The following is a 144,179-nucleotide window of genomic DNA, read 5'->3' on the forward strand; positions in this document are numbered from 1 at the left end:
AGTTGCGTCTTCTGAGTCCACACAGGAGCTGTCTTCCTTCCTCTTAGCAGCATGTCAAAAAGGGCTGACTGACTGAAGCTCAAACATTGTTGTCTAATGTTGTCTTGTCAACCCCGCCCTATGGTTACCTTTTAATATCACTAGTTTTGTTGAAAATTATTGGATTTGTTGTGTTTTACCAAACACCTCGTTTAGTTTATACACTTTTATGTTGAGTTCTTGTCAGGACGTGTTGGTGACAAACCCCAAGATGCAGCGATGGCAGGTTCCGATGCAGGAAAACATGACTTTTAACAGGAATCAGGAAACAGGCTAAGTGGAAACAACAAACAGCAATCAGGAACCAGGGAACAGCTCACCATACTCCAGCACTGACTAGAGGGCGAGGCAGGTATAAACAGCCTCTGGCTGATTGATGCCAGGTGTGGCCAGGGTGCCAATCAGCCGCAGGTGAAGGGAAACAGCGCTCAGGGAGACAAGCAGGAAACTGAATAAAAATAAGAGCGCTGACAGGAAATAAAACAAACACAGAGGAAGAAGTAAAACATAACCAGTCAGTGACAAGCCTGACAGTTCTCCCACGATCCTTAGAATCAGAGCCATCTGAGAACGTAAGAGGAGGGTTCTGTCATGAGCTGTTTCGGGTTGTCTTGTGTTTGGTTCCCTAAGGGCTGGTTTGTGTCACCATTACACCTGTGTCTTGCCCTGGCCTTTGTTCCAACCAATCAGCACTCTCCTTCCTCGTGTGTCTAGTTCAGGTGTATTCAATTGTCTGATTCAGGGGTCGGGAACCTTTTTGGCTGAGAGAGCCATGAAAGCCACGTATAATATTTTTAACAGCGAATACAACTATCAGGTTCAAACATTGATGACATCTATTAAACAGACAAGAAGGAAGGAAACAAACAGAGACTGGATTCAATTTAGCTCAATGAGGAGAAACCCGTAGACCTGTATTCTTGTACAGTGTCGTCCTCTGACAAGAGAATTCTACGACTCCTCTTTCATTTGGACTTTCCCAGATTACAACAACTAAATGCATGCATCTCTTATTCTTTTTAATAACATTGTTATTCTGAAGCTAACCAATGATAAATGAAATACTTTTGATTATTAACGCGACTTCTTGAACAGGTGCGGTAGATGGACCGCTCGCCTGTGTATCGGTTGGGGACATCTCTACGCTGCTGATCCGCCTCCGCTTGAGATGGTTTCCTGTGGACGGGACTCTCGCTGCTGTCTTGGATCCGCTTGAACTGAACTCTCGCGGCTGTGTTGGAGCCACTATGGATTGAACTTTCACAGTATCATGTTAGACCCGCTCGACATCCATTGCTTTCGGTCCCCTAGAGGGGGGGGTTGCCCACATCTGAGGTCCTCTCCAAGGTTTCTCATAGTCAGCATTGTTACTGGCGTCCCACTGGATGTGAATTCTCCCTGCCCACTGGGTGTGAGTTTTCCTTGCCCTTTTGTGGGTTCTTCCGAGGATGTTGTAGTCGTAATGATTTGTGCAGTCCTTTGAGACATTTGTGATTTGGGGCTATATAAATAAACATTGATTGATTGAATTTTCTCAAAAATCGACGGTGCGGCTAATGTCCAAATGAATTTTGGTTGAGCTTACCGACCTTGAAGCCATTTTTATTTAGTACATGTTGTAATGATAAGTGTGACCGGTAGATGGCAGTCACACATAAGAGATACGTGTAGACTGCAATATGACGCCAGTAAACAACACCCAAACTTTAAATGTTCCATCGAGAATATAGAACATTACACAGGGCGCTCAAAAATCTTTCAAAATGTTTTAGTGCAACTTTGAAGCCACACCGCTTGATGGAATGTCGGCGCATTACAGCTACCGTAGTCAGAGATACAAGTATTACTACGGGGTGCGTATAAGGACCGCAAAATGGCACTCATTAGCGGACACATTACCCGGCATTTTGTTTAGCAATATTATGCAAGTGGGAGGAAGCCAGAGTACCCGGAAGGAACTCACGCAGTCACGGGGAGAACATGCTAACTCCACACAGAAAGATCCCGAACCCGGGATTGAACCCAGGACTGCTCAGGACTTTCGTATTGTGTGGTAGATGCACTAATCCCTCTCCCACCGTGCTGCCCAGGATGGAATTTTATTTGATTTATGTGTACAACATCAATCAAATAAATTATTTTTGATAGGCACTCTGTGTATTTGATGTATCTCTTGTTCATTTACATTTAAAAAAATAAGGTTTTCATTGTTAGGTTCCTGGTTTGTCTGCTTTCTCTCTCGGCCCCTCAGTTGCCATGACGCCGGGGGAATGGGAGAGAAGAAAAAGCACACCTGTGGACAATCATGTCTGGCTACTTCATCTGATTGCTCACACCTGCTTGTCGCCTCCCTCGCCCTCCTTCACCCTCAACGTTTGAAGACCTCGCCGACAACAACTCTTTTGTTTTTGTTTGCTTTGTCTTGTCCTGTGCTCCGTCTTATTCAGTCTGCCTGAAGACTTGTCGTTGACTCCTCTGTCGCTCTGCTTCCGGGGTCCAAGTTCTTAGTCCATGTCAGATCACAGTCCGGATCAACTTCAGTACATCTTGTAGGCATATTTGTAATATTATTCATTAAATGTAATACATTTAGAGCAGGGGTCAGCAACCTTTTTGAAAGCAAGAGCTACTTCTTGGGTACTGATTAATGCGAAGGGCTACCAGTTTGATACACACTTAAATACATTGCCAGAAACAGCCAATTTGCTCAATTTACTTTTAATAAATAAATATATATATATATATATATATATATATATATATATATAAAAAGAAGGGTATTCCTGTCTGTCATTCCGCCGTACATTTTTTTTCCTTTTACAGAAGGTTTTTTGTAGAGAATAAATGATGAAAAAACACTTAATTGAACGGTTTAAAAGAGGATAAAACACACAAAAAAAGAAAATTTTATTTTGAACTATAAGTTATCTTCAATTACGACTCTTTAAAAATCAAAATTCAACCGAAAAAAATGTATAGAAAAACTAGCTAATTCGAATCTTTTTGAAAAAAATTGAAAGAAGTATTTAAGGAACATCATTAGTAATTTTTCCTGATTAATTTTGATGACATGTTTTAAATAAGTTAAAATCCAATCTGCACTTTGTTAGAATATATAACAAATTGGACCAAGCTATATTTCTAACAAAGACAAATCATTATTTCTTCTAGATTTTCCAGAACAAAAATTAAAAAAATTCAAAAGACTTTGAAAAAAGATATAAATTTGATTCTACAGATTTTCTAGATTTGCCAGAATATTTTTATTTTATTTTAATTATAATTAGTGTGAATGTGAGTGTGAATGTTGTCTGTCTATCTGTGTTGGCCCTGTGATGAGGTGGCGACTTGTCCAGGGTGTACCCTGCCTTCCGCCCGATTGTAGCTGAGATAGGCGCCAGCGCCCCCCGCGACCCCGAAAGGGAATAAGCGGTAGAAAATGGATGGATGGATAGTTTGAAGAAATATCTCACAAATATTCTTCGTCGAAAAAACAGAGCTAAAATGAGGAATTACATTAAATGTATTTATTATTCTTTACAATTAAAAAATAATAAATAAATGGGTTGTACTTGTAAAGCGCTTTTCTACCTTTTTACCACATTCACACACTGATGGAGGGAGCTGCCATGCAAGGCGCCAACCAGCACCCATCAGGAGCAAGGGTGAAGTGTCAGGACACAACAGACGTGACGTACTAGGTGGGGATTGAACCAGGGACCACTCTACCACTGCGCCACGACGTCCCTAAAAAATAAAAAAAAATTACTTGAACATTGATTTAAATTGTCAGGAAAGAAGAGGAAGGAATTTAAAAGATCGTACTCCTCCTTCTTAATTTGACTTTCTCCCCCCTCCTTCCCACAGCTGCTTCCTCAGGCAAGTGGGTTGTAAACAGCGTTGCCTTTGGTTACCGAACAGTTCGAAGAAAGTTCGTCAAATAGTTAAAAGAGTCCCATAAAATAGTTCAAAGAGAGTCCCATTAAATAGTTCAAAGAGAGTTCCATAAATAGTTCAAAAAGAGTTTGAGACACGGCCACTGTACTCTATGTACAGTCCTGCACCACGCTCTGCCCCAAGACCTTACTCCTCCTTCTTTATTTGACTTTCTCCCCCCTCCTACCCCCAGCTGCTTCCTGATTCAAGTGGGTCGGAAACAGCGTCGCCTTCAGTTACCGAACAGTTTGAAGAGAGTTCGTTGAATAGTTCCATAAAATAATCCAAAGAGCGTTCCATAAAATAGTTCAAAGAGAGTTTGTAAAATACTTCAAAAAGAGTTCCCGTGGAAGTTGGGCAGATCCTGCCATCTGTCCGCTTTGTAGTCCCAGTGAAGTTTTATGAGCATTCTTCTTGGAAGGTTTCAGCCTTTTGTCTTCTTGTCAGGAACACAATCTAATACAAAGTATTTTGTGATCATTTAGAAACAATTATTCTAACAAGGGGAGTTTCACAAAGCAGCTGTTGTGAACTTATTTGTCTTTTTTATTGATGACTTTACAAGTCTCGTCTGAGCTTAGTGATTTGATCAAATTGATGTGATCAGCGACTCAGCAAAGTCCATGAGAACTGGTTCAATGGGTCTCAGGGCGTTCAGTCACTCGCAAGTGGACTGCTTGGTTTGTCTTGGAAGACGTTTTGCCGCTCAACCGAGTAGGTTTCATCTGTTCATGCAGATCTAGCCTAAGATTTTGTTGGACTAGATCTGACTAATTTAAGTCTACTTGCACGAACTGATGAAGCCTACTAAATAGAGGGCAGGAGCCTAATAGTCTCTGCAAAAGTATGTATTTGACACCAGCGTTACTACTGGCTACAATAACAAATACATTTTTAGTTGAGGGAAATTCTTCACATTTTAATTTATCATTGACAAACGCTTGCTTTTTTCCTTTAATAGCTCGTAATAATCATACTTGCCAACCCTCCCGGATTTTCCGGGAGACTCCAGAAATTCAGCGCCTCTTCCGAAAACCTCCCGGGACAAATTTTCTCCCAAAATTCAGGAGGAGCTGGAGGCCACGCCCCTTCCAGCTTCATGCGGACCTGAGTGAGGTCAGCCTGTTTTCACGTCAGCTTTCCCACAATATAAACAGCGTGTCTGCCCAATGACGTTATAACTGTAGAATGATCGAGGGCGAGTTCTTGGTTTCTTATGTGGGTTTATTGTTAGGCAGTTTCATTAACGTCCTCCCAGCGCGGTAACAACACACAACAACAGCAGTCGCGTTTTCGTCTACCGTAAAGCAGTTCGTCTGCCGTAAACAGCAATGTTGTGAGACTCTTAAACAGGACAATAATGCCATCTACCGTACATGCATATGGTTAGAAAAATGGTGACAGAGAATAGAATAAGGATGGACAATTCAACCCGTAACTCAATAATGAGTAGATGAGTGTTATGTGTGTGTATATGTGTACATAAATGAACACTGAAATTCAAGTATTTATTTTCTTTATATATATATATATATATATATATATATATATCCATCAATTTTCTACCGCTTATTCCCTTCGGGGTCGCGGGGTGCGCTGGTGCCTATCTCAGCTACAATCGGGCGGGAGGCGGGGTTACATCCTGGACAAGTCGCCACCTCATCACAGGGCCAACACAGATAGACAGACAACATTCACACTCACATTCACACACTAGGGACCATTTAGTGTTGCCAATCAACCTATCCCCAGGTGCATGTCTTTGGAGGTGGGAGGGGCCTATCCCCAGGTGCATGTCTTTGGAGGTGGGAGGGGCCTATCCCCAGGTGCATGTCTCTGGAGGTGGGAGGGGCCTATCCACAGTTGCATGTCTTTGGATGTGGGAGGGGCCTATCCCCAGGGGGATGTCTCTGGAGGTGGGAGGGGTCTATCCCCAGGTGCATGTCTTTGGAGGTGGGAGGGGCCTATCCCCAGGTGCATGTCTCTGGAGGTGGGAGGGGCCTATCCCCAGGTGCATGTCTTTGGAGGTGGGAGGGGCCTATCCCCAGGGGGATGTCTTTGGAGGTGGGAGGGGCCTATCCCCAGGTGCATCTCTTTGGGAGGTGGGAGGGGCCTATCCCCAGGGGGATGTCTTTGGAGGTGGGAGGGGCCTATCCCCAGGTGCATGTCTTTGGAGGTGGGAGGGGCCTATCCCCAGGTGCATGTCTTTGGGAGGTGGGAGGGGCCTATCCCCAGGTGCATGTCTTTGGGAGGTGGAAGGGGCCTATCCCCAGGTGGATGTCTTTGGAAGTGGGAGGAAGCCGGAGTTTCTGGAGGGAACCCACGCAGTCACGGGGAGAACATGCAAACTCCACACAGAAAAATCCCGAGCCCGGGATTGAACTCCGGACTACTCAAGACCTTCGTATTGTGAAGTGAAGTGAAGTGAATTATATTTTATATAGCGCTTTTTCTCTAGTGACTCAAAGCGCTTTACATAGTGAAACCCAATATCTAAGTTACATTTAAACCAGTGTGGGTGGCACTGGGAGCAGGTGGGTAAAGTGTCTTGCCCAAGGACACAACGGCAGTGACTAGGATGGCGGAAGCGGGAATCGAACCTGCAACCCTCAAGTTGCTGGCACGGCCACTCTACCAACCGAGCTAAACCGAGGCACATGCACAAACCCCTGTTGACAACTTGCTCTTAGCTGGTCAAACACAGTAAGCAATCAAAGTTCAAAGTGAAATGCAGTAATTCAACTTGAACCCAGCAGTTCACACAAACAAATTAAGATAGTTCAGTAAGCAAATGAAGAAGCTTGCAGGTACGAGGTAAGCATATCAAAGTAAGCTTTTCGATGGTCATCAAATGAAGAAGCATATTCACCGACCATTGGTGCCTTCAATCAGTAAGTCGGTGGCCGTTTTACTTTGGCATTCTGGGAATTGTAGTTTCCAATGGTTTTGACCATGTAGTTGGCGCGTAGAAGATCCACTCATGGAAGTTACATACACAGCCTATCAAGCTTCTACGAGACTGAGACCAGCGCTGTAACATTTACCTGTGACCTTTGTAGAATCCTTCAGAAAGACCTGGCCTCTGGCTGTTCAGCTGAAGAATGCGGGTGAAGTCTAAAACTGCGGCAGGTAAAGAAGTTTTAACCAGCCAAAGACCATGATGGTGCCTCCTTCCACACTGTGGTCATCAAGTCCATTCTCTACTCCTCCATCATAGTCTGGTGTGTGGGAGCCACAGCAAAAGACAAATTCAGGCTCTGCAGAGAAGGTGATTGGCTGCATTCTACCGTCAATCCATGACCGACACACTTCCAATTGTGGCTAAACCCTCCCATCCTGCACATTGACTGTTTGAGACTCTACAAAAACCAGGATCAAAACCTTATGATACAAAACCAATTTCTTCCACTCTGTTGTCAGCTTAATCAATGTCCCTGGCCTGCCCCCCACCTTCCTAGGATATCGGTACTCAACGCCAGATATCGGTTTTTAAGATTCCAGATGAAATGGTGAGACCACCGGGTTCTCTGTGGATTGTTGTCGATTCTAGGAGGAAGAAGGAGAGGAAGCAAAAGCAGGGTCGCGGTTCTGGCATTAAGCTAAGGCTAAGGAAACAACCACACCCTTAGCCCTGCACTCTTCAGCATCTACATGCTGCCGCAGGGTGACGTCAAACGCAAATAAGGTGTTAGCTTTCACTGCTATCCTGATGACACCCAACTCTACATGCCCCTAAAGCTGACCAACATGCCGGATTGTAGTCAGCTGGAGGCGTGTCTTAATGAAATTAAACAATGGATGTCCGCTAATTTTTTGCAACTTAACGCCAAAAAAACGGAAATGCTGATTATCGGTCCTGCTAGACACCGACCTCTATTTAATAATACAACTTTAACATTTGACAACCAAATAATAAAACTAAATCTGGGTATTATCTTCGACCCAACTCTCTCCTTTGAGGCACACATTAAAAGCGTTACTAAAACGGCCTTCTTTCATCTCCGTAATATCGCTAAAATTCGCTCCATTCTGTCCACTAAAGACGCTGAGATCATTATCCATGCGTTTGTTACGTCTCGTCTCGACTACTGTAATGTATTATTTTCGGGTCTCCCCATGTCTAGCATTAAAAGATTACAGTTGGTACAAAATGCGGCTGCTAGACTTTTGACAAGAACAAGAAAGTTTGATCACATTACGCCTGTACTGTATATACCTTTATATACATATATACATACATATATACCTATACTGTATATACCTTTATATACATATATACATACATATATACCTATACTGTATATACCTTTATATACATATATACATACATATATACCTATACTGTATATACCTTTATATACATATATACATACATATATACCTATACTGGCTCACCTGCACTGGCTTCCTGTGCACTTAAGATGTGACTTTAAGGTTTTACTACTTACGTATAAAATACTACACGGTCTAGCTCCATCCTATATTGCCGATTGTATTGTACCATATGTCCCGGCAAGAAATCTGCGTTCAAAAAACTCCGGCTTATTAGTGATTCCTAGAGCCCCAAAAAAAGTCTGCGGGCTATAGAGCGTTTTCATTTCGGGCTCCAGTACTCTGGAATGCCCTCCCGGTAACAGTTCGAGATGCTACCTCAGTAGAAGCATTTAAGTCTCACCTTAAAACTCATATGTATACTCTATCCTTTAAATAGACCTCCTTTTTAGACCAGTTGATCTGCCGCTTTTCTTTTTTCTCCTATGTACCCCCCTCCCTTGTGGAGGGGGTCCGGTCCGATGACCATGGATGAAGTACTGGCTGTCCCGAGTCGAGACCCAGGATGGACCGCTCGCCTGTGTATCGGTTTGGGACATCTCTACGCTGCTGATCCGCCTCCGCTTGAGATGGTTTCCTTTGGACGGGACTCTCGCTGCTGTCTTGGATCCGCTTTGAACTGAACTCTCGCGGCTGTGTTGGAGCCACTATGGATTGAACTTTCACAGTATCATGTTAGACCCGCTCGACATCCATTGCTTTCGGTCCCCTAGAGGGGGGGGGGTTGCCCACATCTGAGGTCCTCTCCAAGGTTTCTCATAGTCAGCATTGTCACTGGCGTCCCACTGGATGTGAATTCTCCCTGCCCACTGGGTGTGAGTTTTCCTTGCCCTTTTGTGGGTTCTTCCGAGGATGTTGTAGTCGTAATGATTTGTGCAGTCCTTTGAGACATTTGTGATTTGGGGCTATATAAATAAACATTGATTGATTGATTGATTGAAGCCACTACTACCAAGCCTGAACCTCTCCAATGCCAGAACCCTGCTGCAGAAAACGGATGATTTGGAATTATAACTCGCTGGAGACCGTTTTGTACGTGACCGCTGTGTAAATGATCACGGAAACCTGGCTTCACCCGGACATCTACGATGTTGCGATGCAGCTAGCAGGTGGCACTCTGCTCCTTTGGGACAGGACTTAGGACGCCGGCAAGAGCAGAGGGCGACTCTGCATTTATGTACAAACCCTGTTTCCATATGTGTTGGGAAACTGTGTTAGATGTAAATATAAACAGAATACAATGATTTGCAAATCCTTTTCAACCCATATTCAGTTGAATATGCTACAAAGACAACATATTTGATGTTCAAACTCATAAACTTATTTTTTTTTGCAAATAATAGTTAAGTTAGAATTTCATGGCTGCAACACGTGCCAAAGTAGTTGGGAAAGGGCATGTTCACCACTGTGTTACATCACCTTTTCTTTTAACAACACTCAATAAACGTTTGGGAACTGAGGAAACTAATTGTTGAATCTTTGAAAGTAGAATTCTTTTCCATTCTTGTTTTATGTAGAGCTTCAGTCCTTCAACAGTCCGGGGTCTCCGCTGTCGTATTTTACGCTTCATAATGCGCCACACATTTTCCATGGGAGACAGGTCTGGACTGCAGGCGGGCCAGGAAAGTACCAGCACTCTTTTTTTTACGAAGCCACGCTGTTGTAACACTTGTCTTGCTGAAATAAGCAGGGGCGTCCATGATAACGTTGCTTGGATGACAACATATGTTGCTCCAAAACCTGTATGGACCTTTCAGCATTAATGGTGCCTTCACAGATGTGTAAGTTACCCATGCCTTGGGCACTAATGCACCCCCATACCATCACACATGCTGGCTTTTGAACTTTGCGCCTATAACAATCCGAATGGTTATTTTCCTCTTTGGGGCGGTTTAGCTCGGTTGGTAGAGTGGCCGTGCCAGCAACTTGAAGGTTGCAGGTTCGATTCCCGCTTCCGCCATCCTAGTCACTGCCGTTGTGTCGTTGGGCAAGACACTTTACCCACCTGCTCCCAGTGCCACCCACACTGGTTTGAATGTAACTTAGATATTGGGTTTCACTAAGTAAAGCGCTGTGAGTCACTAAAGAAAAAGCGCTATATAAATATAAAAAATAAATATAATTCACTTCACTGTTCTGGAGGACACCAATTTCTGTTTCCAAATATAATTTGAAATGTGGACTCGTCAGACCACAGAACACTTTTCCACTTTGCATCAGTCCATCTTAGGTGAGCTCGGGCCCAGAGAAGCCAGCGGCGTTCCTGGGTGTTGTTGATAAATGGGTTTGGCTTTGCATAGTAGAGTTTTAACTTGCACTTACAGATGTAGCGACCAACTGTAGTTACTGACAGTGGTTTTATGAAGTGTTCCTGAGCCCATGTGGTGATATCCTTTACACACTGATGTCGGTTTTTGATGCAGTACCGCCTGAGGGATCAAAAGTCTATATAATCATTGCTTACGTGCAGTGATTCCTCCAGATTCTCTGAACTTTTGGATGATTTTACGGACCGTAGATGGTAAAATCCCTAAATTCCTTGCAATAGCTCGTTGAGAAATGTTGTTCTAAAACTGTTTGACAATTTGCTTACAAAGAGGTGACCCTCGCCCCATCCTTGCATTTCATGGAAGCTGTTTTTATACCCAATCATGGCACCCACCTGTTCCCAATTAGCCTGCACACCTGTGGGATGTTCCAAATAAGTGTTTGATGAGCATTCCTCAACTTTATCAGTGTTTATTGCCACCTTTGCCAACTTCTTTGTCACATGTTGCTGGCATCAAATTCTAAAGTTAATGATTATTTGCACACAAAAAAAAAAGTTTATGAGTTTGAACATCAAATATGTTGTCTTTGTAGCATATTCAACTGAATATGGGTTGAAAAGGATTTGCAAATCATTGTATTCTGTTTATATTTACATCTAACACAATTTCCCAACTCATATGGAAACGGGGTTTGTACATTAAAGTTGGGGTCACTGTTCCCCAGATGTCAAGTACGTGTCTGTAAAATGTCATCCCTCTTTTCCTGCCAGGAGAGCTGACTGTTGTGATCATCACGGCTGTGTTTATTCCCCCCGACGCCAGTGTAAACACATCACTCTCTCGCCTGCTGAACATCGTACATGAAGAGCAGCGGGCCCACCCAAACGCTGTTCACATAAACGCAAGGGACTTTAATTTTACTCCCAAAGTTCCACCAGCGTGTGAAGAAAATATTTCGTATCATGTTTACAGCAACATTAGGCATGCATAGTGAGGCACACTCCTCTCCTGCCTCGGACAATCAGACGGCCTGCAACAAACTTTGTGTTTCGGGTTAAAAACTCAAGTGTCTGATCAATAGTGAGTCACACCTGTATGGAAACGTTTCCCGGGTGAGAATGAGACAATACAGTGTCTCACCATAAGTGGTGCTGTAAGCAAAGAAAAACTATAGAATCAATCAATCAATCAATGTTTACTTATATAGCCCTAAATCACTAGTGTCTCAAAGGGCTGCACAAACCACCACGACATCCTCGGTAGGCCCACATAAGGGCAAGGAAAACTCACACCCAGTGGGACATCGGTGACAATAATGACTATGAGAACATGATACTGTGATACTGATGATACTGATGACTATGAGAACATATGAGAACATGATACTGTGAAAGATCAATCCATAATGGATCCAACACAGTCGCGAGAGTCCAGTCCAAAGCGGATCCAACACAGCAGCGAGAGTCCCGTTCACAGCAGAGCCAGCAGGAAACCATCCCAAGCGGAGGCGGATCAGCAGCGCAGAGATGTCCCCAGCCGATACACAGGCGAGCAGTACATGGCCACTGGATCGGACCGGACTCCCTCCACAAAGGAGAGTGGGACATAGAAGAAAAAGAAAAGAAACGGCAGATCAACTGGTCTAAAAAGGGAGTCTATTTAAAGGCTAGAGTATACAAATGAGTTTTAAGGTGAGACTTAAATGCTTCTACTGAGGTAGCATCTCGAACTGTTACCGGGAGGGCATTCCAGAGTACTGGAGCCCGAAATGAAAAAGCTCTACAGCCCGCAGACTTTTTTTGGGCTTTGGGGATCACTAATAAGCCGGAGTCCTTTGAACGCAGATTTCTTGCCGGGACATATGGTACAATACAATCGGCAAGATAGGATGGAGCTAGACCGTGTAGTATTTTATACGTAAGTAGTAAAACCTTAAAGTCACATCTTAAGTGCACAGGAAGCCAGTGCAGGTGAGCCAGTACAGGCGTAATGTGATCAAACCTTCTTGTTCTTGTCAAAAGTCTAGCAGCCGCATTTTGTACCAACTGTAATCTTTTAATGCTAGACATGGGGAGACCCGAAAATAATATGTTACAGTAGTCGAGGCGAGACGTAACAAACGCATGGATAATGATCTCAGCGCCTTTAGTGGACAGAATGGAGCGAATTTTAGCGATATTGCGGAGATGAAAGAAGGCCGTTTTAGTAACGCTTTTAATGTGTGCCTCAAAGGAGAGAGTTGGGTCGAAGATAATACCCAGATTTTTTACCGTGTCGCCTTGTTTAATTGTTTGGTTGTCAAATGTTAGAGTTGTATTATTAAATAGAGTTCGGTGTCTAGCAGGACCGATAATCAGCATTTCCGTTTTTTTGGCGTTGAGTTGCAAAAAGTTAGCGGACATCCATTGTTTAATTTCATTAAGACACGCCTCCAGCTGACTACAATCCGGCATGTTGGTCAGCTTTAGGGGCATGTAGAGTTGGGTGTCATCAGCATAACAGTGAAAGCTAACACCGTATTTGCGTATGATGTCACCTAGCGGCAGCATGTAGATGCTGAAGAGTGCAGGGCCAAGGACCGAACCCTGGGGAACTCCACACGTTACCTTAACGTAGTCCGAGGTCACATTGTTATGGGAGACACACTGCATCCTATCAGTAAGATAAGAGTTAAACCAAGACAGGGCTAAGTCTGACATACCAATTCGTGTTTTGATACGTTCTAATAAAATATTATGATCGACAGTATCGAAAGCAGCGCTAAGATCGAGGAGCAGCAACATAGATGACGCATCAGAATCCATCGTTAGCAAGAGATCATTAGTCATTTTTGCGAGGGCTGTCTCCGTCGAGTGATTTGCCCTGAAACCGGATTGAAAGGTTTCACATAGATTGTTAGACGCTAAGTGTTCATTTAACTGCTCCGCAAAATTTTTTTCGAGGATTTTTGAAATAAAGGGAAGGTGAGACACCGGTCGGTAGTTTACCATGAGGTCAGGATCGAGGTTAGGTCTTTTAAGAAGAGGATGAATAACCGCTTTTTTGAATGCTAGGGGAACAGTGCCCGAGGAAAGTGATAAGTTTATAATATTTAGCACTGATGGACCTAATAATACAAAGAGCTCCTTGATCAGTTTCCCAGGAAGAGGGTCAAGTAAACCTGTTGTTTGTTTTATTCCATTTACACGTTGTAACAATTCCTCTAATGTTATTTCCTCAAAACGAGAGAAACTATTTTGGAGGGCAGTATCCGCCGTATATACAATCGTGTCAGTGTTAATAGAACCCCGTTGTAGCTGGGACGCATTGTCTTTAATCTCCTTTCTAATGACTTCAATTTTCTTACTAAAGAATTGCATAAAGTCATCAGCTGAGTGGGTGGAGCTACTGGAAGGAGTCCCTTGTTGGGTTAGCGATGCTACCGTACTAAACAAAAATTTAGGATCGTTTTTATTACGGTGGATGAGATTTGAGTAATAATTAGCTTTAGCTAAGGTAAGCATGCGTTTATAAGTTATTAAACCATCACTCCATGCTTGATGGTGCACCTCAAGTTTAGTCGTGCGCCATTTGCGTTCCAGCTTTCTGCATAATAATTTCTGAGCTCTAGTTTCTTCTGTAAACCACGGGGTGCGCTTTTTTGGAGCCTTTTTTAACTTTAGCGGTGCTATGTTATCAATGGTTTCGCGCAGGGCGTCGTTAAAAGTTGTTAGTGAGGTTATCAATAGAGCCCACATATTTTGGGAATGGTGCCATTACCGAGGGCAGTAGGAGAAGAAGAAACCAGGCATAAAGTTGTGTTCTCCGGTCACATCAAAACAAAAACAAGTTATGATGGCAGAAGCGGGCAAAGAAAGTCAATCAATCAATCGATGTTTACTTATATAGCCCTAAATCACTAGTGTCTCAAAGGGCTGCACAAACCACTACGACATCCTCGGTAGGCCCACATAAGGGCAAGGAAAACTCACACCCAGTGGGACGTCGGTGACAATAATGACTATGAGAACCTTGGAGAGGAGGAAAGCAATGGATGTCGAGCGGGTCTAACATGATACTGTGAAAGTTCAATCCATAATGGATCCAACACAGTCGCGAGAGTCCAGTCCAAAGCGGATCCGACACAGCAGCGAGAGTCCCGTTCACAGCGGAGCCAGCAGGAAACCATCCTAAGCGGAGGCGGATCAGCAGCGCAGAGATGTCCCCAGCCGATACACAGGCAAGCAGTACATGGCCACCGGATCGGACCGGACCCCCTCCACAAGGGAGAGTGGGACATAGAAGAAAAAGAAAAGAAACGGCAGATCAACTGGTCTAAAAAGGGAGTCTATTTAAAGGCTAGAGTATACAGATGAGTTTTAAGGTGAGACTTAAATGCTTCTACTGAGGTAGCATCTCGAACTTTTACCGGGAGGGCATTCCAGAGTACTGGAGCCCGAACGGAAAACGCTCTATAGCCCGCAGACTTTTTTTGGGCTTTGGGAATCACTAATAAGCTGGAGTCCTTTGAACACAGATTTCTTTGGACAGACGACAACGGGAAATGACTTCACATTTATTTACACAAGTGTAAAATATCCAGAGAATGTTGACTGGGAGTCCTGAGGAAGTTGTGCAGCCCTTTGAGACACTCCTGATTTAGGGCTATATAAAGGGTGTTTTTAGGTTCTACAAACCCTGTTTCCATATGAGTTGGGAAATTGTGTTAGATGTAAATATGAACGGAATTCAATTATTTGCAAATCCTTTTCAACCCATATTCAGTTGAATATGCTACAAAGACAACATATTTGATGTTCAAACTGATAAACATTTTTTTGTTGCAAATAATCATTAACTTTAGAATTTGATGCCAGCAACACGCGACAAAGAAGTTGGGAAAGGTGGCAATAAATACTGATAAAGATGAGAAATGCTCATCAAACACTTATTTGGAACATCTCACAGGTGTGCAGGCTAATTGGGAACAGGTGGGTGCCATGATTGGGTATAAAAACAGATTCCCAAAAAATCTTCACAAGAAAGGATGGGGCTTTAAGTCCACCCATCCATCCATTTTCTACCGCTTATTCCTTTGGGGGTCGCTGGTGCCTATCTCAGCTACAATCAGGCAGAAGGCGGGGTACACCCTGGACAAGTCGCCACCTCATCGCAGTGCTTTAAGTCCTCATAATTTAATTTATATCTCATGACACACTATCTGTATGGAATATGGCTTTTAATTTGTTGTGGCTCCAGACATATTTGTTTTTGTATTTTTGGTCCAATATGGCTCTTTCAACATTTTGCAGCTAGCATGTTAGAAAATGAAGGAACATTAAATAAAAGTATTCCTCTCCTACCTGTGAGCTATCAAACTAAATCCCAGCCTGGCCCAGAACTAAAAGTGGTCAATGGTTCATTGTTTCTTTGGCCGCCATTTTGAAGTGGCTGGCGGGTGACACATAGGCCACTTCATTGGCCATAACTCCTCCGCTCGGCGACTTAGGAGCGCCTCCTGGTGGTGGACAATAAAATGGTCATTGGCCATAGTGGATCTAACGGTTAGATCCACTATCGACTGGACTCTCACAATATTATGTTAGATCCACTATGGACTGGACTCTCACTATTATGTTAGATCCACTATGGACTGGACTCTCACACTATTATGTTAGATCCACTATGGACTGGACTCTCACTATTATGTTAGATCCACTATGGACTGGACTCTCACTATTATGTTAGATCCACTATGGACTGGTCTCTCACTATTATGTTAGATCCACTATGGACTGGACTCTTTCTATTATGTTGGATCCACTATGGACTGGACTCTCACACTATTATTTTAGATCCACTATGGACTGGACTGTCACTATTATGTTAGATCCACTATAGACTGAACTCTCACTATTATGTTAGGTCCACTATGGACTGGACTCTCACACTATTATGTTGGATCCACTATGGACTGGACTCTCACTATTATGTTAGATCCACTATGGACTGGACTCTCACCATTATGTTAGATCCACTATGGACTGGACTCTCACTATTATGTTAGATCCACTATGGACTGGACTCCCACTATTACGTTAGATCCACTACGGACTGGACTCTCACTATTATGTTAGATCCTCTATGGACTGGAATCTCACTATTATGTTAGATCCACTATGGACTGGTCTCTCACACTATTATGTTAGATCCACTATGGACTGGACTCTCACACTATTATGTTAGATCCACTATGGACTGGACTCTCACTATTATGTTAGATCCACTATGGACTGGACTCTCACACTATTATGTTGGATCCACTATGGACTGGACTCTCCCTATTATATTAGATCCACTATGGACTGGACTCTCACTATTATGTTAGATCCACTATGGACTGGACTCTCACTATTATGTTAGATCCACTATGGACTGGACTCTCACTATTATGCTAGATCCACTATGGACTGGACTCTCACTATTATGTTAGATCCACTATGGACTGGACACTCACTATTAGGTTGGATCCACTATGGCCTGGACTCTCACTATTATGTTGGATCCACTATGGACTGGACTCTCACTATTATGTTAGATCCACTATGGACTGGACTCTCACTATTATGTTAGATCCACTATGGACTGGACTCTCACTATTATGTTAGATCCACTTGACGTCCATTGTTCCAGTCACCTAGGGAGGAGGGGGGTGACGGGGTCCCACATCTGCGGTCCTCTCCAAGGTTTCTCATTGTCATCCCATTGGGTTGTATCTTGTGCAGCCCTTTGAGACACTCATTATTTAGGACCATGTAAGTAAACATTGATTGCTTGAAGAAAAAGAAGAGGAAGTAGTACTAACTCAATCCACGTGGTGGCAGTAAAACCAATGCTGACTCCCAGAAAACCGGAAGTCGTTTTGTTTGCCTTAACCCACTTCCTGCTGGGCACAGTAAAACTATTTTCAAAACGGCCTGAAGTGATCCACACTTCCTGCGTCATCACAGCCTGCTCACTTCGCTCAGCAGCCGACTTCAAGACGTGCTTTGGCGGCGGTGATGCTGCTTCTTCGCGGAAGGCTCCACTCGTCGGCCGCCCTGCAGCAGAGATGTCAGGCGGTGTAGTTGTGCGTGTGTGACGGTTGTCAGTCCCCGGGACGCCGGGCTCTCCATGGCCAGCCAGGCAGCCTCTCCTCCGGCCGAGGCCAACGAGCACGACTATGCCGACACCGCCGCCGGGGAGGAGTCGGCCCAGGCGGGCGTGCAGCGCGGACGCCGGCGGGCGAGGCTCCAGGAGGACAAGAGCTGCCGCTGCTGCTGCTGCTGCGGCGGACACTTCGAGCGCCAGGGCCGCGGCTTCAACAGGAGGGCCGTGTTCACCTTCACCACCCCGGACGCCGCCCGCTGGGTCTTCCCGGACGCGGCCGCCGTCACCAAGAAGTCTTTTGTGTGCGAAACCTGCGCTCAGGTCATCAGGACCAAGTGTTGGCGCAAGAACAACGGCAAGCGTGTTGTGTGGCTCAAACCTGCTTCCGCCAAACAGGTGAAGTAAACACCTTTGTCACTGTTGGAAGCACTATACCAATGGCGCGCTAGTTGCAAAATGCGCAACCATCCATCCATTTTCTCCCGCTTATTCCCTTTTGGGGTCGCTGAAGCCTATCTCAGCTACAATCGGGCGGAAGGCAGTGTACACTCTGGACAAGTCGCCCCCTCATCACAGGGCCAACACAGAGACAACATTCTCACACTAGGGACCATTTAGTGCATGTCTTTGGAGGTGGGAGGGGCCTATCCCCAGGTGCGTGTCTTTGGAGGCGGGAAGGGCCTATCTCCAGGTGCGTGTCTTTGGAGGCGGGAGGGGCCTATTCCCTGGTGCGTGTCTTTGGAGGTGGGAGGGGCCTATCCCCAGGTGCGTGTCTTTGGAGGTGAGAGGGGCCTATCCCCAGGTGTGTGTCTTTGGAGGATGGAGGGGCCTATTCCCCGGTGCATGTCTTTGGAAGTGGGAGGGGCCTTTCCCAAGGTGCATGTCTTTGGAGGTGGGAGGGGCCTATGCCCAGGTGCATGTCTTTGGAGGTAGGAGGGGCCTATCCCCAGGTGCATATCTTTGGAGGTGGGAGGGGCCTATCCCCAGGTGCGTGTCTTTGGAAGTGTGAGGGGCCTATCCCAGGGGCATGTCTTTGGAGGTGGGAGGGGCCTATCCTCAGGTGCGTGTCTTTGGAGGTGGGAGGGGCCTATCCTCAGGTGCGTTTCTTTGGAGGTGGGAGGGGCCTATCCTCAGGTGCGTTTCTTTGGAGGTGGGAGGGGCCTATCCCCAGGTGCGTGTCTTTGGAGGTGGGAGGGGCCTATCCTCAGGTGCGTGTCTTTGGAGGTGGGAGGGGCCTATCCTCAGGTGCGTGTCTTTGGAGGTGGGAGGGGCCTATCCTCAGGTGCGTTTCTTTGGAGGTGGGAGGGGCCTATCCCCAGGTGCGTGTCTTTGGAGGTGGGAGGGGCCTACCCCCAGGTGCGTGTCTTTGGAGGTGGGAGGAAGCCGGAGTACCCGCATTTTGCAAATTTAATGTCAAATCAAATCAAATGTTTATTGTATTCATCACTATACAGCAAGGGTCGAGAACCTTTTTGGCTGAGAGAGCCAAGAAGCCACATCTTTTAAAATGTATTTCCCTAAGAGCCATATAGTATTTTTTTAACACTGAACACAACTAAACGCGAACATTTTTAAGACAGACCAACATTTCTAGAGTAGGATAGGTCTTTTATTCTTTGTAATAACATTGTTATTCTGAAACTAACTGTGGAGGGGGCGTGGCCTGCGGGCCTGCAGCGTAGCGGGGTGTTGCCAGGACTGGCCTCGAATTCAGCAACAGGTGCGTAGATGGCTCACCTGGGCCTTGTTATCTAATCACCCGTCGCTCTGTTTATAAGCAGCAGCCCGGAGGAGAGACGGGGTTGGGGCTGGAGCCAGAGTGCGAGCGAGAACGGAAGAGAAAAATACAATTGCTGAAAAGCAACTGAGAGACTTATTGAAAAATAAAAATAAATACTAAAACCCTGAAACAGGCTCTTATGTCGGTGCTTGGTGGTCTGAAGAACCCCCAGGAGGTCAAGCCCTAAACTAACCAATAATAAATACATCACTTATAATACCCTTAATGCAACTTCTTGAACAACTGCGGTTGAAAAAGGGATGGATGGACGTTATTTTTAACACTTTGATTACAAGAGGAATTATTCATTACTTATTGTGTTAAGCGATGTCAGCTCAGATTTATCTGAGAGCCAGATGCAGTCATCAAAAGAGCCACATCTGGCTCCCGAGCCATAGGTTCCCTACCCCTGCTATACAGTGTACATCCACGACAGAACTACTGACTAAACTACTACCACAACTTGGTTTACTATTTATAAAATATAATAATGTAGGGTTACCTGGAACTTGAAATAGGCCACCTGGCCTGAATCCACACTTGGTAGTAGTTCTGTCGTGGATGTACACTGTATAGTGATGAATCCAATAAACATTTGATTTGATTTGACATTAAATTTGCAAAATGCACGCCATTGGTATTGTGCTTACATCACTCACTTGTTCCACCGTTCTACTGCTCCTGTCAGATCGCACTGTGAGGCTAAAGTGTGCCATTTAAAGGCCTACTGAAATGAGATGTTCTTATTTAAACGGGGATAGCAGGTCCATTCTATGTGTCATACTTGATCATTTCCCGATATTGCCATATTTTTGCTGAAAGGATTTAGTAGAGAACATCCACGATAAAGTTTGCTGCTTTTGGTCGCTAATAAAAAAGCCTTGCCTGTACCGGAAGTAGCAGATGATGTGCGCGTGACGTCACGGGTTGTGGAGCTATTATTATTATTAAAATCATGGCCACCAGCAGCTAGAGCGATTCTTACTGAGAAAGCGACGATTTCCCCATTAATATGAGCGAGGATGAAAGATTTGTGGATGAGGAAAGTGAGAGTGAAGTACTAGGGAAAAAAAAAAAAGACAGGGCAGTGAAGTGAATTATATTTATATAGCACTTTTTCTCTAGTGACTCAAAGCGCTTTACATAGTGAAACCCAATATCTAATTTTTACATTTAACCAGTGTGGGTGGCACTGGGAGCAGGTGGGTAAAGTGTCTTGCCCAACGGCAGTGACTAGGATGACGGAAGCGGGAATCGAACCTGCAACCCTCAGTTGCTGGCACGGCCGCTCTACCAACCGAGCTATGCCAGTGGGAGCGATTCAGATATTAGACACATTTACTAGGATAATTCTGGAAAATCCCTTATCTGCTTATTGTGTTACTAGTGTTTTAGTGAGATTATATAGTCCAGGGGTCGGCAACCCGCGGCTCCGGAGCCACATGCGGCTCTTTGACCGCTCTGATGTGGCTCAGCCGCATACTTGCCAACCGCCCGGAGAAGTCAGGTAGATTTCCAAAATTCAGTGTCTCTATCAAAAATCTCCCGGGTAAACGTTTTTCAACTTTCACCCAGACATCAACTATGAGGGCGTGCCGTGATGACAATGCCTTGAACACTCTTTCTACATGTCATCGCGCCAGGATTTTTGCCATGCTATCGGCCGGTCACATTTTGGATGCGACCTCTATCTTAACGCAAACGCTACTGCAAGGCATACTTGCTAAACAGCCATACAGGTCACATTGAGGGTTGTGATACAAACAACTTTAACATTCTTACTTATATGCACCACACTGGGAACCCACACCAAACAAGAATGACAAACACATTTCGGGAGAACAGCCTCACTATAACACAACATAAACACGACAGAACAAATACCCAGAATCCAATGTATCCCTGACTCTTCCGGTCTCCAATTTACACCCCCAACCCGGCCCACTTCAACCGACGCAAGGAGGGATGGGGTGGCGAGGGTGTTGGGTTGGGGGTAGCTGGGTGTATATTGTAGCCCGGAAGAGTCAGGGATACATGGGATTCTGGGTATTCGTACTGTCATGTTTATGTTGTGTTATAGTGAGGATGTTCTCCTGAAATGTGTTTAAAAGGTTGCCGACCCCTGATATAGTCGTACCTGAAAGTCGGAGGGGTGTGGCCACGGGTGTGGTGACTGCCAGTGTCTCTAAGGGAAGCCACGTTTCTCGATGAGGCGAGGCGAAGGCAGCCGGTCGGGCCGGGCTGAGCTTTTTTTTATACATCCTCGACGGTGGAAGCATCCCACGTTCGGGGGTAGCCGGTTGGAGGAGGCAAGAGAGTCGCAGCTGCCTCTTTGACAGGTGCACGTGGAACGACGCAAGCTCCGCTCATGTCTACGGTAAGAGCCGCCTTATTACCACAATTTTCTCACCGAAACCTGCCGGTTTACATGTGGTGGAGAACCATGTTCGCTTGACCGCTTTGTTCCATGGTAAAGCTTCACCTTCGGGAATGTAAACAAAGAAACACCAGCTGTGTTTGTGTTGCTACAGCCGGCCGCAATACACCGCTTCCCACCTACATCTTTCTTCTTTGACGTCTCCATTATTAATTGAACAGATTGCAAAAGATTCAGCAACACAGATGTCCAGAATACTGTGTAATTATGCGATTAAAGCAGACGACTTATAGCCGTGATCGGTGCAGAAAGAAAATGTCCGCTACAACCCGTGACGTCATCATTCCGCGACGTTTTCAACAGTATACCTCGCGGTAAATTTGAAATTGCAATTTAATAACTAAACCGGCCGTATTGGCATGTGTTGCAATGTTAATATTTCATCATTGATATAGTTATAAGAGATCCATCTGGATTCATCAACTTAATTCTAAAATCTTTAACATCAATATTTATGGAACATGTCCACAAAAAATCTAGTTGTCAACACTAAATATTGTATTGTTTTATTTTTTTTTTCACAGTTTATGAACTTACATTCATATTGTGTTGAAGTATTATTCAAACAATATATATATAAAGGATTTTTGAGTTGTTGCTATTTTTAGAATATTTTTCTTAAATCTCATGTACCCCTTGGCATATCTTCAAGTCCCCCCATTTGAGAACCACTGAGTAGGTCGCACTTTGAGTGGCCTTGTGTACAAACGATGCTCTGTAATGAAACTCTCCTGACAATGTGTGCATACAGGCGAGTGTTCAACACAAGAAAAGAGGCTTCAGGATGGGCAAGAAGAGCAAAGCCGCACTGCTGGTGAGCAAGTCTTGCTACAAGTCTGCCTTCAGGACCCTGTGGTCCGCCAAGGGCGCCAGGAAGCCCATGATGGACTTCTTGAGCAGAGAGCTGCGAGAGGAGGTGAGGTGGAAGAGACCTACTCACCCTTGTGGAGGTCCTCATCAAGTGTCCTCTTGTCTCTTCTCCCGCACACTGAAGATGAAGGTGCTGTCACGGCATGCAGACAGTCCCTTCCACCAAAAGGTGTCCAGCAAGAAGCTGCTGTCCTTCTTCCCGTGGGGGCGCTGCCTGAGCTGGGCCCAGGAACACGCTCCGCTCATCACCACCTGCCTGAGCTCCATGTTCCCCACCGTCAACGCCCTCGTCAAGAGCAGCCAGTAAGTGCTTCTGTCAGCAAACATGCAACACCATAGACCAGGCCTGGGCAATTATTTTCACCCGGGGGCCACATTTGGAGAAAAAAGTGTCTGAGGACCCGTTTATCTGATTTTTAGGAACACGAATACAAAACCTCACAATAATGGCTGATTGAAAGCTAAGCACGTTATGACAGACCACCTTAAAACACGGAATGGAATTTTACTTTTTTTTACTGGATGAGACACTGAGAATGTACATGAAAATAAATAATGTGGGTTTTACAATATTAATTATAAATTAAAGCTGCAAGCAGCGATGGACGGCTGGTGTTTCCTGCCTTTACCCATTCAACATATCTTTACCTGCACATTACCTACCTTCCCTGCATCCTGGGGTCACACTGGTGCTTCCTGCTTTTAAGCAGCCATCTTGAGACGGCAGCAGCATCAGGGCAGCAGCCTTTGAAGGCTCGTAAAATCAAATCCAGAGCATTTATTAAAACTCTTTTCGCAACTTTTAATCAGAAGGGTTTACTCTCTCTCCTGTGCGAGTTTGAAGCCGACACAACAAACGCGCTCAGAGGAGATAATGTTAGAAAAAGGTGACGGGTTTTTACAAAACTAAGTGTAATTCAGACCTACATAGAGGTTTTTGTTTCATGTCCCCACGACATTCCTAACGGAAGCTACAAGCAGTTTTGTCTGTGTTTTCTTCCTAGGAGCAGTTTTGTCTGTGTTTTATTCCTAGGGGGCACTGGAGAGCAATTTTGCGTTTTGGGGTTTTTTTTTTTTATTAAATCGCAATTTTCGCCAGTCCTGATGTGTGTGTCCAGTTTGGTGAGTTTTGAAGCATTTTAAGGGGGTCAAATTACAGCTCAAGGACGCAAAAATGACATTTTTTGTAGGAAACTTTTGTTTTGAAGGGGTTTTTGCCAACCTCCTGTTGATTTTTGCTGAAGGAAGTCATTTTATGAAATCTAGGTCTAAGTCAGACCTACATAGAGGTTTTCGTCTCACGTCTCTATGAAATTCCTAACGAAAGTTTCAAGCAGTTTTATCTGTTTTTTTCCTAGGGGCGCTAGAGCGCAATTTTGAGTTTAGGGGTTTGGTTTTTTGATCAAATCGCAATTTTCGCCAGTCCTGATGTGTGTCAAATTTGGTGAGTTTTAAAGCATGTTAAGGGGGTCAAATTACGGCTCAAAGAGGCGGCGGAATAATAATATAACCTCAGAAATTCAATAGGGTCCTCTGTCCCAAAGGGACATCGGTCCCTAACAGGAGCTCCACAACCCGTGACGTCACGTGCACATCGACTGCTACTTCCGGTACAGGCAAGTCTATTTCATTAGTGACCAAAATTTGTGAACTTTATCGTCGATATTCTCTATTAAATAATTTCAGCAAAAATATGGCAATATCGCAAAATGATGAAGTATGACACATAGAATGGACCTGCTATCCCCGTTTAAATAAGAACATCTCATTTCAGTAGGCCTTTAAGTGAAAAAGCTTTGCCTAAAAGGAAGAACCTTGTTTGACGTGCGTGGCAGCCAGCTGTCGCAGGAGGAGGCGCAGATGCAGGTGGTGCGACGCAGCGTGCTGACGCTGGCAGTCCCGCTCTTCACCAGGAACATCTGGAAGAACAACTTCCTGCAGGCGGCGCTGGGGGCCAAGCTCCGCCTCCAGGGCTGCTCCGGCGCCGCCCTCGACACCCTCAACAGCCTGGGACTTTGCCAAAACAAGGACACAGTCAGGTTACGGCTTCACCGGCTGCACGGCGGCGGCAAGGCGGTGAGTAGACGCCACAAACACACGGCGCCCTCGCGCCAAAGTCACATTTGCTCTCCTCACAGAACGGCGGACAGAGGCTGAGCGAAGATCAGATGGCTGACATCGAGGAAGATGACGTCGAGGACGAAGAGGAAGACGAGGAGGATGAAGAGCAGGATGCCGTGCGAGAGGAAGAAGAGATGGAAAAGAGGAGAAGGAAGAAGAGGAAGAGAGAGAAGCAGGAGGAAGAGGAGGAGCTGGAGGACAATGATGAAGGCTCTGAGCAGAGGAAGAGAAGAGTGGTGGTGGTACGACTCGGTTTGCTCAAGGGACACTCGGAGGTCGGGCGGTCTGACCTATCGGCTCCCTGATGGAAGCAGGACAGAGGCCCCGCCCTCATCTGTCAAGTCATTAAACAACCTGAGCTCATCTAACCTGAGGACACAACAGAGGTCACATGTTTGTTTGCGGCGTTTAAATGACTCCTGTTGCAGGTTAAAGCTCCACAAAGACTTCAAAGTACTGTAGTTTCAGTTGCTCATGGGTGGGAACATTTTTGAAATGTATTTTATATACGTCTCGTTTCTTAAGGACAAATCTGTTCTCGCCTTTTGAGTTCAAACTGAAGCCAACCTTGTAAATATCACCAATAAAACAGGCTTGATCGCTCTGGCTGCTGATGCTGTCCAAGTATTCCACTTCAGACAACATGGCTGACAGGAAGTGTTTTATTTGCGTAACAGTCATTTACAGCAGCACGATGAAGCTACAACAAATACTCCTGCTCATCTTCATCACCTCCAGCTATGAGTCAGTGACAGGAGGCGCTTTAAAAATAATAAATAGGTCAATGGTTGAAAGAAAAAAAGGCTAAAATGTGAGTGTTGACTGGCATGGTGATCCAATTGAATTAGGAGGAAAATGATTATTTTGAAGAGGAGGAAGTTTACTTGGTCAGCAGTGGAGGAGACGACTCAAGCAGAGCATCTGAGCAGCTCTGAGGTCAGACGTCGCTCCGTCAAGCGACCGGTAAGGAAAGCTCGGACTGTATTTACAAAGTGTTTTTTAATGTTTCATCACTTTTCAACACCTGTGTGACCACACGTACTGTCAAGACCAGCTGGGCGTTGTGTCCGGAGCTGCTCTTTCGGCGTGGTCAGGCGAGGTTCAGGGTCTTTTTGACGGAGAAGATGACGTCTTTGATCTGCGGCACGCTGTTGTCCTCGAGGATTTTGGCGTACGGCATGGGAATGTCCACACCTGTCACCCTTGTGGCCGGGGAATCCAAGTAGTTAAAAGCTGGACCTGCAAAAATAAATGATGCACCAACAATGAAAGTCCAGCTTTGTACAAAATACTGGTGTTACTCTGAATTAAAAGAGGTTATTTTTTAATGGACATGAAACTGCTGGTAATATGAGCCAAGGCGCACACACACAGAACACTTGGAAACAGTGTAGAGACAGAAGAGGGAGATTGGACCTATTTTGGCTTTGGAACTAACGATAAAGGTGAAACTAAACACTGATGCACCGCTGCAAGCATTGCTTTAAAACAGGGGTCGGGAACCTTTTTGGCTGATAGAGCTATGAAAGCCAAATATTTCAAAATGTATTTCCGTGAGAGCCATATATGTTTTTAACACTGAATACAACTAAATGTATGCATTTTTAAGTAAGACCAACATTTTTAGAGTATAATAAGTCTCTTATTCTTTTTAATATTGTTATTCTGAAGCTAACCAATAATAAATAAATTGTCATGTCTGTTGATCATGTTTTTGTTTTGCCATGTGTTTTTTTTCCACTCCCTTGTCTGGTTTCCTTGGTCACTCATTTTGTCCACCTGTCTCTGGTGGACAAAATGCCCGCTCACCTGCTTCCCGAGCACTAATCAGAGGCAGTATTTAAGCTCGTCTTTGCCAGTCAGTCGCCCTGTGCTGACTTGTTTCATGCCTTGCCATAGTTTCGTGCTTCATGCCAGGCCAAGTAAGTTTTGTTTGATTTACGTTCTTAGTCTGTTTATGCGTTAGCTTTGTTTTTTAGCCCAAGTTGTGCCTCTGCTGTGAGCGATTTTTGTTTGTATATTTTTTTAGTTAAAATTAAATCATGTTTTTACCTAAATGCCATGTCCCGAGTAGTCCGTCTGCCTTCCAAACACCCCCCCATTGTGACATCAAATACTTCTTACCATTAATGCGACTTCTTGAACAGGTGCGATAGAAAATGGATGGATGGATTTAAATGCGTGAGAATTTTTTTGTATTTTGCACGTTATTTTTAGCACTGTGATTACCAGCAAAATGATTCATAATTATCGCGTTAAGCAATGTCAGCTAAGATTTATCTGAGAGCCAGATGCAGTCATCAAAAGAGCCACATCTGGCTCTAGAGCCATAGGTTCCCTACCCCTGCTTTAAAAAATAGCTAGCAAGAAGCCAACGTCCTTCCACAGTAATTTATCCTCTCCTCCATTCTAACAAATAAAGTTTCTTACAAGCATCATCCCTGCAGGACAAAGAATAGCTAAACAGGCTTCACTGCACACCTCAGGAAGATACATTAGCAAATGGCTAACAGCAAACTAGCGCTCCTGAATGTAAGCAAATGTTTAGACCAGGGGTGCCCATTACGTCGATCGCGAGCTACCAGTCGACCGCGGGGGGTGTGTCAGTCGATCTCCAGCCAGGCTTTTAAAAAAAATAGACCTAAAAATGAGTGATCATCAATCTTCACCAAGACGTCACTTAAATGACATTCACGGTACCGGAGGGTCTTGTGAGATGACGCTGGCTGCTGCAAGATCATTATTATGAAAATATGACCGAGAGGAAGGCGAGAAACACTTTTTATTTCAACGGACTCTCGCGCCGTACCTTCCGTCAAAACTCTAAAGGCCGACTGCACATTTCCTATCTTCACAATAAAAGCCCTGCTTCATGCTGCCTGCGCTAACTAAATACAGAGTCTCGGAAAACTGGCGTGCACAAGCGATCCCTCAGAAAGCTGGCGTGCACATCACATGTGCACGCCAGCTTTCCGAGACTCTTATTTTGTTAGCGCAGGCAGCATGAAGCAGGGCTTTTATTGTGAAGATAGGAAATGTGCAGTCGGGCTTTAGAGTTTTGACGGAAGGGACGGCGCGAAAGTCTGTTGAAATAAAAAGTGTTTCTCGCCTTCCTCTCTGTCATTTTTTCATAATAATGAACTGGCAGCAGCCAGCGTCATCTCACAAGACCCTCGGGTGCCGTGAATGTCAATCAAGCAAGCTACGGAATTTGCCGCCAATGTTTTTCTTGTAAAGTGTATGGAAGCTGGATGAATTAGATGCCAAAAACAACCACTTTCATGTGGTATTGTACAGAAAGGACAACTTTTTTTCTCCTCCATTTGAAAATGTGGGCGTTATCATTACTGTCTGATTCCAATCAATGCAAGTCATCAGAATCAGGTAATACACCAACTTATATTCTTGTCTTCGTGAAAGAAAGACATCCATATGTGTTACACATGCTTGTATTATCATTAAACACATTTAACCTGTTTACAAAAATGTCTCTTTCATAAATAAATAAATATAAATGATATATATAAATGAGGTAGATCCCCTCGAGTTGGTCAATTGAAAAGTAGCTCGCCTGCAGAAAAAGTGTGGGCACCCCTGGTTTAGACACTAACGATACCAAGTACAAGAGCTGTATAGTCGATACCACAGCACTTTGTGTTTGCCACTTGCCTGTGCATGAAAAGTGCAATATAAATAAAGTTTGGTTTGATACAATATTTACATCAAAAGTCTTTTTTTTATTGTTCATAAAGTCAGGAAATACGTCTCTGGACACAGGAGAGCCTTAATTATGACCAATGTATGATTCTGTAACTATTTAGTATTGGATCCATACCCACATATAATATAAAGTATCAAAGAAGAGAAGAATAAGAGATTCCCGTATTTTCCGCACTATAAGGCGCACTTTCAACGAATGGCCTATTTTAAAACTGTTCATATATAAGGCGCACCGCATTATAAGGCGCATAATATAGATGCTACAGTAGAGGCTGGAGTTACGTTATGCATCCCTTAGATCAGGGGTGTCAAACTCAAATACAAAGTGGGCCAAAATTTTAAACGGAACAAAGCCGCGGGCCAAGGTTGAACAAATTAACCTTTTAATAGGGACCTAAACAAGTTTTGCATTAAATATTGAACAAGCAAGGCTTATATAACTTTAGTGACATGCAAAATCCAGTTTCAAATAATAATAAAAAAAAATATCAATGGCATATTAAATAAAATTTAAATAAAAATGTAATGCCTTTTTTTCTATTTGCAATCTTCTGAGGTAAGTATCAATTTTTTTCAACAGGCTAATAATAAATTTGAAAATAAAATAACAATAATGAATGAACCAAACATTCAAGCCTTGAAGCAGCAAGAGAAAATGCATGAATAAAACGTTAATTATTGGTCAGTTTGCTGGAAGTTTCCCGGAAGAGTTAGTGCTGCAAGGGGTTCTGGGTCTTTGTTCTGTTGTGTTACGGTGCGGATGTTCACCTGAAATGTGTTTGTCATTCTTGTTTGGTGTGGGTTCACAGTGTGGCGCATATTTGTAACAGTGCTAAAGTTGTTTATACGGCCACACTCAGTGTGACCTGTATGGCTGTTGACCAAGTATGCTTGCATTCACTTGTGTGTGTGTGTGTGTGTAAAAGCCACAAATATTATGTGACACGCTGTTAGTATGGAGGAAAAGCGGACGTTACGACAGGTTGTAGAGAACGCTAAAGGCAGTGCCTTTAATGCACGCTCCTAATATAGTTGTCCAGGTGGAAATTGGTAGAAATTCGGGAGAATGGTTGCCCCGGGAGATTTTCGGGGGGGGGGGGGCACTGAACTTCGGGAGTGTACCGGGAAAATTAGGAGGGTGTGGCAAGTATGAGTATTAGCGGTGAATGCGGTGTTACAGCGGCACCAACGCTGCATAACACCGGCGGGCTAGCTCTTATGCTAAATTGATATTGTCTCAAGGGCCAAATTAAATTACACGGCGGGCCAAAGTTTGACACCCATGCTTTAGATCAGGGATGCCCACACTTTTTCTGCAGGTGAGCTACTTTTCAATTGACCAACTCGAGGGGATCTACTTCATTTATATACATCATTTATATTTATTTATTTATGAAAGAGACATTTTTGTAAACAAGTTAAATGTGTTTAATGATAATACAAGCATGTGTAACACATATAGATGTCTTTCTTTCACAAAGACAAGAATATAAGTTGGTGTATTACCTGATTCTGATGACTTGCATTGATTGGAATCAGACAGTAATGATGATAACGCCCACATTTTCAAATGGAGGAGAAAAAAAGTTGTCCTTTCTGTACAATACCACATGAAAGTGGTTGGTTTTTGGCATCTAATTCATCCAGCTTCCATACACTTTACAAGAAAAACATTGGCGGCAAATTCCGTAGCTTGCTTGATTGACATTCACGGCACCCGAGGGTCTTGTGAGATGACGCTGGCTGCTGCCAGTTCATTATTATGAAAAAATGACAGAGAGGAAGGCGAGAAACACTTTTTATTTCAAGTGATGTGCACGCCAGCTTTCTGAGGGATCGCTTGTGCTCGCCAGTTTTCCGAGACTCTGTATTTAGTTAGCGCAGGCAGCATGAAGCAGGGCTTTTATTGTGAAGATAGGAAATGTGCAGTCGGCCTTTAGAGTTTTGACGGAAGGTACGGCGCGAGAGTCAGTTGAAATAAAAAGTGTTTCTCGCCTTCCTCTCGGTCATATTTTCATAATAATGATCTTGCAGCAGCCACAAGAACCTCCGGTACCGTGAATGTCATTTAAGTGACGTCTTGGTGAAGATTGATGATCACAAATTTTTAGGTCTATTTTTTTTAAAAGCCTGGCTCGAGATCGACTGACACACCCCCCGCGGTCGACTGGTAGCTCGCGATCGACGTAATGGGCACCCCTGCTCTAGCAGTTCAGTGACAATTCCTGTTTTCATGAAATCCATCCATCCATCCATTTTCTACCGCTTATTCCCTTTTGGGGTCGCGGTGGGCGCTGGCGCCTATCTCAGCTATAATCGGGCGGAAGGCGGAGTACACCCTGGACAAGTCGCCACCTCATCACAGGGCCAACACAGATAGACAGACCACACCAACATTCACACTCACATTCACACACTAGGGCCAATTTTAGTTTTGCCAATCAACCTATCCCCAGGTGCATGTCTTTGGAAATGGGAGGAAGCCGGAGTACCCGGAGGGAACCCACGCATTCACGGGGAGAACATGCAAACTCCACACAGAAAGATCCCGAGCCTGGATTTGAACCCAGGACTGCAGGACCTTGGTATTGTGAGGCAGACACACTAACCCCTCTGCCACTGTGAAGCCTTTTCCTGAAATCATGTCTCTCAATAGGAGCCAATTTGGGATCTTTACATAAACACACAAATGGAAATGAAAACGGCACACCTGGCACGGTCATATATCCCAGCATGCACCGCGTGCTTCTCCTACGGGGAAAAATGAAATCCGCGGCTGGTTACCATAATTGTGAGGCCTGTTGTGGCTCAATATTGCTCCATATATAAGGCGCCCCGGATTATAAAGCGCACTGTCAGCTTTTGAGAACATTTTAGGTTTTTAAGTGCGCCTTATTGTGTGGAAAACACGGTATTATATTTTAACTGAAGTGTAGATAAAACATGTTAAATAAAACAGGAAGTAAGCAGATATTCACAGTAAACAAACAAGTTGATAAATGATCCATTTTCTACTGCTTGTCCCTCATAATTTTGATAAAATAATAGCATGGGAAATGACTCAACATGTTACTGCCATCTCACGTAGGGATGCACCGATTAATCGGTAACCGAATATATTCGGCCGAATATGGCAAAAAAAGCCACATTCAGCCTTCGGTGGAATGAGTTAAAAACAAGGCCGAATAGTGGCGTGTGACGCAATTTTTTGTATAAGTGTATGAGGTTACAAGCACACACTTATTGAGATTTAGTGGGGCCTCTGTTTACATTATTAGCCTGTGGTGTAGGCTACCTGTATAAGTATGAGGTTACAAGCACACACTTAATTGAGATTTACTTGAGCCTTCTGTTTACATTATTAGCATATCTACTGTGGCTAAGCAGACTTTTGCCAAAAGGACAATAATTCATTTGTTGTGGGTTTATCCACTTTAATGCACTTCATTTTTTTTGGAATGCATGTTTTGTTTGAAGGCCTAATATAAATGAAAAACTGTGTTTTTTTTTTTGAAAAGCAAAGACTACTGGAATATTAAAAAATGTCAATATTCAATAAAAAATAACTTCATTCGAAAAACATGTCTAAATATTTATTCTAGGCAATTAATGCAATATTAAAAAAATTGTGAAAAACTGTATTCATTATTCGGTATTCGGCCAAGCGTTTAAATTTTATTCGGCTTCTGCCACAAATTTTAATTTCGGTGCATCCCTAATCTCACGGCATTCGATCGATTGCAGTTGGACTGTTGCAATGGCCATTTGTTTACAACTGAATGTAATGCTTACGTGGGGGATTCTGACTATTTTGGACTGATACTGGTCCACCCACAGCGATCTTTCTGCCACACAATACCTCGATGCTCACGAGGGGAATTTACACTTCAACGACTCTCTTTGGCTTTGACAGTAAGATTGTTGTTTTTCTCACTGCGATAGGGTCAAACCATCTTTGCCCAGGCAAACCCTACTGGTTTTTGGAGTGTAAATATTTGGGGTTTGGGCTCCAGCCACTAGACTAGATCTAACCAATTTTGAATCCGAGCACGAGCTAATGAAGCCTCCTCGGATCTAAGGCAAACCAAACATTCCATTCGTGAAGGATTGAATGAGATGACAATGAGCGGGATGATTGACAACATTCATAGACAATATGTTACTGCATATGTCAGCAGACTAATTAGGATCCCGTTTGCTTACTTATTGCTAAAAAATAAGTAGTCTAGTATGTTCATGACCTTATTTTAGAATAAATTATCTTTGATTGCTACAAGAAACATATCTTTAAAGGGGAACATTATCAGCAGACCTATGTAAGCGTCAATATATACCTTGATGTTGCAGAAAAAAGACCATCTATTTTTTAAACCGATTTCCGAACTCTAAATGGGTGAATTTTGGCGAATTAAACGCTTTCTGTTTATCACGCTGGAGGCGATGACGTCAGAATGTGACGTCGCCGAGGTAACACACCCACCATTTTCATTTTCAACACATTACAAACACCGGGTCTCAGCGCTGTTATCTTCCATTTTTTTTACTATTTTTTGGAACCTTGGAGACATCATGCCTCGACGGTGTGTTGTCGGAGGGTGTAACAACACTAACAGGGAGGGATTCAAGTTGCACCACTGGCCCGAAGATGCCAAAGTGTCTGCCGCCAGACCCCCATTGAATGTGCCGGAGTGTCTCCACATTTTACCGGCGATGCTAAGGCAGACATGGCACAGAGATGTATGGATAACCTGCAGATGCATTTGCAACTATATTACATTTCCTTCCACCCACATTTAATGCGAAAAAAACACTTACCAATCGACGGATTTAAGTTGCTCCAGTGTCAAAAGATGAGAAAGTCCTGATCGTTTGGTCCGCACATTTTACCGGCGATGCTAACGCAGCTATTCGGCCATGCTATGGCTATGAATAGCGTCAATAGCTATTCGCTCAGTAGCTTCAGTTTCTTCTTCAATGCTTTCATACTCCAACCATCTGTTTCAATACATGCGTAATCTGTTGAATCGCTTAAATCGCTGAAATCCGAGTTTGAATCCGAGCTAATGTCGCAATATCTTGCTGTGGTATTCCCATTGTTTGTTTACATTGGCAGCACTGTGTGACGTCACAGGGAAATGGCCAGTGTCTTCGCAGAGAGTGAAAATAAGGCACTTTAAAGCTTTATTTAGGGATATTCCGAGACCGGTAAAATTTTGAAAAAAACTTTAAAAAATACAACAAGCCACTGGGAACTGATTTTTATTGTTTTTAACCCTTTTGAAATTGTGATAATGTTCCCCTTTAACGTATCAAAATATTTTCTCTTTAAATAAGCCAAAAATAACCTTTTCTGTGGTTCTTTTTATGTGAAAAAGTATCGATGTTCATTTCGGCATGCATAGCAACATATTGGTAAGGGGGAGACAGTCCTAGTTGAGTGAGTTGCTACCTTCCATGATCCTGGCGCAGATCTCTGCTCCAACGCCAAACTGCGGCCATCCGCCTTCCACCGTCACCAGGTGGTTGGTCTTCATCACGCTGGTCTCGATGCTTTCCACATCCATGGGGCGGATGCTTCGCAGGTTGATCACCTTACACACACAGGACGTGGGTTGTTGAAAAAGGTAAAACGATGTGGACGGTCATCTACGAGCAGGATGCGTCTCTCGTACCTCGCACTCAACTCCTTCCTTGGCGAGGACGGCGGCGGCGTCCAGACAGTGGCCGACGTAGCGGGAGTGAGAGACCAAGGTGACGTGAGACCCTGAAGCGCAGAAGACATCGACTTTAAAAAAGGTCCTCCTCTGCCAAGCTTTGGACGTGGTCCTGTCACCTTGTCTCTCGATCTTGGCCTTGCCGATGGGAACGGTGAAGTCTTTGGACTGGGACTCGTCGGACATCTCAAAGGGAACGCCGTACAACAGCTCGTTCTCCAGGAAGACCACTGCGACAACAGTCAACGGTCACAACGGTCTTTGCGTCTGCTTTCGCTCCAGTCTCACCTGGGTTGTCGTCTCGGATCGCCGCCTTCAGGAGACCTTTGGCGTCTTCTGAACTCCAAGGGCTCACCACCTTCAAACCTGGACAGTGGGCGTACCTAATACGGGACGACCGCCATGATCAGTGACACAGCAATGGCGTGCGGCATTCCTCTGGAAGTGTACACACCAGGCAGCGAAGCACTGCGAGTGCTGAGCCGCCACGCCGGCAGACGACCCGTTGGGGCCCCTGAAGACGATGGGCACCGACTGCAGGCCGGCGGACATGTAGCACGTCTTGGCTGCGGAGTTGATGACCTGATCGATGGCTTGCATGGAGAAGTTGAAGGTCATGAACTCACAGATGGGCCTCAGGCCGGCCTAAGAGTAAATCATCACGGGCTGCTTACAGGGAGAAAAACTGGTCTGTGTACATGTGTGGTGGAGACCCTCACCATGGCCGCTCCCACCGCGATGCCAGTAAAGCCCATCTGTAACCGAGAAGCGTGGCATTAGCAACACTGAGACATGACCGCAACCTCTCACAAGTCTTGCCTCGGAAATTGGAGTGTCCATGATGCGCTTGTCTCCGTACTTCTTCCACAGACCTCGGCTCACCTGTGGGGCGCACAGATGGACAGCTGCTTTGTTAAATGTCCAAAACTTCAATTCAAGTCGTGAGAAAAGTCCTATGGAGGTAGTGTGGTCGGGACGTGTAGTGAGGGTCACACCAGGGGCCTCATGTAACAAGTTTGGGGAGGCAAAAAAACCTTGCGTTCAGCAAAGATGAGACTCATGTGAAAATGTGCCAACTTCATGGCTCACGTTTGTACATTTCTACAGGCTGTGGACACATTGGCGACACACAAAGGTGAGCTGGTCGTTCAGGCTTTACCATCATTTTACTTTGAGAAAGTATCAAAAATCGACGGCTGAGTAGCGCTTTTTAGCGGCAGCCGGCCACCATGGCTCCAACTCCCCCTCTCTGATTATATGCAACATGTTTATGTATGCTATGACAAATTTGTTTTTTTCCCGTGGCCTCAGTCTGGACCCCCAGTTTGACTGATATATTTTTACTCTTCCCACCCTTCCCCAATATCACCTGTTTCCAACCTTTTTTAAGGAGCGCCATCCAATGGCGGTCCTGTTCTTGTTTCCCTGTAATGTACGCCTGCTCTTAGTGGGACTGTGTTGAAAATGTAATTTCAGTTCTTATATGTCTTGTACATGTTAAGAATGGACAATAAACAGCACCTTGAACCTTGAAAATCGAGGCAAGGACACAAAATTCACTTATTTCCTAGTCATTTAATGCGTCATTTTCTGTTGATACAGTATAGCAGTGGGTCTCAAATGGGGGTACGCGAGATTTTTTTTTAAATATTCTAAAAATACCAACAATTGAAAAATCCTTTATAAATATATTTATTGAATAATACTTCAACAAAATATGAATGTAAGTTTATAAACTGTGAAAAGAAATGCAACAATGCAATATTATATATTTATATACATATTTATATAATATTTACATATTTATATATGTAACTAAAAGCTCCATTCACAGACAGAGTCCCATTGCTTTTATGAGCGGTCGAGCGAGTCAAAAGCTCCAAAAAATTAATAAATGAATTTAAAAAAAATTATTTTTAATATTTTTTTTATTTTTATTTTTTTGTTTTTATTTGTGGCGGCCGTAATTCTTTCGTGGCGGGCCGCCACAAATAAATGAATGTGTGGGAAACCCTGATATATATATATATATATATATACACACACACACATATATATATATACGAGCTTCTTAAAGAAGAAGTTACAGGTGTGTGAGAGCCAGAGATCTTCCTTGTTTGAAGTGACCAAATACTTATTTTCCACCATCATTTACAAATAAATTCTTTAAAATTCCTACAATGTGAATTCCTGGATTTTTTTTTCACATTCTGTCTCCCACAGTTGAAGTGTACCTATGATGAAAATTACAGACCTCTGTCATCATTTTAAGTGGGAGAACTTGCACAATCGGTGGCCGACTAAATACTTTTTTGTCCCACTGTGTATATATATATATATATGTATATACATATATACATATACAGAGCGCCAATAAACCTTAAAGGCACTGTCTTTGCGCGTTAGCACAATCACATAATAACTACAGCTTTTCACACACACACAAGTGAATGCCACGCATACTTGGTCAACAGCCATATAGGTCACACTGAAGGTGGTCGTATAAACAACTTTAACACTGTTAGAAATATGCGCCACACTGTGAACCCAAACCAAACAAGAATGACAGGCACATTTCGGGAGAACATCCACACCGTAACACAACAGAACAAATATCCAGGACCCCTTGCAGCACTAACTCTTCCCGGGAAGCTACAATACACCCCCCCGCCCCCAAACCCCAAAACATGTCTGACACAAATAACCATAACATCCACAGACCTTGTAGGCGCCATCGTACTGGGCCACCTCCTCACCCAACAGGAAGACTCGCTCGTCCCTCTCCAGCTCCTCGTCCATGGCTTGGTTCAAAGCATCGCGGACAGTCACCTGACAGAACAACAATGTGAAAGTTTGCAACTTTAAAGCGGATCAACATTATACACAGGATATTGTAGGACTGGTGCGGAAGAAAGGTGCAGGGCCGACCTTCAGGTTGTACAGGTACGACCATATAATCTAACTAAAACACTAACAACACAATAAGCAGATAAGGGGTTTTCCAGAATTATCCTAGTAAATGTGTCTAATAACATCTGAATCGCTCCCACTGCTCTCTAGTCTTTTTTTTTTCTAGTCCTTCACTCTCACTTTCCTCCTCCACAAATCTTTCATCCTCGCTCAAATTAATGGAGAAATCGTCGCTTTCTCAGTCCGAATCGCTCTCGCTGCTGGTGGCCATGATTGTAAACAATTTGAGAATGTGAGGAGCTCCACAACCCGTGACGTCCCGCGCACATCGTCTGCTACTTCCGGTACAGGCAAGGCTTTTTTATTAGCGACCAAAAGTTGCAAACTTTATCGTCGATGTTCTCTACTAAATCCGTTCAGCAAAAATATGGCAATATCGCGAAATGATGAAGTATGACACATAGAATGGACCTGCTATCCCCGTTTGAATAAGAACATCTAATTTCAGTAGGCCTTTAGTGTTGTACATGCGTACAAATGTTTTAAATGACATTTTTCTATAAGATCATATGTCTCCTCTTTTGTTCAGAAGAATTGTTGTAACTTTCATGCCGTGACTAGGATGGCAGAAGCGGGAATCTAACCTGGAACCCTGAAGTTGCTGGCTACCCCGCCCCGAATTCACGTATTTGCTGGCCAGCCAATAATACTGCGATCGTTCAGTTTAAGACATAAATATGACGTGAATATGACATAATTATGACGTGAATATGACATAATCATGACATAAATATGACGTGATTATGACATAAATATGAAGTGAATATGACATATTTATGACATAAATATGACGTGAATATGACATAATTATGACATAAATATGACGTGAATATGACATAATTACGACAAATATGACGTGAATATGACATAATTATGACATAAGTATGACGTGAATATGACATAATTATGACGTGAATATGACATAATTATGACATAAATATGACGTGAATATGACATAATTATGACATAAATAAGACGTGATTATGACATAATTATGACATAAGTATGACGTGAATATGACAAATATGACGTGAATGACATAAATATGACGTGAATATGACATATTTATGACGTGAATATGACATGATTATGACGTGAATATGACATAATTAAGACAAATATGACGTGAACATGACATAATTATGAGATAAATATGATGTGAATATGACACTACTATGACGTGAATATGACATAAATATGACGTGAATATGACATAAATGTGACGTGACTATGACATATTTATGACATAAATATGACATGAATATGACACTACTATGAAGTGAACATGACAAATATGACGTGAATATGACATAAATATGACGTGAATATGACATAATTATGACATAAATATGACGTGAATATTACATAAATATGACGTGAATATGACATAATTATGACAAATATGACGTGAATATGACATATTTATGACAAATATGACGTGAATATGACATATTTATGACAAATATGACATGAATATGACATTTATGACATAAATATGACGTGAATATGACATATTTATGACAAATATGACGTGAATATGACACTACTATGACGTGAATATGACATAAATATGACGTGAATATGACACTATGACGTGAATATGACATAAATATGACGTGAATATGACATAAATATGACGTGAATATGACATATTTATGACGTGAATATGACATAAATATGACGTGAATATGACATAAATATGACGTGAATATAACATAAATATGACGTGAATATTACATATTTATGACATAAATATCATAAATATGACGTGAATATAACATGAATAAGACGTGAATATGACATAATTATGACAAATGTGACGTGATTATGACGTGAATATGACATAAATATGACGTAAATATGACATAAATATGAGGTGAATATGACATATTTATGACATAAATATGAGGTGAATATGACATAATTATGACATAAATATGTCAGCAGCTGTTAGCATGGTTAGCCTCGGGGAAGCTAGCATGCTAAATGCTAACACTGACCTGGACGGCGGATGTTGCGCTCCTGTGAAAGGCCTGCCGCCGTAGGAGGGACACGGTATTCTGCGGGAAGTCACAGACACACAACCACGTCAGCTAGAAACTCTGCCAAAAGCCCAGCATTTCAACAATTGGACAAGGTTTCCTTACCCTTCCCGAGCGGAGAACGCACTTGACGGACAGCGCCATCTTCACCCCGTCCTGCTTGTGGCACAGAGGGCGTGGTCCTTCACGTGGTTATGAGACAGCGACCAATCAACGGCGCGGGTGAGCGCGTGGGCAGGGGGGGTGTCAAACTGTGATCCAATCACAGCAGCGTAGGGTTGGGCAGGGGGCGGGGTTATTTTACCGGGGAGCGAAGGACACTTTTCATGACCGGGGCCGCTGTGCGCATGCGCATTAGAATGCCGCGTGCAGGGAAAGTAGAAGGATTTGGCGGGGGTCAGAGTCATGACGTCACTGCGTGCCTTATAGATGCTCATACGATGTAGGTCAATATTTGCCAAGTTATTTCAACAAAACAACATCTTAGATATAGTATCTAGTAGGGCTGCACAAAAATAGATTATAGATTTAAACTAAAATCACGAATTTATATATATACACACACATATATATATATATATATATATATATATATATATATATATATATACACATGTACATATACATATATACACATATATATATACATATACACACATATATATATATATACATATCCACCCATCCATCCATTTTCTACCGCTTATTCCCTTTGGAGGTCGCGGGGGGCGCTGGCGCCTATCTCAGCTACAATCGGGCGGAAGGCGGGGTACACCCTGGACAAGTCGCCACCTCATCGCAGGGCCAATATATACATATATATATATATACACATATATATATATGTATATATGATATATATATATATATATACACACACACACACACACACACACACACATATATATGTATATATACACATGTGAATAAAAAAGGGTATATATATATATATATATATTATGTATACACATATACACACACATATATACATATGCGTTTATATACACACATTTATATACACAGATATAAAGTATACATATATATACACACACACACATACAAATTGTATGCATATATATATATATATATATATATATATATATATATATATATATATATATATATATATATATATATACACACACACACATTATGTATATACATGTGTGTATACATATATAATATATATGTACATATATGTGTGTGTGTATATATATATATACATACATATACACACATGTATATATAGATATGCATACACACACATATATATACATATGTGTATACATATCTATTTATGTGTGTATATATATGTAAATATGTGTGTACATACATACATACATATACATATATATATATATATATATATATATATGTGTGTATGTACACATACCGTATTTTCTTGAATTGCCGGCAAGGCACTAATTAATTTAAAACCTCTTCTCACTCCTGCGCTTACCAAAGGCATGTGGTAAAAGTAAGCATGCGCTAATTATTTTAAAACCTCTTCTCACTCCGGCACTTACCAAAGGTATGCAGTAAAAATTTGAGTGTGATGTAAGCTTGGACCTTAAATCCTACTGAATAGCTCTTAATCTTCTTCCCTTTATGCAATTTCATATTACCGGTACTGAAATCAGCCTTCTTCATTTTGAAAATGATGACAGGGGAAGTGTCACTCGCGACGTCACGAGTTTGACCCGGCGGTAATACTAAGCATGCGCTAATTATTTTGCAAAGCGAGTTTTGGGGTTTGTAGTTTAAAAACTGGCTAAAACTTTAATAGGATGAAAATATCAACACAAATGTATCCGACACTTACGAGTTTATTTTGTATAATAACGTGACAAAGTTGCCTTGCGGTAAAGTGCTGCAGATAAATATTCAGACACAATTCAATGAAAATCTCACCAAACCGGATTGCACTGGGTCATAAAAACAAGCCATGGAGCCTCAAAAACATTCACACAGTCTTTTAGACATTTTTCAGTTCTTTAAAAATCATTTTTGAAAGCAGTCATCGGGTTCAAGTCCATGAGTGATGACGTACTGTGTGCTAAATCACCCGCAACACATTCTTACACTCGCATAGGCACAAGGATCGTATCATATATATGGCACGGTGAAATAAACGCTCTTAACATTTGAACACAACAAATTGTCTCGCGGAGCTACACGTCCAGATCGATTGAGTAAATAGAGGCAAGTCAGAAAACTGGATGATCCTGAAGAATGAGGATTACCATCTAACGTGAAAAACAAAGCAGCGGGACCACCTTAAACAAACGTCATACGCATGTTTGTGTGCGAACGGTTATCCAAAACACACGCAAAAGTCACTTTTGTTTGTCATGTGTAAACAACCAAAAAACGGCGATACACACTAAAAAGTCTATTTCCGCAAAATATGACAAGTTAAACTATTTCTAAGTCTTTTGTTGACCAAAATTTGTTTTGAAATTTTTTTTCGTTTACTGCAAGAAAACAACAACTTATTAGTTAGGAATTTGGGGTTCCATGTCTTGGTTGGAGGTGAAAAGGGAAGCTGCAGTTCCAAACCCGGACGCAAGATGGCGCCATGACAATTTTAGCGCATTGAAGAGGATTGCATTAGCAACAAAAAGCAGGTTACCTTTGTCATGTTGGGGTTCTACAAGATCCATCAAGGGGGCAATAATCAAGGATTTACACTCAATCCATCCATTTTCTAGCACTTATTCCCTTCAGGGTCGCTGGAGCCTATCTCAGCTACTATTGGGCAGAAGGTGGGGTACACCCTGGACAGATACACAACATTCACAACACTAGGGCCAATTTAGTGTTGCTAATCAACTTAGCCCCAAGTGCCAGTAAATAAAAATAAATGTTTAAACAACAAAAAAAAAATGGATTTGTAAATAGATATTTGGATTGTCTTGAAAAGGGATTGGTCTTCACATGTCAGGGAAAGCGCGGCGGTCCAGTTAGGACGGGGGTCAGAGGACGGGCCCGCTGCGGTCTGTAGTCGCCGCCCTCCTCAGTTGGCCTTTGGCGAAGGTCTGGATGGAGCTCAGCAAGGCGGTGCGTCCGCCGCCGGGACCGTCCGAGCGTGATTGTGTCACGCCGGGGTCCAGCGTGGGAGGGGGCGGGGGAGGAGGGGCCGTCGGGTCACCTGGGTGGAAACAGGTAGGGGAGAGGGTGAGAGAGCAAACAGCGACACACTCTGCTCTGAAACATCCCTTCCGGTAGGAGGCTGTTGCACAAAGATGGAATGTCTGCAGCCCACAAGCGTGCTTGGAAGGGGATGGAAAGTAACCAGGTAGTGCACTACAGGCCCTTGCTCAAGGGCGTCCAAGGGTCAACCAAATCCCACAGAAGGGTCATCATTACAGGGCTTTTTTAAATCTTTGTGCAAAACATTTCCTGCAGGAGTCAACTGCAAACCCCGTTTCCATATGAGTTGGGAAATTGTGTTAGATGTAAATATAAACGGAATACAATGATTTGCAAATCCTTTTCAACCCATATTCAGTTGAATACACTACAGCAGGGGTCGGGAACCTTTTTGGCTGAGAGAGCGAAGAATCCGAATATTTTAAAATGTATTTCCCTAAGAGCCATATAATATTTTTTTCAACACTGAACACAACTAAACGCGTGCATTTTTAAGTAAGACCAACATTTCTAAAGTATAATAACTCTCTTATTCTTTGTAATAACATTGATATTCTGAAGCTAACTGTGGAGGGGGCGTGGCCTGCGGGCCTGCAGCGAAGCGGGGTGTTGCCAGGACCGGCCTCGAAATCAGCGACAGGTGCGTAGATGGCCCACCTGGGCCTTGTCATCTAATCACTCTGTTATAAGCAGCAGCCAGGAGGAGAGGCAGGGTTGGAGCTGGAGCCAGAGTGCGAGCGAGAACGAAAGAGAAAAAGACAATTGCTGGAAAGCAACTGAGAGACTTATTGAAAAATTAAAAAAAATATCGTAACCCTGAAACAGGCTTTCATGTCGGTGCTTGGTGGTCTGAAGAACCCCCAGGAGGGCAAGCCCTAAAAAAATATTAATAAATAAAGTGCGGTAGAAAATGGATGGATGGATTCAAATGCATGAGCATGTTTGATATTTTGAACGTTATTTTTAACACTTTTATTACAAGTGGAATTATTCATTACTTATTGTGTTAAGCAGTGTTGGCTCAGGTTTAACCGAGAGCCAGATGCAGTCATCAAAAGAGCCACATCTGGCTCGCGAGCCATAGGTTCCCTACCCCTGCACTACAAAGACAACATATTTGATGTTCAAACTCATAAACTTTTTTTTTTTGCAAATAATAATTAACATAGAATTTCATGGCTGCAACACGTGCCAAAGTAGTTGGGAAAGGGCATGTTCACCACTGTGTTACATCACCTTTTCTTTTAACAACACTCAATAAACATTTGGGAACTGAGGAAACTAATTGTTGAAGCTTTGAAAGTGGAATTCTTTCCCATTCTTTTTTTATGTCGAGCTTCAATCTTTCAACAGTCCGAGGTCTCCGCTGTCCTATTTTACGCTTCATAATGCACCACAAACTGTTGTTTTTGATTGATTGATTGATTGATACTTTTATTAGTAGATTGCACAGTTCAGTACATATTCCGTACAACTGACCACTAAATGGTAACACCCGAATAAAGTTTTCAACTTGTTTAAGTCGGGGTCCACGTTAATCAATTCATGGTAACACGTGGCTTGGCATTGTCTTGCTGAAATAAGCAGGGGTGTCCGTGATAACGTTGCTTGGATGACAAAATATGTTGCTCCAAAACCTGTATGGACCATTCAGCATTAATGGTGCCTTCACAGATGTGTAAATTACCCATGTCTTTGGCACTAATGCACCCCCATACCATCACAGATGCTGGCTTTTGAACTTTGCGCCTATAACAATCCAGATGGTTATTTTCCTCTTTGTTTCGGAGGACACCACGTCCACAGTTTCCAAATATAATTTGAAATGTGGACTCGTCAGACCACTTCTCCACTTTGCATCAGTCCATCTTAGATGACCTCAGGCCCAGCGAAGCCAGCGGCGTTCCTTGGTGTTGTTGATAAATGGGTTTTTCTTTGCATAGTAGAGTTTTAACTTGCACTTACAGATGTAGCGACCAACTGTAGTTACTGACAGTGGTTTTATGAAGTTTTCCTGAGCCCATGTGGTGATATCCTTTACACACTGATGTCAGTTTTTGATGCAGTACCGCCTGAGGGATCAAAGGTCCGTAATATCATCGCTTACGTGCAGTGATTTCTCGAGATTCTCTGAACCTTTGAGGAATTTACGGACCGTAGATGGTAAAATCCCTAAATTCCTTGCAATAGCTCGTTGAGAAATGTTGTTCTAAAACTGTTCGACAATTTGCTTACAAAGTGGTGACCCTCACCCCATCCTTGTTTGTGAATGACTTAGCATTTCATGGAAGCTGCTTTTATACCCAATCATGGCACCCACCTGTTCCCAAATAGCCTGCACACCTGTAGGATGTTCCAAATAAGTGTTTGATGAGCATTCCTCAACTTTATCAGTATTTATTGCCACCTTTCCCAACTTCTTCGTCACGTGTTGCTGGCATCAGATTCAAAAGTTAATGATTATTTGCAACAACAACAAAAAAATGTTTATCGGTTTGAACATCAAATATGTTGTCTTTGTAGCATATTCAACTGAATATGGGTTGAAAAGGATTTGCAAATCATTGTATTCTGTTTATATTTACATCTAACACAATTACCCAACTCATATGGAAACGGGGTTTGTTTATACATACATACATACATATATATTTCTGTATATATGTATATCTATATACACATACATATATATACACATGTATATATATATATATATATATATATATATATTCACATGTATATATACACACACACACACACACACACACACACACACACACACACACACACACACACACACACACACACACACACACACACACACAGGTCAAAACACCGATAATCGGTGGATCTCTAGCTAAAACGGTCTCCCAAAGGCTGCTGACCACACACAAGGACAAAAATAAGACAAAAGGTGTCCAAGCAGACGAGACACGTCACAATCTCCAATGACACGGCAGCAGTTGTGTGTCGTTTGCACTTCATTGCAGATTGTGAGCTTTGAACAAAAAGTTGAGCGTACGTGGGCTCCCGGGCAAGCTGCACGCTTTGCAGGAGAAGAGCAAGCGTTAGGTCTCCCTGTGCAGCTCAAACACAGCAGCTTTATTAACTTGTGTGCCAACAGCTCTTGCCGGGAAGCTCCGAAGTACGACAGCTTTGATTAAAGAACAGAAAAGAAAGAAACACTGCCAGAGACCCTCATCATCATCATCATAAACATGGAAAAGTGTTTACTTTACCCCAACAACACGGTCAGAATGGTGCATGCTCTATGGTGGAGACGGCACAGGATAAAAAGAGAGACGACAACAACAGTTGAGTGGACCAATCAGCATTTAGACAGTAACAAGAGGGAGAGGGAGGGAAGGAGGAAGGAGTGTAGAACAGAAGGAAGGAAAGGAGACACCAGAACATGGTAGGAAGCCAGCATCAACTCTACATCCTGTATCTTGGTCTAGTGAAGGAAAAACCTAGTGGGACCTTTAAAGTCCAGGTGGTACAATTCAGAATTTCACTGTAGAAAAATCAGATTTTATTTTTGTATGTGCATCTAGAAAGTATTCACAGCGCTTCACTCTTTCCACATTGTTACGTCACAGCCCTATTACAGAGTGGAATAATTTCCTTTTTGTCCTCAAAATTCTACACACAATACCCCACAATGACAATGTGAAAAATAGATTTTTTGGCAAATGTATTAAAAATTCAAAACTAAGAAATCACTTGTACATAAAGCTCAAAAGTGAAGTGATTTATATAGCACTTTTCTCTATGGACTCAAAGCGCTCTACATAGTGAAACCCAATATCTAAGCATACTTGAGACCACCGATTTTGGGAGGTGGGGGGCGTAGTGAGGGTGGGGCGTGGTTAAGAGTCAAGTATTTCATATATATATATGTATATATATATATATATATATATATATATATATATATACATACATACATACATACATATACACACACACACATATATATATATATATATATATATATATATATATATATATATAAGAAATACTTGACTCTAAGTGAATTCGAGCTCTATATATATATATATATATATATATATATATAAAATAAATACCTGAATTTCAGTGTTCATTTAATTACACATGTACACACACAACACTCATCTACTCATTGTTGAGTTAAGGGTTGAATTGTCCATCCTTGTTCCATTCTCTGTCACTATTTTTCCAACCATATGCATGTACAGTAGATGGCAGTATTGTCCTGTTTAAGAGTGTCACAACATTGTTGTTTACGGCAAACAAACTGCTTTTGAAAGAAGGAGGCACCAGTTTGACTCCAGGATACAGAAAAGGTAGGTAGCGTGCAGGTAAAGATATGTTGTCTGGGTGATGGCAGGAAGCACCAGCATGTGTGGGTGAAAGAAAGAAGCACCAGTGTGACCCCAGGATGTAGGGAAGGTAGGTAATGAGCAGGTAAAGATATGTTGAATGGGTAAAGGCAGGAAACACCAGCAAAAGTCGGTCCCGTCCATCGCTGCTTGCAGCTTTAATTATCATGGGGTATTGTGTGTAGAATTTTGTGGACAACAACTAATTTATTCTATACTGGAATAAAGCTGTAACGTAACATGTGGAAAAAGTGAAGCGCTGGGAATACTTTCCGGATACAAAGTAAATTTACAAAACCTAAGATGCATCTCAGCCAAAACCAAAGAGACCCCCTAGTGGTGTGCCATGGGCACAAATGGGAGTTTTCACAGAAGGCAATGCCGCCTAAACACTGCCTACAGTACAAAGTGCCTTTCTGTCATAGCAGAAGCAAAAGGAGGACGACAGAAAAAAAAAAGAAAAAAAGACACACCAGAAGTCAAAACATGGACAAACCTACCTGTAGAAGGCGGGGGGGTGGGGGAAGAGGGGCATGTGGGAGGGGAACTGGCGCCAGAGCCTAAAAAAAAAACACAAAACATGACATCGTGACTCAAGTCTGAATGTTGTTACACTTACTGACCATCGGTGGCAGGAGTGAGCTGAAACTGGATTTACCGTATTTCCTTGAATTGCCGCCGGGTATATAGTATGCACCTGCCTAGAATTACAGCCGGGTCAAACTTGTTTCGCAAAATATTATTTTTACTAGCGCATGTTTAGAATTTCCGCAGGGTCAAACTCATCACGTCACGAGTGACACTTCACCTGTCATTTTCAAAATGGAGGAGGCTGATTTCAATCATTTAAAATCGCATAAAGGGAAGAAGATTAAGAGCTATTCAGTAGGATTTAAGGTCCAAGCTATTGAATATGCTAAATAGAACAGTAAGCAGCTATGTTTTATTAATATACCGTAGCTGCGTGTGTCAAATATGAGTCATTAAATGACTCCCGCCTCCTGGTGGTAGAGGGCGCTAGTGATCCTTCTTGCGACTACTAGGCTGCAGAAGAAGTGACAACAAGCAGCGATTGTTTATTTTTTCCTCTCGCTTGCACTTTTAACATGGAGGATTACATATCTAAAATAAAACAGTTTTCTAAACTGGACTTTCAATCGAAGCATGAGGTAATAAAGGAAGATCTCCATCGGGACAGAGAGACTTTTAAAACTGAAGAAAGATAAGGAAGACTTCTATAAACAAGTTATCAATGCTTTTGATCAGAAGGAGCTGCACATGGACTTCATTTATAAGTAAAGATAAGACCATAATAAAGTTTTTTTTATTAAATGTGCTGTTCATGATGGTATCCTTACATCACACTCAAATTTATAAGCGCAGGCCTAAATTGACCGCATGGTAAGCGCCGGAGTGAGAAGAGGTTTTAAATTAATTAGCGCCCCAGCGGCAATTCCAGGAAATACGGTATCTCCAATGTTATGCCGCTAAATTACAGCCAAACCTTTTGTACTTGGAAAAAAATTAACTTTGAAACTGAAAACGTTTCGATGATGTTGAATACCGAAGTGTATTCAACATAAAAATAAGTACACACAATCGTGAGTCTCCCTGCTAATCATTTTGAACAAATACTTTAATTTCATTTTTCACTTTCATATATTTTGATAATCGAGCATCGTTTTTTTTAAGAGGGGAGGATTATGTTTACAGCTAATATTCACCATGTCAAGTATTCTCATATATATATACATATACACATATAGTGTGTGAATCTGAGTGTGGATTTTGTCTGTCTATCTATGTTGGCCCTGCGAGGAGGTGGCAACTTGTCCAGGGTGTACCCCGCCTTCTGCCCGATTGTAGCTGAGATAGGCGCCAGCGCCCCCCGCGACCCCAAAAAGGGAATAAGCGGTAGAAAATGGATGGCATATATACACATACATACATACATATACACATATATACACATACATATACACATAAACACACACACACACACACACACACACATATACATATATATATATATATATATATATATATATATATATATATATATATATATATATAAATAAATAAATACTTGAATTTCAGTGTTCATTTATTTACACATATACACACACATAACACTCATCTACTCATTGTTGAGTTAAGGGTTGAATTGTATTTCCTTGTTCTATTCTCTGTCACTATTTTTCTAACCATATGCATGTACAGTAGATGGCAGTATTGTCCTGTTAAGAGTGTCACAATATTGCTGTTTACCACAGACGAACTGCTTTACGGTAGATGAAAACGTGACTGCTGTTGTTGTGTGTTGTTACCGCGCTAGGAGGACATTAATGAAACTGCCTAACAATAAACCCGCATAAGAAACCAAGAACTCGCCCTCGATCATTCTACAGTTATAACCTCATTGGGCAGGCACATGTTTTTATTGTGGGAAAGCGAACGTGAAGAGAGGCTGTCCTCACTCAGGTCCGCATGGAGCTGGAGGGGGCGTGGCCTCCAGCTCCGCCTGAATTTCGGGAGAAAATTTGTCCCGTGAGGTTTTCGGGAGAGGCGCTGAATTTCGGGAGTCGCCCGGAAAATCCAGGAGGGTTGGCAAGTATGATTCTACTCTTTATGTAAACTACACAAGGAGGTACTCAACTACAAGACCACGGCCGCAAATATTTTACTAGAAAAACAATACACTGCTAGAAAAAACTCAGTGTTTGCATGTTTAAATCATTTTGTTGCATTGTGTTTTGCAGAGCGTTCCCTTTTCCACTTTTATTTACCTCTGCTTGAACGCACCAGAGTTGTGTAAGATGAACTCGAGTCAGCCCAATGTCGCCAAACCTGCTAATTTTAGCGACTTTGGGCTTGTTTTGTCACGTGAATTTGCCCATTTGTGTCTGCGAGGGGCACTAAGTGCTGAAAATACTGGAAAAAAAGATGCGATCATGCTGATTTAATTTAGCATTTAGTAATACCGGTGAGGCTAAAGGACTAAAATGAGGCTAAAAGACATGGGACAAGGAGAAAAGACAAGCTAGTAGGATAAAAAGTCAATCAATCAATCAATAAATCGTTTATATATATAACCCTAAAGGCCTACTGAAATGAGATGTTCTTATTTAAACGGGGACAGCAGGTCCATTCTATGTGTCATACTTGATCATTTCGTGATATTGCCATATTTTTGCTGAAAGGATTTAGTAGAGAACATCCACGATAAAGTTTGCAACTTTTGGTGCTAATAAAAAAGTCTTGCCTGTACCGGAAGTAGCTCCTCACATCTGAACATTGTTTATAATCATGGCCACCAGCAGCGAGAGCGATTCGGACCGAGAAAGTGACGATTTCCCCATTAATTTGAGCGAGGATGAAAGATTTGTGGATGAGGAAAGTGAGAGTGAAGGACTAGAAAAAAAAAACTAGACGGCAGAGCGATTCAGACATTAGACAAATTTACTTGGATAATTCTGGAAAATCCCTTATCTGCTTATTGTGTTACTTATTGTTGTCCTCTGTGTTTTTTATACACTTTTATTTTTATTTTACTGTTTTAATTGATTTTACCCTTTAAAATAGTTTTTAATCATATTTGTTTTTATATTGTTTTTATTGGTTTTATTTTTATTCATTTTTAGTTTTATTCAGTCATTGGTGGAGCATAATATTGTTTTTAACATGGCTGTGCAGCACTTTGGAAACGTTATTGTTGTTTAAATGTGCTATATAAATAAAGTGGATTGGATTGGATTGGATACTAGTGTTTTATTAAGATTTTATGGTCGTACCTTTACAACCTGAAAGTCGGAGGGGTGTGGTGACCGCCAGTGTCTCTGAGGGAAGCCATGTTTCTCCACGAGGCGAAGGCAGCCGGCTAAGATTTTTTTTTTTCTTTTTCCCTCCTCCACGATGGAAGCATCCGACAGTCGGGGGCGGCCGGTGGGAGGAGGCAAGAGAGTCCGCAGCTGCCTATTTGACAGGTGCAGGAGGAACGACGCAAGCTCTCCGCTCATGTCTATGGTAAGAGCCGACTTATTGCCACCATTTTCTCACCGAAACCTGCCGGTTGACATATGGTAGAGAACCATGTTCGCTTGACCGCCTTGTTCCATAGTAAAGCTTCACCGTCATCTTTTGGGAATGTAAACAAGGAAACACCGGCTGTGTTTTTGCTGCTAAAGGCGGCCGCAATACACCGCTTCCCACCTACAGCTTTCTTCTTTGATGTCTCCATTATTAATTGAACAAATTGCAAAAGATTCAGCAACACAGATGTCCAGAATACTGTAGAATTATGCGATGAAAAGAGACGACTTATAGCTGTGAACGGTGCTGGAACAAAATGTCCTCTACAATGTGTGACGTCACGCGCACGCGTCATCATACCGGGACGTTTTAGCATGATACTTCCGCGCGAAATTTAAAATTGCAATTTAGTAAACTAAAGCGGCCGTATTGGCATGTGTTGCAATGTTAATATTTCATCATTGATATATAAACTATCAGACTGCGTGGTCGCTCGTAGTGGCTTTCAGTAGGCCTTTAAGCATGATTATGGTTACCTACCAGAGTTGTTGTTGTTGCGAACAGAGACATCATCTTCATTCTCGTAAGTGGACTGCCTGCACTTCTGCAAAGACAAACAGCCTTGTGTACCACCATGCCACTATTCTACTTTCACTGGGAGATGGTCGCTTCAACAGGTTTAGTTTTTTAAAGAGGAATGGCAGGAATCATGCATACCTTCCTCGCCAGAATCTTCCTCCTCTTCTTCTCCTCCTCTGAGCCGTGATGAGACTGAGCTCTGGTCAGCCTCCTGTGCTGGTGCAGCTTCAAGCAAAATATACAAAAACATTCACATGAACCAAATGGAAATGTACAAAACCCAAAAGCAGCGAAGTTGGCACCTTGTGTAAATGGTCAATTAAACACAATACAATGATTTGCAAATCATTTTCATGTCATATTCAGTTGACTGGACTGCAAAAAAAAGATATTTAATATTCAAACTGAGAAACTACTTTATTTTTTATTTTTTGCAAATAATCATTAACCCTTCTATTATGTTGAGGGTCAATTTGACCCATTTCAGTTTTTGTGTTTATCAAAGTACTGGTTATCCTTTCTTTTTCTTGCTGAAATTTGGTGACTTTTCCTCATCTAGGGTCATGAACTGGTGTGTAAAATCTGGACACTTTGTTGAGTAGTGGAATGTCTTGCAGAGTTTGTATACAAAGATGATGTTGGGGGTCCTTTTGACCCGGACGCTTTAATGTGGGTGAATAGCCAAAATTAACAAGTCTCTTTGATGTACTTTTTACTTTGATGTACAATTGTTTGTATTTTGATTGCCTCTGAGACCCAGAGCCAGGTGTGTGAAGAGAGGAAACTTCCTCAAACTTGTCCTTGTCACTGTTCTCATGTCATCTCTTTGACAAACTCACCAAAAATGAGCTCCAGAAGGATGACATCTGAGGAGACAAGGCCAAGTGTGAGAAAGTTCCCTCTCTTCACATACCTGGCTCTGGGTCTCAGAGACAATCAAAATACAAACAATTGTACATCAAAGTAAAAAGTACATCAAGGAGACATGTTTATTTTTGGATCTGAACAGCTATTTACCCACATTAAAGCGCCTGGGTCAAAATGACTCGCAACATCATCTTTTTATACAAATTCTGCACAAACATTCCACTACACAAAAAAGTGTCCAGATTTACACACCAGTTCATGACCCTAGATGAGGAAAAGTCACCAGATTTCAGCAAGAAAAAGAAGGGATAACACAAAAACTGAAATGGGTCGAATTGACCCTTAACATAATACAATTGGAATAAAAAATGTATTGTATGTCAATTTTCTAAATGTTTATACAACCTAAAATAAAATTGTTATTGGTTTAACCTGTTTCCTTGACTGTTTTGAGTGCATTTACACAGTGTGGGTCAAAATGACCCGCAACATAATCAATGTCATTTTTCCCAACATAATACAAGGTTTAACTTGAAATGTAATGGCAGCAACACATTGCAAAAAAGTTGTCAGTGGCATTTTTACCACTGTGTTACATGGCCTTTCCTTTTTACAACACTCAGTAAACGTTTGGGAACCGAGGAGACACATTTTTGAAGCTTTTCAGGTGGAATGTTTTTGCCATTCTTGCTTGATGTACAGCTCAAGTTGTTCAACAGTCCGTTGTCGTATTTGACGCTTTATAATGAGCCCGACATTTTCAATGGGAGACGTGTCTGGACTACAGGCAGTCCAATTTAGTAACCGCACTCTTTTACTACGAAGCCACGCTGTTGTAACACGTGTAGAATGTGGCTCGGCATTGTCTTGCTGAAATAAGCAGGGGCGTCCATTAAAAAGACTTTGTTCGGATGTCTTTTTTGCCAACTAAACATGTTGCAAATTCCAGATGAGCTAATATTGGCAAAAAGTAACAAAGATTACCAGTTTGAACGTTAAGTATCTTGTCTTTGCAGGCTATTTAATAGAATATGGTTTGAAAAGGATTTGCAAATCATCGTTTTCTGTTTTTATTTATTATATACACAACGTGCCAACTAGCTGCGTTGCTAGCAACCAAGAACGAGACGATTTTTACACGTTAGGATGCAAAAAAAAACAAAAAACTTTTGTGAAGTGAATTATATTTATATAGCGCTTTTCTCTAGTGACTCAAAGCACTTTACATAGTGAAACCCAATATCTAAGTAACATTTTTTTTTTTTTTTAACCAGTGTGGGTGGCACTGGGAGCAGGTGGGTAAAGTGTCTTGCCCAAGGACACAACGGCAGTGACTAGGATGACAGAAGCGGGAATCGAACCTGCAACCCTCAAGTTGCTGGCACAGCCGCTCTACCAACCGAGCTCATGAAGATAGCGAACGATAGGCCAAATTCCCCCCAAAAAAGTGCAGTTCTCCATTAAGGGGCTGATTACAACAAAATATAGACAGTACAGCTCAGTTGGTAAAGTGGCCATGCCAGCAACTTCAGGGTTCCAGGTTCGATCCCCGCTTCCGCCATCCTAGTCACTGCCGTTGTGTCCTTGGGCAAGACACTTTACCCATCTGCTCCCAATGCCACCCACACTGGTTTAAATGTCACTTAAATATTGGGTTTCACTATGTAAACGCGCTTTGAGTCACTAGAGAAAAAGCGCTATATAAATATAATTCACTTCACTTCAATAGATGCATTTTGATGTCATTACATTTCCAAATGTAATGACATTTTCCAAGTGGCCTGCCGCGGAATGGGGTGTGCCAGGACTGGCCTTGAAGACAGGTGAGTAGATGGCCCAGGTGGGCCCTGTTATCTAATCACCTGTCGCCTTTATTAGCAGCAGCCGGAGTGAGACACGTTGTTGGAGTCAAAGATAGAGAGACAGCGAGAGTGAGAGAGAGAGACAGAGAGAGAAACAGCGCGAAAGAGAGAGAGAGAGACAGAGAGCGAGAGAGAGAAAGCGACACACACGACGCAGAAAAGAGAGTGTGCTGGAAAGCAAAACACTTGCACTATTTTATGAAAATAAAACAGTGTTGTATCCTTCATCCAGGCTCTCGTGGAAGTGTGTGGTGGTCCGAGGAACCCACTAGAGGGCAACCTCTACAAATACATCTCAGAATAACTTGCACATGGACGTCAGGAAGGTGAAAAGGGCACGAGAAAGTGACGATGCTTGTCCAGGAGGTCAGTGTTTGGATCTAATAAGGCTGAATAGGTCGTGTGATCTGCTCACCACTCTCTGCTCCCCCTGCAGACGCTTCTCTAAACGATCTTTGGCCGTCTTCAGGGCGTCCTTCAGCCTGCTGGGGACCTGGATAGACATCAATCAGACGTTTAATGTAGTCAGGCTCACATACAGTACGTGCACCTAATGAGAGAGAGCTGCTCACTTTGATCTGGACTTTATCCGAATGTTGCAACTGGACGTGACAGAACAGCCTGGAGAAGAATATCACAAACATGACACATCCTGCAAAATACACTTATTTCTTCATGTACACAAACATGTTGCATGAGCTCTTTTATACTGAATATCAGGCGTGCTGACAAATTAATCTTCAATACTCTCAATGCTTCATATTTGCTGCCATCTTGTGGATAACGTGAGTAAATCAGATCAATGACCCTTAAAAGTAATTTGACATGATACCTAATAGAGATGTCCGATAATATCAAACTGACGGTATTATCGGCCGATAAATGCTTTAAAATGTAATATTGGAAATTATCGGTAACTGTTTCAAAAAGTAAAATTTAGGACTTTTTTTAAACGCCGCTGTACGGTACACGGATGTAGGGAGAAGTACACAGCGGCAATAAACCTTAAAGCAGGGGTCATAAGGACCAGATGAGTCGCCCGCTGGCCTGTTCTAAAAATAGCTCAAATAGCAGCACTTACCAGTGAGCTGCCTCTATTTTTTAAATTGTATTTATTTACTACCAATATGGTCACACTTTGCTCAACATTTTTAATTCTAAGAGAGACGAAACTCAAATAGAATTTGAAAATCCAAGAAAATATTTTAAAGACTTGATCTTTACTTGTTTAAATAAATTCATTAATTTTTTTACTTTGCTTCTTATAACTTTCAGAAAGACAATTTTAGAGAAAAAATACAACCGTAAAAATGATTTTAGGAATTTTAAACACATATACCTTTTTACCTTTTAAATTCCTTTCTCTTCTTTCCTGACAATTTAAATCAATGTTCAAGTATTTTTTTTTATTGTAAAGAATAATAAATACATTTTAATTTAATTCTTCATTTTAGCTTCTTATTTTTCGACGAAGAATATTTGTGAAATATTTCTTCAAACTTATCATGATTAAAATTCAAAAAAATTATTCTGGCAAATCTAGAAAATCTTTAGAATCAAATTTAAATATTTCAAAGTCTTTTGAATTTCTTTTAAAATTTTTGTTCTGGAAAATCTAGAAGAAATAATGATTTGTCTTTGTATATATGTAATATAGCTTGGTCCAATTTGTAATGTATTCTAACAAAGTGCAGATTGGATTTTAAGCTATTTAAAACATGTCATCAAAATTCCAAAATTAATCTTAATCAGGAAAAAATACTAATGATGTTCCATAAATTATTTTTTAAATTTTTTCAAAAAGATTCAAATTAACTAGTTTTATTAATAATAACAGATTTAAAGGTAAGTTGAGCAAATTGGCTATTTCTGGCAATTTATTTAAGTGTGTATCAAACTGGTAGCCCTTCGCATTAATCAGTACCAAAGAAGTAGCTCTTGCTTTCAAAAAGGTTGGTGACCCCTGCCTTAAAGGCACTGCCTTTGCGTGCCGGCCCATTCACATAACATTTACGGCTTGTCACAACACAAGTGAATGCAAGGCATACTTGGTCAATAGCCATACAGGTCACACTGAGGGTGGCCGTATAAAAAACTTTAACACTGTTACAAATATGCGCCACACTGTGAAGAATGACGCACCAAACAAAAATAAAAAACATAATTCGGCAGAACATCCGCACTGTAACACAACATGAATACCCAGAACCCCTTGCAGCACTAACTCTTCCAGGACGCTACAATTCAAACACAGTGTTACTATTTAAACTGTGTTTAATGTTACAGTGGACCAAAATATGAAATACACCTGTTAAATTAAAACCTAAGCCTTGTTTTTAATGAATACTTAGGCCTACTATGCTACTGTATTTGACTGTTGGTTATTATGGCAGTACCTGGAGAGCCAAGTGTATTCTAAGGTGCTACTTGGTGAAAACCAGTTTGACGACCGCTGCTGTGACATACACACAAAACGCACACGTGTTACACCTGTGTGTAACGTAACATATGAATTAACAATAAAAATCATACACGATGTTGATGTTATTGACGCTCATTAAAAAATAATTAAAAAGGACAAAACTCACGGTGTCTGAATGAGCTGTGACACTGTGGGCATTCCTGACTTACACGCCTCTGTGGACAGGATGGACTGCAGCACTGACACTAAACAGACAAATACACACGTTAGAAGGCAGACACAAAGAAACTGTACACAAAAAGTGTGTGTGTTTGTGTATTTCTACCCTTATTGAGAGACCAACAAGGAAAAGTTCCTTCCATATGAGGAGGTGTGAACAAGTTAAGACATAAATCATGTTCCCAATACAGAAAACCATTGCATCTAATAGAGAATGTCTCATTTGCACCCCTGGTGGTGAAATCTATCAAAGTTATGGTGGTTCCAAAAAGGTGGGATTTTTTAAATTGACTGTGTCGGTTTTAAAAGTGATCCCCTTCTGGGTAACATATGAAATAACAAGTGTGTGTAAGAAATTGAAATGCACGCCCTTTGGCCAAAATTAATTAACTTTTTTTTTTTTTATATGTATACAAAGACATACTTTAATAACTTGAAGTAAATGATGAAGATAAAAAAACAATTACACACAAAAAATAAAAATAACTAAAAGCTTACCTTTTTTATATGTGCATAATATGTGTAAATTATTAATGTTGTAAATACAAACATTTATATATCTAGAAAGGATGGTCCTAAGAAGGTAGGCATTTTTCAAATTGGCTGTGTGTCGGTTTCAAAAGTGCTCCCCCTCTGGCCAACATATGTAATAACAAGTGTGTGTAAGAAATTGAAATGCACCCCCTTTGGCCAAAATAATAATAAAAAATAAAAAAATGTATATAGAGACATACTGTAATAACTTGAAGTACATAATGAAGATTGAAAAACAATTACACACAAAAAATTAAAATAACTAAAAGCTTACCTATTTTGTATTTTCACAGTATGTATATATTATTAATGTTCTAAATACAAACATTTATATATCTAGAAAGGGTGGTCCTAAAGAGGTAGGCATTTTTCAAATTGGTTTTAAAAGTGCTACTCTTCTGGTCAACATATGAAATAACAAGTGTGTGTAAAACAAGTGAGTGCAAATATTTGAAGTGCTCCCTCTCTGGCCAACATATGTAATAACAAGTGTGTTTAAGAAATTGAAATGCACCCCTTTTGGCCAAAATTAATATATATATATATATATATATATATATATATATATATACACACACATATATATGGAGGCATACTGTAATAACTTGGACGTAAATAATGAAGATAAAAAAAAAATCACACACAAAAAATAAACTAAAAGCTTACCTTTTTTATATTTGCATAGTATGTATAAATTATTAATGTTGTAAATACAAACATTTGTATATCTAGAAAGGGTGGTCCTAAAGAGGTAGGCATGTTTCAAATTGGCTGTGTGTCGGTTTCAAAAGTGCTCCCATTCTGGTCAACATATGAAATAACAAGTGTGTGTAAGTGCGTGTTAAAATTCGAAGTGTTCCCCCTCTAGACTTAATGTTGTAAATACAAACCTTTATATATCTAGAAAGGGTGGTCCAAAAGAGGTAGGCATTTTTCAGAGGTCTCAAGAAGGTAACAAATACAAGAATGTGTGTGTGTACTGACCCACAGCAGTGTAGGGGTTGGTAGGATAGTGGTCCACTGGAACGTTGGCTGGGGGTCGTCCATAAGTTATCTCGTAGAGTAAGTGACCAAAGCAAAAGACGTCGATGCTTTCGGTGGTCTGCATGCACACAAACACACTATGGTTACCAACTGTGCATCTCCCATAACAGTATGACCTCGGACTACGTTAAGGTAACGTGTGGAGTTCCCCAGGGTTCGGTCCTTGGCCCTGCACTCTTCAGCATCTACATGCTGCCGCTAGGTGACATCAAACGCAAATACGGTGTTAGCTTTCACTGTTATGCTGATGACACCCAACTCTACATGCCCCTAAAGCTGACCAACATGCCGGATTGTAGTCAGCTGGAGGCGTGTCTTAATGAAATTAAACAATGGATGTCCGCTAACTTTTTGCAACTCAACGCCCAAAAAACGGAAATGCTGATTATCGGTCCTGCTAGACACTGACCTCTATTTAATAATACAACTCTAACATTTGACAACCAAACAATTAAACAAGGTGACTCTGTAAAGAATCTGGGTATTATCTTTGACCCAACTCTCTCCTTTGAGTCACACATTAAAAGCGTTACTAAAACGGCCTTCTTTCATCTCCGTAATATTGCAAAAATTTGCTCCATTTTGTCCACTAAAGACGCCGAGATCATTATCCATGCGTTCGTTACGTCTCGCCTCGACTACTGTAACGTATTATTTTCGGGTCTCCCCATGTCTAGCATTAAAAGATTACAGTTGGTACAAAATGCGGCTGCTAGACTTTTGACAAGAACAAGAAAGTTTGATCATATTACGCCTGTACTGTATATACCTTTATATACATATATACATACATATATACCTATACTGGCTCACCTGCACTGGCTTCCTGTGCACTTAAGATGTGACTTTAAGGTTTTACTACTTACGTATAAAATACTACACGGTCTAGCTCCATCCTATCTTGCCGATTGTATTGTACCATATGTCCCGGCAAGAAATCTGCGTTCAAAAGACTCCAGCTTATTAGTGATTCCCAAATCCCCAAAAAAAGTCTGCGGGCTATAGAGCGTTTTCATTTCGGCTCCAGTACTCTGGAATGCCCTCCCGGTAACAGTTCGAGATGCTACCTCAGTAGAAGCATTTAAGTCTCACCTTAAAACTCATTTGTATACTCTAGCCTTTAAATAGACTCCATTTTTAGACCAGTTGATCTCCCGTTTCTTTTCTTTTTCTCCTATGTCCCACTCTCCCTTGTGGAAGGGGTCCGGTCCGATCCGATGGCCATGTACTGCTTGCCTGTGTATCGGCTGGGGACATCTCTGCGCTGCTGATCCGCCTCCGCTTGGGATGGTTTCCTGCTGGCTCCGCTGTGAACGGGACTCTTGCTGCTGTGTCGGATCCGCTTTGAACTGGACTCTCGCGACTGTGTTGGATCCATTATGGATTGAACTTTCACAGTATCATGTTAGACCCGCTCGACATCCATTGCTTTCCTCCTCTCCAAGGTTCTCATAGTCATCATTGTCACCGACGTCCCACTGGGTGTGAGTTTTCCTTGCCCTTATGTGGGCCTACCGAGGATGTCGTAGTGGTTCGTGTTGTGGTTTGTGCAGCCCTTTGAGACACTAGTGATTTAGGGCTATATAAGTAAACATTGATTGATTGATTGAACTAGCTTCTTATAGAAAAAAGGCATATTGAATAATGTACTCGTATTCAAGCATAACATTTTAAGATTTAATTTCAGTTATTAAATATGGTTGGGTAGACGGTAACTGTGCTGTTGAGACCTACGTTGATTTTCCTGAAGTGGGTGAAGGCAGGTCGCAGGACAGAGGGAACTCCCAGCATGCCGTTCTCCACGTCCGTCAGTCGACACGTGCCTTGGTCCACCATCACATTTGAGGCGTGCAGGTGGCCGTAAAATAAGCCGCCGTCGTGGAGGAGTCGCAGGGCCTGAAAAGTGTAATTTAGTACTGATGTATGTGTATGTGTGTGTGTGTGTGTGTGTGTGTGTGCATACCTCCAGTATCTGGCGGCCATACAGTTGGATGTGTGCTAGTTCAAGACCCTCACTCTTCTTGGGGTTGCCGTATTTCTTCAAGTAGGTCTCTCTGGGCTTCACCTGACACACAAACATTAACTTGGTTTTCATCAACATGCGTGTCCTGTTTGGCTGTTTGTTCTCTGACGCCAGGACCCTCGGAGAAAGACGTCTCGAGCTCCATGCGGTTGGATTGGAAGCGTTTGTTTTCGTGCAGGATGTTTTTGATTGATTGATACTTTTATTAATTGATTGCACAGTACAGTACATATTCCGTACAATTGACTACTAAATGGTAACACCCCAATAAGTTTTTCAACTTGTTTAAGTCGGGGTCCACGTTAAGCAATTCATGGTACAAATATATACTATCAGCATAATACAGTCATCACACAAGTTAATCATCATAGTATATACATTGAATTATTTACATTATTTACAATCCGGGGGGTGGGATGAGGAGCTTTGGTTGATATCAGTACTTTAGTTATCAACAATTGCATCAACAGAGAAATGTGGACATCGAAACAGTGTAGGTCTTATTTAGTAGGATATGTACAGCCAGCAGAGAACATAGTGAGTTCACATAGCATAAGAACAAGTATATACATTAGAAGTACATTTGAGTTGTTTATAATCCGGGGAGATGGGATGTGAATGGAGGAGGGTATTAGTAAAGTGTTGAAGTTGCCTGGAGGTGTTGTTTTAGAGCGGTTTTGAAGGAGGATAGAGATGGACTTACTTTTATACCTGTTGGGAGTGCATTCCACATTGATGTGGCATAGAAAGAGAATGAGTTAAGACCTTTGTTAGATCGGAATCTGGGTTTAACGTGGTTTGTGGAGCTCCCCCCGGTGTTGTGGTTATGGTGGTCATTTACGTTAAGGAAGTAGTTTGACATGTACTTCGGTATCAAGGAGGTGTAGCGGATTTTATAGACCAGGCTCAGTGCAAGTTGTTTTACTCTGTCCTCCACCCTGAGCCAGCCCACTTTGGAGAAGTGGGTTGGATTGAGGTGTGATCTGGGGTGGAGGTCTAAAAGTAACCGGACTAGCTTATTCTGGGATGTTTGGAGTCTAGATTTGTCTCTGTACATTGCTGCATTCGTCCTAGTCTAGTCAGGGAGGTGACCAAGAACCCGATGGTCACTGTCAGAGAGACAGTGTTCCTCTGGGGCAGGGGTCGGCAACCTTTACCACTCAAAGAGCCATTTTGAACCGTGTCACAAAGTAAAGAAAACAACGGGAGCCACAAAACTCTTTTGAAATTCAAAATTAAATAACACAGCATACAAAGGTTTTTTTGCTTTGTGCTACTGTATGTATAAACCAGGGGTCTCAGACACGCGTCCCACACCTCTTTATGAAAATGTAATATTAGTGCGGCCCGCGAGTTTTAATTGAATGCCGCTAGACAACGTCACAATTGCCAACCATCCCATTTTATCCGGGAGACTCCCAAATTTCAGGGCAACTGTTCTCTCGAATGTCTGCTGATTTTCACCCAAACGCCAATATTAAGGGCGGTCTGTGAACACATTGCGCTTAAAGGGGAACATTTTCACAATTTCAGAAGGATTAAAACCAGTAAAAATCAGTTCCCAGTGGCTTATTTTATTTTTCGAAGTTTTTGGGAAAATTCTACCCATCATGGAATATCCCGAAAAAAGGCTTTAAAGTGCCTGATTTTCGCTATCTGTGAAGCCACCGTCCATTTTCCTGTGACGTCATCCAGTGATGCAAATACAGATAGCACAGCAAGGTATAGTGACATTAGCTCGGATTTAGACTCGGATTTCAGCAGTTTAAGCGATTCAACAGATTACGCATGTATTGAAACGGATTTTTGGAGTATGGAGGCAGATGGCGAAAACGAAATTGAAGAAGAAACTGAAGGTATTGAGCGAATAGCTATTGACGCTATTCGGCCATGTCTGCCTTAGCATCGCCGGTAAAATGTACGGACCAAACGATCGGGACTTTCGCATCTTGTGACACTGGCGCAACTTAAATCCGTCGATCCATCCATCCATCCATCCATCCATTTTCTACCGCTTATTCCCTTTCGGGGTTGCGGGGGGCGCTGGCGCCTATCTCAGCTACAATCGGGCGGAAGGCGGGGTACACCCTGGACAAGTCGCCACCTCATCGCAGGGCCAACACAGATAGACAGACAACATTCACACTCACATTCACACACTACGGCCAATTTAGTGTTGCCAATCAACCTATCCCCAGGTGCATGTCTTTGGAGGTGGGAGGAAGCCGGAGTACCCGGAGGGAACCCACGCATTCACGGGGAGAACATGCAAACTCCACACAGAAAGATCCCGAGCCTGGATTCGAACCCAGGACTGCAGGACCTTCGTATTGTGAGGCAGATGCACTAACCCCTCTGCCACCGTGAAGCCAATCCGTCGATGGTAAGTATTTGTTTGGCATTAAATGTGGGTGGAGGGAAACACTGGATGCAAATATAGCTGCAAATGTACATACAGCTAGCCTAAATGGCATGTTAGCATCGATTAGCGTAGCATGTTAGCATCGATTAGCTGGCAGTCACGCCGCAACCAAATATGTCTAATTAGCACATAAGTCAATAACATCAACAAAACTCACCTTTGTGATTTTGTTGACTTTATCGTTGGAAATGCATCTGCAGGTTATCCATACATCTCTGTGCCATATCTGCCTTAGCATCGCCGGTAAAATGTGCGGACCAAACGATCGGGACTTTCGCAACTTGTGACACTGGAGCAACTTAAATCTGTCGATTGGTAAGTATTTGTTTGGCATTAAATGTGGGTGGAGGGAAACACTGGATGCAAATATAGCTACAAATGTACATACAGATAGCCTAAATAGCATGTTAGCATCGATTAGCATAGCATGTTAGCATCGATTAGCTGGCAGTCACGCCGCAACCAAATATGTCTGATTAGCACATAAGTCAATAACATCAACAAAACTCACCTTTGTGATTTTGTTGACTTTATGGTTGGAAATGCATCTGCAGGTTATCCATACATCTCTGTGCCATATCTGCCTTAGCATCGCCGGTAAAATGTGCAGACCAAACGATCGGGACTTTCGCAACTTGTGACACTGGAGCAACTTAAATCCGTCGATTGGTAAGTATTTGTTTGGCATTAAATGTGGGTGGAGGGAAACACTGGATGCAAATATAGCTAAAAATGTACATACAGATAGCCTAAATAGCATGTTAGCATCGATTAGCGTAGCATGTTAACATCGATTAGCTGGCAGTCACGCCGCAACCAAATATGTCTGATTAGCACATAAGTCAATAAAATCAACAAAACTCACCTTTGTGATTTCGTTGACTTTATCGTTGCAAATGCATCTGCAGGTTATCCATACATCTCTGTGCCACATCTGCCTTAGCATCGCCAATAAAATGTGCAGACCAAACGATCGAGACTTTCGCATCTTGTGACACTGGAGCAACTTAAATCCGTCGACCTCTGACAACACACCGACGAGGCATGATGTCTCCAAGGTACAGAAAACAGTCAAAAAAATAACAGAGCTGATTTGACTCGATGTTTGTAATGTGTTTGAGAAAATGGTGGATTGACTACCTGTGTGACGTCACGTTGTAACGTCATCGCTCCGAGAGCAAATAATAGAAAGGCGTTTCATTCGCCAAAATTCACCCATTTAGAGTTCGGAAATCGGTTAAAAAAAAAAAAGGACTTTTTTCTGCAACATCAAGGTATATATTAACACTTACATAGGTCTGCTGATAATGTTCCCCTTTAACACCCTCTACAACCGTAACAAACAGCTTGTCAGCCCATTTAAATAATGTATGTGGCGTCTGCGGACACACGTAAGTGACTGCAAGGCATACTTGTTCAACAGCCATACAGGTCACACTGAGGGTCGCCGAATAAACAACTTTAACACTCTTACTAATATGGGCCACACTGTGAACCCACACCAAACAAGAATGACAAACACATTTCGGGAGAACATCTGCACTGTAACACAACATAAACACAACAGAACAAATACCCCGAATCCCATGCATCCCTAACACTTCCAGGCTACATTATACACCCCCGCCCCCCCAACCCCGCCCACCTCAACCGACGCACGGAGGTGAATGTGGGATTGTTCTTTTTTTTTTTTAGAATTTTGAGGGCAAAAATAAACGTACACCACTTCGGAATATGGCTGTTACAAAGTATGGAAAAAGTAAAGCAGTGTGAGTGATAACCGGACGCACTCTATGAAGATTTTGAAAGTGTCACCACCCTACCTTACAGATGTGGTCTCTGAGCGAGCCGGCCTCGCTAAAAGGCCTGATGAGAAGTGCTGAAGACTCACTGGTGCTGGAGAACAACAGCGGGTACATGTATGGACTCTAGGAAGCGGGGAGGCAAGACAAAAAAATGCTCAATTTATTTGTCCGTAAATTACTGTCTACACCAGGGGTCACCAACTTAAGGACCAGGTGAGTCGCCCGCTGGCCTGTTCTAAAAATAGCTCAAATAGCAGCACTTACCAGTGAGCTGCCTTTATTTTTGAATTTTATTTATTTACTAGCAAGCTGGTCGACATTTTTAATTCTAAGAGAGACAAAACTCAAATAGAATTTGAAAATCCAAGAAAATATGTTAAAGACTTGGTCTTCACTTGTTTAAATAAATTCATTTATTTTTTTACTTTGCTTTATATAACTTTCAGAAAGACAATTTAAAAAAAATACAATCTTAAAAATGATTCTAGGATTTTTAAACACATATACCTTTTTAGCTTTTGAATTCCTTCCTCTTCTTTTCTGACAATTTAAATCAATGTTCAAGTACCTATTTTTTTTTATTGTTAAGAAAAATAAATATAATTAATGTAATTCTTCATTTTAGCTTCTGTTTTTTCGACGAAGAATATTTGTGAAATATTTCTTCAAACTTATTATGATTAAAATTAAAAAAAAATATTCAGGCAAATCTAAAAAAATCTGTAGAATCGAATTTAAATCTTATTTCAAAGTCTTTTGAATTTCTTTTAAAATTTTTGTTCTGGAAAATCTAGAAGAAATAATTATTTGTCTTTGTTAGAAATATAGCTTGATCCAATTTGTTATATATTATAACAAATTGCAGATTGGATTTTAACCTATTTAAAACGTGTCATCAAAATTCTAAATAAATAAATGGGTTGTACTTGTATAGCGCTTTTCTACCTTCAAGGTACTCAAAGCGCTTTGACACTACTTCCACATTTACCCATTCACACACACATTCACACACTGATGGAGGGAGCTGCCATGCAAGGCGCTAACAAGCACCCATCAGGAGCAAGGGTGAAGTGTCTTGCTCAGGACACAACGGACGTGACAAGGTTGATACTAGGTGGGGATTGAACCAGGGACCCTCGGGTTGCGCACGGCCACTCTCCCACTCCGCCACGCCGTCCCTAAGTATGCTCCTTCTCTTACACGAAATTGGAGAAAATCTAATTGCTGACAAATATGCACAGAATATGAACCCTGACCAGCAGGAGCACTGGGATGCTAGCACCATGGAAAATAAGTAACTCCAAATAAAGTACGTATGTGTCACAAAAAATCTAATTTCTTTGTGTTAACATTGTGACAATAGTCACAGCTGGCCTGTTGTCTTGTTTTTTTCCTGCTGAAATCAGTTACACTGCTAACAGACTGACGCAAATATGCAAACAAAACACTGGCAAAAACATACAGTTGAGGTTATTTCAGTTGGGAAATATTTCAGTAAAAGTCCAATCAAGTGAGGGTTCTATTGGAAATAAACAACATGAAGGTCATGATATTGAGGCAGGAATGTGATTGTGATTTCCCTATTTGTGAAGAGGTGTTAGTGCTATTTTTATGAGATGCATCAGTTGATAACGCCTGCAGTCCAAAGAAAACACAAGTTACACAAAAGTAACAATGACTTGTGAGTCTCTGGCAAATAAGTGAAAGCAGCCAAATTCTAAAAAGGGAGAGCTGTTTTTCCCTGACAACAGACTTCTGTATTTTTTTTTCCAAACCAGTTTCTGTTGGCACTAACATGTCCTTAATTGTCCAAGGTCCTAAGCAAAACACAGTAGTTAGTTAAATTGGCCACCAGAAATCTATGACGTTAATGTTAATTTTTCTACTGACCATTTCATAATTACACAAATATATTGACATCATGATTCAAGATTAAATGTTGAGCTAAAAGTGTTACACTCCATCTTTATCATATAATTACTGATATGGAAAAAAATGTGTCGTTTGGGATCACCAACAGAGATAGTTGGATCTCTATGGGGTGGTTACCGTGGTTGTTTAACCAAGTGTCCTACTCCGTGTGTCCATTTAGTGAAGAAAATAACCCATGTACCACCCTTTACATTTCATTCATCCATGATGGTTCAAATGATACCCAGCCCCCAGTAAAATGGATGCAGTTTGTTGTTCACAGGGGCAGGATGTAGTTAGAGTTGGCCAGCTTGCGTTCCTGTGCAGCAGGGATACCCTCTCTGTGACTCAGGGGTCGGTGGCAGTCTGGTTCATGAAGTGCAGGGTAGTGCTGTCTGTAGCACAGCCAGGCGAATTCTAAAATTAATCTTAATCAGGAAAAATTACTAATGATGTTTTTTTAATTTTTTCAAAAAGATTCGAATTAGCTAGTTTTTCTCTTCATTTTTTTCGGTTGAATTTTGAATTTCAAAGAGTCGAAATTGAAGATAAACTATGTTTCAAAATTAAATCGTTTTTTTCGTGTTTTCTCCTCTTTTAAACCGTTCAATTAAGTGTTTTTTTCATAATTTATTTTCTACAAAAAACCTTCCGCAAAAGGAAAGAAAATGTACGACGGAATGACAGACAGAAATACCATTTTTTTATATATATATATATATATATATATATATATATATATATATATATATATATATATATATATATATATATATATATATATAGATTTATTTATCAAAGGTAAATTGAGCAAATTGGCTATTTCTGGCAATGTATTTAAGTGTGTATCAAACTGGTAGCCCTTGGCATTAATCAGTACCCAAGAAGTAGCTCTTGCTTTCAAAAAGCTTGGTGACCCCTGGAATAATAATAATCTTCACTTCAACATGAGGTGTGGATGTGCACGTACCGAGAGGCTGGCAAGGAGCTTCATGGCAGACTGCAGGTCTTTATCTGACAGGAACTTATCAGGACCCAGGTCCACCTACACACACAGTACTTAGTTGACAAGAAGTGAGTGGTGGAAGCATCATCTGACTGCTTGTAGCGTCTACTCACCCAGCTCAGCAGATATCTCTCTTTGGCTTGCACTTTGTTTTTGATGAGGAAATATTTCTTCCTGATCCTCCAGCCTGAAACAGAGAAGGGGACACGTTGATCTGATCTGTGTGTTGGTATCAGGTCTCAACCGCCTCCTCTTCGTTGTAAACACCATCTCAGATTTTTCGGTCTACTGTATTCTCAGTTCAGTCGGCAGGTGACAGGTGCCTAAGAGGTCAAAACAGTGTTTCCCAATACTTCTATAAAACTTTACACAAAAAAAACAGATCTATTAATTATCTATTCAAACCCTTTATCCCAGGGGTCGGGAACCTTTTTGGCTGAGAGAGCCAAGAAGCCAAATATTTTAAAATGTATTTACGTAAGAGCCATATAATATTTTTTTTAACACTGAACACAACTAAAAGTGTGCATTTTTAAGTAAGACCAACATTTCTAGAGTATAATAGCTCTCTTATTCTTTGTAATAACGTTGTTATTCTGACGCTAACTTAGGAGGGGGCGTGGCCTGCGGGTCTGCAGCGAAGCGGGGTGTTGCCAGGACCGGCCTCGAAATCAGCGACAGGTGTGTAAATGGCCCACCTGAGCCTTGTTGAAGGACCCCCAAGAGGGCTAGCCCTACAACAGGGGTGCCCATTACGTCGATCGCGAGCTACCAGTCGACCGCGGGGGGTGTGTCAGTCGATCTCCAGCCAGGCTTTTAAAAAAAATAGACCTAAAAATTAGTGATCATCAATCTTCACCAAGACGTCACTCAAATGACATTCACGGTACCGGAGGGTCTTGTGAGATGACGCTGGCTGCTGCAAGATCATTATTATGAAAATATGACCGAGAGGAAGGCGAGAAACACTTTTTATTTCAACAGACTCTCGCGCCGTACCTTCCGTCAAAACTCTAAAGGCCGACTGCACATTTCCTATCTTCACAATAAAAGCCCTGCTTCATGCTGCCTGCGCTAACTAAATACAGAGTCTCGGAAAACTGGCGTGCACAAGCGATCCCTCAGAAAGCTGCCGATGTGCACGCCAGCTTTCCGAGACTCTTATTTTGTTAGCGCAGGCAGCATGAAGCAGGGCTTTTATTGTGAAGATAGGAAATGTGCAGTCGGCCTTTAGAGTTTTGACGGAAGGGACGGCGCGAAAGTCTGTTGGAATAAAAAGTGTTTCTCGCCTTCCTCTCTGTCATTTTTTCATAATAATGAACTGGCAGCAGCCAGCGTCATCTCACAAGACCCTCGGGTGCCGTGAATGTCAATCAAGCAATCTACGGAATTTGCCGCCAATGTTTTTCTTGTAAAGTGTATGGAAGCTGGATGAATTAGATGCCAAAAACCAACCACTTTCATGTGGTATTGTACAGAAAGGACAACTTTTTTTCTCCTCCATTTGAAAATGTGGGCGTTATCATCATTACTGTCTGATTCCAATCAATGCAAGTCATCAGAATCAGGTAATACACCAACTTATATTCTTGTCTTTGTTAAAGAAAGACATCTATATGTGTTACACATGCTTGTATTATCATTAAACACATTTAACTTGTTTACAAAAATGTCTCTTTCATAAATAAATAAATATAAATGATATATATAAATGAGGTAGATCCCCTCGAGTTGGTCAATTGAAAAGTAGCTCGCCCGCAGAAAAAGTGTGGCCACCCCTGCCCTACACTAACTAATAATAAATAAATTATTTCTTACCCTTAAGGCAACTTCTCGAACAGGTGCGGTAGAAAAAGGATGGATGGATTCAAATGCATGAGCATTTATATATATTTAACGTTATTTTTAACACTGTGATTACAGGTGGAATTATTCATTACTTATTGTGTTAAACAATGTCAGCTCAGATTTATCTGAGAGCCAGATGCAGTCATCAAAAGAGCCACATCTGGCTCGCGAGCCATAGGTTCCCTACCCCTGGTTTATCCGATCAGAACCGTTCGAGCATCAAAACGTTCGGCAATTTGGATAGCTGGTGTTAGCGGCCATCGAATCACTACATTGCCAAAAGTATTCGGCCACCTGCCTTGACTCACATATGAACTTGAAGTGCCATCCCATTCCTAACCCATAGGGTTCAGTATTGTCGATACACCTTTTGCAGCTATTACAGCTTCAACTCTTCTGGGAAGGCCAAAATGTCCGAAATGTTTTGGTATCCTGGAGCATTCAAAGTTCACTTCACTGGAACTAAGGGGCCAAGCCCAATACCTGACAAACAACCCCACACCATAATTCCTCCTACACCAAAACGGATCAAAGCAGTCTGAAATGTTGCGTTCTCCTGGCAACCTCCGAACCCAGACTCGTCCATCAGATTGCCAGATGGAAAAGCGTGATTCATCAGTCCAGAGAAGGCGTCTCCACTGCTCTAGAGTCCAGTGGGAACGTGCTTTACACCACTGCATGCCACGCTTTGCATTGGACTTGATTGTATGTATGTTTGAATTTATTTATTACTTAGATACAGCTGCCCGGCCATGGAAACCCATTTAATGAAGCTCTCTGCGTACTGTACGTGGGCTAATTGGAAGTTTGGAGCTCTGTAGCAACGGACTGTGCAGAAAGTCTTTGCACTATGTACTTCAGCATCCGCTGACCCCTCTCTGTCAGTTTACCTGGCCTACCACTCAGTGGCTGAGTTGCTGTTGTTCCCAAACTTTTCACTTTTCTTATAATAAAGTTAGGAGCGAGGAAATTTCATGACTGGATTTGTTGCAAAGGTGGCATCCTATGACAGATCCACACTGGAAATCACTGAGAAAAAAAAATCCCATTATTGGCTTTATTTGAACAAAAAATCTTATGGTACATTAAACATGTCTAATTGCAAGTTTGTCCTTAAATGAAATAGTGAACATACTAGAAAACTTGTCTTTTAGTAGTAGGTGAACAAAAAAAGACTCCTAATTAGTCTTCTGATGTATGCAGTAACATATTGTGTCATTTATACACCTATTATTTTGTACACTTTATAAAGGACAACCTGTAAAAAATGACTACTAACTTGTTAATAACTGTTTATTTTCCTTTTCAACATGTTCTATCTACACTTCTGTTCAAATGTAATAATCACTTATTCTTCTCTTGTTTGATACTTTACATTAGTTTTGGATGATACCACACATTTAGGTATGGCGCCGATACCAAGTCGATACAGGATCATACATTGGTCATAATTTAAGTTCCGATGAGTCCAGGGAGGTATTTACTGAGTTTTTGAATATAATATGAATTTAAAAAGGAAAAAAGATTTTGTGACGATAAAAAATATCGATGTAATCATAGTAGTTGACTAGATACGCTCCTGTACTTGGTATCATTACAGTGGATGTCAGGTGTAGATCCACCCATGGCGTTTGTTTACATTGTGACGCCGGTGAGCTACGGTGTGTAGTGAAGCATGTTTAGCTATTCCTCGTCCTGCAGAGATAACGATACTTGTAAGAAATGCACTTTATTTGTCGCCATGGAGACGAGGATTAGTGATTTCGAAGTAGCTAAAACACTGCGGATATATTTTCGCTGCTAGCTAGCTAGTCATGTCTTAAAGCATCTCTTCCTGAGGGTGTTTCAGTGTTATTCACATTTATCTTTAGCATTTAGGCCAAAATGCGTCCATTCTCCCTTTTCTGTCTACCCACTGTGTCTGCTTGTAAGTACTCTGTGTGTGTGCGCTGCCGAACATGCTCCTCTGCTCGTAAAACCAGCATTGTCACGACGTGACGTCATGCCCGTTAAAAACAATAATAAATATAAATGAACCGGTATTTTTCAAACAGAGTATAGTACCGTTTTTGATTCATTAGTACTGCGATACTACACTAGTACCGGGATACCGTAGAACCCTACTTTGTTGTGAAAGATTCCTTGAAAAAAAATGTTGAAAAAGATTGGAATCATACATACACTAATACATTTGGAACCTACTTCAATGGACACATATTATTTCTTTAATTTTGCCCGCCTTGCCTGCACATCACTGGGAGTTACTTACCCATATCTTTGAGGGGCTCGACAACTTCCCACTTGGGGTCCGACCTGAAGAACATGGAGACCTGCTGCAGGGCGATCTCTGACACACGGACACAAAAAGCATGTCAGTAATAACAACGGAACAATGACTCACTTCTTTTTGCACTTGAATGAAACACTAAAAATGCACGCCCGATTTTTTTTCACTAAAAGCAACCAACCTGAGTAGTTGTCAGCGTAGTTGTTTGGGTCCAAGAACTTCTTGACAGGCAGAGCGCTGCAGAGCAAAGGATGCTGGGTAATGGCGTCCAGGTAGGCCTGCAGGCCTCTCTGCCTCTCGGCTATGAACTCCCGGTCCATGTTTCCGATCAGCTTCTTAGGCGGGAGAGGAAGACTGATGGCGCACACCTGCACAGCAGCGTCCACATTGTTCACACTCTTTCATAATCCAGATGTTTGGTTTTTAATGCTTGTGTGCGTGGGCCCCAAACAGGAAGTGAACAGGAAAAAACTCAGCAGAAATACTCAAAGCATCCTGTTCTAGGATCCAAACCAAGACGGTCTGCTTACCCTTCTTGCTTGTTGCATTCATTGGTGTATTATTATTATTATTATTATTATTATTATTATTAAATAGAAAAATAATTCCTGCAGGAAATTTTCTATTGGCCTGCTATCTGTGCAGTGGACCTCTCGCTTGGTGTTGCTGGAAGCTAAAAAGCTAGCAATAAACGTTAACATGCCAAGTTGCAAACGTTAGCTTGTTATGCTGGAAAAGTTAGCTCACTTGCAAGCAGGACACATGTCTCAAAAGCCATAGATTTTAGGTTAATACAAATAAAAACAAAAAAAAATGTTGGCATTAAATAAATGATGAATGGGTTGTATTTGTACAGCGCTTTTCTACCTTCAAGGTACTCAAAGCGCTTTGACACTACTTCCACATTCACACACACTGATGGAGGGAGCTGCCATGCAAGGCGCCAACCAGCACCCATCAGGAGCAAGGGTGAAGTGTCTTGCTCAGGACACAACGGACGTGACGAGGTTGGTACTAGGTGGGATTTGAACCAGGGACCCTCGGGTTGCGCACGGCCACTCTCCCACTGCGCCACGTCATTAGACGTTAGCATGTTGATTTAAGAGACATTAACATACTTCTGGAATGGCGCCAAGTGTCAGAATCCATGATTTTTAGGTTTAAACGTTAAACATTAGTATAAAATGTTACAATGCTAATAAAAAACAAGTTAGCATATGTCCAAAATGGCGCCAATTATCAAAATAATAAATTTTAGGTTTTAGCATTAGATATTAGCAAAAAGCTTGCATAAAACGTTAGCATGCTAATGTTAGCATTATGACAAGACAGGAAAAGTTAGTATACTTCTAGATTGCGCCAAGTATCAAGATTCATATTTTTTTTTTAGGTTTAAACATACTAAAATAGCTAAAAACTGCCATAAAACATTAGAATGTTAATAAAGAAGAAGTTGGTACAAGCAGGGTGTATGATATGCCAGGTACAGGTATGGATGCATGGGATTCTGGGTAATTGTTATGGTGCGTTTATAATCAATCAATCAATCAATGTTTATTTATATAGCCCCAAATCACAAATGTCTCAAAGGACTGCACAAATCATTACGACTACAACATCCTCGGAAGAACCCACAAAAGGGCAAGGAAAACTCACACCCAGTGGGCAGGGAGAATTCACATCCAGTGGGACGCCAGTTACAATGCTGACTATGAGAAACCTTGGAGAGGACCTCAGATGTGGGCAACCCCCCCCCCTCTAGGGGACCGAAAGCAATGGATGTCGAGCGGGTCTAACATGATACTGTGAAAGTTCAATCCATAGTGGCTCCAACACAGCCGCGAGAGTTCAGTTCAATATTTGTGATACAGTGCGGATGTTCTCCCGAAATGTGTTTGTCATTCTTGTTTGGTGTGGGTTCACAGTGTGGCGCATATTAGTAAGAGTGTTAAAGTTGTTTATGTCACAACCTTCAGTGTGACCTGTATGGCTGTTGAACAACTATGCCTTGTAGTCGTTTACGTGTATCTGCGGAAGCCACATTCAACATGTTACTGGGCTGGCAAGCGGTTTGTACATGTTGCAGAAGGCGTCGAAGGCAGTGGCTTCATAGCACGCCGTTATTATTGTTATCTAGGTGACCATTAACAGATATTCGCGAGAATGGTTGCTTTGAGAATTCCGGAACCTCCTGGAAAATTTGGGAGGGTTGACAAGTGTAATGCTGTCAAGCGGAATTCATATAAAAGTCGCCGGCCGCACTAACAATAAATGTTCTCATCAAGGTGCGGGCCACATGTCTAAGACCCCTGGTTTACACATAGCACAAAGAAAAAAAAAACTATTTATGCTGCGTTATTTAATTTTAAATCTCAAAAGAGTTTTGTGGCTCCCATTGTCTTCTTTATTTTGTGAAACGGGTCAAAACGGCTCTTTGAGGGGTAAAGGTTGCCGACCCCTGTGCTGGAGCACGAAGAGTGCTTGAAACTCCGCATGTCAACATATCCGTTCGGTGCCACACCAACAAAATGCCCAAGCAACCATTTCCACATCAACACCGTATGAAAAAAATAGTCCACAACAGAAGGAGATAACGTCGGCAGGAACCCACCTCGTAGAACACTATTTGATTTCCTATTATGCAGCTCATTTTTTTTGACACTTATTAAAATATCTTGTGTGACATCATGGAAAAAAGTGCACTTTATTTGTTTTAAACTATTGTAGCGGCGTTCTGTACAAAAAGCACACTTTAATTTAGTGTTGTTTTGATATGTCATCTTAGTGACATCATGCACAAAAGTGCACTAATAGCTTGTTTCAAAATGTCTCTGACAATCTTGCACGTTCTGTTTTGGAAATGACATGAATGTTTGTGCCACTGCTTAATAACTGTTTAATAAATACAGTTTTGCTAAATTGACTTAGTTGAGATTTCCTTCTCTGCATGAAAGTTTAAAATGAACATATAGGAATGCAGTATGAAGAAGAATGTTTTAATATAGACACATAGAATTTTCATATTGCTGTGATTATATGCATCAAGTGTTCATTCAAGGACAAAATATGGAGGTATATATGGTGTATAGCAGGGGTCACCAACGCGGTCGCCCGCAAGGACTTGATGAGTCGCCCGCTGGCCTGTTCTAAAAATAGCTCAAATAGCAGCACTTACCAGTGAGCTGCCTCTATTTTTTAAATTGTATTTATTTACTAGAAAGCTGGGTTCGCTTTGCTGGACATTTTTAATTCTAAGAGAGACAAAACTCAAATAGAATTTGAAAATCCAAGAAAATATTTTAAAGACGTGGTCTTCACTTGTTTAAATAAATTCATTTATTTTTTTTACTTTGCTTCTTGTTAACTTTCAGAAAGACAATTTTAGAGAAAAAATACAACCTTAAAAATGATTTTAGGATTTTTAAACACATATACCTTTTTACCTTTTCAATTCTTTCCTGACAATTTAAATCAATGTTCAAGTAAATTCATTTGTTTTATTGTAAAGAATAATAAATACATTTTAATGTAATTCTTCATTTTAGCTTCTGTTTTTTCGATGAAGAATATTTGTGAAATATTTCTTCAAACTTATGATTAAAATTCAAAAAAATTATTTTGGCAAATCTTGAAAATCTGTAGAATCAAATTTAAATCTTCTTTCAAAGTCTTTTGAATTTCTTTTAAAATTTTTGTTCTGGAAAATCTAGAAGAAATAAGGATTTGTCTTTGTTAGAAATATAACTTGGTCCAATTTGTTATATATTCTAACAAAGTGCAGATTGGATTTTAACCTAATGTCATCAAAATTCTCAAATTAATCTTAAATCAGGAAAAATTACTATTGATTTTCCATAAATTCTTTTTTTAACTTTTTCAAAAAGATTCAAATTAGGTAGTTTTTCTCTTCATATTTTTTGGTTGAATTTTAAAGAGTGGAAATTGAAGATAAACTACGTTTCAAAATAAAAAAAATTTTTTTTTTCGTGTTTTCTCCTCTTTTAAACTGTTCAATTAAGTGTTTTTTTCATCATTTATTCTCTACAAAAAAACCTTCCCTAAAAGGAAAAAAAATGTATGACGGAATGACAGACAGAAATGCCAATTTTTTTCATATATATAGATTTATTTATTAAAGGTAAATTGGCTATTTCTGGCAGTTTATTTAAGTGTGTATCAAACTGGTTGGTAGCCCTTCGCATTAATCAGTACCCAAGAAGTAGATCTTGCTTTCAAAAAGGTTGGTGACCCCTGATTTATCATGACATGGCCTAAAAATATCAAGATATTTAAAAAAAGGACATATCGCCCAGCCCCACTCAAATGAAATATAAACAATGTTCATTGAGTACCTCACAAGGCAACATTAATAGGTAATGGTGGCACAAAAACATGTCAAACTCACCATCAGGTTGTTGTTGAGCACGTCGAAGTCACTGTAGCGCCGTATTACCTGCCACACACACACACACACACACACACACACACACACACACACACACACACACACACACACACACACACACACACACATTTACACGAATCCATTCGGATCACGTGACGTTCGTGCGATGTTTCTACCTGCCAGCTGTTGTCCGAGGACACGCCCCTCTGGACACGGATGATGTACTCCTACACACAGAACACACATTCATGGATGGAATAACAAAATTAATAATAAATATTACTCAGTAGCTTCTTTTCCCACATGTCAATCAAGTCCGTTTCCCCGCTCTCGGTCAAATTCGGGCACATTCCAGTTTGTTGCTGGAATAATCCCCGATCATTCATGAGAGCTGAGCTGCTTTCACAACAACCATGATGTCACTTCCTGCTTGCCTCCTCTCAAATGACTCACGTGCAACTTTTTTTCTCCCTTTGGTGGAAGAATGTGTTTTTTGTGCCACCTAAAACCATTCAAAGTTGTGTAAAGTTTTCCCACAGAGAAGCTATTTTAACTTTTTTTTTTAATTTAATAAGATGCTTTTTGTTTGACTAAATCTATAGTTAATTATAGATTAAATGTATTATTAAAAATATTTCCAAAAACGCTGAATTACATGCAAGCTGTACTGTAAAGTTCAAATTTGAATGACAATAAAAGGAAGTCTAAGTCTAAATCTAAGTCTAATCCCAGTCACAAATTAGCCAAATGTTATCTACAAGTTTTACCTTTTGGAGCAAAATATTTACTAACCACCATAATAGTTAAACTAGTGTAAAATTCAGACAAATAAGTATGGAGTTTAATTTGTATCTTCATTACAAAAGCTTTTTTAGACACTTTGTTTCGTTTGAATGTTGTCAAGTGATTTTTTTATTGATCAAATTGTGCTGACATTTTCATAAAGAAGGAAATGTGTGTGTTTAAAAATTAGGTGTAAAAGAATTCAGTGTAAAAAAAATTCAGTGCTTAAAATTTCAGTGTAGAAAAAAGGATGTGTTGAAAAAAGTCAAAAAAATTCAGTGCTACAAAAATTCTGTGTTTAAAATTTCAGTGTAAAAAATTCAGTGCTTAAAATTTCAGTGTAGAAAAAAGGATGTGTTGAAAAAAGTCTAAAAAATTCAGTGCTACAAAAATTCTGTGTTTAAAATTTCAGTGTAAAATAAATTCGGTGCTTAAAAATTCAGTGTAGAAAAAAGGATGTATTGAAAAAAGTTCCAAAAATTCAGTGTTTAAAATTTCAGTGTAAAAAAAAAATTCAGTGTTGAAAAATTATGTAGATAAAAATTTTGTGTTTAAAAATCAGTGGAAAAAGATGAAGAGCTGAAAAATTCAGTGGAAAAAAAATCAGGGTTTAAAAAAATCCCTTTATAAGGATAAAGTGTTTAAAAATTCAGTGCTGAAAAATTAATTGTTTATAAAGTCAGTGTTGAATAATTCAGTGTAAATACTTCAGGGATTTAAAAGTCCATCTTTAAGGATTAAGTGTTTAAAAATTAAGTGTAAAAGAATTAAGTGTTTAAAAATTCAGTGTAAAAAATTCAGTGCTGAAAAATTAATTGTTTATAAAGTCAGTGTTAAATAATTCAGTGTAAATACTTCAGGGTTTAAAAATTCCAACTGTAAGAATCAAGTGTTTAAAAATTCAGTTTAAAAATTAAGTGTAAAATAATTAAATGTTTAAAAATTCAGTGCTGAAAAAATTCAGTGTTTAAAATTTCAGTATAAAAAAAACAAGTGCTGAAAATTTCAGTGTTTAAAAAAAAATTACATCTCTGAGAATTAAGTGTTTAAAAATTCAGTGTAAAAAATTCACTTCTGAAAAATTCCTTGTTTACAAATTTAGGGTTGAATAATTTTATGCAAATACTTCAGTGTTTAAAAATTCAATGTAGAAGAAATAAGTGTTTAAAAATTCTGTTTAAAATTTCAGTGCTGAAGAATTCAATGTATAAGAATTCAGCGTTAAAAATTCTGAAAAATTCAGCACTGAAATTCCGTCATAATATTTTTTTAACTTTCAAAGTCTCTAAAAAAGTTATTATTTTTCATGGTTGTTTGATTTACTTTTTCCATCCATCCATTTTTCTACCAATTGTCCCTTTTCGGGGTTTCAGGGGGTGCTGGAGCCTCTATCTCAGCTGCATTCGGGCAGAAGGCGGCGTACACCCTGGACAAGATAGACAACATTCACACTCGGGACCATTCACTTTTTGTCAAAGAAAAGTGTTTCTTATGCAAACACACAAAATAGGAAATATTTTCCCCGAAAAATATTTCAAAGTGGAATGTTTGATGTGAAGTAAAAGGTCTATAGTCCATAATAATATTGATTTTGATTCATTATTATTTTTGGAGCCATGACAGCTAACAGTTTGTCTTACTAGAGTCAACTTTTTCTTGTTACATTTCACCTGTTTGCTCTTTTTTTATATTTTGTTTTGTTTGGACACCCAGATTTAATGATTATTATTGTTAAACTTCTTTTTCCGATGTCAATCAACACTGACAATATTGCAAAGTCACATTTATTTGTTTTGAATCTACAAAGGGCCCTGCGATGAGGTGGCGACTTGTCCAGGGTGTACCCCGCCTTCCGCCCGATTGTAGCTGAGATAGACGCCAGCGCCCCCCGCGACCCCAAAAGGGAATAAGCGGTAGAAAATGGATGGATGGATGGATGGAATCTACAAAGCTAGGTCAGGTTAGGTCAAGAAGCAGCCTGTGAGTGAACAACTTCCGGTCTTTACTTTTTTTTTTTTTTTTTTTTTAAATTACATTGCTTGTTTGTTTTTTTGTTTTTTTTTTTAAAGGTTTATTTATACATTTCAACAATTACAAACAATAAGTCAAACAACAATATAAAACATTATGAAAACAGTACAAAACAGCGCCAGGGGGTTGTAAGTTCAAAGTAATAAAAATAGAATACAAATATATATATATATATATATATATATATATATATATATATATATATATATAATAAACAAAATGCAAAGCCGTAGGCTTATTCAGATTCATCAAACAAGTTAAATTTGGAACACAGCATCATCGTTTTCACAGCTTTTTTGTTGTTAGAGGTAGAGAGCGTTTTAATGTAAAGTTCCAGATCTTTTTTAATTTCCGGTCTTTACCTGCGACAATAAAAGTCATGAAAAACACGTCACAGTTCATGTCCAACACCAACATACAGTAAGACTGGCTTAATTTAACTGTATATTTATGACTAAATAAATTTAAAAAAGTGTACGTTTAAGGACAAAATAACGACACCGTCAGTGTCGTTAGCGTTAGCATGCTAAGCTAATGCAGCCTCAGCTGATTTTAGTTCATTATCGGCCACGACAAAAGCTTAAACCCACCATATTTACCGGAGACAACTTTAATAACCGACACGGCGGTCAAGCAGCATCCCGACTATGAGGGCGAAAGTGCGGCTGGTTTGAAAGAAGCTTCAATGGAACTCCATCCACACTTCCGGGAAATTGCTTCATCAGTCAACATTTCAACCGCAGTTTGTGTCACAAAAAGCCCCGCGTCGTTTTATTTAATTTATTTATTTATTAACAGTTGGGTTATTAACGTCCGTTGACGGTTGCGTTTCGTGCGGTTGTGAAGACGCCGAAGGTGAGCGGGACTCACCGTGTGAGATTGAAGCTTCTGGCTGGCTTGGATCGCCGCCGTCAGGGGGACAGTGTCGTCCAACACCAGCCTCCTCGGGGCCGGCTTATCCAGGAAAGACATCCCGAAGTGTGGCTACCCGACCGCCGGACTGTCAGCTTTGTCACTGGGCGATGCGGAATGGAAGCCCGGAGCTCGGCTGGAGGAGGAAAGTGCAGTTTCGCTTCGCCGTAAAAAAGCAAAGGGGCTGGAGCGCTCGCCGTGGGTCGTTCGCAAACGACTCGGCTCTTATAGACGGCTCTTTAGGGCGAACGACTCTTTGAATGTTAAAAGACTTAAGACTTGGACACACTTTAATGATCCACAAGGGAAATTGTTCCACACAGTAGTTCGGCTACAATGATGGAAAGTGTAAGGATGGGAAGGACAAACCCCGTTTCCATATGAGTTGGGAACTTGTGTTAGATGTAAATATAAATGGAATACAATGATTCGCTATTTTTTTCAACCCATATTCAATTGAATGCACTACAAACAAGATATTTGATGTTCAAACTCATAAACTTTATTTTTTTTTGCAAATAATAATTAACTTAGAATGTCATGGCTGCAACACGTGCTTCACGGTGGCAGAGGGGTTAGTGCGTCTGCCTCACAATACGAAGTTCCTGCAGTCCTGGGTTCAAATCCAGGCTCGGGATCTTTCTGTGTGGAGTTTGCATGTTCTCCCCGTGAATGCGTGGGTTCCCTCCGGGTACTCCGGCTTCCTCCCACTTCCAAAGACATGCACCTGGGGATAGGTTGATTAGCAACACTAAATTGGCCCTAGTGTGTGAATGTGAGTGTGAATGTTGTCTGTCTATCTGTGTTGGCCCTGTGATGAGGTGGCGACTTGTCCAGGGTGTACCCTGCCTTCCGCCCGATTGTAGCTGAGATAGGCGCCAGCGCCCCCCGCGACCCCGAAAGGGAATAAGCGGTAGGAAATGGATGGATGGATGGATTGAACAAGCGAGACTTATATAACTTTATAGTGACATGCAAAATCGAGTTTCAAATAATACTAATAATTAAACAATTGCAAATCAAATCAAATTTAAATAGAAATTGAATGCCTCTTTTCTATTTGCAGCCTTCTCAGGTAAATATCAACATAAAATTTCTGGCCGTAAAAAGCAAAAGGGGCTGGAGCGCTCGCCGTGGGTCGTTCGCAAACGACTCGGCTCTTATAGTCGGCTCTTTAGGGCGAACGACTCTCTGAATGTTAAAAGACTTAAGACTTGGACACACTTTAATGATCCACAAGGGACATTGTTCCACACAGTAGTTCGGCTACAATGATGGAAAGTGTAAGGATGGGAAGGACAAACCCCGTTTCCATATGAGTTGGGAACTTGTGTTGGATGTAAATATAAATGGAATACAATGATTTGCTACTTTTTTCAACCCATATTCAATTGAATGCACTACAAACAAGATATTTGATGTTCAAACTCATAAACTTTATTTTTTTTTGCAAATAATAATTAACTTAGAATGTCATGGCTGCAACACGTGCCAAAGTAGTTGGGAAAGGGCATGTTCACCACTGTGTTACATCACCTTTTCTTTTAACAACACTCAATAAACGTTTGGGAACTGAGGAAACTAATTGTTGAAGCTTTGAAAGTGGAATTCTTTCCCATTCTTGCTTGATGTACAGCAGGGGTGTCAAACTCGAATAGAGAGTGGGCCAACATTTTAAAATGAACAAAGCGGCGGGCCAAGGTTGAACAAATTAACCTTTTAATAGGGACCCAAACAAGTTTTGCATTGAATATTGAACAAGCGAGACTTATATAATTTTATAGTGACATGCAAAATCGAGTTTCAAATAATACTAATAATTAAACAATTGCAAATCAAATCAAATTTAAATAGAAATTGAATGCCTCTTTTCTATTTGCAGCCTTCTCAGGTAAATATCAACATAACATTTCTGGCCGTAAAAAGCAAAAGGGGCTGGAGCGCTCGCCGTGGGTCGTTCGCAAACGACTCGGCTCTTATAGTCGGCTCTTTAGGGCGAACGACTCTCTGAATGTTAAAAGACTTAAGACTTGGACACACTTTAATGATCCACAAGGGACATTGTTCCACACAGTAGTTCGGCTACAATGATGGAAAGTGTAAGGATGGGAAGGACAAACCCCGTTTCCATATGAGTTGGGAAATTGTGTTAGATGTAAATATAAACAGAATACAAAGATTTGCTATTTTTTTCAACCCATATTCCATTGAATGCACTACAAACACAAGATATTTAATGTTCAAACTCATAAACTTTATTTTTTTTTTTGCAAACAATAATTAACTTAGAATGTCATGGCTGCAACACGTGCCAAAGTAGTTGGGAAAGGGCATGTTCACCACTGTGTTACATCACCTTTTCTTTTAACAACACTCAATAAACGTTTGGGAACTGAGGAGACACATTTTTGAAGCTTTTCAGGTGGAATTCTTTCCCATTCTTGCTTGATGTACAGCAGGGGTGTCAAACTCAAATACAGAGTGGGCCAAAATTTAAAACTGAACAAAGCCGCAGGCCAAGGTTGAACAAATTAACCTTTTAATAGGGACCCAAACAAGTTTTGCATTGAATATTGAACAAGCGAGGCTTGTATAACTTTATAGTGACATGCAAAATCGAGTTTCAAATAATACTAATAATTTAAAAATAGCAATGGCATATCAAATCAAATTTAAATAGAAATTGAATGCCTCTTTTCTATTTGCAGCCTTCTCAGGTAAATATCAAAATAAACTTTTCCCACAGGCTAATAATACAGTTTTATATTGTAGCGTCCAGGAAGAGGTAGTACTGCAAGGGGTTCTGTGTATTTGTTCTGTTGTGTTTATGTTGTGTTACAGTGCGGATGTTCTCCCGAAATTTGCTTGTCATTCTCGTTTAGTGTCTGTTCACAGTGTGGCCCATATTTGTAACAAGTGGTTCTGTGTATTTGTTCTGTTGTGTTAATGTTGTGTTACAGCGCGGATGTTCTCCCGAAATTTGCTTGTCATTCTTGTTTAGTGTCGGTTCACAGTGTGGCGCATATTTGTAACAGTCTTAAAGTTGTTTATACGGCCACCCTCAGTGTGACCTGTATGGCTGTTGACCAAGCTTGCATTGGCATTAGCGTTTGTGTGTGTGTGTGTGTGTGTGTGTAAAAGCCACATATATCATGTGACTAGGCCGGCACACTGGTTTCTACGTAGGAAAAGCGGACGTGACGAAAGGTTTTAGAGGACGCTTGAGGCAGTGCCTTTAAGGCACGCTCCCAATATTGTTGTCCAGGTGGGAATCGGGAGAACGGTTGCCCCCTGTGATTTTCGTGAGGGGCACTGAAATTTGGGAGTCTCCTTTGAAAATCGGGGTAGCAAGTATGAGTATTAGCGGTGAATGCGGTGAAAATACACGGCGGGCCAAATTTGTCCCGCGGGCCAGAGTTTGACACCCATGATGTACAACTTAAGTTGTTCAAAAGTACGGGGTCTCTGTTGTCGTATTTTAGGCTTCAAAACTTTTCAGTGGGAGACAGGTCTGGACTACAGGCAGGCCAGTGTAGTACCCGGACTCTTTTATTATGACCATACGTCCTCTTTTGCAGGACTGTCCGGGCGGGGTTTCTTAAATGCCACAAATGTCCGGCGTCTTGTGTCAAGGTTGCGTGTATTTTCAATGTACGTGCAGGGGTAAGAGGAGTTAAAAACTAAACAAATTGCCCCCCCAGCTACCCCAAAAGGGTAAAAAATGGATGGTTAATGTTCATATATCATCTTGGAGAAAGCATACATTCAAGTTGGCGTACACAGTGGTGTTTAAGTTTGAACACATGATCAGATATATATATATATATATATATAAGTGTACAAATGTATATGTTTGATTTAAATGTTAAACTGTGTATATGAGACGTGTGCTACATATATGTTGCTTATATATTGTTTAAAAAAAAAACAACTAATGTAAGTGAAGCATGTTTTAGATTTTATATATTTTGAACCTTTTTCTTGTTGTGATGGGGTAGGTTTATATAAGCGTTGCTTCAACCGACACCCTTTCGGCTCAATCATTGCTCCAATGAGTGTTTTTTTTCTTTTTTGTTGTTGTTCTTTGTTTTATGTGAAGATTGCCGAAATAAATAAATAAACACATAAAATAAACAAATAAGATAAGGCCCCTTAGTTTGATATTGGCAGGTGAAACATCTCTGATCCTTGATGAAGGTCGCAGCAAACGTTCCCTCTAAGGTGCACGCCTGCGCTATTTCGCACTGCAAATGGCAAATTAATGCTGTGCAGAAAATCAAAAATCCCATCTGAATTTTAAACAAAATAAACACATTACAGTTTATTCTGTATGATTTTGCAATGCAGCTCTATGAGTGACAAATGACAACAAGAGTGGCCCCGATGAATTAAACGATCTTTGTCAACACAGTTCAATTATCTGTCGAGACACTTTACGAACAGGAATTCCATTAATTAGATTAGATAGTACTTTATTTATTCCGTCAGGAAAATTACAATTTTCAGCACAATCCCATTCAAGATCAGACAAACATTACAGGGAGACAGAACAGGATCGCTGACGGGTCTGCCTACCTAGGTTCCATTCTAGAGGCTAATCTTTCCTGTGATAAAATGGCAACCAAGGTGATCAAAAAGGTCAACCAAAGAACGAGATTCCTCTACAGAATCTCCTCTCTGGTCAACAAAAACACCTTGAGGATTCTAGCGGGAACTCTCATTCAACCCTTCTCCGATTACGCTTGCACCTCCTGGTACCCCAGCACCTCCAAAACCCTCAAATCTAGACTCCAAACATCCCAGAATAAGCTAATCCGGTTACTTTTAGACCTCCACCCCAGATCACACTTCAATCCAACCCACTTCTCCAAAGTAGGCTGGCTCAGGGTGGAGGACAGAGTAAAACAACTTGCACTGAGCCTGGTCTATAAAATCCGCTACACCTCCTTGATCCCGAAGTACATGAATATTAAAATAATTTTTTTTTAAAAAAATAAATAAAAAATCACATTATTAAGCAAAACTGTTTGTAACCACACCAAAAACATGAGTAAAAAACAACTTTTATCTATAAAAACTGGTAATTGTCTGCCATACAAACCAGGCTTAAACCAACTTTGTCATCCGTCCGTTCAACAGAAGCCACTCGCTCTCTCACCTGCACCAACACAAGCACTCATGGCACTTAGCCAGCGTTGCGTTTAAGGTCACACAAAAAGCCGGACAACCCCAACGCCACACAATGTGTTGTAACACTCTGACTCCTCAATCAGATGTGTGCTTATTTTACTGCCATTCCTTAAGAATGTTAATCTGTATCATGTTAGACCCGCTCGACATCCATTGCTTTCGGTCCCCTAGAGGGGGGGGGGGGGTTGCCCACATCTGAGGTCCTCTCCAAGGTTTCTCATAGTCAGCATTGTCACTGGCGTCCCACTGGATGTGAATTCTCCCTGCCCACTGGGTGTGAGTTTTCCTTGCCCTTTTGTGGGTTCTTGGCTTCCATTTCCTTTGCCGCGCTGACCCCAGAATAGTCTGCTAAAGAGTTAACTGTAAAGAACAAAAGTTCTATTGCACAAACTCAGCGTCGCAGCAATGGAACTTTACTCCAACTGAGCCTGTGTACCTAGCTCTTAGACCTATTTAAGCGCAGTAAACTATTGTAATCACAAAACATCTTTACCCAAATGTTTTTTTTATTTGTTTTACACATATTTTGGTGGAATGACTTCAAGTCATAAAATCTAAGGAGCCATAAAGGAGAAAAAACACTGAGCGAAAAAAAACGACTCCCTTTAAAAAGGGACTAAATTCCCATCATTACAAGGGCCAAGCAGAGAAGGGCTCGATGTCACCACCTGCTGGTCGGGAGGAAGAACAGCTTATCCAGTAATACAGGTGCTGGTCATATTATTAGAATATCATGAAAAAGTTGATTTATTTCATTAATTCCATTTAGAAAGTCAAACTTGTAAAATGTATACATTCATTCCAAACAGACTGATATAATTCAAGTGTTTTTTTGCCAAAAAGGAGATGATTATAGCTGACAACCAAAGAAAACCCTAAAATTCAACATCTCAGAAAATTAGAATATGGTGAAAAGATCAGATATTGAAGACACCTGGTGCCACACTCTAATTAGTTAACTAACTCAAAACACCTGGAAAAGCCTTTAAATGGTCTCTCGTTTTGATTCTGTATGACACACAATCATGGGGAAGACTGCTGACTTGACAACTGTCCAAAAGATGACCATTGATACTTTAAAGAAGGAGGGCAAGACACAAAAGGTCATTGCCAAAGAGGTTGGATGTTGCCAGAGCTCTGTGTCCAAGCACATTAATAGAGAGGCCAAGGGAAGACAAAGATGTGGTAGAAAAAAAGTGTACAAGCAAGAGGGATAACCGCGCCCTGGAGAGGATTGTCAAACAAAACCCATCCAAAAATGTGGGGGAGATCCACAAAGAGTGGACTGCGGCTGGAGTCAGTGCTTTAAGAACCACCACGCACCGACGTATGCAAGATATGGGCTTCAGCTGTCGCATTCCTTGTGTAAAGCCACTCTTGAATAAGAGACAACGTCAAAAGCGTCTCGCCTGGGCTCAAGACAAAAAGGACTGGACTGCTGCTGAGTGGTCCAAAGTTATGTTTTCAGATTAAAGTAAATTTTGTATCTCCTTTGGAAATAGAGGTCCCAGAGTCTGGAGGAAGACAGGAGAGGCACAGAATCCACGTTGCCTGAAGTCCAGTGTCAAATTATATTATATAGCGCTTTTTCTCTAGTGACTCAAAGCGCTTTACATAGTGAAACCCAATATCTAAGTTACATATAAATCAGTGTGGGTGGCACTGGGAGCAGGTGGGTAAAGTGTCTTGCCCAAGGACACAACGGCAGCGACTAGGATGGCGTAAGCGGGGATCGATCCTGCAACCCTCAAGTTGCTGGCACGGCCGCTCTACCAACCGAGCTATACCGCTATACCGTAATGTTCATATTGTTCTTATTCAGCCAGTGTTTGTGGGTCTGATGGACCCCTTGCATTTTGTGGCTTTTAATGCTTAAAAATCAAACAGTTTTATGTTAAAATACTGAACAGATGTTCACCTTATCCCAATAAACATCTGTTACATTTTGTGGCTTTTACTGCCTCACAATCAAACACTTTTATGTTAAACTACTAAACAGATGTTTAACTTATCACAATAAAAATCGGTTCAGTGTTTTAACATTAAAGTGCGGTTCCCACACAAGGTTGCAACACTGTTTGTCAACACTGTCTGCTCTCATTTTGTCGCACATTTGACCCTCTGATGTTCTGTGTACCTACAGTCTGTCCTCCTCCGGTCTCGGCCTGCAGTGTGTGTGTGTGTTTTACACAGAACATTAATTCCCACACTTCTATTAGCCCCGGGTCCAGTGGACCCGGACACTTTATATGTAATAGAAATGTGATCCGATGTATGAAAATGAGCCAAAGTCAGTGAGTCTCCATTTGAAAAATTAATTAATTCTATCATTTTTCTTTTAACAAAAAATGGAAACGGGTCCCACAGACCCAAACACCACACAAGGGTTAAAATGGTAGCACAGTACGGTAAAATACTGGCAACTTGGTTGCCAGAATCTTACTGTAAGATTTAAAGTAGTTTGTTCAACATGTTACTGTAAATGGACAAACAGTACCACTGTTATTTTTCAATTCTTGCAACTGAGCTGCCAGTTTGTTACCGTAAAAGAACTGTGGTACCATTTTTTCATTGACAGCAACAACCTTAGATAGAAAAGGTGCGGTAGTTGGCAACATTTTATAGTAAAAACAGAGGCAGAGGTGTTTTTAAAATGTACAGTTTATAATAAAATATGCTGTAAAAAAATATATATTAACATTTACCTTGTACAATTTCCTGGATTACTTGATTTGAAACCATAAGTCATGCAGATACTGAAGTATTTTTTTTTATTTTAACAAACAAAAATGTGTGGAAACTATGGTAATATATAACTTTTTACAATATTGCATAATATTCGCTTTTAAAAGTTATGCAATTTCTTGCAGTGCATATATTTTTTGTTGTCAAAATGAAAAGAACAAATGCATTTAGTTCAAAAAGATAATCATTGATGCATATTTTCCTAGGCGTTGGCGGGCCATATAAATTGACGTGGCCCCCAGGACTTGAGTTTGAGACCTATGATGTAAATTATTATATCTGCTGTACAGATTTACTTTAGAAGAGTGTGGATACTTCTCTTGTTGCTTTATTTGTATTTGACTTTATTAAATGTTTGGTTTGAATTTTATTAAACAAAACCTTTTTTTTTTATGTAATATAGAAATTGATCAGAGCTGTTTATTTTATGGTGGAATGTCGTTAGTCATTGAACTGAACCAATATTATTAGAGGCCTACTGAAATGAGATGTTCTTATTTAAACGGGGATAGCAGGTCCATTCTATGTGTCATACTTGATCATTTTGCGATATTGCCATATTTTTGCTGAAAGGATTTAGTAGAGAACATAGACGATAAAGTTGGCAACTTTTGGTCACTAATAAAAAAGCCTTGCCTGTACCGGAAGTAGCAGACGATGTGCGCGTGACGTCACGGGTTGTGGAGCTCCTCACATCTGAACATTGTTTACAATCATGGCCACCAGCAGCGAGAGCGAATCGGACCGAGAAAGCGACGATTTTCCCATTAATTTGAGCGAGGATGAAATATTTGTGGATGAGGAAAGTGAGAGTGAAAGACTAGAAAAATAAAACATTTAAATAAAAAAAAAAGACTATACAGTGGGAGCGATTCAGATGTTAGACAAATTTACCAGGATAATTCTGGAAAATACCTTATCTGCTTATTGTGTTACTAGTGTTTTAGTGAGATTATATGGTCGTACCTGTACAACCTGAAGGTCGGCCCCGCACCTTTCTTCAGCACCAGTCAACGTGTGGTGGCGATGCCCATCTCTGCCCTTCGCAAGGGACCATCTTCGAAACACGATCTTTCGAAATGATCGCTGCATAATACACTGTACTTTGTGTGTGTGGTCCAATCCAACTGTGATAGTAAACCTTCACCGTCATCTTTCGGGAATGTAAACAATGAAACACCGGCTGTGTTTGTGTTGCTAAAAGCGGCCACAATACACCGCTTCCCACCTACAGCTTTCTTCTTTGACGTCTCCATTATTCATTGAACAAATTGCAAAAGATTCAGCAACACAGATGTCCAGAATACTGTGGAATTATGCAATATAAACAGACGACTTATAGCTGGGAACGGTGCTGGAACAAAATGTCCTCTACAATGCGTGGCGTGACTCGCACGCGTCCTCATACCGCGACGTTTTAGCAGGATACTTCCGTGCAAAATTTAAAATTGCAATTTAGTAAACTAAAAAGGCCGTATTGGCATGTGTTGCAATGTTAATATTTCATCATTGATATATAAACTATCAGACTGCGTGGTCGCTAGTAGTGGCTTTCAGTAGGCCTTTAAAAAAGTATAGGTTTTGAATGGAGAATCAATTTTGAATGGAATCGTGCGCTGCTCAAAGATTCAAAGCCTTATTTTTAATGTCATACTAGCAAACTCCACAGAAAAACCTTGCTATCCTGTGAAAAGTGATGTTGAGATTTAGTTGCACCATCAATGATGAAGAATAAACGAGTAACACCCTTACAGTGAGAAAGAGGTCCTGACATGACTTCTTCCTGTTGTCATAAATACCTGATAACTTCTAACCTGCCTCTCTTCCTTCAGCCGTCCTTCTGCTGCTCCTCAGGCATCATCACCATGACCTCGCCCTCCATCACCACCTTGTCTTGGACCGAACACGAAACGCCGATGAAGGCGAAAGACATCTTGATCTTCCGGACTTCGGCTTCGGCCAGCACCTCCTCGCCGACGTAGAGCGGCGCCGGGAATCGGATCTCTTGGTAGAGGAAGACGCAACCGCGGCCTGGCATTTTGGTGCCCAGCACGGCCGAGATCAGCCCGTTGATGAGGACGCCGTGGACGATGGGCGCCTCGAAGGAGGTGGTGGCGGCGTAGGCCGGGTCCAGGTGGAGGGGGTTGGTGTCGCCCGTCAGCTCGGCAAAAAGCTCCATGTGGCGGGCGGAGAAGACTTTGGTGAGGGAGGCTCGCTGGCCGACGTGGAGCTGGCGGTGAGGAGGCGCGGCCAGCCAAGTTCTGACTCGACACCACGTGGACCTCATCCTAAAGGAGAACATGCGTCTCTGGCCTCAGTCCAGATGCAGCTCTCGGCTGTTTGCTGTCAGCGCCAGCAGGAAGGGAGACACCTGAAGACACAAGAGAGGCACCCTGAGCTTGAGGGAGTCAAAGATGTGCTGATATAGTTTTTTTAGGCCCGATACCCATTATAAGTAGTGACGGGGATAGATATCTACATATATCCATATTCAGTGGCATATTGAAAAAGACAGGACTTCCATGGTGTGTCAAATCAACTTAGGCAACGCCAATTGAATGGGTTGGTCTCCAAAGCTTTGAAATAAATTGCAAAATACCTATTCTGTTTTGGGTTTCATCTAAAATCAGCTTATGTGTCATCAAAAGAACTTGGGATTGACCGGAAACTTAAATTCCCTTGGAGGAACATCTGGTCCGAATGCAACAGTAGTCAAGGAGCCCAATAACTGATATTTGGAGCCAATAATCGTTTGCATTAAAAGTACAGATATCCGATAATATCGGACTGCCGAATTTCCCCCAGGGTTCAATAAAGTACATTCTATTCTATTCTATATTATCGGCCAATAAATGCTTTAAAATGTAACATTAATTATCGGTATCGGTTTCAAAAAGTAAACTGTATGACTTTTTAAAACGCCGCTGTACGGAGCAGCTGCGATGAGGTGGCGACTTGTCCAGGGTGTACTCTGCCTTCCGCCCGATTGTAGCTGAGATAGGCACCAGTGAGCTCAAAGCGAATAAGCGGTAGAAAATGGATGGCTGTAAAGAGTGGCACACAGACATATGGACAAGTACAGAGCAGTTGCGTCTCCCGGTCATAGCTCCTAACCTTCCCGATTTTCCCGGGAGACTCACGAATTTCAGTGTCCCTCCCGAAAATCTCCTGGGGCAACCATTCTCCCGAATTTCTCCCGATTTCCACCCAGTCAACAATATTGGGGGCGTGCCTTAAAGGCACATAATATCTACGGCTTTCACACACACACACACACACACACACACACACAAGTGAATGCAACGCATACTTGGTCAACAGCCATACAGGTCACACTGAGGGTGGCCGCATAAACAGCTTTAAACACTATTATAAGTATGCGCCACACTGTGAACCCACACCAAACAATAATGAAAAACACATTTCGGGAGAACATCCGCACCGTAACACAACGGAACAAATACCCAGAATCCCTTGCAGCACTAACTCTTCTAGGACGCTACAATATACACCCCCCCACAAGCCCCGACCTCAACCTCCTCATGTCCCAAATTCCAAGCAGCTGTTTTGAGGCATGTTAAAAAAAAATAATGCACTTTGTGACTTCAATAATAAATATGGCGGTGCCATGTTGGCATTTTTTTCCATAACTTCGAGTTGATTTATTTTGCAAAACCTTGTTAAATTGTTTAATGCATCCAGCGGGGCATCACAACAAAATTAGGCATTATAATGTGTTAATTCCACCACTGTATATATCGGTATCAGTTGATATCGGAAACGGTAACTGAAAGTTGGACAATATCGGGATATCGGTAAGAAAGCCATTATCAGACATCTCTCAATAAAAGTTATTTAAATATGAATAGTAAGATGGCGCAACTAATTTATTGATTTTTTCTGCTGAGGGCTGTGGTAAAAAAAAATGTAAGAAAAAAAACTGTGTTTTATAGATTGTGCTACGGCTCCATCTTTTGGATTAATGAGCTCACTACAGGTTCTGCGGTGTCCTTCAATTTAGTTCTTACAATAACCGGAAGTAGAAGCGGCCTTCCGTCTTCTAGCCGTCCATAGCGTTCCTACTCGTACGGACTCCTCATTCATTCATCACTCTAATCAACGTTTATAAGTTTTACAATAGAACCAAAACAGTTTATACTTACTAAACCGTCCCGTGTATGATTTCCTTAGAAGTGTTTTTATGCATATTTATTCGCGCTATTGTAATGTGACGAAGCTAACTTCGTTAGCATGAGCTAATATGCTGACACATTTAAGAGTGTGTGTTAGTATTATTAACTTACAACGGCATTCTTTTTGTATTGTTTCAGTTTCACAAATGCCTCGGTAAATTTACCAAAACGACACCGTCGAGTTATTGAGTCAGTTTAGGTAATTGGAGAGCTAGTGAATCCATGAGGATGACTTCTGTTTTGTTTGATCAGCCGTTTTACTGCCGTGTTACATGCACCATTTGGAAACAATTGAGGTCATAGACATTTACAAAATCTTACCGTATAAATGAATCATTTTGCAACGTATATATCTACGACTTATGGTATGGCAAATATATGTGAACATTTTTTTCTTCTAAAATTTAGTGGGTGCGGCTAATATCCCAGTGTCCTCTACAGTTTGGAAAATACAATACTGTCTCTCTGCCGATACCGATAAAAGAAGGCCGATATCAATATACCGTATTTCCTTGAATTGCCGCCGTGGCGCTAATTAATTTAAAACCTCTTCTCACTCCGGCGCTTACCAAAGGCATGCGGTAAAGGCAAGCATGCACTTTTAAATTTGAGTGTGATGTAAGGATACCATCATGAAAACCACATTTAATAAAAAAAACATTATTATGGTCTTACCTTTACTTATAAATGAAGTCCTTCTGATCAAAAGCATCAATATCTTGTTTATAGAAGTCTTCCTTATCTTTCTTCAGTTATAAAAGTCTCGATGGAGATCTTCCTTTATTACTCCTGCTTCGATTGAAAGTCCAGTTTAGAAAACTGTTTTATTTTAGATATGTAATCCTCCATGTTAAAAGTGCAAGCGAGAGGGGGGGCTTGTAGCTTCCCAGAAAAGTTAGTGCTGCAAGGGGTTCTGGGTATTTGTTCTGTTGTGTTCATGTTGTGTTACGGTGCAGATGTTCTCCCAAATGTGTTTGTCATTCTTGCTTGGTGTGGGTTCACAGTGTGGCGCATATTTGTAACAATTTAAAGTTGTTTACACGGCCACCCTCAGTGTGACCTGTATGGCTGTCGACCAAGTATGCCTTGCATTCACTAGTGTGTGTGAAAAGCTATAGTTATTATGTGGCAGTGCCTTTAAGGTTTATTGGCGCTCTGTACTTCTCCCTACATCCGTTTTAAAAAGTCATTACTTTTACTTTTTGAAATCGATACCGATAATTTCCGGTATTATATTTTAAAGCCTTTATCGGCCGATAATAAGCATATGCACACACACACACGCTGCTCACTTTTGCTGCTTGTTGTCACTTCTTTTGCAGCCGAGTAGTCGCAAGAAGGATCACTAGCGCCCTCTACCACCAGGAGGTGGGAGTCATTTCGTGACTCATATTTGACACACGCAGCTACGGTATATTAATAAAACATAGCTGCTTACTGTTCTTTTTAGCATATTCAATAGCTTGGACCTAAAATCCTACTGAATAGATCTTAATCTTCTTCCCTTTATGCGATTTCAAATGATTGAAATCAGCCTCCTCCATTTTGAAAATGATGACAGGTGAAGTGTCACTCGTGACGTGACGAGTTTGACCCGGCAGAAATTCTAGGCATATGCTAATTATTTGGCAAAACAAGTTTGACCTGGCGGAAATTCCAGACACGCGCTAATATAAATTATATTTTGCGAAACGTGCTTGACCCGGCGTTAATCCTGAGCCAGCGGTAATGCTGAGCATGCCCTAATTATTTTGCAAAACGAGTTTGACCCGGCAGTAATTCTAGACAGGCGCATACTATATACCCGGCAGCAATTCAAGAAAATACGGTACAACAAAAGGCCTAATATCGGCACCAATACTGGGTCGATCCCTGGTGTGGACCGACTCCGGACTATCATACTTGACTAAAAAAATAAGATGATGCAGCAAATTAAAAAAAAAAAGACCGGTTTTTACCTGCAGAACTCTGAAGGCACACTTCTGCTGCTTGTAGGAGCCCAACAGAGTCAAGGAGCTCCACAGCTTCACCAAACCTCTAAAGACAAATAACAAGCAGCATGTGATATTAATTGGAAGTTCTTTCTTTACACTTAGTGTCCTACCTGCTGCACACTCGCAGAAGAGCAGTTAGAGTGTCTTCATCGTACTTCAAGAGGTCAAAATGTAAAGCCGCTCCTACCTTAAGCATAGAAAGAAAATCGCATGAAAGCTATTTTTTTTCAAGTCTTCATGGTGGTGTAAACCCTTTAAATTAAAACAATCTCATGTTTGACATTTTCACCTCTCCAAAGAGAATCTTCAAGCCGGTGATGATGAAGTGCTTCAGGTCAACGGCGCTCAGTCTGGTCGAACTGTCTTCCAGCTCACTGGAAAAGTAATCAATACATAAAGATGAAGATTATGGTGGGATTATTATGGAGGAGTGTCACTGACTTACAGGCAAACTTTCATGTAGTGGTATGGACAGGCGTTCTTCAGCACCACACGTTTGTAAGTAGACGGCTGGTCGTCCTTGTTGGGATTCATCCTATTGAAGCCTGGGTGACTGCGCCTGCCATAGGTGGTGAGGAGGCCGTTCAGTCAAGGGTCCCCAAAAAAACTGCTGCTAAAAGGTACAGTAACAATATACAATATTTGTACTGTACATCAGTATACTGAAATGAATCAAAATGGGTCAAGTTGTTAAAACTGAGCACATATACAGACACATACATACACACACACATATATATATGTTTATATATATATATATATATATATATATATATTTATTAGGGATGCACCGATTAATCGGTAACCGAATATATTCGGCCGAATATGGCAAAAAAAGCCACATTTGGCCTTCGGTGGAATGAGTTAAGGACAAGGCCGAATAGTGGCGTGTGACGCAATTTTTGGACGCGGTGACGCAATCAACCAACGTGCAGTGATGCGGTGACGTTGTAATATGTTGTGTACCTGTATAAGTGTATGAGGTTACAAGCACACACTTATTGAGATTTAGTGGGGCCTCTGTTTACATTATTAGCCTGTTGTGTAGGCTACCTGTATAAGTGTATGAGGTTGCAAGCACACACTTAATTGAGATTTAATTGAGCCTTCTGTTTACATTATTAGCATATCTACTGTGGCTAAGCAGACTTTTGCCAAAAGGACAATAATTCATTTGTTGTGGGTTTATCCACTTTAATGCACTTTATTTTTTTTTTGGAATGCATGTTTTGTTTGAAGGCCTAATATATATGAAAAACTTTGTGCTTTTTTTTGAAAAGCAAAGGCTACTGGAATATTAAAAAAATGTCAATATTCAATAAAAAATTACTTTATTTGAAAAACATGTCTGAATATTTATTCTAGGCTTTTTGTGCAATATAAAAAAAATTGTGAAAAACTGCATTCATTATTCGGTATTCGGCCTTCGGCCAAGCGTTTAAATTTTATTCGGCTTCGGCCACAAATTTTCATTTCTGTGCATCTCTAATATATATATATCCATCCATCCATTTTCTACCGCTTATTATATTTTAAAAAACAAATCTATTTAAACATATACATATATGTCTATATACACATATATAGACATAGATATACATATATATACAGACACACACACACACATTATATCTGTGTGTATGTATATATATATATATATATATATATATATATATATATATATATGTATATATATATATATATATATATATGTTAGAGATCTTTTGCCGATATCCGATATTCCGATATTGTCCAAGTCATAATTACAGATACCGATATCAACCGATACAGATATATACAGTGGTGGAATGAACACATTATTAGGCCTAATTTTGTCGTGATGCCCGGCTGGAAGCATTAAACAATGTGATAAGGTTTTCCAAAATAATTCAACTCAAGTTATGGAAAAAAAATGCCAACATGGCACCGCCATATTTATTATTGGAGTCACAAAGTGCATAATTTTTTTTACACGCCTCAAAACAGCAGCTTGGAATTTGGGACATGCTCTCCTTGAGAGAGCATAAGGAGGTTGAGGTGGGTGTGGTTGGGGGGGGTATTGTAGCTTCCCGGAAGAGTTAGTGCTGCAAGGGGTTCTGGGTATTTGTTCTGTTGTGTTCATGTTGTGTTACGGTGCAGATGTTCTCACGAAATGTGTTTGTCATTCTTGTTTGGTGTGGGTTCACAGTGTGGCGCATATTTGTAACAATTTAAAGTTGTTTATACGGCCACCCTCAGTGTGACCTGTATGGCTGTTGACCAAGCATGCCTAGTGTGTGTGAAAAGCTGTAGTTATTATGTGGCAGTGCCTTTAAGGTTTATTGGCGCTCTGTACTTCTCCCTACGTCCGTTTTAAAAAGTCATTACTTTTCCTTTTTGAAATAGATACCGATAATTTCCGATACACACACACACACACACACACACACACACACACACACACACACACACACACACAGGAGTAGAAAAGTTGGGGCCTGAGGTCAAAAGGTTCAAGAAACCTTGGTTTTAATTAATGTAAACAAACACTAGTGTTTAGTAGTCCAGTTGTCTCCATCCAACCTTGGAAGATAGTATAAATTCATTTCACGCAAATAAAAAAGGCACAGATCAGGTTGAGCAGCCCCATAGGGATCCTTTTTTTCCATCCATCCATCCATCCATCATCTTCCGCTTATCCGAGGTCGGGTCGCGGGGGCAACAGCCTAAGCAGGGAAACCCAGACTTCCCTCTCCCCAGCCACTTCGTCTAGCTCTTCCCGGGGGATCCCGAGGCGTTCCCAGGCCAGCCGGGAGACATAGTCTTCCCAACGTGTCCTGGGTCTTCCCCGTGGCCTCCTACCGGTTGGACGTGCCCTAAACACCTCCCTAGGGAGGCGTTCGGGTGGCATCCTGACCAGATGCCCGAACCACCTCATCTGGCTCCTCTCGATGTGAAGGAGCAGCGGCTTTACTTTGAGTTCCTCCCGGATGGCAGAGCTTCTCACCCTATCTCTAAGGGAGAGACCCGCCACACGGCGGAGGAAACTCATTTCGGCCGCTTGTACCCGTGATCTTATCCTTTCGGTCATGACCCAAAGCTCATGACCATAGGTGAGGATGGGAACGTAGATCGACCGGTAAATTGAGAGCTTTGCCTTCCGGCTCAGCTCCTTCTTCACCACAACGGACCGGTACAACGTCCGCATTACTGAAGACGCCGCACCGATCCGCCTGTTGATCTCACGATCCACTCTTCCCTCACTCGTGAACAAGACTCCTAGGTACTTGAACTCCTCCACTTGGGGCAGGGTCTCCTCCCCAACCCGGAGATGGCACTCCACCCTTTTCCGGGCGAGAACCATGGACTCGGACTTGGAGGTGCTGATTCTCATTCCGGTCGCTTCACACTCGGCTGCGAACCGATCCAGCGAGAGCTGAAGACCCCGGTCAGATGAAGCCATCAGGACCACATCATCTGCAAAAAGCAGAGACCTAATCCTGCGGTTACCAAACCGGAACCCCTCAACGCCTTGACTGCGCCTAGAAATTCTGTCCATAAAAGTTATGAACAGAATCGGTGACAAAGGACAGCCTTGGCGGAGTCCAACCCTCACTGGAAATGTGTTCGACTTACTGCCGGCAATGCGGACCAAGCTCTGGCACTGATCGTACAGGGAACGGACCGCCACAATAAGACAGTCCGATACCCCATACGCTCTGAGCACTCCCCACAGGACTTCCCGAGGGACACGGTCGAATGCCTTCTCCAAGTCCACAAAGCACATGTAGACTGGTTGGGCAAACTCCCATGCACCCTCAAGAACCCTGCCGAGAGTATAGAGCTGGTCCACAGTTCCACGACCAGGACGAAAACCACACTGTTCCTCCTGAATCCGAGGTTCGACTATCCGACGTAGCCTCCTCTCCAGTACACCTGAATAAACCTTACCGGGAAGGCTTTTTTTCCATTTTTTTAATTTAATGGCCTACTGAAAGCCACTACTAGCGACCACGCAGTCTGATTGTTTATATATCAATGATGAAATATTAACATTGCAACACATGCCAATACGGCCTTTTTAGTTTACTAAATTGCAATTTTAAATTTCCCGCGAAGTATCCTGTTGAAAACGTCACGGAATGATGACGGCTATGATGACACGTGCGCGTGATGTCACTGGTTGTAGCGGACATGTTCTCCCAGCACCGAACACAGCTAAAAGTCGTTTTTTATCGTATAATTACACAGTATTCTGGACTTCTGGTTGGTGAATCTTTTGCAATTTATTTAATTAATAATGGAGACTATAAAGAAGAATGCTGTTGGTGGAAAGCGGTGTATTGCAGCTACCTTTAGCAACACAAACACAGCCGGTGTTTCTTTGTTTGTTGTGAAGCTTTAATATGAAACAGAGAGGTCAAGCGAACATGTTTCTCTACCACATGTCAACCGGCAGGTTTCGGTGAGAAATTGTGGTAATAAGTCGGCTCTTACGGTAATCATGAGCGGAGCTTGTGTCGTTCTTCCTGCAGCAGCTGTCAAAGAGGCAGCTGCGACTTTCTAGGCTCCTCCATGGCTTCTCTCAGAGACACTGGCGGTCACCACACCCCTCCGACTTTCAGATATGACTATATAATCTCACTAAAACACTAGGAGTCAGCTGTCTTGGTTTCTTTGTTGGGTCTGCTTCTGTCTCTGACCATGCTCCCTCCACCCCAGTGGACGATGGCGTGGATCACCGCAGAGGCCACCACAGTGGACATGTTTCTTTTACTTTTTATTCATAGCTGTATGTAGAAGTGTCTGCTTGTATCTGCTGCTTTAATGTCTTTAATGTCCTCTGTGTTCTTTACTGTTTGATGTTTCCCTCTTACACACATGTAAGAGGGATGTGTACTATGGCTATGAGTTGTTGTTTTTTTTTTTTTGTTTGTTTTTTTTCCCCTTGGCCTCAGTCTGCACCCCCTCTCCAAGGCCCAGGCTGACACCGATTTTTTTATTTCATTTTAATCTTCTATTCCCCCCACCCCCCTTGTTTACCTGTATTTCATCTTTTTTTTGTAAGGGGCGCTGGAAGCCGGCAGACCCGTCAGCGATCCTGTTCTGTCTCCCTGTAATGTTTGTCTGATCTTGAATGGGATTGTGCTGAAAATTGTAATTTTTCTGAAGGAACTCTCCTGACGGAATGAATAAAGTACTATCTAATCCAATTTAATCTAATCTAGTAACACAATAAGCAGATACGGGATTTTCCGGAAGTATCCTGGTAAATGTGTCTAATAACATCTGAATCGCTCCCACTGCCCTTGCCTTTTTTTTCTTTCTTCTAGTCCTCCACTCTCACTATCCTCATCCACAAATCTTTCATCCTCGCTCAAATTAATGGGGTAATTGTCGCTTTCTCGGTCCGAATCGCTCTCGCTGCTGGTGGCCTTGATTGTAAACAATGTTCAGATGTGAGGAGCTCCACAATCCGTGAGGTCACGCGCACATCGTCTGCTACTTCCGGTACAGGCAAGGCTTTTTTATTAGCGACCAAAAGTTGCAAACTTTATCGTGGATGTTCTCTACTAAATCCTTTCAGCAAAAAATATGGCAATATCGCGAAATGATCAAATATAACACATAGAATGGACCTCCTATCCCCGTTTGAATAAGAAAATATCATTTCAGTAGGCCTTTAAATTTATTTGTAATTTTATTGATTGTATGTGACGAATATGCGAAGCTGAAACATCAGTTGTACTAACTAGTGACATCACTGCACCGGCACCTTCAACTACGAACGAAAGTGCGAGTGAGAGTCACGGGAAAAAATTTTCCACTCCACAAATCGGTTCACAATTGAAATGATTAATTAAAATATTTATATATTAATTGACAGTGTGTTTTGCCAAGTGTGTGTTTCGGTAAATAATAGGACTGCGTATATTACAATAAATAAGCATTCATTCAAGTGAGTAAATTCATGGAGGTTAGTCTACTAATAGCTGAAGGTTAAGTCAAACAGCTAAAGGAGACCAGTTAAGTTTGATTGACAGAATAAACAACTACAAAAGTCGATATATATCCAGTAATTAGTTGTCATTTTAGGTAATAAATAATGTTTAAACTCACCAAGTGATACTTTTAGTGCGGACATGCGCGGGGTGTCTTCGATTTACGCATGCGCGATCGTCTTCCTCGGTGGGGTAAACGATCATTATTGGGAAATACTGCCTCCTATCGGGCATTGTCGAAAGTTTTAAGTCAGGGGTACTGATTAATGCCAAGGGCTACCAGTTTGATACACACTTAAATAAATTGCCAGAAATAGCTAATTGTCTCAATTTACCTTTAATAAATACATCTAAATTATATATATATGTGTGTGCATATGTATATATGTAAGTGTGTGTGAATTTAAAAATCTATCGCATCTATGCAGCAACCACTGAATTAAATTATATTATATATATTATTGTATTATATATTGAATATATATATTGTGTATGTATAGGGGTGGGACCTAATAAGTTTACTTCTTCCCACTTCCTTTTGAGCCAATCTTGACATCTACAAAAGATTAGTCACATGTAATGTTTACAATTTAGGTGTAAATATAATGTATATATATATTTCTTTTGTATTTTATGTCATTCTTTTGTTTTGTTTGCATGGCTCAAAATAAACCATTCATTCATTCATCTATATATATATAAAAATGGGTATGTCTGTCTGTCAGTCCGTCGTACATTTTATTCCTTTTACGAAAGGTTTTTTATAGGGAATAAATGATGAAAAAAAACACTTAATTGAACGGTTTAAAAGAAGAGAAAACACGACAAAAATGAAAATTGAATTTTGAAACTTAATCTTCAATTTCGACTCTTTAAAATTCAAAATTCAACCGAAAAAAAAACCAAGAGAAAAACTAGCTAATTCGAATCTTTTTGAAAAAAAAAAAAATAATAATAATTAATGGAACATCATTAGTAATTTTCCCTGATTAAAATTAATTTTAGAATTTTGATGACATGTTTTAAATAGGTTAAAATCCAATCTGCACTTTGTTAGAATATATAACAAATTGGACCAAGCTATATTTCTAACAGACAAATCATTATTTCTTCTAGATTTTCCAGAACAAAATTTTTAAAAGAAATTCCAAAGACTTTGAAATAAGATTTAAATTTGATTCTACAGATTTTCTAGATTTGCCAGAATAATTTTTGGGAATTTTAGTCATAATAAGTTTGAAGAAATATTTCACAAATATTCTTCGTCGAAAAAACAGAAGCTAAAATTAAGAATTTAATTAAAATGAATTTTTTATTCTTTACAAAAAAAAAAAAAAATACTTGAACATTGATTTAAATTGTCAGGAAAGAAGAGAAAAGAATTTAAAAGGTATATGTGTTTAAAAATCCTAAAATCATTTTTAAGTTCGTATTTTTTTGCTAAAATTGTCTTTCTGAAAGTTATAAGAAGCAAAGTAAAAAAATAAATGAATTTATTTAAACAAGTGAAGACCAAGTCTTTAAAATATTTTCTTGGATTTTCAAATTCTGTTTGAGTTTTGTTTCTCTTAGAATTAAAAATGTCGAGCAAAGCGAGACCAGCTTGCTAGTAAATAAATACAATTAAAACATAGAGGCAGCTCACTGGTAAGTGCTGCTATTTGAGCTATTTTTAGAACAGGCCTGTGGGCGACTCATCTGGTCCTTACGGGCGACCTGGTGCCCGCGGGCGACCATGTGGGTGACCCCTGTTTTAAGATATTTTATAATACAGTTTGGCTAACAACAAATTTAAGCAAAATCATTCAAAACAATTTTCCTTATCATCATAAAATTTATTTTACAAGTCATAACACGACTGAATGTGTGCGTCTGTAACTGAAGTGCTTCAATAAAAATGAACAGTGGACCATTTCAATCATTGATTTTAAAACTAACAGAAAGGAGAAAAAAAGAAAAATTCATTTGAAATGTTTCTTTGCTCCTAGAAAACAAAACATCACTTCCACATTCTGTATCGTCATTTATAGCAAATATAATAAACTTCTTTCTAAAAGGGTCAATCTCCAGTGAAGAACATCAGGAATGGTCTTTAACGTCTTTGTTGTTGGCTTCCTGTACAGACAGGAAGTCCATGACGAGCTTGGCGGACAGTCTGGGCCGCTCCAAAGCTAAAGTATGGCCGCAGTTATCGAACAGGACCACCTGACTGTCGGGCACTGCCGCCTGCAGCACAGACGCTCCGGAAACATCCAGAACCTGAAAGGACACGATTCGTCTGAAAGTCGCTTTTATAAACACAACACATAACATCAAAAACTTATTTTAATGCCATTTTTCCAGGACGAATCTGTCAACCAGGCTGTCAAATGATTAAAATATTTAATTGCGATTAATCGCAGTTTGTTCATAGATATCTCAAAATTGATCATGACTAATCAGTCAGATATCATTTTTCGTCATTAATAAATGTCCTCGAGACGGATGATTTTCAAGTTTTTATAACCATGACTGGACAATAGTTTGCTTTAATGAAATGTTTTACACAAAAAGGACAGAAACAGGCTTTTAATTACACTTAAAAAATATGTTCCTGCAGTGCATATTTGTCTTGCCAGATTTTGTAAGAATATGAAATGTTTAATCCTGCTGTAGGAGCAATTGCATTCAGGAGAGAGGAACTACACCTCCATGTTTAGATCCCAGGTTCGCACATTAGTAACACAAAATTTAGATTGTTATGGTCGTGGTTTGATTGCCAAAGGTGTTTGGTAACGTAATCTGTGATATTTCTACCTGAATAAATGCTTTTGATATTCTGTACATTACATGTTGTACAAACCCCGTTTCCATATGAGTTGGGAAATTGTGTTAGATGTAAATATAAACAGAATACAATGATTTGCAAATCCTTTTCAACCCATATTCAGTTGAATATGCAACAAAGACAACATATTTGATGTTCAAACTCATAAACTTTTTTTTTTTTTGCAAATAATAATTAACTTAGAATTTCATGGCTGCAACACGTGCCAAAGTAGTTGGGAAAGGGCATGTTCACCACTGTGTTACATCACCTTTTCTTTTAACAAAACTCAATAAACGTTTGGAAACTGAGGAAACTAATTTTTGAAGCTTTGAAAGTGGAATTCTTTCTCATTCTTGTTTTATGTAGAGCTTTAGTCGTTCAACAGTTCGGGGTCTCCGCTGTCGTATTTCACGCTTCATAATGCACCACACATTTTCCATGGGAGACAGTTCTAGACTGCAAGCAGGCCAGGAAAGTACCCGCACTCTTTTACTACGAAGCCATGCTGTTGTAACACGTGGTTTGGCATTGTTTTGCTGAAATAAGCAGGGGCGTCCATGATAATGTTGCTTGGATGACAACATATGTTGTTCCAAAACCTGTATGGACCATTCAGCATTAATGGTGCCTTCACAGATGTGTAAGTTACCCATGCCTTGGGCACTAATACACCCTCATACCATCACAGATGCTGCCTTTTACACTTTGCGCCTATAACAATTCGGATGTTTTTTTCCTCTTTGTTCCGGAGGACACCACAGCCACAGATTCGAAATATAATTTGAAATGTGGACTCGTCAGACCACAGAACACTTTTCCACTTTGCATCAGTCCATCTTTGGTGAGCTCGGGCCCAGCAAAGCCGGCGGCGTTTCTGGGTGTTGTTGATAAATGGCTTTCGCTTTGCATAGTAGAGTTTTGACTTGCACTTACAGATACAGCGACCAACTGTAGTTACTGACAGTGGTTTTCTGAAGTGTTCCTGAGCCCATGTGGTGATATCCTTTACACACTGATGTCAGTTTTTGATGCAGTACCGCCTGAGGGATCACAGGTCCATAATATCTTAGCTTACGTGCAGTGATTTCTCCAGATTCTCTGAACCTTTTGATGATTTTACAGACCGTAGATGGTAAAATCCCTAAATTCCTTGCAATAGCTCGTTGAGAAATGTTGTTCTAAAACTGTTTGACAATTTGCTTACAAAGTGGTGACCCTCGCCCCATCCTTGTTTGTGAATGACTTAGCATTTCATGGAAGCTGCTTTTATACCCAATCATGGCACCCACCTGTTCCCAATTAGCCTGCACACCTGTGGGATGTTCCAAATAAGTGTTTGATGAGAATTCCTCAACTTTATCAGTATTTATTGCCACCTTTCCCAACTTCTTTGTCACGTGTTGCTGGCATCAAATTCTAAAGTTAATTATTATTTGCAAAAAAAAAAATGTTTATGAGTTTGAACATCAAATATGTTGTCTTTGTAGCATATTCAACTGAATATGGGTTGAAAATGATTTGCAAATCATTGTATTCTGTTTATATTTACATCTAACACAATTTCCATAAGTACAAGCCAAGCCACGTGTTACAACAGCGTGGCTTCGTAGTAAAAGAGTGCGAGTACTTTCCTGGCCCGCCTGTAGTCCAGACCTGTCTCCCATCGAAAATGTGTGGTGCATTATGAAGCGTAAAATACAACAACAAGGACTGTTGAACGACTGAGGCTCTACATAAAACAAGAATGAGAAAGAATTCCACTTTCAAAGCTTCAACAATTATTTTCCTCAGTTCCCAAACGTTTATTGAGTGTTGTTAAAAGAAAAGGTGATGTAACACAGTGGTGAACATGCCCTTTCCCAACTACTTTGGCTTGTGTTGCAGCCATGAAATTCTAAGTTAATTATTATTTGCTAAAAAAAATAAAGTTTATAAGTTTCCATCCATCCATCCATTTTCTACCGCTTATTCCCTTTTGGGGTTGCGGGGGGCGCTGGCGCCTATCTCAGCTACAATCGGGCGGAAGGCAGGGTACACCCTGGACAAGTCGCCACCTCATCGCAGGGCCAACACAGATAGACAGACAACATTCACACTCACATTCACACACTAGGGCCAATTTAGTGTTGCCAATCAACCTATCCCCAGGTGCATGTCTTTGGAAGTGGGAGGAAGCCGGAGTACCCGGAGGGAACCCACGCATTCACGGGGAGAACATGCAAACTCCACACAGAAAGATCCCGAGCCTGGATTTGAACCCAGGACTGCAGGAACTTCGTATTGTGAGGCAGACGCACTAACCCCTCTGCCACCGTGAAGCCCGTTTATAAGTTTGAACATCAAATATGTTGTCTTTGTAGCATATTCAACTGAATATGGGTTGAAAAGGATTTGCAAATCATTGTATTCTGTTTATATTTACATCTAACACAATTTCCCAACTCATATGGAAACAAGGTTTTGTACTTATGGACTAAGTACATCACACTAGTGATTTAGGGCTATATAAGTAAACATTGATTGATTGATTGATATTAAAAGATGATTTTTAGTTTTTATTCTAATTAGGGTCCAATAAGCCGAAATAGCAAAGAGAAATAAGAAAAGCATGTAAACAAACAGCTTGGGCCTTTAAGAGGATATCACAAAATTCATAACAAAACATCGTAACAAAAGATGGTCTAAATGGAATGTAACTATTTTGTTATGGTTTTTACACCGAAATTGAAGCCTTGCGCTATTATTGTGTGTGATTGGTACGGGGCCATAAAAAATGTGTTCCCTACTCCAGTGACGACCCTTTTACCTGGTCTTGTTTACCCCAGAGGACCTGCAGGGGCGTCTTGATCAAATGCAGATTTTCATGCAGCGAGTGACGAGACTTTTCATCGACCAGCTCCATGAACACTGAGGAGGCGCCACCAGATGTCAGAAAAAAATGCAGTGGACGACGCCAACATGCGGGTGGACAAACCTTCTCTATAAAAATCGTTATGGTGGAGCCTGTTGTCAAGGAGACCGCGCAGGACCTGACAACAAACGCATCATAGGTCAGAATCCAGCTGCAGGATATGCGCCTATGTTTTATTCTTTTTAGGGCAGGGTGTAGGATCAGCGTCACACCTGCCGCGATAGCTTGATGGGGTTGAAGCAGCAGAGACGCAGCATGTCCTCCAGTTCTTGATGAGTAGAGGGAATCAGAGGGATGGACGCCGGCTGTGGATTCTTCTCCAGCTCCCTCAGACGGCTGATGAACTCGGACTCGGTGGGATAGACAAGACCTGGACGAGGATGAGGGCCATGGATTTTCTTGAAGTTGATGCCTAGATCTGTCAAGTTTACCTGCCGGGCACATCAAGGTGAGGCCAGACAGCTGAGCAGGGTAGGTGGCGGCGTACACTCCTGCGACGTTGCCCCCCATGGATGTCCCCACCAGGTGGAATGGTCTTTTGTCCAGACCCACACTCTGCACAAACTGAGAACAGAGGAGACGGAGAGTTTTAGGGACAAAGCAGGACACGACTACTACTACACATACAGCAAAGACAATAACAAATGAGACGTTTGCAAAAACAATAATAGATTAAAGCTGCAAGCAGCGATGGACGGGACCGACTTTTGCTGGTGTTTCCATTCAACATATCTTTACCTGCACATTACCTACCGTCCCTGCATCCTGGGGTCGCACTGGTGCTTCTTTCTGTCACCCATACATTCTGGTGCTTCCTGCCATCACCCAGACAACATATCTTTACCTGCACATTACCTACCGTCCCTGCATCCTGGGGTCGCACTGGTGCTTCTTTCTGTCACCCATACACACTGGTGCTTCCTGCCATCACCCAGACAACATATCTTGACCTGCACATTACCTACCTTCTCTGTATCCTGGAGTCAAACTGGTGCCTCCTTCTGTCACCCAGTCAACATATCTTGACCCGCACATTACCTACCTTCTCTGCATTGTGTGGTCACGCTGGTGCTTCCTGCTTTTAAGCGGCCATCTTGAGACGGCATCAGCTCAGCGGTTCTTTGAAGGCTCGTAAAAACAAAACCGGAGCAGTACGAAGACTCTTTGCGCAACTTTTAATCAGAAGGGTTCAATCTCTTTCCGGTGCGAGTTTGAAGCCGACACAACAAACGCGCTCAGAGGAGATAATGTTTGAAAAAAGGTGACGGGTTTTTACAAAACTTTTGTTTTGAAGGGGTAATTTCCAACTTCCTGTAGATTTTTGCTGAAGGATGTCAATTAATGAAATGTAGGTCTAAGTGAGACCTACATAGAGGTTTTTGTTTCATGTCTCTACATTTCTACCGGAAGTTACAAGCAGTTTTGTCTGTGTTTTCTTCCCAAGAGCAGTCTTGTCAGTGTTTTATGCCCCAGGGGCGCTAGTGCGCAATTTTGAGTGTTGTTTTTTTTTTTTTTATTAGATCAAAATTGTCACCAGTCCTGATGTGTGTGTCGAGTTTGGTGAACTTACTTCTCATTTGACGTACAGTAAGCGATCATCCTGTTTTATGCACTCCTGCTCTCCCTGTGTTCTGCCTCTTCGTGTTCTCAGTGTTTTCTTGTGTCGCCCCCGCAGTAAACATCCGTCATCTCTCTCTGGACTCTGACTGCCTCCCTCAATCCTCGACCCCCACTTTGGACTCGGACCTCTTGACGCCCCTCTCAGCCCCACGGACCCCCGCTTGTATCCCGGATCACCTGCGTGTCTCCCTGGACGTTCCTTCGCTCTCATCAACACTTGGTAACACACACTTCAGTTAATTAACACTCTTAGTCTTACACCATACACTCTTGGGTTTTTGACACACACCATTCTAGAGTTTATCATTATTGTTAAATATTATTATTTATTATTAGTATTATATATATTTATTTACTATATATATATAAAAAATCTCTGTACACTACTGCCACCTAGTGTCCGTCTGCTGTCACTCCACCTTGCAAACCATAACAAAACGCATTGAATGAGAAGGTGTGTCCTGTACTGTACGTCCATGTTGCCCGGTTGCAAATGCGTCACAGACCGGAACCGGTACCCGGACCGGTGGGTGGGGACCACTGCACTCGGACACACACCTGGTGGATTCGGGCAACCTGGCCCCGAATGCTGTAGTCCTCGGCGCCGGTGCGACTGGTCCCTTCGTGTCCCGGCATGTCCACGCACACCACGTGCTGGCCTCTGGGGAGGTGCTGTTGGAGAAAACAAAAGTAGTGAAGCGGAACTCAGGGCACAGCGACGTTTATTTGCGGTGCGTCACCTTGACGAAGGGCAGCCACATGTCTTTGGCGGCGGAGAAGCCATGCAGCAGGAGCAACGACGGCGCGGCGTTCCCCGCCGTCCCGCGACAGAAGTAACAGAAGCGGTAACTCCCGCTGTACGAGTAGCGCACCGTCAGCCCCAGCTTGCGGCGCCAGAACCTACGCAAAAGCGCGACATCTTTTAGCAAATCCTCTTTCTCCACGGGTCCTTATGGAACAAGACTCCATTCATGCCGCGCAGCTGCTGACGTGACGGCGGCTCGGCACCGCGTGGGTGTGCACTTTAGAAAAAGGTCAGCCCTGTTCGGTCGTACCTTCACATTTAAAGCCCACTTCAAAGAGCGAGCGAAGCGCCAAATAGGGATTAATCGTGACAAATTGCGAATGTTTCTGCTCAAAATGCACCTTGACTAGTGAGGAGCTTTGCTTGTGGGAGGACAAAAGTGTCTCTCTCCACACTGTCAGGACACTCTGCTCCTAAATAACAGCAACCCAACATTTTGAAAGAGCCAAACTGGACCAAAAAAACACAAAAAAAATCTGTCTGGAGCCGCAAAATTTTTTAAGTTTTATATAAGTGTTATAATGAAGACAACACATGATGTAAGTGTTTATATTAGCTATATTAGCCTACTATTAAAATGACTTTTAATGTCTTATATAAGTGTTATATTGAAGGCAACACATGATGTAAGTGTCCATATTAACCATATTAGCCTACTATTAAAACTACTTTACAGGTCTTAAATAAGTGTTATATTGAAGGCAACATATGATGTAAGTGTCTATATCAGCTATATTAGCCTACTATCAAAAGGACTTTAAGAGCCTTATATAAGTGTTATAATGAAGACAACACATGATGTAAGTGTCTATATTAGTTGTATTAGCCTATTATCAAAATGACTTTAAAAGTCTTATATCAGTGTTATAATGAAGGCAACACATGATGTAAGTGTCTATATTATCTATATTGCATACTATCAAAATTACTTTAAAAGCCTTATATAAGTGTTATAATGAAGGCAACACATGATGTAAGTGTCTATATTAGCCTACTATCAAAATGACTTTAAAAGCCTTGTATAAGTGTTATAATGAAGGCAACACATGATGTAAGTGTCTATATTAGCTGTATTGCCTACTATCACAATGACTTTAAGAGCCTTATATAAGTGTTATAATGAAGGCAATACATGATGTAAGTGTCTATATTAGCCTACTATCAAAATGACTTTAAAAGCCTTATATAAGTGTTATAATGAAGACAACATATGATGTAAGTGTCTATATTAGCTATATTAGCCTACTATCAAAATGACTTTAAAAGTCTTATATAAGTGTTATAATGAAGGCAACACATGATGTAAGTGTCTATATTAGCTATATTAGCCATCTATTAAAATTACTTTAAATGTCTTATTTAAGTGTTATGATGAAGGCAACACATGATGTGTGTGTCTATATTAGCCTACTATCAAAATTACTTTAAAAGTCTTATATAAGTGTTATAATGAAGGCAACACATGATGTAAGTGTCTATATTAGCCTACTATCAAAATTACTTTAAAAGTCTTACATAAGTGTTATAATGAAGGCAACACATGATGTGTCTATATTAGCCTACTATCAAAATTACTTTAAAAGTCTTATGTAAGTGTTGTAATGAAGGCAACACATGATGTAAGTGTCTATATTAGCCTACTATCAATATGACATTAAAAGCCTTGTATAAGTGTTATAATAAAGGCAACACATTATGTAAGTGTCTATATTAACTACATCAGCCTACTATCAAAATTACTATGATCTGACGCAAATCTTCATTGACAGAAATGTTGGAATGTAATATTTATTCTACACAATTTTACAACATTGGAAAACATTACTAAAAAAAATTCTTCATCACAGACTTCTTCTGTTTGTTTGATATTGTCAGTACTTCCACAAGTGGCGGAAAAGGGTATTACAACTCAGTGGTAAGAAGCACACCAGGTATGGCGTCGGCTCACCAGTTATAAGCGTTGATGAACACTCCGGGCCGGAAGCACAAGGACGTGACGAAGACAAAAACAGGAAGCACCAGAACGGTCCCGAGCATCACGGCAGTGGAACTTTCCTCCATCGTTGCGCTGTCAACACACAAATATGCAATGTAACATTTGTTTTTGATAATTCTTTTAAGCCTATTTTGGTTGATTAAAATCCAAAAAAAGGCAAAGCATTTGCTCAATTTCAGTTAGAATGTAGTAAAAGCTTCAAAAGGAGCATTGCTGGTGAATGCTAGGTTGCTACAGTAGAAACAAACAACCTTTTTCATGCATTATCCACGGCAGCCTCTTCGGCATTAGCAGAGTGATGCAACTAGTGATAAGACACACATCATGTAACTCAAACTAGCAGACACAATCAGTCACTGCACATTTGGACCGCACAAAAATGGGTTTTTTCTCGCTTCCCCCCCCCCCCAGATTGAAAAAAGAAAGCGTTACCGGGGGTAATTATCAGAAGTATGAGCTAAACAGTTACATAGCGCAGTGATTCTCCATGTGGTGGTACGCCAAAAAAGTACTTATTTAATCAATCAATCAATGTTTACTTATATAGCCCTAAATCACTAGTGTCTCAAAGGGCTGCACAAACCACTACGACATCCTCGGTAGGCCCACATAAGGGCAAGGAAAACTCAGACCCAGTGGGACGTCGGTGACAATGATGACTATGAGAACATGATACTGTGAAAGATCAATCCATAATGGATCCAACACAGTCGCGAGAGTCCAGTCCAAAGCGGATCCAACACGGCAGCGAGAGTCCCGTTCACAGCGGAGCCAGCAGGAAACCATCCCAAGAGGAGGCTGATCAGCAGCGCAGAGATGTCCCCAGCCGATACACAGGCGAGCAGTACATGGCCACCGGATCGGACCGGACTCCCTCCACAAAGGAGAGTGGGACATAGAAGAAAAAGAAAAGAAACGGCAGATCAACTGGTCTAAAAAGGGAGTCTATTTAAAGGCTAGAGCATACAAATGAGTTTTAAGGTGAGACTTAAATGCTTCTACTGAGGTAGCATCTCGAACTGTTACCGGGAGGGCATTCCAGAGTACTGGAGCCCGAAATGAAAAAGCTCTACAGCCCGCAGACTTTTTTTGGGCTTTGGGAATCACTAACAAGCCGGAGTCCTTTGAACGCAGATTTCTTGCCGGGACATATGGTACAATACAATCGGCAAGATAGGATGGAGCTAGACCGTGTAGTATTTTATACGTAAGTAGTAAAACTTTAACGTCACATCTTAAGTGCACAGGAAGCCAGTGCAGGTGAGCCAGTACAGGCATAATGTGATCAAACTTTCTTGTTCTTGTCAAAAGTCTAGCAGCCGCATTTTGTACCAACTGTAATCTTTTAATGCTAGACATGGGGAGACCCGAAAATAATACGTTACAGTAATCGATGCGAGACGTAACAAACGCATGGATAATGATCTCTCAAACACAGTGTTGCTGGTCAAACTGTGTGTAATGTTACAAAGAGGCCAAACATATTCGATATATTTTTTAAATACAAACCCCGTTTCCATATGAGTTGGGAAATTGTGTTAGATGTAAATATAAACAGAATACAATGATTTGCAAATCATTTTCAACCCATATTCAGTTGAATATGCTACAAAGACAACATATTTGATGTTCAAACTGATAAACCTTTTTTTTTGTGAAAAAAATCATGAACTTTAGAATTTGATGCTAGCAACACGTGACAAAGAAGTTGGGAAAGGTGGCAATAAATACTGATAAAGTTGAGAAATGCTCATCAAACACTTATTTGGAACATCCCACAGGTGTGCAGGCTAATTGGGAACAGGTGGGTGCCATGATTGGGTATAAAAGCAGCTTCCATGAAATGCTAAGTCATTCACAAACAAGGATGGGGCGAGGGTCACTAATTTGAAAGCAAATTGTCGAACAGTTTTAGAACAACATTTCTCAACGAGCTATTGCAAGGAATTTAGGGATTTTACCATCTACGGTCTGTAAAATCATCAAAAGGTTCAGAGAATCTGGAGAAATCACTACACCTAAGTAATTATATTACGGACCTTTGATCCTTCAGGCGGTACTGCATCAAAAACCGACATCAGTGTGTAAAGGATATCATCACCTAGGCTCAGGAACACTTCATAAAACCACTGTCAGTAACTACAGTTGGTCGCTACATCTGTAAGTGCAAGTTAAAACTCTACTATGCAAAGCGAAACCCATTTATCAACAACACCCAGGAACACCGCTGGCTTCGCTGGGCCCGAGCTCATCTAAGATGGACTGATGCAAAGTGGAAAAATGTTCTGTGGTCTGACAAGTCCACATTAAAATTATATTTGGAAACTGTGGACGTTCCGGATTATTGGAGGCGCAAAGTTCAAAAGCCAGCATCTGTGATGGTATGGGGGTATACTAGTGCCCAAGGCATGGGTAACTTACACATCTGTGAAGGCACCATTAATGCTGAATGGTCCATACAGGTTTTGGAGCAACATATGTTGTCATCCAAGCAACGTTATCATGGACGCCCCTGCTTATTTCAGCAAAACAATGCCAAGCCACGTGTTACAACAGCGTGGCTTCGTAAAAAAAGGGGGCGGGTACTTTCCTGGCCCGCCTGCAGTCCAGACCTGTCTCCCATCGAAAATGTGTGGCGCATTATGAAGCGTAAAATACGACAGCGGAGACCCTGGACTGTCGAACGACTGAAGCTCTAAATAAAACAAGAATGGGAAAGAATTCCCCTTTCAAAGCTTCAACAATTAGTTTCCTCAGTTCCCAAATGTTTATTGAGTGTTGTTAAAAGAAAAGGTGATGTAACACAGTGGTGAACATGCCCTTTCCCAACTACTTTTGCACGTGTTGCAGCCATGAAATTCTAAGTTAATTATTTGCAAGAAAAAATAAGGCATATGAGTTTGAACAACAAATAACTTGTCTTTGTAGTGCATTCAACTGAATATGGGTTGAAAAGGATTTGCAAATCATTGTATTCTGTTTATATTTACATCTAACACAAATTCCCAACTTATATTGAAACGGGGTTTGTAAAATCTCTGCGTTAGTTTTAATGAATGCTTAAGCCTACTATGTTTAAGCATTTTAATATTGGTCATCATGGTAAAGCCAAGTGTTTTCTGAGGTGGTAGTTGCTGAAAACATTTTGAGAACCGACAACATTCAACATTTTTTCTCATATACATTTTATTATGAATCATTTATTTTTTGTATTTTTTTGTCTCCCTAATTCTTTTTGCGGGCCGTGTTTGAGTATATTTTTTATCATAACAATGTATAAGGTTAATGTATTCCACTTCCCCCCTTCTTATCCGCTTTCTTTTGTAATTCAAGTATTCATTACATTTATGTATTGTTGCATTTGAAGCGGTTGTAATGTTGATAACAGAAGTCCTTATTGTTATTCATTATCAATAGTGTTATTTATTATTGGTATTAGTATATAGTGCAATCCTTTCTATTGTCATTACTTTATTACTATTTCCTTCACTAATTATATCATCCTTTGTACAAGAGAAAATCGCAAAACAAGGCACACTGCTAAAGCTTAACCTACGTTTACCATAACAATGTAAAAGGTTAATATATCCCACCCCCCCTTATCCGCTTTCTTGTGTAATTCAAGTATTCATGATATTTATGTTGATAACAGAGGTCATTATTACTATTATTAATTATCAATAGTTTATTTGTATTGTTCAATTCATAGTGCAATCGTTCTTATTGTCATTACTTTATTACTATCTCCTTTACTGATCAATTATCCCTTATAACACTGCTAAAGCTTAACCTAAGTTTACTATAACAATGTAAAAGGTTAATATTGTCTGCTTCTCTTCCCCCCCTTTTCCTCTTTCTTTTGTAATTAGTTTTGATTACATTTATGTATTGTTGCATCTGAAGTGGTTGTAATGTTGATAATTGAGGTATTTATAATTATTTATTATCAATAGTGTTATTTCTATTTGTATGTTTATTGTTCCATACGTGGTGCAATAATGTTCATTGTCATTACTGTGTTATTACTATCTACCTCACTAATCTGTTCTTTTTCATTTTTGTTATCATATTTGTTATAAAATCATATTTGATGATGTAGTTCTGTTGTTGTCTCTCTCTGTCTCGTCTTTATAAGTCTATTTTTTTCTTCTGTCTCCGGCCAAGATTAGTGAAGTGAAGTGAATTATAATTATATAGCGCTTTTCTCTAGTGACTCAAAGCGCTTTTACATTGTGAAACCCAATATCTAAATTTAAAGCAGTGTAGGTGGGACTGGGAGCAGGTGGGTAAAGTGTCTTGCCCAAGGACACAACGGCAGTGACGAGGATGGCGGAAGCGGGGATCGAACCTGGAACCCTCAAGTTGCTGGCACGGCCACTGTACCAACCCAGCTATGCCGCTATCTATTTAATAAAGTCAAATACAAATTGGCGACAAGAAAAATCCCTCACTTCTGTTTTCTAAAGTAAATCTGTACAGCAGATATGTGCATTTCCAGCAACAATATTTAAAAACAAAACAAAAAAAACATTTTTTTTTTTTTTTAAAGGTATTGAGTAAAATTGAAAAACAAGCAGTGGGTCATAAATGGACTTTGCTTACCTCTGACCTATTGTCTTATCTTCTTCCTGTGTAATGACTGCTGTTGGTTCTTTGTGATTGTTTCCACACCTACATAAAAGACAATGAAAGTTATGATTATTACATTTTAATTCCCCATAGTGAAGCATGATAACAATAATAATAATGATAATAATTAGTTTGCACCTGGGGGCAGGTTGATTGGCAACACTAAATGGTCCCTAGAGTGTGAATGTTGTCTGTCTATCTGTGTTGGCCCTGCGATGAGGTAGCGAGTTGTCCAGGGAGTACCCTGCCTTCCGCCCGATTGAAGCTGAGATAGGCTCCAGCACCCCCCGCCACCCCGAAGGGAATAAGCGGTAGTAAATGGATGAATAGAATTTGACTGGGGCACAGTTCACATGGTCAAAGGTTAAAATGTGTTGTTATGTCATCAAGCCTCGCGACAAAAGAATTATAATTTTACACTGGCTGAAAGGATATTAGCCACGCTGTAAAAAAAAAATTATGTAAAAAAACAGTCATCTACTGGCAGATACGACTACCAAAAGAAAACCATAAAATTAAAGTAAAACATTGTAAACCAAGTAATGATCAAAAACATATTTACAGAAATTTTCATGAAACATTTTTGCGGAAAAATATCGTAATTTTATAGATTTCTATTAAATTATTAAGATCAACCACCTTTAATAAAGTGAGGATGCAAACAGTTCTGCAGAAAAATACCTTTATTCTACAGAGTTTTTACCAAATTTTACCTTTAATGAAGTGACAATGCTGGCAGATCCACAGAAAAATACCATTATTTTACAGATTTTTTTCTGAATTGTTAAGATCCTTTTTAAGATTAACATGAATTTGAAAGTAATTTAAGAAAACAGAAAATGCTACGTATAATTAATTTGTTATTTTTCTGTAAAAAAAATAGAAATATACATAGTTTGCCATTACTGGCATATTACTTAAAATAACAGGCGGATTGTTTATTTACGGATAATGTCTTCATTTCTACAGTTTTATAAACTATTTAAAAAAAAAAGAAAATATACAGTATACATTTTGAGTAAATTAACAATAAAATTAGGATTTTTTTGCAGTGCATAAAAAAAGAAGTAATAGCAAATGAGAGATGACGTCATTTTTACTAGTTAGTGAACGTAAACATTACAGGAGAACGCAACCTTATTATAGTATTGGCTAACTTTTATATTCCTAAATGTAAGTTTCTGTTTTTTTGTGCCTTTAACAAAGAATTAGAACGCTACGTTAAAACACTCTCTACCTCTAACAACCAAAAAGCTGTGAAAACGATGATGCTGTGTTCAAAAATTGAAATTATTTACTGAACTTGTGTGAGCCTATGCTTTGCACTTTGTTATATATATATATTTTTTTGCATTCTATTTTAGTTACTTTAGTGAGTTTACAACCCCTTGACGCTGTTGTGTACTTATTTTGATTGTTATTGTTTCTCAATTGTTTGTATATGTTCCGATTTATAAATAAAGGTTTATAAAATAAAATAAATAATAAAAAACATTACAGGAGACGACCGCGTGTACCACAATAACGGCAAACAAGTGTGTAATATTGATTTTTGTTGTTGATTGTTATTTTTCAATTGTTTGTGAATGTTGCAATTTATAAATAAAGGTTTATAAAATAAAATAAATAGATAAAAACATTACAGGAGACGACCGCGTGATGGCAAACAAGTGTGTAATATTGATTTTTATTGTTGATTGTTATTTTCAATTGTTTGTAAATGTTGCAATTTATAAATGAAGGTTTCTAAAATACAAAAAACATTACAGGAGAAGACCACGTGTACCACAGTAATGGCAAATAATTGTGTAAAATCGATTTTTATTGCTGATTGTGATTTCTCAATTGTTTGTAAATGTTGCAATTTATAAATAAAGTTTTATAAAATTAAAAAAACATTACAGGAAAAGACCACGTATACCCCATTAATGGCAAATAATTGTGTAAAATCGATTTTTATTGCTGATTGTTATTTCTCAATTGTTTGTAAATGTTGCAATTTATTAATAAAGATTTATATAAAAAAAACATCAGAGGAGAAGACTGCGTATACCACAATAATGGCAAACAAGCGCGTAATATCGACGGATATTGTTGATAAAAGCCTGTACTATGAGTTGGTTGCCGTGTAAAGGAGGCAGCTTACCTGTCCGAGTCCTCGTCGACGTGTTATGTGTCCTCCATGGACTAATAAGTGACTGTGGCGAGTTGTGTGCCTCCGTGTTTGAGGCGAGTGACTCGACAAGCTTTCATCCTCACTTAAAGGGCAAGTACAGTGGACGGCCGTGCTGCGTTCAATGACCATGAGAGGGATTGGAGGGATGACGTACCCAATGCCGCGCGATCTAACCGAGGTGTGTTCAAAACAGTAGGAAATATCAAGAAGCATCCCACTTCTACTGTACGTAGTAAACGAGGTCCGTTACATTCGCAGATTTTTTTGTTTTTTTTTTGGAACCTTTCATCGGTATTGTATGTTTTGGGCATGTGCTGTAGAATTGTAACAACTTTTTAAACAAGAGCTTGAACATCCCGTGCTGCGTTAACTGGTCAACTGTAATGGTTAAATATATTTGCACTTACCCTTGGTGACGTTAAATCAGGGGTTCCCAAACTATGGCCTGCAGACCAATAAGATCTCTCTCTCTCTCTCTCTCTCTCTCTCTCTGTATATCAATCAATCAATCAATCAATGTTTACTTATATAGCCCTAAATCACTAGTGTCTCAAAGGGCTGCACAAACCACCACGACATCCTCGGTAGGCCCACATAAGGGCAAGGAAAACTCACACCCAGTGGGACGTCTGTGACAATAATGATTATGAGAACCTTAGAGAGGAGGAAAGCAATGGATGTCGAGCGGGTCTAACATGATACTCTGAAAGTTCAATCCACAATGGATCCAACATAGTCGCGAGAGTCCAGTCCAAAGCGGGTCCAACTCAGCAGCGAGAGTCCCGTTCACAGCGGAGCCAGCAGGAAACCATCCCAAGCGGAGGCGGATCAGCAGCGCAGAGATGTCGAGGCGGATCAGCAGCGCAGAGATGTCCCCAGCCGATACACAGGCAAGCAGTACATGGCCACCGGATCGGACCGGACCCCCTCCACAGGGGAGAGTGGGACATATATATATATATATATATATATATATATATATATATATATATATATATATATATATATATATATATATATATATATATATATATATATATATATATATATATATATATATATATATATATATATATATATATATATATATATATAATTATATATACATGTATATATATATACATACATATTACATATATACATATGCATATATATACATACAAACACACATATATACATGTATCTATACATATACATACATATACACATACATATATATCCATGTATACATACATATATACATATATGCATATATATATACATGCACATATATACATACATATATACATACACACACATAAAAACATACACATATATACCTGCAGATATATATACATACAAACAAATATATATATGTCTGTATATACACATACATACATATATATGTATGTATGTATATACATATATATATACACACACACATACAGACATACATAAATATACATACATACATACATATATATACATATATATATATATATATATGTATATATACATATATACATATATATACATATATATGTATATATACATATATACATATATATACATACATATATATATATATATATATATATATATATATATATATATATATATATATATATATATATATATATATATATATATATATATATATATATCAGAGGTGGGACCAAGTCATTGTTTTGCAAGTCACAAGTAAGTCTCAAGTCTTTGACCTCGAGTCTCGAGTCAAGTCCCAAGTCAAGACAGGCAAGTCCCGAGTCAAGTCCCAAGTCAAGACAGGCAAGTCTCAAGTCAAGTCCCAAGTCCTGCATTTTGAGTTTCGAGTCATTTCAAGTCCTTTTAACCACAGACTAATACATTTACACAGATTGTGTATGCTTTTAAAACACTGTATGTATTTACAGTATAATAAAAAAATTGTGCTGACATTGCACTTCATAATAGCACTATTAACCAGTTATTTTAAACATTTAACTCATTCCTTTACAGAATGAACACATTTGAAAAAACAAGTACAACTGTACTTATTTGCACAAAAGGTGTTAACATTGTATTTCCATGGCATATAGCATTGGAACTAGTTCCACAGCAGTTTCTATCCTGTTCTTACCTTATCTCATTGATCTCATCTCATACTGTATGTGTGTTTATGTGTGTGTACACATAAAAAACATAACAAATACATAAAAATAACAAGGAACAGAGTTGTACTTTTTAGAATTCACGGCCCTATGGAAAATTAACCAGCCGCCACTGATTATGATGCATTATCATTTTAGGCAAAGTATAAGACAAAACTGTCTTAACAGTATAACTGTAATCAGGAATAAGTCTTTTAGTAACAATATTCAAATACTAACTTTGTTGGGTAAGACAGAATTTGCTGTTATTCTGAATCCAGTGAAACAGATTGGTGGTTTTAGCTGATGTAAAGACTTTCAGGTGTTTATATACGTTTATGTTTAAGTTGGCAGACACTTTTATCCAAAGCAACATACATGAAAAATACATATAAAACAATCACTGTAAACATGATCATTTAAAGGAAGAGTGTAATAGAAAATATTAATACAAAGTGTCAAGATAGAATAAACTCTCTGTTGTTGCAGCAACAGAAATACAGTCTATAAGCAATATAGATATCTAATGTATTCATACATTGTTTATGTAGGATATACGCATGTACATATAAACTAATCATATTGTTTCTTCAATTTAGAAATAGCTGACCGTTTTTTCCCCTTTTCTGGGATTATTATTCCCAGTTTTGATCTTGGACGTCTGGTTATTTATAGCATATAAGAATATTCTATTATTTTTAAACAAACTATGAACACGCCAAAAAATGTGTCCTTTATCATAGATACACGTATGACGAAAAAGCGCGTGAATATCAGTGGTATTCAGTGAGTTAATATGAATTAAATGCGCTGACAGTTCACTGCTCCTGACAAATGAATTGCCCTGAGTGGAGCGGATCACCACTCCAAGATGGCGGCCCCGCGTCTCGTCTGCGGCAATAGGCAGTAGCGGTCAATGCTGCGTCTACTTATAAGATGTCTATGGTTATAACGTTAGCAGTGAGTTTACAGCCTCACTGATTTAACTACACAGCAAATAAAAGTTATGTTACTCAGCCAATAAACGTTACCTTACATTCAAAACTTACCCTTCTTTATGCAACTTCAAATGTCGAACGAAGATGTTGCGTCTCTGTCTGTAATCTTCCAACGAACCGCAGGCTTTGCATACGGCAATTCGTTTTTGTTGACCAAGTCATAGTTTTTATACCCGAACAAAACCATTTTTGGCATAGCTTTTCCTCACTGGCGTGTTGTTTGAGAGCTTTTTCGTTGGTTTTCCTGCAATTTAATTGGCTGAATGCTGTGTGACGAAAATAACGTGGATGTAATTTGATTGGCTGTTGTTCTGACAGGTAGCGCACACACTGTCATCGCACACACGCTGACAGACAGACAGATACTGAGCGCTCCTGAATAACTTTTTAATCGTTGGGTTTTGGGGAAAGTAGCAAGTCATGTCAAGTCAAAAGGCTCAAGTCCAAGTCAAGTCACAAGTCATTGATGTTAAAGTCGAAGTCGATTCGCAAGTCTTTTTACATTTTGTCAAGTCGAGTCTAAAGTCATCAAATTCATGACTCGAGTCTGACTCGAGTCCAAGTCATGTGACTCGAGTCCACACCTCTGATATATATACATATATATATATATATATATATATATATATATATATATATATATATATACGTGAGATTACAAATAGAAACATAGCCAGGACTTATTATCTTCCACCCAACTCTCTCACATATGTGGTCCTCTTCAAGGTTTCCCATTGTCACTCTCACCGACGTCCCACTGGGGGGAATTTTTCCTTGCCCTTATGTGGGCTCTGTACCGAGGATGTCGTTGTGGCTTGTGCAGCCCTCTGCTGTATCATCCATGTGCTCTCTGGCAAACTTCAGACGGGCCTGGACTTGCACTGGCTTAAGCAGGGGGACACGTCTGGCACTGCAGGATTTGATTCCCTGTCGGAGTTGTGTGTTACCGAAGGTAACCTTTGTTACTTTGGTCCCAGCTCTCCGCAGGTCATTCACCAGGTCCCCCCGTGTGGTTCTGGGATTTTTGCTCAGCGTTCTCATGATCATTTTTGACCCCACGGGATGAGATCTTGCGTGGAGCCCCAGATCGAGGGAGATTATCAGTGGATAATTGCTCCCACAGTTGATTTTTTTCACACCAAGCTGCTTGCCTGTTGTAGATTCACTCTTCCCAGTCTGGTGCAGGTCTACAATTATTTTCCTGGTGTCCTTTGACAGCTCTTTGGTCTTGGCCATAGTGGAGTTTGGATTCTGACTGTTTGAGGCTGTGGACAGGTGTCTTGTATACAGATAACGAGTTCAAACAGGTTCCATTAATACAGGTAACGAGTGGAGGACAGAAGAGCTTCTTAAAGAAGAAGTTACAGGTCTGTGAGAGCCAGAGATCTTCCTTGTTTGAAGTGACCAAATACTTATTTTCCACCATAACTTACAAATAAATTCTTTAAAATTCCTACAATGTTAATTCCTGGATTTTTTTTTTTCACATTCTGTCTCTCACAGTTGAAGTGTACCTATGATGAAAATTACAGACCTCTGTCATCATTTTAAGTGGGAGAACTTGCACAATCGCTGGCTGACCAAATACTTTTTTGCCCCACAGTATATATATTAATGCATATATATATATATATATATATATATGTATATATATATATATGTGTATACATATAAATGCGTATATATATATATATATATATATGCGTATATATATGTGTATATACATATATGTATATATATATGTATAAATATATACATATATGTGCGTATATATATATATATATATATATATATATATATATATATATGTATATATGTATATGTATATATAGTCTAGGCAGGTTATTGTGTACTATCAGATATTCTGGAATGATGCTTATCTGCCCTAAAATGACCCAACTTACTCCCGAGAAAGCATTCACGGATCCATCATATTCTCATTTTACACTTAAGTGGTGTTTCTTTCATGCCTCAGGAAATGGGTGATGCAACTTCCAAGGAACGCTGGCGAGGGAAACGTGGAAAGCTCAAATTCCTGCAGGGAGTCGGAGGTCAAGTCCACACTGATGGAAGTTCTCCCCTTCGGAAACACTCCCAGTGACTCTTTGATGAAATGTTTGACCTTCGAAAAAGACGCCGACATGATTTTGCGTTGAACACAAAGATGCAAAATCAACTTTAATTTAATATTCGCTTTCACTTTCTTCAGTCAAAAGTAATAATAGTATTTGAGAAAATTGCAGAAACACATTAAGCAAAAGAAAAACACTTTCAAACTCATTTCAAAACATCAAAACTGGGAAAGCTCGAAGCAGTTTTGGTGCTTATTGTATCATTTCAATCCTATGGTGGCTGCAGGCATTAATACTTAACTGCAGAGAGTAACGGGCATCTTGAAAAATGAAATATAATACAAAACCCAGTTGGCACATTGTGTAAATGTTAAATAAGAACAGAATACAATGATTTGCAAATCCTTTTCAACTTACAGTATATTCAATTAAACAGACGGGGGCATTTTTACCACTGTGTTACACGGCCTTTCCTTTTAATAAGACTCAGTAAACATTTGGGAAGTGTTAGACATTGGCAAGTAGTCTCAACTTTTAATCAGGGGATCCAGTTCAAGCCCTGGGAAGGATGCAGGGGTTGGACCAGGTGGGTTACTTTGGTGCCGTGACCCGGATTTTCTTGGTGTGTGAGTATAATCATGTTGGACACTAAGCTGACAGCTCAGGCTTGTAGCTCATTGGCTAACAATCTCAACTTTCTAATCAGGGGATCTAGTTTAAGCCCTGGGAAGGATGCAGGGGTTGGACCAGGTGGGTTACTTTGGTGCCGTGACCCGGATTGTCTTGGGGTGTGAGTATAATCATGTTGGACACTAAGCTGACAGCTCGGGCTTGTAGCTCATTGGCTAACAATCTCAACTTTCTAATCAGGGGATCTAGTTTAAGCCCTGGGAAGGATGCAGAGGTTGGGGGAGGTGGGTTACTTTGGTGCCGTGACCCAGATTGTCTTAGGGGTGTGAGTGTAATCATGTTGGACACTAAGCTGACAGCTCATGCGTTTAGCTCATCGGCTAACAATCTCAACTTTCTAATCAGGGGATCTAGTTTAAGCCCTGGGAAGGAAGCAGAGGTTGGGGGAGGTGGGTTACTTTGGTGCCGTGACCCGGATTGTCTTGGGGTGTGAGTGTAATCATGTTGGACACTAAGCTAACAGCTCATGCGTTTAGGTCTTGGCTAACAATCTCAACTTTCTAATCAGGGGATCTAGTTTAAGCCCTGGGAAGGACGCAGAGGTTGGGGGAGGTGGGTTACTTTTGTGCCGTGACCCGGATTGTCTTGTGGTGTGAGTATAATCATGTTGGACACTAAGCTGACAGTTCATGCGTTTAGCTCATTGGCTAACAATCTCAACTTTCTAATCAGGGGATCTAGTTTAAGCCCTGGGAAGGACGCAGAGGTTGGACCAGGTGCGTTACTTTGGTGCAGTGACCCGGATTGTCTTGGGGTGTGAGTATAATCCTGTTGGACACTAAGCTGACAGCTCGGGCTTTTAGCTCATTGGCTAACAATCTCAACTTTCTAATCAGGGGATCTAGTTTAAGCCCTGGGAAGGACGCAGAGGTTGGGGGAGGTGGGTTACTTTGGTGCCGTGACCCAGATTGTCTTAGGGGTGTGAGTGTAATCATGTTGGACACTAAGCTGACAGCTCTGGCTTTTAGCTCATTGGCTAACAATCTCAACTTTCTAATCAGGGGATCTAGTTTAAGCCCTGGGAAGGACGCAGAGGTTGGACCAGGTGGGTTACTTTGGTGCAGTGACCCGGATTGTCTTGGGGTGTGAGTATAATCCTGTAGGACACTAAGCTGACAGCTCGGGCTTTTAGCTCATTGGCTAACAATCTCAACTTTCTAATCAGGGGATCTAGTTTAAGCCCTGGGAAGGACACAGGAGTTGGACCAGGTGGGTTACTTTGGTGCAGTGACCCGGATTGTCTTGGGGTGTGAGTATAATCCTGTTGGACACTAAGCTGACAGCTCGGGCTTTTAGCTCATTGGCTAACAATCTCAACTTTCTAATCAGGGGATCTAGTTTAAACCCTGGGAAGGACGCAGAGGTTGGGGGAGGTGGGTTACTTTGGTGCCGTGACCCACATTGTCTTAGGGGTGTGAGTGTAATCATGTTGGACACTAAGCTGACAGCTCTGGCTTTTAGCTCATTGGCTAACAATCTCAACTTTCTAATCAGGGAATCTGGTTTAAGCCCTGGGAAGGACGCAGGGGTTGGACCAGGTGGGTTACTTTGGTGCCGTGACTCAGATTGTCTTGGGGTGTGAGTATAATCATGTTGGACACTAAGCTGACAGCTCGGGCTTTTAGCTGATTGGCTAACAATCTCAACTTTCTAATCAGGGGATCTAGTTTAAGCCCTGGGAAGGCCACAGAGGTTGGGGGAGGTGGGTTACTTTGGTGCCGTGACCCAGATTGTCTTGCGGTGTGAGCATAATCATGTTGGACATTAATCTGACAGCTCGGGCTTTTAGCTCATTGGCTAGTGGTCTCAAGTTTCAATCAGGGGACTTAGTTCAAGCCCTGGGAAGAGCTGTCAGCTTAGTGTCAAACATGATTAGACTCACACCCCTAAGACAATCCGGGTCACAGCACCAAAGGAACCCACCTGGTCCAACCTCTGCATCTTTCTCGGGCTTGAACTGTAACCCCTGATTAAAAAGTTGAGACCGCTAGCCAATGAGCTAAAAGCACGACACTCGCTGGCATCCGTCACATTTATTCCAGTGGTTAACTGGGTCCCGTTGGAGTAAATAAGGTATTTGACACAGTTTAGGGTAATTTTTCTTGGGACTACGACTTGTGCAAAGAAAGAGCAGAGAGGATTAGCAGAAAGAAGCTAACAAGCACATTGTCTTAGAGTTGAAAGTACTTTTCGTCAAATTCCGTCCAGTTTTTCTGAGGTTTGAATCAACCTTTTTTTAGTCTCGGCTTGAAAAAAAGAGTCTGCTCTGACACGTTAGTTAGCCGCTAGCCGGCGTTTCATCCCCTCGCCGCGCTAGCAGCACATCTGGATGGCGTCACCGTTGGCCGCTTAAGAGGCGATAAATCAAGCGGTCCTTAAGTAGTTTGGACTCTGAGTAATCCAGCAAACATGTCGTTAGCACTTCACTGCCGAGTCTCTTTTTAAACAGCACTCAGTCCTGGGAGCTCTGCAGCACTACGGCGGAGGCACACTTCAAAAGGTGCCGTTTGTTATTATTATTGTCATCAACGCGTCACGCGGCCATGCTAACCCACACAGAAGACGTGTCAGTGTTGGCAGGGTGTGTCCGAGCTTTGTCCACACCTCCAGCAGCAGTCGTGGCCGGCGTGCCAGGTCCTTCCATCTTGTGTGCTGCGAAAAGACTTGCAGAAGATCAGCTGCGAGACAAGAAGTGAAGGTACTGTAAGTACAAGTGTTCATAAAGGCCTACTGAAATGAGATTTTCTTATTTAAACGGGGATAGCAGGTCCATTCTTTGTGTCATACTTCATCATTTCACGATATTGCCATATTTTTGCTGAAAGGATTTAGTAGAGAACATCGACAATAAAGTTCGCAACTTTTGGTCGCTAATAAAAAAGCCTTGCCTGTACCGGAAGTAGCAGACAATGTGCGCGTGACGTCACAGGTTGTGGAGCTCCTCACATCTGAACATTGTTTATAATCATGGCCACCAGCAGCAAGAGCGATTCGGACCGAGAAAGCTACAATTTCCCCATTAATTTGAGCGAGGATGAAAGATTCGTGGATGAGGAAAGTTAGAGTTAAGCACTAGAGGTGTCAGAGTTGCCACTGACAGTTTGTTTGTGTTTTAGTTTCTCCTCTGTGTGTTTAGTATTTCCTGTCCTTAGTTCCTGTCTAGTGCTCTTATTTTGGTGCAGCTTCCTGTTTGTCTCCCTGTGTCCTGTTTTCACTCAGCTGCAGCTGATTGGCATCTGGTCACACCTGATTTCAATCGGCCAGCTCCTATTTTACCTGCTTGGTTCCTCCAGTCAGGGCTGGATCATTGTATTGCATGTCGCTTCTGTATTGTGGTTCCTGACGTATCGTTGCAGTGTAGCGGTAAGCTAGATTTGGTCACTTTGAGTAGCTTACTGCTTTTTGTTCCCTGCTTCCAGTTTTTGTTTGTTCATAGCCTAGTTTTATCCACCCACGTGCGTGCTTTTTGTTTGTATCCTTTGTTTGGTTTTTGTTCTAGTATTTTATATTAAAATTATGTTTTCTCACTCCAAGCCTGCCTCCTTCTCTGCATCTTGGGGTTCGTCACCAAATAACCCTGATAAGAGGGGGAAAAAAGGCGACGGCAGTTGGAGCGATTCAGAGGTTTTTAGACACATTTACTAGGATAATTCTGGAAAATCCCTTATCTGCTTATTGTGTTTATAGTGTTTTAGTTAGATTATAGTGAAGTGAAATGAATTATATTTATATAGCGCTTTTCCCAAGTCACTCAAAGCACTTTACATAGTGAAACCCAATATCTAAATTACATTTAAACCAGTGTGGGTGGCACTGGAAGCAGGTGGGTAAAGTGCCTTGCCCAAGGAAACAACGGCAGTGACTAGGATGGCGGAAGTGGGAATCGAACCTGCAACCCTCAAGTTGCTGGCACGGCCACTCTACTCCAGTGTCTCTGAGAGAAGCCAATGGAGGAGCCAAGATCACGGCTGCCTTTTTGACAGCTGCTGCAGGAGGACACTAACTCCGCTCAAGTCTCCGGTAAGAGACGACTTAATATCACAATTTTGTCATCCAAAAACTTGCTGGTTGACATGTGGTAGAGAAACATGTTTGCTAAAGCTTCACAACAAACAAAGAAACACCGGCTGTGTTTCGGTTGCTAAAGGCAGCTGCAATACACCGCTTTCCACCAACAGCATTCTTCTTTGACGTCTTCATTATTCATTGAACAAATTGCAAAAGATTCAGCAACACAGATGTCCAAAATACTGTGTAATTATGTGATAAAAACAGAAGACTTTTAGCCATGAGTGGTGCTGGGAGAACGTGTCCGCTCCAACCAATAACGTCACAAGCACGCGTCAACATAAACGTCATCATTCCGCGACGTTTTCAACAGGACACTTCGCGGGAAATTTAAAATTGCAATTTAGTAAACTAAAAAGGCCGTATTGGCATGTGTTGCAATGTTAATATTTCATCATTGATATATAAACTATCAGACTGTGTGGTCGCTAGTAGTGGCTTTCAGTAGGACTTTTTGGGGCCTGACGTTTTGCCTTCGAATCGGATCTTTTGGCATCAGATTCAAGCCACGTCAGGAAGTAGTCTGAATCCGATTGGATGAAACAAAAATGGAGCTGTTTGGCCACAATACCCAGCAATGTGTTCAGAGGAGAAAAGGTGAGGTCTTTAATCCCAGGAACACCAATCCTACCGTCAAGCATGGTGGTGGTAGTATTATGCTCTAGGCCTGTTTTGCTGCCAATGGAACTGCTGCTTTACAGAGAGTAAATGGGACAATGAAAAAGGAGGATGACCGCCAAATTCTTCAGGACAACCTAAAATCATCAGCCTGGAGGTTGGGTCTCGGGCGCAACAAGACAATGACCCCAAACACACCTCAAAAGTGGTAAAGGAATGGCTAAATCAGGCTAGAATGAAGGTTTTAGAATGGCCTTCCCAAAGTCCTGACTTAAACGTGTGGACAATGCTGAAGAAACAAGTCCCAGTCAGACGGACAGACAGACAAACAGAAGGATAGATGGAAGAAAGAAAGGAAGAAAGAAAGGAAGAAAGAAAGGAAGAAAGAAAGAACGAAGGGAGGATAGAAAGATAGAAGAAAGAAAGATAGAAGAAAAAAGAAAGATAGATAGATAAATAGATAGATAGAACGAAGGGAGGATAGACAGATAGAACAAAGAAAGATAGAAGAAAGAAAGAAAAATGAAGAAATAAATAAAAAAGAAAGAGATAGATAGAACAAAGGGAGGATAGATGGAAGAAAGAAAGAAAGACAAATAGAAGAAAGAAAGAAATATAGATAGAACAAAGGGAGGATAGATAGATGGAAGAAAGAAAAAAAGATTGAAGAGAAAAAGAGATAGATAAATAGATAGAACGAAGGGAGGATAAATAGAAGAAACAAAGAAAGAAAGAAAGACAGATAGATAGATAGATAGAATGAAGGGAGGATAGATAGAAGAAAGAAAGAAAGAAAGATAGATAGAATGAAGGGAAGATAGATAGAAGAAAGAAAGATGGATAGATGGATAGATAGATAGATAGATAGATAGATAGATAGATAGACATATGGAGGGATAGACATATAGAGGGATAGATAGATAGATAGAATGAAGGGTGGATAGAAGGAAGGATTGATAGATAGAAGGAAGGAATAGAAGGAAGGATAGATAGAAGGAAGGATAGATAGATAGAAGGAAGGAATAGATAGATAGATAGATAGATAGAAGGAAAGAAATATAGAAGGAAGGAATAGATAAATAGATAGATAGATAGATAGATAGATAGATGGATGGAAAGGTAGATAGATAGATAGAAGGAAGGAAATATAGAAGGAAGGAAGGAAGAAAGGAAAGAAGGAAGGAAGGATGGAAGGATGGAAGGTTCTTAAGACTGTCATGATAAATGTCTGCAGCAATTTTTTGACGATACATGAATCTGGTGGCAGGGGATATTTTTATTTTTATTTTTTTCAAGGGGGCGCTAATGAGTCAATTTTGGAATTTCAAGTTTGGTAACCCCAAAACATCACGTTTTCACACGTTTGTGAACATGGGTGAGTTTTTGTCCATTTTAAATGCCTCAAACTATGATCAAAGTTGGGTTCAATATTTTAATTTTTTCACAATCTATTTGTCTACTATCTGTCATTTGAACCGCAAATCATTTGGTCAAAGTTTCTGGGAGGAGTTCGGTAAAGTACGACTCCAAAAATTGTCGACAGAAACAAAAAGGTCAACTTCCTGTTTCGTTTTTGTTTGTTTTTTTCAAAATATAGGTTCTTGAGACTGTCATGATAGATGTTTCCAGCAATTTTGTAACGACTCATGAATCTGGTGGCAGGGGCATCAATTTTTATTTTTTCATTTCAAGAGGGCGCAAATGAGTCAATTTTGGATTTTTAAATTTGGTAACCCCAAAACATCACTGTTTCACACGTCTGTTAAATGGGGGGAATTTTTGTGCATTTTAAATGCCTCAAAATACGATCAAAGTTGGGTTCAATATTGTTATTCTTTCACAATTTGTTTGTCTACTATCTGTCATTTGAACCAGGAATCATTTGGTCAAAGTTCCAGGGAGGAGTTTGGTAAAGTACGACCCCTGTTTTTGACCTAAAAATGGCCGATGGAAACAATGATGGTTGACTTCCTGTTTGTTTTTTCAAAATATAGGTTCTTAAGACTGTCATGACAGATGTTTCCAGCAATTTTGTGACGATACATGAATCTAGTGGCAGTGGCTAATTGTTTTTTTTTTTTTATTTCAAGGGGGCGCTAATGAGTCAATTTTGCAATTTCAGCTTTGGTAGCCCCAAAACATCCCATTTTTGTGAGAAAATTGCTGAGTTTTTGTGCATTTTAAATGCCTCCAAAATGCGGAGGAAGTTGGGTGTAAAATGCGGGGGTGAGTTGAGGTATAGTAGGCAGGAAGTCACCTCATCACAGCCGCAGCAGCGCGGCCAGACGCTCTGACAGTAGTGTCGCCCGCAAAGCAGCCTCTGACCGGACCAGAAGTAGACCAAGTCCACCAGTCCCTGTCCGCACTCGGAACACGCGAAGCAGGTGGGATGCCACATGTTGCCGTGGTAACCTGCACGCTCAGCAAAAACGGCCGGGCTCTCTGCGCCGATTTCGCCTCGGCAACCGGTGCAGCGCTGAGAGGACAAGAGGAGAGGAGACGCTACCAAAAAGCAGACGAGACACCCGCCATCTTGTCGACGTACGTATTGAGTCTTGGCGTTGTTGCCCGTGCCGTCTGTGGCTCCATCAGCAGGGGCGGCGCTGTTCTCTTTGGAGATGTGAGACGGACGCTCCGCCGCGTCCTTGTCGCCGTGGTTACGCTCTTTGGCTTCCTTGGCGGACCTCTGGATGGCCGCCTCCTCCAGAGCTCCGCCTTCAGCAGGTAGCGCCACCTCCCCGACCCCCAGCACCTCCTTTTTGTAGTGCTTCACAAACAGCAGCATGGCGGAGATCTGCAGCAAGACATGGAGGTGAAGGAGCAGGACAGTTCAACTTGCAGTACCACTTTGGACCACCGGGCGCACAGTCGCCCACCTCCGAAGCTCATGCTAACATGTAGGTCAGGGGTCAGCAACCTTTTTGAAAGCAAGACCTACTTCTTGGGTACTGATTCATGCCAAAGGCTACCAGTTTGATACACACTTAAATACATTGCCAGAAATAGCCAATTTGTTCAATTTACATTTAATAAATAAATCTATATATATATAAAAGTGGGTCATTCCGTCGTACATTTTTTTTCCTTTTACGGAAAGTTTTTTGTGGAGAATAAATGATGAAAAAAACACTTAATTGAACTTTTTAAAAGAGGAGAAAACAGGAAAAAAATGAAAATAAAATTTTGAAACAGTTTATCTTCATTTTCGACACTTCAAAATTCAAAATTCAACCGAAAAAAATGAAGAGAAAAACTAGCTAATTCGAATTTTTTTGAAAAACTTAAAAAAAGAATTTATGTAACATCATTAGTATTTTTTTCCTGATTAAGATTAATTTTAGAATTTTGATGACATGTTTTAAATAGGTTAAAATCCAATCTACACTTTGTTAGAATATATAACAAATTGGACCAAGCCATATTTCTAACAAAGACAAATGATTATTTCTTCTAGATTTTCCAGAACAAAAATTTTAAATGAAATTCAAAAGACTTTGAAATAAGATTTAAATTTGATTCTGGGGACGGCGTGGCGCAGTGGGAGATTGGCCGTGTGCAACCCAAGGGTCCCTGGTTCAATTCCCACCTAGTACCAACCTCGTCACGTCCGTTGTGTCCTGAGCAAGACACTTCACCCTTGCTCCTGATGGGTGCTGGTTGGCACCTTGCATGGCAGCTCCCTCCATCAGTGTGTGAATGGGTGAATGTGGAAGTAGTGTCAAAGCGCTTTGAGTACCTTGAAGGTAGAAAAGCGCTATACAAGTACAACCCATTCTACAGATTTTCTAGATTTGCCAGGATAATTTTTTTTTAATAAGCGGTAGAAAATGGATGGATGGATGGATTCTAATCATAATAAGTTTGAAGAAATATTTCACAAATATTTTTCGTCGAAAAAACAGAAACTAAAATGAAGAAGAATTAAATTAAAATGTTTTTATTATTCGTTACAATAAATAAATAAAAAAACTTGAACATTGCTTTAAACTGTCAGGAAAGAAGAGGAAGGAATTTAAAAGGTAAAAAGGTATATGTGTTTAAAAATCCTAAAACCATTTTTAAGGTTGTAATTTTTCTCTAAAATTGTCTTTCTGAAAGTTATAAGAAGCAAAGTAAAAAAATAAATGAATTTATTTAAAGGGGAACATTATCACAATTTCAAAAGGGTTAAAAACAATAAAAATCAGTTCCCAGTGGCATGTTGTATTTTTTGAAGTTTTTTCAAAATTTTACCAGTCTCCGAATATCCTGAAAAAAGCTTTAAAGTGTTTGATTTTCGCTATTTGCGATGCCACTATCATTTCCTGTGACGTCACACAGTACTGCCAATGTAAACAAACAATGGCGAATAGCACAGCAAGATATAGCGACATTAGCTCGGATTCAGACTCGGATTTCAGCGACTTAAGCGATTCAACAGATTACGCATGTATTGAAACAGATGGTTGGAGTATGAAAATATTGAAGAAGAAACTGAAGCTATTGAGCGAATAGCCTATTGATGCTATTCATAGCCATAGCATGGCGAATAGCTGCGTTAGCATCGCGGTAAAATGTGCGGACCAAACGATCAGGACTTTCGCATCTTTTGACACAGGAGCAACTTAAATCGTCGATTGGTAAGTGTTTGTTTCGCATTAAATGTGGGTGGAAGGAAACGTAATATAGTTGCAAATGCATCTACAGGTTATCCATACATCTCTGTGCCATGTCTGCTTCAGCACCGCCGGTAAATAGCATGTTAGCATCGATTAGCGTAGCATGTTAGCATTGATTAGCTGGCAGTAAACATCAACAAAACTCACCTTTGTGATTTCTGTGAGTTTATCGTTGCAAATGCATCTGCAGGTTATCCATACATCTCTGTGCCATGTCTGCCTTAGCATCGCCGGTAAATGTAGAGCCACTTTGGTACATTCAATAGGGGTCTGGCGGCAGACACTTTGGCATCTTCGGCCAGTGGTGCAACTTGAATCCCTCCCTGTTAGTGTTGTTACACCCTCCGACAACACACCGACGAGGGCATGATGTCTCCAAGGTTCCAAAAAATAGTCGAAAAAACGGAAAATAACAGAGCTGAGACCAATGTTTACATTGTGTTGAAAATGAAAATGGCGGCTGTATTACCTCGACGACGTCACATTCTGACGTCATCCCCTCCAGAGCGATAGACAGAAAGGCGTTTAATTCGCCAAAATTCACCCATTTAGAGTTCGGAAATCGGTTAAAAAATAGATGGTCTTTTTTCTGCACCATCAAGGTATAATATTGACGCTTACATAGGTCTGCTGATAATGTTCCCCTTTAAACAAGTGAAGACCAAGTCTTTCAAATATTTTCTGGGATTTTCAAATTCTATTTGAGTTTTGTCTCTCTTAGAATTAAAAATGTCGAGCAAAGCGAGACAGCTTGCTAGTAAATAAATAACATTTAAAAATAGAGGCAGCTCACTGGTAAGTGCTGCTATTTGAGCTATTTTCAGAACAGGCAAGGGGGCGACTCATCTGGTCCTTACGGGCGACCTGGTGCCCGCGGGCACTGTGTTGGTGACCCTGGTGGAGACTAACAGTCAGCAAGGTGCTCACCTCCTCGTCACTGGCCAGGCTCTGGCACTCATGGGGTCGTGGTCGTAGGAAGGGAGCTGGCTCAGGAGCTGCCTGCGACGCTCCGACGCCCCTACGGTTCCAGAGACCGGGTGCTGGCTCTTTGGCATCAGATCCATGTACTGCTTGGCCTGAAGGAAGACTTTGTTGAGTTGTTGGTACCAAAAACCACGGCAGAAAAGCATTTGTGGACATTATCAAGTTTGGTCTTGCCGACATCATCATAAACATTTTCTTGCATCTGCAGAACTACTCTTGCAATTAAACCACTTGTTTTTTTAAAGACTGCAAATATGACGTGTATACATCAATATTGTGTGGGAAAAAATATTTATATACATTTTTTTCTTCTTTTCTGTCTTGCACCTGGTGAGGGCGTCGCATTTTTTTCCCGCTCCCTTCTTGCTCTCTTGGTTTCGTCTTGTCTACACTCTTTCTTTGCGCTGTCCTTTAAATGTAAACATCAGACATGGAAATGATCAGCTGGACTCTCGGTTCTGGGAGCCTGGCTGCCCTGATGGAACCGTTGCTGCGGGGAACATGAGAGATTCCTGGGATAAATGGAGAATCATGTGCCTCTCAGTCCTTTCATCGAGGACGTGGAAGACCTCTACCTAATTTGGAGCCGTGATTGGGTGTATCGTCAAATTTGTAAGGCCACTCAAGGGGCCCAAAGGCTGTTTGTCGCAAAGGAAGGTTTGAGCCGGGCTGTGGGATCACAGACACGGGCGATTTCTGAACTGAATCGCAAGATGGATCACATGGTGGAAAAGGGAAAAATCAGAAATGAGGGCCAGCATGGACGAATAGAACAGACAAGCCATTGTGATGTCTGCTCGTGATAAACTAAAACCTTAATATATGATTTGACTCCCTCGAATGGCCTTGACGCTGCAACAACAGGAGCAGGCTGTTCTGAAAACATCCCCGAGGACACCGCAATGATGGACGCATTTGACCTCCCTCCCTCCTCAACGACACCTGACGTCGGATCACACCAAGACAATGGGCATACATACATACATATACATATATATATATATATATATATATATATGTATATATATGTATATGTATATATATATGTATATGTATATATATATATATATATATACATATATATATATATATACATACATACATATATAATATACATATATATATATATATATATATATATATACACATACATATATATATATATATATGTGTATATATATATATATATATACACATATACACGCACACATATCTATGTATACATACATACATATATATATATTTATGTATAACACATACATATATGTATATATACAGTATACATACATACATAAAAAGTAGCTCGCCTGCTGAAAAAATTGTGGGTACCCCTGATTTTAACACACCTTTACACAATATTCTAATACTGCATATCTTTTCAATTAAGACACTCTGACGCCATTGGGTATTATCTCTCAACAGGCCATGTGGCGATCACAGGGGTCGATGGTTGATCCTCTGTTATTTTCACCAATCGCCATGAGTGTGGATTATGAACATGAGAAGCGACATATTGACTTAAACTCAGGTGAGTAACAAGGCCAGGGTGTCCACTTATCAAACACTGAACATTCTGACCTTAATTAGGCATGCTTTCGCTTCAGTATTTAGTCAAAAACGGATTAACTGGCTGGAATATAAAGACAACATAACATACATCTATAAATGTGGGAAAAAAAGTGCAATATATTTATCTGTTCAGTGATCTATTTATTTGTATCTGCACCTTATTGCTGTTTTATCTTGCACTACCATGAGCTAATGCAACAAAACTCTGTTCAAAACAAGCTAGTCAGGTTACTTTTAGACCTCCACCCCAGATCACACCTCACTCCAACCACTTCTCCAAAGTGGGCTGGCTGGAGGACAGAGTAAAACAACTTGCACCGAGCCTAGTCTATAAAATCCGCTACACCTCCCTATACCGAAGTACATGTCAAACTACTTCCTTAACGTAAATGACCGCCATAACCACAACACCAGGGGGAGCTCCACAAACCACGCTAAACCCAGATTCTGATCCACAAAGTCTTAACTCATTCTCTTTCTATGCCACATCAATGTGAATGCACTCCCAACAGGTGTAAAAGTAAGTGCATCTCTATCCTCCTTCAAAACTGCTCTAAAACAACACTCCGGGCAACTTCAACACTTTACTAATACCCTCCTCCATTCACATCCCATCTCCCCGGATTGTAAACAACCTAATGTAAATAATCATTTGTATTTCTAATGTATATACTTGTTCTTATGCTATGTGAACTCACTATGTTTCTCTGCTGGCTGTACATATCCTACTAAGTAAGACCTACACTGTTTCAATGTCCACATTTCTCTGTTGATGCAATTGTTGATAACTGAAGAACTGATATCAACCAAAGCTCCTCATCCCACCCCCCGGATTGTAAATAATTCAATCTATATACTATGATGATTAACTTGTGTGATGACTGTATTATGTTGATAGTATATATTTGTACCATGATTGCTTAACGTGGACCACCGACTTAACAAGTTGAAAAACTTATTGGGGTGTTACCATTTAGTGGTCAATTGTACGGAATATGTACTGTACTGTGCAATCTACTGATAAAAGTTTCAATCAATCAATCAATCAATTCTTATCTGTACAGTAAAGTTCAAATTTGAACAACAATAAAAGGAAGTCTAAGTCTAATATAAAAACCCCCCAGCCCCTTATCCTGCATCCACCATGGGAGGACTGTGTCCTCCACCCCACTGAGGTCTGGGAGTTCCTCACAAGACCGCAGCAGAGCGCTGACTTAATCCTAGTCTCCATGCCTCAAAACAGTTGCATCGTTTCTGGACTTGTCAATGAGAAACACATTTGCCTGGACATGTTTCACCCGCCATGACTCGCCCCCACCCAACCAAACGGCGCCCGCCACCATCACAACACTCGGCTGTGAAACCCCAGGCAGACCTGAGGCATTTTTAATGAAAAGCAGACAGCTTGCAGTTTTCTTGACTCATATGAACTCTTTCAAGAAGCCAACAACCCCACTATTGTTAAATAGTCCGTGAATATGTGTGTTAGTACTGAACTACCTTAGCTTTATTGACCACAACAAATCTTTTTCAACTCTTTTTAGGGACCGAATGTCCCTTCGGGACAGAGGACCCTATTGAAGTTCTAAGGTCTGCATGAAAGTTTAAAAGTAGCATATATTAATGCAGTATGAAGAAGAATGTTTGAATGTAGACACTTAGAATCATCATACTGCTGTGATTATATGCATCAAGTGTTCATTCAAGGCTAAGGCAAAATATGAAGATATATATCGTGTATCGTGACACGGCCTGAAAATATCGAGATATTTATAAAAGGCAATATCGCCCAGCCCTACTTTGATGTGACTAAAATGCTGCCGGGGTCTCCTAAAGATCCCAAAAACTCATTAACAATTTTTTGACCGCGTCTGTTTTTTCGGCTAATTATTTTGGGGGGAAAATGTCATTAAGTGTCATAATAATGCATCAAAATCTGTGCTGTCATGAATTATTGACATATTAAAAGCAGACTTCTAAAATAATCCACTTTACAAGTTGTTTAAAAAAAAAAGTAAACATAAAAATGTTTTAATTTACAAAAATAAACCTTAAAATATATAAAAACATATCGATGGTGACGGAGATAGATATCAACATATATCCATATTTAAGAGTTATTTCTTTATATTCATAGTCATATTTGAAAACAGCTAGTCTTTTTCCATCTGTTCTCTTTTTGGTTGTCCGCTAGTAAACTTTGTGTTAACCTTGGAGCTTTAGGAATGTAAGGAGTAGCAATACTCCCTTCTTATCTCTTCCTGTCTCAGGCTAAGCAGAACAATAGATATGTGTATTCGTTCCGGTGGGTGGGGGCGAGAGAGAGATATTGAAGAAGACAGCGCTTCCGTAAGTCTTTCAGATAAACTAGGCGACGCGAATTGAATGTGTTGTTTTTTTAGGTTGGTCTCTCCAAAGCTTTGGAATAAATTGCAAAACACCTATTCTTTTCTGGGCTATCATTTAAAATCAGCTTTTGTGTCATCAAAAGAACTTGGGATTGACCAGCAACTTAAATTCCCTCGGAGGAACATCTGGTTCAAACGCAACAATGGTTATGTCTGGGGCTGTTGAAGAACTTCAAGCGCTGAAAGTTGAAAAATAAAACGACTTCTCAATCCGTCCGTTTTTTGGTCACTTCGGAGGTATAACTGGGCTGCATTGGTGCCGAAACCCGGATTAGAGATTTGTTTAGCGGGGTGATTGTAACGGGCGCTAGCCAGACCTCACTTCCTGACAACTTCAAGAGTGTGCTGGCTTCCAAGTTAGCCAGCCCAAGCTTTTAGCTCGGTGGTCAGCAATAAATATAAATATAAAATAAAACTACTTATAAATGTGTCTGTTTTTTGTTGCTTCGGAGGTTTAAAGGCCTACTGGAATGAGATATTCTTATTTAAACAGGGATAGTAGGTCCATTCTATGTGTCATACTTGATTATTTCGCGATATTGCCATATTTTGCTGAAAGGATTTAGTAGAGAACATCGACGATAAAGTTCGGAACTTTTGGTCGCTAATAAAAAAGCCTTGCCTGTACCGGAAGTAGCAGACGATGTGCGCGTGACGTCACGGGTTGTGGAGCTCCTCACATCTGAACATTGTTTACAATCATGGCCACCAGCCGCAAGAGCGATTCGGACGGAGAAAGCGACGATTTCCCCATTACTTGAGCAAGGATGAAAGATTCAAGGATGAGGAAAGTGAGAGTGAAGGACTAGAAAAAAAACAAAAAAACTAGAGGGCAGTGGGAGCAATTCAGATGTTATTAGACAAATTTACTAGGATAATTATGGAAAATCCCTTATCTGCTTATTGTGTTACTAGTGTTTTAGTGAGATTACATGGTCGTACCTGTACAACCTGAAGGTCTGCCCCCCACCTTTCTTCAGCACCAGTCGACGGGTGGTGGCGATGCCCATCTCTGCCCTTCGCAAGGGACCCTCTTCGAAACATGATCTTTCGAAACGATCGTTGCACAATACACTGTACTTTGTGTGTGTGGTCCAATCCAACCGTGTTCGCTTGACCGCTCTGTTCCATAGTAAAGCTTCACCGTCATCTTTCGGGAATGTAAACAATGAAACACCGGCTGTGTTTGTGTTGCTAAATGCGGCCGCAATACACTGCTAGCCCCCTACAGCTTTCTTCTTTGATGTCTCCATTGTTCATTGAACAACCGCAGGATATTTCGGTGTGAAATTTAAAATTGCAATTTAGTAAACTAAAAACGCCGTATTGGCATGTGTTGCAATGTTAATATTTCATCATTCATATACAAACTATCAGACTGCGTGGTCGGTAGTAGTGGCTTTCAGTAGGCTTTAACTGGGCTGCATTGGTGCCGAAACCCGGGTTAGTGTGATGTTTAGCGGGGTGATTGTAACGGGTACCAGCCAGACCTAACTCCCTGATAACTTCAAGAGTGTGCTGGCTTCCAATTTAGCCAGCCCAGGCTTTAGCTCGGTGGTCAGCACACTCGCCTCTCCGGACGACCAGGGTTTGCGCCAGCATGAGGAAAGTGATAACGACCTGAGTTACACCAAAACCCCCCACCAGTAAAATAATCAATTAGGTCACTTCAGGACAAGAAGGTGGCCTGAAGTCTCCTCACCAGTTTCTGGGTAAGGCCAGGCGGCGCCCAGTCGTAGGTGGTGGTGTTGAAGGTGGGGTCTTTGCGCGACACCACTGGGTCGGTCACGATCATGCGGTTCCTCTTGTACAGGCGTAGGCCGCCGCCCCCTTTGACCTTCGCCGTCAGGTGGGCGCAGGGCGAGTCGGCGAGCAGGCGCCCCATCCGCTGGTCGTCGTCAAGGTGGCCGCCGGGGGCGTGGTCCAGCCAGCTGCAGCCGCACGTGACGCAGGCTTTCCTGCAAAGTGATCATGATGACGGTGCGAGTGCGCTTGACGCTGCGGCCGACGGTCTCCTTACCTCCAGGAATGAGGCTTCAAACCGGGGCAGCCTTCCTTACAAACGAGGCACGCAGCCGGAGCTCCTGCACCCGACTGCACGGACATCTGACCACCGGGAGAAAAAAAACAATGGATCACTTGAAACGGTCTGCAATCTTCACAAAAACGTGATCTGCGAAGTATAATTGGGATTCAGAGTTGGTCCCAAACGTGGCGCGTTTGACCAAAGATTCTGTAGATTGACACCTTTGCACCTGCTAACTCGCCATGACAGGATTTGACTTTGAGAGCGTTTCAGGAGGCGTGACATGTCAAGTGTCATGTTAGAGTAGCGACGACGGCTAGTTGGCCTCGCCGCCTGCTCACCTGTCATCAGCTTTTATCCGCATGGCGCTCCAGTTCATCCCAGAGGGGTCTAGTGGGCTTTGAGTCAGGACTTTGGCCTTGTGTCATGTCCACACAGGAATAGGTACATAAGTGCTTTGATTTAGTGTTGGGATGAACTTCAAATTCTGTCACCGGAAGAGGCCTCGTTACGCAGACGAAGGCAATGTGGCGAAAAGAACAGAAAGCACTGAAACGTGCATGCCAGGCCACTAGTTGGTGCTGTTGCGCTTAGTTAAATAAAGACCTTTGAGGTATTTGTCACAATGTAATTATTCAAATGTCCTCTATGAGGCAAAAATTTGGTTTTTATTGATGTGTTCACAGTAATATGCGTCTCTAGACCAGGGATGTCTAAAATGTTTGTATACTTACACACACATCCATCTTCCACCACTATTTATATATATATATATATATATATATATATATATATATATATATATATATATATATTTTTTTTTTATATGTATGTATATGTATGTATGTATTTATATGTATGCATGTGTATATTAAGGTGTATATATATATATATATATATATATATATATATATATATATATTAGGGGTGGGCAAATTAATGTGTTAATTACGAGTTAACTCATCAATCTATTAACGCCGACAATTATTTTATCGCACATTTGCGTATGTTGTTTACATGCATTTATTTTGTTAACGCCTTTTCTTAACAAGATGGCGTCACCCGCGGCGTCGAGGGGCTCTTAGTAAAGATGGAACATTTGGCAAAAATACCGGACAATTCTGCAAATTTCCTGGCTGGCTTACAGCGTGGTCACTCCGGGATCACTTACGACCGCCAGACAATTCTGGATGTGGATAGATCGGGCCGTTTTGGACTGAATGAGGCGTGCTTGCTAGACCGGCTAGCTAGCATGGGAATACTTTGCCGGCTACATCCAGCGGCCTGTGAAGCAGCGGAGTATATGTGTTGTCTGTCTATTTATGAATAATGCAGACCAGGAGTGTTGGCTGAGTTCTTAACGTTTGCTTTCAGAGCGTGCATATCACAACATACAAGATGCCGTCATGGCGACACAACCTATACCGGGCTACCGCGCATGCTCGTCACTCCTGTTGCATGCTGGGTAGGGTAGTTCTTTTATTCCCTGGCTCATAACATCACAATATAGTACCATGTATATGATGCCTTCAGTTTATCAAAGCACCAAGCAAACAATCGGAAAATTCCCATCATATCAATTCCTAGATATGGTCATAATTATTTTAAGTGCACTACGCAGAATAAACACAACATTATTAATATTGCTACTACGGATAATTTGATCAAAAATTCCCTAAAACAGCCCACTACCTATAATATAGGTTTTTTAAACAAGATCCCTGATAAAAAAAAATTTTTCTGCTGTTACCTCAGAAATTGCCTGTTCAGATGTTATGATTGTGGCTCAGAGATTTGTATGTAGATTATATTTATTTTCCATAACAAACAGGATAACTTAAATACCCTGGCAGTGGCAATAAGCTTAAATGTTTGTATTTACATTTTTTGAGTTGATTTTCATAAAATATGCTATTTAACTGCTACTGTTTAACAACGACTGATTTAAATTGTGTTTGCACAACAAATGTTTTGGCGTTTTTGTTCATGTGGGAGAATATTCCAATAAAGGTGCACTACACACTACTTTTGAATTCATTATTGGGCTTTGCGTATACAATGCAGTTAATCGTGATTAATCGGAGAAATAGTGCGATTAACTTCGATTAAAATTTTTAATCGTTGCCCAGCCCTATTATATATATACGCCCGATTGTAGCTGAGATAGGCAGTAGCGACCCGGAGCGGAATAAGCGGTAGAAAAATGTATATATATATATATATATATATATATATATATATACCCCGTGACCCCAAACGAACGGGACACGCAGTAGAAAATGGATGGATGGATGGATGGTTTCAACCAAATCCATGCAATAATTTGTTTTTTAGTGCATGCTAACATATCAAGGGTGTATGGGGTGGTGACGTTGAGGTGGGCCCTTCAGGGGTCTCGTGCATGGGAGCTCATAAGTTGTTGCCACGCCCCCTGCAGACGTAACCTGCGCTTACTAAAAGCACTTTTAAACCGTTTAAACTCTGGCGTCAGGGCTTCCAATACGTCCATCCATCCATTTTCTACCGCTTGTCCCTTTTGGGATCGCGGAGGGGTGCTGGAGCCCATCTCAGCTGTATTCGGGCGGAAGGCAGGGGTACACCCTGGACAAGTCTCCACCTCATCACAGGGCCAACACAGATAGACAGACAACATTCACACTCACATTCACACACTAGGGAGTATTTATTTTAGTTTTAACCCAATTAGGTGAGATGACATCATCTCCCATAGCCCACCAGACAATATCTCACGGTACACTAGTGTGTCACGGCACAGTGGTTGAAAAACACTGTTCTAGACGAATTTAAGTTTTTACATGCGTTTAAAAAAAAAATGGTTTCAACCAAATCCATGCGATAATTACTTTTTTAATGCATGCAAACGTATCAAGGGTGTATGGGGCGGTGACGTCCGGGTGCATGGAAGCCCATAAGTTGTTGCCACGCCCCCTGCAGATGTAACCTGCGCTTACTAAAAGCACTTTTAAGCTGTTTAAACTCCGGCGCCATGGCTTCCAATATGTCCATCCATCCATTTTCTACCGCTTGTCCCTTTTGGGGTCGCAGGGGGTGCTGGAGCCTATCTCAGCTGCATTTGGGCGGAAGGCGGGGGTACACCCTGGACAAGTCGCCATCTCATCACAGATAGAGACAACATTCACACACTAGGGACCATTTAGTGTTGCCAATCAACCTAAGTTTACAATATGTCATGATTTAAAATAGCGGAAATACTAAGAAATGCCTTCTGGAGAAAGAGTGGGACGTGGTCTATATTTAGGAGCGCGATAAGGCCAAGTTTGACTTGGCTCAGTCATCCCAAACACGCCGGCTATGTGAAGGAAAAGTGCAGGAAATGCTAATGAGATAAGAAGTGTGGAGGTCATACTGTGCAGGATGGAGACAAACAGTGAACGCTCATATTTACAAACCCCGTTTCCATTAGAGTTGGGAAATTGTGTTAGATGTAAATATAAACGGAATATAATGACTTGCAAATCCTTTTCAACCCATATTCGGTTGAATGCACCACCAAGACAAGATATTTGATGTTCAAACTCATAAACTTTATATATTTTTTTGCAAATAATAATTAACATAGAATTTCATGGCCGCAACACGTGCCAAAGTAGTTGGGAAAGGGCATGTTCACCACTGTGTTACATCACATTTTTTTTTAACAACACTCAATAAACGTTTGGGAACTGAGGAAACTAATTGTTGAAGCTTTGAAAGTGGAATTCTTTCCCATTCTTGTTTTATGTAGAGCTTCAGTCATTCAACAGTCCGGGGTCTCCGCTGTCGTATTTTACGCTTCATAATGCGCCACACATTTTCCATGGGAGACAAGTCTGGACTACAGGCGGGCCAGGAAAGTACCCGCACTCTTTTACTACAAAGCCACGCTGTTGTAACACGTGGCTTGGCATTGTTTTGCTGAAATAAGCAGGGGCGTCCATGATAACGTTGCTTGGATGACAGCATATGTTGCTCCAAAACCTGTATGGACCATTCAGCATTAATGGTGCCTTCAGAGATGTGTAAGTTACCCATGTCTTGGGCACTAATGCACCCCCATACCATCACGGATGCTGGCTTTTGAACTTTGCGCCTATAACGATCCAGATGGTTATTTTCCTCTTTGTTCTGGAGGACACCACGTCCACAGTTTCCAAATATAATTCTAAATGTGGACTCGTCAGACCACTTTTCCACTTTGCATCAGTCCATCTTAGATGACCTCAGAGCCAGCAAAGCTGGCGGCGTTCCTGGGTGTTGTTGATTAATGGCATTCGCTTTGCATAGTCGAGTTTTAACTTGCATTTACAGATGTAGCGACCAACTGTAGTTACTGACAGTGGTTTTATGAAGTGTTCCTGAGCCCATGTGGTGATATCCTTTACACACTGATGTCGGTTTTTGATGCAGTACCACCTGAGGGAACGAAGGTCCGTAATATCATCGCTTACGTGCAGTGATTTCTCCATATTCTCTGAACCTTTTGATGATTTTACGGACCGTAGATGGTAAAATCCCTAAATTCCTTGCAATAGCTCGTTGAGAAATGTTGTTTAAAAACTTTTCGACAATTTGCTTACAAATTAGTGACCCTCGCCCCATCTTTGTTTGTGAATTACTTAGCATTTCATGGAAGCTGCTTTTATACCCAATCACGGCACCCACCTGTTCCCAATTAGCCTGCACACCTGTGGGATGTTCCAAATAAGTGTTTGATGAGCATTCCTCAACTTTATCAGTATTTATTGCCACCTTTCCCAACTTCTTTGTCACGTGTTGCTGGCATCAAATTCTAAAGTTAATGATTGTTTGCACAAAAAAAAATTTGAACATCAAAATATGTTGTCTTTGTAGCATATTCAACTGAATATGGGTTGAAAAGGATTTGCAAATCATTGTATTCTGTTTATATTTACATCTAACACAATTTCCCAACTCATATGGAAACGGGGTTTGTATCATAATTCAGTATTTTTATCATTCCAAAAAAAAGGGAAGACAGAATTCAGTGTGCTTTATTTCCATCCTGGTGATGGCACTTTTTCCAA

The 144,179-nt window shown here is 40.8% G+C and overlaps 7 protein-coding genes across 12 annotated transcripts in view; 1 reads left to right on the forward strand and 6 right to left on the reverse strand.

The window, feature by feature from the left end:
* Window positions 1-17,488: 17,488 nt before the first annotated feature.
* Window positions 17,489-25,527, forward strand: LOC133545634 (uncharacterized). 2 transcript variants are annotated; one of them, XM_061891405.1, is made up of 5 exons: window positions 17,489-18,101; window positions 22,674-22,838; window positions 22,917-23,095; window positions 24,706-24,868; window positions 24,931-25,527. In XM_061891405.1, exons 1-5 carry the CDS (start codon window positions 17,730-17,732, stop codon window positions 25,216-25,218), a joined length of 1,167 nt encoding a protein of 388 aa, XP_061747389.1. In that variant the 5' UTR covers window positions 17,489-17,729; the 3' UTR covers window positions 25,219-25,527. The 2 variants fall into 2 exon arrangements, with proteins under 2 accessions (XP_061747389.1, XP_061747381.1); XM_061891397.1 differs by having other exon boundaries at window positions 17,490-18,101; window positions 24,628-24,868.
* Window positions 25,528-25,561: 34 nt separating this feature from the next.
* Window positions 25,562-39,563, reverse strand: pdhb (pyruvate dehydrogenase E1 subunit beta). Of its 2 annotated transcripts, XM_061891422.1 has the most exons (12): window positions 39,465-39,563; window positions 39,318-39,377; window positions 37,069-37,176; window positions 35,167-35,229; window positions 35,067-35,102; window positions 34,802-34,992; window positions 34,636-34,730; window positions 34,467-34,577; window positions 34,306-34,397; window positions 34,083-34,224; window positions 25,956-26,152; window positions 25,562-25,892 (listed from the first exon to the last, which is right to left on the reverse strand). In XM_061891422.1, the coding sequence occupies exons 1-11, from the start codon at window positions 39,501-39,503 to the stop codon at window positions 26,004-26,006; spliced, it is 1,086 nt and encodes a 361-aa protein (XP_061747406.1). In that variant the 5' UTR covers window positions 39,504-39,563; the 3' UTR covers window positions 25,562-25,892; window positions 25,956-26,003. The 2 variants fall into 2 exon arrangements, with proteins under 2 accessions (XP_061747406.1, XP_061747399.1); XM_061891415.1 differs by having other exon boundaries at window positions 25,562-26,152.
* Window positions 39,564-41,167: 1,604 nt separating this feature from the next.
* Window positions 41,168-80,075, reverse strand: pxk (PX domain containing serine/threonine kinase). Of its 2 annotated transcripts, XM_061891443.1 has the most exons (19): window positions 79,824-80,075; window positions 76,316-76,366; window positions 76,140-76,187; window positions 71,916-72,102; window positions 71,717-71,794; window positions 67,713-67,786; window positions 67,564-67,638; window positions 64,701-64,805; window positions 60,396-60,497; window positions 60,167-60,328; window positions 58,373-58,490; window positions 56,802-56,880; window positions 54,786-54,834; window positions 54,629-54,706; window positions 51,623-51,709; window positions 51,446-51,509; window positions 47,377-47,436; window positions 45,752-45,781; window positions 42,379-42,510 (listed from the first exon to the last, which is right to left on the reverse strand). In XM_061891443.1, the coding sequence occupies exons 1-18, from the start codon at window positions 79,923-79,925 to the stop codon at window positions 45,765-45,767; spliced, it is 1,536 nt and encodes a 511-aa protein (XP_061747427.1). In that variant the 5' UTR covers window positions 79,926-80,075; the 3' UTR covers window positions 42,379-42,510; window positions 45,752-45,764. The 2 variants fall into 2 exon arrangements, with proteins under 2 accessions (XP_061747421.1, XP_061747427.1); XM_061891437.1 differs by lacking the exon at window positions 45,752-45,781 and having other exon boundaries at window positions 41,168-42,510.
* A 9,347-nt stretch (window positions 80,076-89,422) lies between these two features.
* On the reverse strand, window positions 89,423-90,102 carry LOC133545677 (hydroxyacyl-thioester dehydratase type 2, mitochondrial-like). The gene has a single exon (XM_061891485.1). It carries the CDS (start codon window positions 90,100-90,102, stop codon window positions 89,629-89,631), a length of 474 nt encoding a protein of 157 aa, XP_061747469.1. The 3' UTR covers window positions 89,423-89,628.
* On the reverse strand, window positions 90,025-100,192 carry rpp14 (ribonuclease P/MRP 14 subunit). Of its 3 annotated transcripts, none has more exons than XM_061891475.1 (6): window positions 100,087-100,192; window positions 94,433-94,597; window positions 94,277-94,361; window positions 94,098-94,174; window positions 93,952-94,030; window positions 90,025-90,171 (listed from the first exon to the last, which is right to left on the reverse strand). In XM_061891475.1, exons 2-6 carry the CDS (start codon window positions 94,519-94,521, stop codon window positions 90,115-90,117), a joined length of 387 nt encoding a protein of 128 aa, XP_061747459.1. In that variant the 5' UTR covers window positions 94,522-94,597; window positions 100,087-100,192; the 3' UTR covers window positions 90,025-90,114. The 3 variants fall into 3 exon arrangements, with proteins under 3 accessions (XP_061747459.1, XP_061747439.1, XP_061747450.1); XM_061891455.1 differs by having other exon boundaries at window positions 94,433-94,546; window positions 100,087-100,187; XM_061891466.1 differs by having other exon boundaries at window positions 94,433-94,600; window positions 100,087-100,185.
* Window positions 100,193-101,770: 1,578 nt separating this feature from the next.
* Window positions 101,771-117,040, reverse strand: LOC133545685 (monoacylglycerol lipase abhd6-B-like). The gene is made up of 10 exons (XM_061891497.1): window positions 116,885-117,040; window positions 114,712-114,780; window positions 110,062-110,181; window positions 108,049-108,208; window positions 107,867-107,980; window positions 106,120-106,252; window positions 105,901-106,058; window positions 105,752-105,806; window positions 105,584-105,684; window positions 101,771-102,227 (listed from the first exon to the last, which is right to left on the reverse strand). Exons 3-10 carry the CDS (start codon window positions 110,172-110,174, stop codon window positions 102,048-102,050), a joined length of 1,014 nt encoding a protein of 337 aa, XP_061747481.1. The 5' UTR covers window positions 110,175-110,181; window positions 114,712-114,780; window positions 116,885-117,040; the 3' UTR covers window positions 101,771-102,047.
* A 5,125-nt stretch (window positions 117,041-122,165) lies between these two features.
* Window positions 122,166-144,179, reverse strand: part of lmcd1 (LIM and cysteine-rich domains 1) — a 26,479-nt gene continuing 4,465 nt past the window's right edge. The window contains 7 exon segments of the mRNA XM_061891504.1: window positions 122,166-125,460; window positions 129,726-129,944; window positions 130,014-130,262; window positions 133,054-133,082; window positions 133,085-133,202; window positions 138,790-139,045; window positions 139,108-139,193. Coding sequence (XP_061747488.1) covers window positions 125,350-125,460; window positions 129,726-129,944; window positions 130,014-130,262; window positions 133,054-133,082; window positions 133,085-133,202; window positions 138,790-139,045; window positions 139,108-139,193 — 1,068 coding nt within the window. The 3' untranslated portion in view covers window positions 122,166-125,349.

The sequence above is a fragment of the Nerophis ophidion genome, linkage group LG02, assembly GCF_033978795.1.
Source record: "Nerophis ophidion isolate RoL-2023_Sa linkage group LG02, RoL_Noph_v1.0, whole genome shotgun sequence".
NCBI classification, from domain to species: Eukaryota; Metazoa; Chordata; class Actinopteri; order Syngnathiformes; family Syngnathidae; genus Nerophis; species Nerophis ophidion.

Excerpts from the sequence above, each read along its gene's own strand:
- LOC133545634 (XM_061891397.1), top strand. The coding sequence starts at position 17,730 with ATGGCCAGCCAGGCAGCCTCTCCTCCGGCCGAGGCCAACGAGCACGAC. Across the intron at positions 22,839-22,916 it reads GCAGAGAGCTGCGAGAGGAG|ATGAAGGTGCTGTCACGGCA; the intron begins GTGAGGTGGAAG and ends CGCACACTGAAG. Across the intron at positions 23,096-24,627 it reads GCCCTCGTCAAGAGCAGCCA|CCAGCTGTCGCAGGAGGAGG; the intron begins GTAAGTGCTTCT and ends CGTGCGTGGCAG.
- pdhb (XM_061891422.1), bottom strand. The coding sequence starts at position 39,503 with ATGGCGCTGTCCGTCAAGTGCGTTCTCCGCTCGGGAAGG. Across the intron at positions 34,731-34,801 it reads TCGCAGTGCTTCGCTGCCTG|GTACGCCCACTGTCCAGGTT; the intron begins GTGTGTACACTT and ends GTCCCGTATTAG. Across the intron at positions 34,225-34,305 it reads AGGAAGGAGTTGAGTGCGAG|GTGATCAACCTGCGAAGCAT; the intron begins GTACGAGAGACG and ends TGTGTGTGTAAG.
- pxk (XM_061891437.1), bottom strand. The coding sequence starts at position 79,925 with ATGTCTTTCCTGGATAAGCCGGCCCCGAGGAGGCTGGTGTTGGACGAC. Across the intron at positions 58,491-60,166 it reads CCCACTTCAGGAAAATCAAC|ACCACCGAAAGCATCGACGT; the intron begins GTAGGTCTCAAC and ends GTGTGCATGCAG. Across the intron at positions 56,881-58,372 it reads CAACCCCTACACTGCTGTGG|TGTCAGTGCTGCAGTCCATC; the intron begins GTCAGTACACAC and ends TTGTCTGTTTAG.
- LOC133545677 (XM_061891485.1), bottom strand. The coding sequence starts at position 90,102 with ATGTTCTCCTTTAGGATGAGGTCCACGTGGTGTCGAGTCAGAACTTGG.
- rpp14 (XM_061891455.1), bottom strand. The coding sequence starts at position 100,172 with ATGATCGTTTACCCCACCGAGGAAGACGATCGCGCATGCGTAAATCGA. Across the intron at positions 94,547-100,086 it reads CGCACTAAAAGTATCACTTG|GCGCAGTCACCCAGGCTTCA; the intron begins GTGAGTTTAAAC and ends CACCTATGGCAG. Across the intron at positions 90,172-93,951 it reads GTGCCTTCAGAGTTCTGCAG|GTGTCTCCCTTCCTGCTGGC; the intron begins GTAAAAACCGGT and ends TTGTGTCTTCAG.
- LOC133545685 (XM_061891497.1), bottom strand. The coding sequence starts at position 110,174 with ATGGAGGAAAGTTCCACTGCCGTGATGCTCGGGACCGTTCTGGTGCTT. Across the intron at positions 107,981-108,048 it reads TGTGGCTGCCCTTCGTCAAG|CACCTCCCCAGAGGCCAGCA; the intron begins GTGACGCACCGC and ends TTTCTCCAACAG. Across the intron at positions 105,807-105,900 it reads CCATCAAGCTATCGCGGCAG|GTCCTGCGCGGTCTCCTTGA; the intron begins GTGTGACGCTGA and ends GTTTGTTGTCAG.